The 144179-nt window shown below is 38.6% G+C and overlaps 1 protein-coding gene and 1 pseudogene across 2 annotated transcripts; one reads left to right on the forward strand and one right to left on the reverse strand.

Moving 5' to 3' along the window:
• The first annotated feature begins 2989 nt into the window (after positions 1-2989).
• On the forward strand, positions 2990-78727 carry CCDC50 (coiled-coil domain containing 50). Of its 2 annotated transcripts, XM_043873910.1 has the most exons (12): positions 3021-3596; positions 34048-34110; positions 34922-35048; positions 38277-38367; positions 47757-47874; positions 52857-53381; positions 61284-61399; positions 62845-62889; positions 62975-63079; positions 65848-65927; positions 70229-70335; positions 72354-78727. In XM_043873910.1, exons 1-12 carry the CDS (start codon positions 3548-3550, stop codon positions 72371-72373), a joined length of 1446 nt encoding a protein of 481 aa, XP_043729845.1. In that variant the 5' UTR covers positions 3021-3547; the 3' UTR covers positions 72374-78727. The 2 variants fall into 2 exon arrangements, with proteins under 2 accessions (XP_043729846.1, XP_043729845.1); XM_043873911.1 differs by lacking the exon at positions 52857-53381 and having other exon boundaries at positions 2990-3596.
• A 50117-nt stretch (positions 78728-128844) lies between these two features.
• On the reverse strand, positions 128845-129897 carry LOC122675604 (annotated as a pseudogene).
• Positions 129898-144179: the final 14282 nt, after the last annotated feature.

Genomic DNA, 144179 nt, shown 5'->3' on the forward strand with positions numbered 1-144179 from the left:
ACAAATCTTTTATGGACTGTGTAGTTAGAGGCTATAAAACGATAAAGAATTGAGACCTTATTAAGTTTTCAGAGTGGATTTTATGACTTTCTGTACCTAAATGTGTGTACATATGAATTTGGTTTCAGACATACTTTTTTTATAACCTGGTAAAAACAATTCAGGTGGAGTTTCTAGGTTATGTGTGTGTGTTCAGTTGTGTCTGACTCTGTGACCCCATGGACTGTAGACTGCCAGGCTCCTCTGTCCCCAGGATTTCCCAGGCAAGAATAATGGAGTGGGTTGCCATTCCCTTCCCCAGGGGATCTTTCCGAACCAAAGATCGAAACCTCATCTCCCGTATCTCCTGCATTGGCAGGCAGACTCTTTACCATTGCGCAACCTGGGAAGCCTATAACTATCTCCAATAATTGGTAGATACCAGTATTCAGAAGAACCCTCAAAAGTGAGCTTATATTGTTTGAATCATTTTTTAACAACATGGCTAGTGGTGTAGATAAGTGAGGGAGATAAATGAGGTAAGTGAAAATACAAAAACTAAAACAAACCCCAAACAAAAAAATGTGTTAAGAAGATGAGTTGAATCATATCTATTATATGGGAATAGTAAGCCAATAAGAGGAAAGCTGAGAATTAATCCCTGGATGTGGCAACATGGAGATCATTGCTAATTCTAATAAAAACAGCTGTTTTTTTAGAGCAATGAGGCTAAAAAGTATGATTGAAATAGTCAAGAAAGACCGAGAGAATAGGAAGTGGAGATCATATGAATAGATGAATATGTTTTGTGGTCTTACAGTGATCATAAGAAATGTAGATGTTGTTAAGGAAAACAAAGCAATGACACTTTGGCATATCTCAACTATATTAATCAGAGTCTAGGCAAAAGAAGGCACACTCAAAATGGTTAAACTGGAAAGAATATAACTAAGGGATTATTTACAATGGTGTGGGTATGGTTAAGGGAACCAGCAACAGTGTGAAGCCATTACCATTCTAGGCCTGAAGGGGCACTGTAGAGAAATGGTATTATGAGAGACTCATGAGAGCTGGAACACTGGGAAAGAGGCTTCTAGACAGGCATTGTAGTCAGAGAGATACAGTATGACCAAAATTTTGGCCTAGCTAGCATAACGGAAAGGCATGTAATACACACCCTCACATTTCTCTCCTTTTTTTTTTTTATCTTTTTTCAGTGTTGTGCATTGGTCTAACTCAAAAGTAAGCCACAGGGCAATCAGACCCTGGTGATGTTTTCATAAATGTCACCCTCCCAGAGCACAGCATGACAGAGGGATAAAGACAATGGATTTGGGGGAGGAAAATAGACAATACTGTTATTATAAATATTCTCTATGACCACGGGAAGTTAAAAAAAGGAAAAGTCATAGAAGGCAGGTGAAGGAGTCTTTTGGGCCTAGAAAAGAAAACAACAGTCTCAAAGGCCCTTGCTGAATCATCTAACTTCGGAGAAAACAAAACAGAACTTTAGTTCTGCCCTGATGCTCCAGGCCTGTTGCATCTATCTGGGACTTATCACCGCCTGTCCAGAAACCTTCCACCCTTACACCTGCCCAGAAGACTTATCACCCCCTGCCCAACTACAAATGCCATCTCAACTAAAGAATACCCCAAACACCCTGCCTGATTAACATTTCCCTTATCACTTCCACAAACCTTCCTATAAATATGGAGCCTCCCTGATCCCTCTTGGCGCTCAGCCTGGTCCTTAGGCCTAGTGTCGCCCCTCCTTGCCTGAATAAAGGTAACCTACTTCTGTTGAGGTCGTCTTTCCTTTTCTGCCTTGGCCCGAACTATATCTTACAGCAGGCAACTTAAAAATCCCCACAAAGCTACCTTTCTAATATTTCTTTCTATTCACACACTTAATTTACTGGGTGTTCTTTCTGCCTAGTAATAGGGTTGGCTAACCTTTTCCGAAAATGGTCCAATAGTAAATATTTTATAATTTGAGTACAAAGAGGCAAGATTAAAAATATTATGTTGTATTTCTATAAGCACTTAAATGTAATCATTTAAACACATAAAAAGCAGCCATTCAAATCCAGTGGGCCAGGGTTTGCCACCCTCTGGCTTAGAAAATCCTCTCAATTTTTTGCCAATCTTAGTCAATGAATGCCAAGTCCCAATAAACCCTCCTCCATGCGGCCTCTCATACAGTTACTCTTTGAGCTGTTGAGTGACAGAATATCAACTTTTACTAGTTTAAGGTAGTAAAATGTGCTAGCCTAAATTGAGAAGATGCTGGAGGTAAATACCAGAATCCAGAGCAGTGGGATCTCAAGGACCAGCTGGTTTGCTACTATGGTAACACCAGAACACACCCTCTTCATCTCTACTGTCTTCTTACCTTTACTTCTGTCTTCAGTTTGGTCTCATTCTCTATTAAGAGTCAACGCTCCTCACAAGAAACAATGCTTATCTGTCCTTCTTTATATAATAACCCCAGAGAAGTATTCTGCTTGACTTGCCTTGGTCACACACCCATCCTTAGATGAATGTGTGTAGGAGAGGGAGGAAGCGTGTTGATGGTGGAGAGGTTCTTTGATTGCACAAGCTTGGGAGAGGAGGCTTCTCCCGAAGAGGACTTCCCAAGGGGAGGGAGAATTCTGTTGCCAGGAGATGCTATTTCGGGGAAAGAAAAATGTCACAATTATAGACCAATGTGTGACATGCCAGAAGAGGGAGATGTCTGACGCACGTTATCACCCACAGTATCTAACATCGCACTCGGGAGACGTTCATGCATTTTTGATGAATGAATGACTCAGTTCCCTCAACTGGTTGTGAACATTCTCTTAACTGGCCTAGTTTCTGATCAGCTGCTCTAGTTCTGTACATTGTAGTAGAGAGTTTTTAATGCCCAAACATCATCTTTCCTCTAATCCCAGAGAGCCAGGCACACAGGAAGCATCCCGTGGAAAGAGCCCAAGAATGGGGACTACACCGGCGACAGTAACGACTGTTGTGGGGGATCCGTGCGGCCTTTTAGCCAAGGCCTTCAGGACACAAGGCCCCCGCAGACAGCCGCGACCCTCCCTTGGGAGGGAGGCAGGGCGCAGGGGCGGGGGCCCTAGCCTCGGGCGCGTCACTCGGCACAAAGGAGACAGCAGGGAGGCGGCCGCAGGAGCAGATCTGCGCTCGCCAGCCACTGAATTGCGGTTACAGACCTGCAGCTCCCCTCCCCCTCCCCACCCAGGCCCGCCCGCCCGCCTTTCTGTCTCCTCTCTCCCTCCGTACTGGCCGGCCCGGGTCCATTTCCGGGCTCCGGGTATTTGGTATTGATCAGGGCCGGGGGCGCGGGAGCAGGTGGCTGCGGCGGCGCAGCCTGCGGCTCCCGGGTCGGTCTCCCGCCGCCTTTGTCGCCAGCCCTCGCCCGGCGGCCCGCCCCGCCCTCCGGGCCCGAGCGCTGCCGGCTGGACTTTGCGCCGCGTCGGGCGCTGCTGCTGCTGCGCGCCGGGCCGTGCTCTGTGCAGGCGGCGGCCGGGAAGCCGGAGGCGAAGTGCTGCCCGGACCCCAGGCCAACATGGCTGAAGTCACCATCGACCAGTCCAAGCTGCCGGGAGTCAAGGAAGGTAGGGGCCGGGCCGTGGAGCGCGCGCCGGGCCCCTCCGGCTCCCAGCGCCGGGTCCCTCCCGAGGGAGGAGGGCCTTCCTAGTCTCGGCGGCCCCCGCGGCCTTCGCCTGGTGCCCACCGGGTGCCGGCCCGCCCTGGCCTGGAAGAAATTGAATTCCGGTTCTGCTGTGGGACCTTGGGCAAGTCACCTAAGTTCTGAGCCCCAGTTTTTCTCCAGCGTCGGGAGATGGGGGGAGAGGGCAACACCACTCTCATCAAGTGGTTGTGCAAAGGTTCTCGGGAATAACCGTGCTGTTAGTGAAAGCTCCAGAGCTGGGTGCCTCTGACTTATTTGTCTTCTTAAAAATTCAGGCCCAGCCTAGCTGGCTTGAAGGCTAGGAAGTGGGGAGTGGTTGACGTGCAGTTCCTTGTGGAACCTTTGTTTTGAAACTTGACTCTTTCCCTCCTTCTGTCTACGTTTCCTAGCGCAGCATCTGGCTGGCTGACTTTCCCACCTTCTTCCAGGTTTAAAAGTTTAGTCTGGGCACTGCCCAGCGCGAGCAGCCAGATGGGAAGCTGCTTATAAATAAGCATTTTCTCACAAAAAGCAGTAAGCCAGGGGGAGCAGGGGACTCATTGTGATCTTGATTTTTGCTAGCTTCCTATACTGATGTCCAGAAAGAGTAAGAGCTTGATTACTACTGGTCTGGCTTGACTTCTAGCAAGAAGCCCATTGACTTTTTGCCTCGTGTTTTCATCCTAGACCTTTTTTTTTTTTTTAAAACTGAGCTCTTGGGTGCTGGATTGCGATAATCTTTAGTAATCTTAGGCTGTTATTTGTCCCTGGGAAGCATAGAAGTCCCAGAGTGCTATCCGGGCTTGCAGAGATTGTAGTGGATGTCATTTGTTTCAGCTGATTCTTGTCCTGGGAAGGTAGAATTGAAAAGGATCTTTGATTTCTTGGAACTGTGTGTTTGATTGCCAACCTGATTTGACTCATAGGGTCTTGTGGCTGCTAGGACTCAACCCAGGATCCAAAGAAAGCTTGACTGCTTTAGGCCCCAGAGTTTCAAACACCAGGAGACTGTCGCTGGTTTTGTGTAGAATTTTTAATGTCAGGGCCTGTCCTGTTGTTCCTAAAGGATGTTAGAGTTTTTTAGGCTGGAGATTATTTAGCAAGTGGTGTTTTCCAACCCTTGAGTTCCTATCCTGGTTTTGGTAAAGGTCCTCGCATTCGTATGTAAATGATTTTTCCTTTGCCCTGTCGAGTCTGCAGCTTGAGTGGTGGGAAAGGCAAATTTGCACTGTGAAAGTCCTAGTCTTAGAGATTGTCTTTAACCTTTGTGGTATGAAGTTGTGTGTGTGTGTTTTGGATGTCTCGAGAGAAAAAGTGATCCTTGTATATATAATGAGTAGGATGAGAATTGGAGTTCAGACACAACCTCAGTTTGTAAACTAGGGCTTCCCTGGTGGCTCAGTCGGTAAAGAATCTGCCTGCAGTGTGGGAGACCTGGGTTTGATCCCTGAGTTGGGAAGATCTGGAGGAGGGCATGGCAACTCACTTCAGTAGTCTTGCCTGGAGAATCCCCGTGGACAGAGGAGCCTCGTGGCCTACGGTCCACGGGGTTGCAGAGTCAGACACAACTTAGCGCAGCTCACAGTCGTGTAGTGCTAGGAATTTACCTTGCTCTTTCTGCATGTTAGTGACCTGAAACGAACTTGAAACTCACTTTCTTTCTCTGTATGCATTTATATTACTCTTAGGTCTTCTGGTTTCTAACCAAGACATGAATGGTTTATTCTAGAATATTCTTTCTCAAGGGTTTCAACAAACACTTTACATCTATAAATGCAAGATTTTTCCATTGCTAAACTCTGGAGTTTAACTCATTTGGATTGGTTTTCGTTTTGCACAACTTGGTGTGAGGCAGTCCAGTTTATATAATACAGTAAAGTGGTATGGGAATTTATGTGGTTGTTTCATTAAGTTAGAATTACATATATTGATTTACTTTGAAGGTGGTCAGAAATTGTTGAGATGATCATTGTTTTTGTGAGCATCTGATTTTTCTGGTTCAAAGATCATCAAAGGAAATGATACACTGTACTAGGAATGTCCTAATGGTGGTGTGGTTTTTGTTCTGGGACGTATTCACATCTAATAAAGTGTATCTTTCTCTAATATAACTCTTGATTATAGTCTGGTTGCTCCCTAATGATTTTTTTGGACCCTAATTAAAGAAAATAAAGTTGGTGACCATGATTGGGTAAAACATACACAAACATTTAGACTGTTCTTAATACTGAAACTCCAACTCAGTTTGAATAGGAAGTTTAGTAATAGCTTGCTTAATATTCTGGCACAGATTTTTAAACTCCAGTTTTAAAAACTCTCTGCTTATCTTATTAATGGAAACCTTTGTATACAATTACAATGTGGAATCATTGGGCAGATTCCAGTAGAGACAGAGAAGAACAATGCAGTGGATGTCTGCCCCTTCCCACTGCCCTTTTCTTTAGGAAGGGACTGGGCGCCCTGGGACTTTTTTGTGGACATCTCAACAGAGGTCATGGTAGCAGCTGACTTTAGGGAAGGGGAATATTTGAAAACTTTTTCTTCTAGGTTAAATTCTATTACTTGCTTAGTTTTAAGATGGTCAAAGATCCTCATCATTTGGACAAACCTTTGAAAAAATAACTACTGCAGTATTTTTACTTTGGGAAATCTCTCTTAAAACAGGAGACAGAGATGTGTTTGAGATCATTTGTAGTGAAAAGAATTAAGTCAAGAATTAAGTCTAAGATGAATTTTAACACACATCATTGTTTCTGGGTTTAAAAGCGTTTTTTTGGAACATCTGCATACTTTTTGTAATGGAAATACTATTGCCATTGTTTAGAGATAAAGCTTTATTTCTTCGGAAACATTTGAGGTTCTCCACTACAAGATTTGAAATAATTCTCAACCATTTTTTTATATCACTAGATGTATATATCAAATGCATCATGCAATTTGTGAATGCTAGACAAAAGTATTCTCCAATAGAAAAAGGTTCCAACAATATTTCAATTTTTTTTTTAGTTTAGATCAAAGCTTTTTTTCCCTTTAAGAAAAAAGAAAGAGCACTTTCATTAGTTAACTAACTTAGAGTTTTGGTCAGTTTTAGCTTCTTTGCTGAATTTTCTTCTGAAACCACAATCCAGATGCCCCACTTTTTGCTCTCTCCAGTCTGATTCCCATCTCTGTGTGTCTGATTCTTTGTGACACCCAAGGACTGTAGCCTTCCAGACTCCTCTGTTCATGGGATTTTCCAGGCAAGAATATTGGAGTGGATTGTCATTTCATCGTCCAGGGGGTCTTCCTGTCCCAGGGATCAGACCCATGTCTCCTGTGTCTCCGGCTTTGGCAAGCGGATTCTTTGCTGCAGAGACACTGGGGAAGCCGCTCCCATAGCTCTACTTAGTTTTAATTGCTCACTGCTAATCTTGCTCTTTCCCATATTTAGCAAAGTTTTCACATTATCTTAAGATTTTGGTCTGAGAGATGTAGACTATGAATCAAAGTCATTTCTAGACTCTTTAAAGTTTATTAACTCCTTTGCAGTTTTTTAGTCATTAGCGTTTTCCCACTTTTAAACATTGAACACGTAATATATAATCTACAATCCTCTCATTTACTAGGCCAACCTTCTTTCCTCTTTCCTCTCAGCAGTAAGGGAATTTATTATGTATTATGTATTTTTACTGTCCTTCAAATGGGAAGTTCCAACATCTCCAAAGTTAGTTTACTCACGATTAGCATCTGATGAGCACCTGTGCGCTTGTGGTAGAGACATTTCTTGAAATGAAGGTAGCTAGCTACTCTGATGCAAATCCTTTTTCTTTAAGGATCAAAGTTAATGCATTTTCCGAAATATGCCTAGAAAGCGCTGATTCACTTTAGGTCCAGAATAGCATAGTGGCAAGATGAGGGTAAATTAAAATAATGACATAAGTCCAGAACTTTAAACAGCAAGTTACAAAATTATGTCTGTTACAGTAAGGTAATCAAGTAGTCCCAGAGATCTAAAGCATGTGGCATGCCCACAAGACATATAATGTGATGGAGTTCTCTAAGAGGTCCATTTTCTGGCTCTCGGCCAAACGCAGTTTCTCTTTTCCTCAGAATTCCATAAGTTTTTTGGGGGGTAGCAGGTGGTTGTTGTTTTTAATGAGACCACTGCTAAATCTTGACTTAGGTATGTGTCTTGTTTTTCTTTACCTTGGTCTGGCTTCAGATCTTTCACATAGCTGGCAAAGAGTCAGGAAATATGTGAATGAGTGAATGAATAAATCATGACTCCTGGATGCTCTCTGTTAGTTTAGAAATCCTAACTCTGGCATAATTTCCTGTTCCTTCTCAGGGCATAAGCTCTTAGAGGGCAGAAATAATGCCTTTTAACCTGGACATCATGTATCTTAGTGCCACTATTACATTTATGAAAATGTTTTATGTATTTTTTCTAGTGTTTTTTTCCATAGATATGTCTTATAAATGGAATCCATACAAATTTATGGATAACACAGAATGTAAAAAAAAAAAAAAAAAAAGGTCATTGCACGTTCTTCCCTCTGACTTTGAAAGAAAGCATTTTTAAGAATAAAATTTTAGTAAAAACATTTCTAAAATGCTGTTTGGTGATTTGAATTTTTTTTTTTTTTTTTTTTGAGTAATAGGTTTAATTTTTTTACCCTCCTGAGGTAAAATGCACAGCAGTATCACATAATTTGGAAGCTGAAAAGAACCTTATATACATATTTTTTAGAAATTTATGTGTGTCACACATATTGTGTGAGGGTAGTTTCACAGTAAAAAGTGCCCTGTGGTTCATGGTGTGATCTTGACTGTGCTAGAAAGGCAGTCCTGTAGAGTTCAAGGAGTAGTTGAAGGAGTTGTTGTAAAGAACTCTTGAAATTCTACCCAGAATGCCTCTCACATTGCTATATGCAGGTATGTAGTACCTTCTTAAATAAATCAGTGATTTTAAAAAACTGAAATAGCTGCTATTTGTAAAATAAAGATTATGTTAGTTATTCAGGAGATGCCTTTTTTTTTTAATAACTGACAAGTACATAAAGGACAACTTCTCCCTTGTGGGAAACTATTAGAAACCACTGCTCCACCAGATTTTCCAGATGAAAATCTGAGAGCCAGGATGGGGAAGTGAGTTGTAGTAAACCCCTTAGACTGAACATATCTGAAAATTGCCACATGGGGCCTAAATTTAGAAAAGTTTAGAATTGAGTATTCCACAGCTCAGTCTTCCCTCCTCTCTCCTTTTTCACCTTCCCCTTCCTTTCCCATCTCCTCCCTACGTCTCTCTTCTTTTGTTCCCTTTTTCTGTTCTTCTCTCTTTTCAATTATTCTCTAGATAAAAAAGAATCACTCCTGATATATTTCCTTAATGTGTGTGTGTGCGCGCTCAGTCACTCAGTTGTACCCTTCTCTTTGTGGCCCCATAGACTGTAGCCTGCCAGGCTCCCCTGTCCATGGACTCTCCCAGGCAAGAATACTGGAGTGTGTTGCTATTTTCTTCTTCAGGAAATCTTCCTGACCCAGGAATCAAACCTGCGTCTCTTGTGTCTCCTGCATTGGCAGGCGGATTCTTTACCGCTAGATCCACCGGAGAAAAACAATGGTATAAAAATAATGAATGGCAAAACAATTTCAGAGCTTTTTCTCAAGTTGTTCTAGGGATAGTGTTTGATATGAATGTTAAAAAGTTGACCTAGATTTTATTTTATTTTTTAATTAAAAGCTTTTTTTTCCTTCCGGTTTTTGTTTTGATTCAGCAAATGAATTGCTGCATGAAGTACAGGAGGTCATATTCCTGCCTCAGTGGTTTTTCCTGCATAGAAGATGCATTTCCTCTCTGGTACACTCAGCCTGAAGGGGCTAATGTTTAGAGGCTTAGATATTTTAAGATGATTAAACATATTGTGGAAATAAAGCTGTGGGCCATGATCTTTCCTCAGTTCTTTTCAGAGATGTAGAGTTTTGATTGAGATAAGTGAATTGTTGCCTCAGTAACAAAAAACAGTGTGATACCACAAGACTTAAGTAAACCATTGTTGAAATCCCAGTTTTTTAAGTAAAGGAGTGTATTTTACAATTAACTACTATAGGGGGAAAACTGAACTATACTATAGTTACTAACTGAACTATAGGGGGAAAAAAATAAACCTTGTCACAGCTATGTTTGCAATTTCAGATGTAGCCACTGGGAGGATTGTTGGATTAATGCTTCTAGCTGATGACCTATTTAAAAGTGTCCTGTGCTTCAAAACGTAAAATTAGGATGCCCTAGATCCCAAATAAGAACTACAAAGGATAATTGGCCTTATATACCTTACGGTTATATAGACTGTTTATTCCCAGATGTTTGAATTTAGAAATCAGTACAAGAATTCCTAGATACAGTTGTGCTGTTTATGTGCTGTGCTTAGTCGCTCAGTTGTGTCCGACTCTTTGTGACCCCATGGAGTGTAGCCCACCAGGCTCCTCTGTCCATGGGGATTCTCCAGGCAAGAATACTGGGGTGGGTTGCCCTACCCTTCTCCAGGGGATCTTTCCAATCCAGGGATCAAACCCAGGTCTCCCACATTGCAGGCGGATTCTTTATGGATTGAGCTACCAGGGAAGCCCAGATACCATTGTGTTGGCCAAAACAGAAGAGTTTTTCAGTGAGCTGGTACAGAAAACCCAAACAAACTTTTTGGTCAACCCATTGATTATATTCTTTGCAGCCAAACATGGAGAAGCTCTGTACAGTCAGCAAAAACAAGACCAGGAGCTGACTGTGGCTCAGATCATGAACTCCTTATTGCCAAATTATTGCCAGACTTAAATTGAAGAAAGTAGGGAAAACCACTCGACTATTCAGGTATGACCTAAATAAAATCCCTTATGATTATACAGTGGAAGTGTGACATATAGATTCAAGGGATGAGATCTGATAGAGTGCCTGAAGAGCTATACATGGAGGTTCATGACATTGTACAAGAAGCAGTGATCAGGACCATCCCCAAGAAAAACAAATGCAAAAAGGCAAAATGGTTGTCTGAGTAGGCCTTACAAATAGCTGAGAAAAGAAAAGATGTGAAAGGCAAAGGAGAAAAGGAAAGCTATACCCATTTGAATGCAGAGTTCCAAAGACTAGCAAGGAGAGATAAGAAAGCCTTCCTCAGTGATCAGTGTAAAGGTATAGAGGAAAAGAATAGAATGGGAAAGACTAGAGATCTTTTCAAGAAAATCAGAGATTCCAAGGGAATATTTCATGCAAAGATGGGCACAATAAAGGACAGAAATGGTGTGCATCTAACAGAAGCAGAAGATATTAAGAAGAGGTGGCAAGAATACATAGAAGAACTATATAAAGAAGATCTTCATGACCCAGATAACCACGATGATGTGATCACTCACCTAGAGCCAGACATCGTGGAACGTGAAGTCAAGTGGGCCTTAGGAAGCATCATTACGAACAAAGCTAGTGGAGGTGATGGGATTCCAGTTGAGCTATTTCAAATCCTGAAAGATGATGCTGTGAAAGTGCTGCACTCAGTATGCCAGCAAATTTGGAAAACTCAGCAGTGGCCACAGGACTGGAAAAGGTCAGTTTTCATTCCAATCCCAAAGAAAGGCAATGCCAAAGAATGTTCAAACTACCGCACAATTGCACTCATCTCACATGCTAGCAAAGTAATGCTCAAAATTGTCCAAACCAGGCTTTAACATTATGTGAACCGTGAACTTCCAGATGTTCAAGCTGGATTTAGAAAAGGCAGAGGAACCAGAGATCAAATTGCCAACATCCATTGGATCATCGAAAAAGCAAGAGTTCCAGAAAATCATCTGCTTTATTGACTATGCCAAAGCCTCTGACTGTGTGGATCACAACAAACTCTGGAAAATTCTTCAAGAGATGGGAATATCAGACCACCTGACCTGCCTCTTGAGAAATCTGTGTGCAGGTCAAGAAGCAACAGTTAGAACTGAACATGGAAAAACAGGCTGGTTCCAAATCAGGAAAGGAGTATGTCAAGGCTTCAAGGCTGTATATTGTCACCCTGCTTATTTAACTTATATGCAGAGTTCATCATGAGAAATGCTGGCCTGGATGAAGCACAGGCTGGAATCACGATTTCCAGGAGAAATATCAAAAATGTCAGACCTGTGGGTGACACCACCCTGATTTCAGAAAGTGAAGAAGAACTAAAGAACCTCTTGATGAAGGTGAAAGAGGAGAGTGAACAAGTTGGCTTAAAACTCAGCATTCAGAAAGCTAAGATCATGGCATCTGGTCCCTTCACTTCATGGCAAATAGATGGGGAAACAATGGAAGCAGTAACAGACTTTATTTTTGGGGGGCTCCCAAATCACTACAGATGGTGACTGCAGCCATGAAATTAAAAGATGCTTGCTCCTTGGAAGAAAAGTTATGACCGACCTAGACAACATATTAAAAAGCAGAGACATTACTTTCCCAACAAAAGTTCATATAGTCAGAGCTCTGGTTTTTCCAGTGGTCATGTATGGCTGTGAGAGTTGGACTCTAAAGAAAGCTGAACGCTGAAGTATTGACGCTTCTGAGCCATGGTGTTGGAGAAGACTCTTGAGAGTCCCTTGGACTGCAAGGAGATCCAACCAGTCCATCCTAAAGGAAATCAGTTCTGGGTGTTGATTGGAAGGAGAGATGTTGAAGCTGAAGCTCCAGTTCTTTGGCCACCTGATGTGAAGAACTGACTCTCTGGCAAAGACCTTGATGGTGGGAAGGATTGAAGATGGGAGGGAAAGGGGATGACAGGATGAGATGGTTGGGTGGCATCACCGACTTGATGGACATGAGTTTGAATAAGCTCCGGAAGTTGGTTATGGGCAGGGAAGCCTGGCGTGCTGCAGTCCATGGGGCGCAAAGAGTTGGACACGACTGAGTGACTGAACTGACTGACTGAGTATATTTAAAAGGATACCACAAACACACATACTCAAAAGAAGTGTTTTTTTTTTTTTTAGTATGTCATTATTTCATTAAAACAAATGCACACATTAAGATACGTAGGTCTTCATATGATATTGGTAACCATACACTGACATAAAAGCACTGAAAACTTTCTAATAAACCAGAGCCAGTGTAAAACCAGTCTGGCTTATATATCAGTGTTTTTTTCTTTTTAACCAGGTTCATTGATGTGTAATTCAGTGTACAGTAAAAATTCTTCTTAATGTGCAGTTCTGAGTTTGACAGGTGTTTGGTCTTGTAACCACCGCAGCAGTCAAGATATAGAACAATTGCATAACCCCCAAATTGTTCTACCCCTTCCTTCCCACCCCAACCAACCACTGATTTGTTTTCTGGCCCTATACTTTTGCCTTTACAAAAATGACATATAAATAGGATCACGCAATAAATAGCTTTTTGTGTTTGACTTCTTTCACTTAGCATAATACATCTAATACCATGTGTATATCAGTAATTTTGTTCCTTTTCATTGCTGAATTGCAGTGAATGACTGTACCACATTTGCTTATCCATTCACTGGATGATGAATATTGAGGTGTTTTTGCTTTTGGTGGTTATAAATAGTCTCTATGAACATTTGCATATAATTTTTTGTGTGTGTGAGTGATTGTGTTTTCACTTCTCTTGGGTTAGCACCTGTGCTTAGTCGCTCAGTCATGTAAGACTCCTTGCGACCCCCTGGACTGCAGCCCGCCAGGTTCCTCTGTCCATGGGGATTCTCCAGGCAAGAATACTGGAGTAGATTGCCATGCCCTCCTCCAGGGGATCTTGCCAATCCAGGGACTGAGCCTCGGTCTCCCGCATTGCAGGCTGATTGTCTACCGACCGAGGCACCAGAGAAGCCCAAGAACACTGGAGTGGGTACTCTGTCCCTTCTCCGGGGGATCTTCCTGACCCAGGAAACAAACTTGGATCTCTTGCATTGCAGGCGGATTCTTTCCCAGCTGAGCTACCAGGGAAGCCCTGGGTTAGAACCTGGGGTAGGATTGCTGGGTTGTATGGTGAATATATGTTTAGCTTTATAAGAAACTACCAAACTGTTTTTCAAAGTAGCCGTACCGTTTTGCATTCCCGCAAACAGTGTATGTGAGCTCCAATTGCTCTACACCCTTTTCTGTACTTTACACTGTCAAGATATATTTTTAAAAATTTTTAGCGATTTTCTTAAGGGTTTAAATTCTGGTTCTGTTGTTTTGTAGCTGTGATCTGAATTTTAACAGAGTAATACTAGCTCAGGTGGCTTTAATTTGCATTTCTGTGATGACTAATCATTGGAGACTCTTGTGCTTCTTTCCTATTCTTGGATCATTTGTTGAAGTGTGTGTTCTAAAGTTTGCCTTTTAAAAAACATCAGACTGTTTTCTTGTTATTGAGCTTTGAGAACTCTTTATGTATTTGAATTCAACCCTCTTATCAGATAAACATTTTATAAATATCAGTGGTCTTTGAACCTTGGTGCAATGTTAGGAGCTTTGCTGTGAGCACATTCCTGCTCTACTTGATACCAGCTGAATCTCTTGGAGATGGTCCTGGGAAACTGTAGTCTTTTATACCCAGATTATACATTGGGCTTACGATGGACGTTTGGAATATACTGACTACAAATACTGTGGCCACTGTAATGCAGGGATGCATCCTACACTACTTTAATTTTTTAAGTTTTTTCAGTAGCAACTCATTACCTTTATCGGGGTTAAAGAATGGCAGCATTTTTTTTCCTTTTAGTAATTGAAATTTGTTCCTCTAGGATAGAAGTTTGCAAACTATGGCCTGTGGGCCAGTCCAACTACCCACTGCTTGTTTTTATACAGTGGAGCTGAATATAGCCTTTACATTTTTAAATGATTGAAGAAAAAGAGGAAGAAGAATGTTTTGTGACAGGTAAAAATGATATGAAATTCAAATTTCTGTGTCTGAAGTTTTATTGGATCATAACTTTGTTCATTTGTCTACATACTGTCTGTGACTGCTTTTGTGCTGTAAAGACTGAAACGAGTGAGTAATTACAGCAGAGACTATGGTCAGAAAAGCTTACATTGTTTACTCTCTGTTACCTTGTGGAGAAACGATAATTTCTCTTGGACCATTTCAATGAAACCTTTTAAAAACTTCCTTAATTGATATTTTTTTTGATAATTCATTAGTTGCTATAAACATCAGTTATTAAAACTTTTTTTTTTATATAGTGGTGCACTGTTGGAGACTATTATTGGTTGAACCCATGTGATAGCATGCAATATTTTTGTAGTGACTTAAAAAATATGGACTTAACATCTGATTTTTATTTTTTAAAGAAGAACATGTGCTTGTTTAAAAATGTCTAGGTACTTCAAAATTGATTATCAAAGTAGAAACGTTATGAAAAGTAAGGATAATCCATTTGCCAGTTCTGAGTAAGGGCCAGTGGGGCTTTCTTGAGTGAAGTGTGTGAGTAAACAAGTTCAGCTTTTGAAAAGTTTGCTTATGATCTTAGTTTATTACTTATGACTGACTGTCTTCAAAACACGCAGAGCAACATTTGTATGAATGAAGTGTCACCTTGTCTCTTGGAAACTTGCATCAGAAGTACCTAGGTTAATTTGCCACTAAATTTAGAAGGCTCAGTGTGTGAGGAGCATTTCCAGTCCTGATACAGCTTCTCAATGACCAAAATCAGGGGAGTCTCCACTGGACTTTTTGGCTTTTATTTTTCTAATGACTCATAAAGACTGAGTCACTTTCCGTTAACATTACTCAAGGACTTTTAATTGCATTTTGTAAAAGCACGATGACTTACAAGGATATCTTTCCCCCTTCACTGCCTCCCCATCAACAACAATTTTTTTCTTTTTTTGGTCTGTTGACTATATAGAGGAGTCCATAGTTTACTTTAAATATTATACTCACTAATTTTTGAGTAGCACTTCCCATTAGGTACTTTAAAATATTGGCTTTTTCTTTCATATTATGAAGTTATGCAAAATTCAGAATGTTAGGGTTGACAAATACATTCAGAATTTTTTTTTATTGTCTAGATGGGAAACCAGAAGTAGAGAAGGACAAAGAAGGGACTTGATTAAGATTCATATCCTCCTGTCTGCACATGTTCAGTTTGGCCTAACATCTGCCAGCATCTATTTTAGAAAGGATTTTGCACTCTCAGTGTCTGCCTTTACAAATGTTTCTTATCCTGTTAGTGATTGCTGGATTCTAACTTACCATATCTGCTTCTGTTGTTTTCCCAGTTTTCCATGGTCAGACCTCATTATTTTATTTAAATTGGACTTTAGCTTACCCATGAAGTCTTTCTTTTTTCTTTTCTGCTTGTAATTTCCCCGTGAAAACTCCAAAGAGCTGATCTTTGAAAGATTATTTCAGCTTTGTGTGTGTGTGTTGGAGGGGAGAAGCTGGAGGTTTAGAAAATGGTTAGTTAGGGAGCTCTTATCAATAAGACTCCAGTTTAACGTGCATTCAATATCCCCAAATTCCAGGAACTTGGTTGCAGTGGCACTTAAGCTCCCCAAACTGGGATACCTATTGAGGTTTAAAGGCAGCGCTGCCAAATCATTTATAGGACAAACCCAGACACTTTGTGAGTAAAAAGGGCAGTTTTAATAATTGTACCAGAAGCTGCTGAAATACCACAGGCAGTTGGATATGATGACTGAGTGAGGTCCTTGTTAAAAAACCCTGTCTGGGTATATAAAGTTTTCATTGACACTTAGAGCAGAAAGAATACTTGTCTCCCATAGACTGTCTTGAGATTCTTAATGTGTTTTCTATTTCATAATTGATGTTAAATGAAACATGAAATCTGCTCTATAGAAGGTAGTAGGATTAAAGTTTCATTAAGCTGTTCATAAATGAGTTTCCCCAAATTCTGCTTTTAGTTAGTTTTCTTTTTGTTTCCTATTTATCTGTTCTCCCCATATATACCCCCTGAAAGTGAGGAATGGGTGTTGAAAAGATTTGTGCAACTGAGGAGAAGTAAGAAATGCACACATTTCTGATTTCTGCTTACTTGTCAGTATGTAATACAACTATCATTCTCTTCACTTTAAATGGAGTAGGAAGCTACCATTTTACTCTACTTTTCTGCATATGTATCTTTTCAATGATTGAGCTCCTCCTAGAATTATTTTGCAGTATTTGCTCTAGTTTACTGATACATTAAATAATTTGTCCAGGTTGAAGTTAAGCTTGTAAAAAATTTAGCTTAAGCAGACTAACTTCTTTGGAAAGAGAAGTATTTTGAACCTAGGCTTGTAAGACTTGGTTTCACATCTCCTCATTACTACTCATTTTATGTAAGGACTCAGAGAAAACACTCAATATCTATCTTCAGTTTCTTTATCTATTTATTGGAAATAACATTTACCTTGTCTAATACATGGATTTTCCATGAGAGTTAATGAAAGAAATGGATATGAAAATTTTTGCAAAATGCAGTGTTATATATTCAATCTTGGTGATATTACTGTTCAAGTTACCCTGTAATACTTCCACTTCTCTTTTTTTCCAGACCATTGTTCTTTGAGCCCTAATCCTTTACATGATATTTCCTTCTGTACTATCCAAATATAGCCTGTTTCTCTCCGCTCATCCTCTCACCACCTCCTCAGGCCCAGCTCAAATGCTTATTCTCTGTTACATCTACCCTGCTTTTTTCCTGTGTGTCTCCTTAACCTACTTTTGAGGTACTTAACTTCCCTAAGCCACATGTCTCACCCACTGTATTGGTCTGCTAGCTCTCTGTTAAGACAAGACTGGTGGCAGACTGATCTCAGTACTTCCTGGGGGTCCTTATTCATAGGAGATAGTCCAGGAAACTTGTCAGACCATCTGACAGGCCGAATGACCTGAGCTAACTACACTAATGACACTGGAATAAGAGCTGTGATCATTTGCATGAATACATTGGGACTGGAATAGAGGATTAGAAGCAATCGCTTTCACTTTTAGTTGCATGCATTTTCCCCATCTCTCAGGTTTCTGTAGGAGGCTGATTGGTGTTAAGGTTAACTTAAGCCCTAAACACATAGTAGGTTCCTTTGGAAACAATGATCTTACCTGTTTATGGGTTGATTTTGGTTATGTATGACCATATTACTGTGTGTAAATTTTCCAGGATTGTCATATGGTGTCATTTTGCTGCTGTTACTAAAGGATCCAGTTAGTTTCTTAGACGGCATTGGATTCTATTCAGAATTTTTATGTTTTACTATTTTCTTCTTTAGAATTATTCTTGGGAAGAGGGGTCAAAGTTTTAACAAAACAGATCACATGTAACATGTATTTTTAAGTTCTTGTTTATGGAGGTGATTGTGAAGAATATAAAACTTATGAGTTAGAAACTAAGAAGATGAATGTATAGATTGTAAACTTGGTATGGTTTATGAGATCAAGAGAGAGTAGGAAGGCATGAGCAAAAGAGCTCAAGAGTTTTTTGCTTTGGGGGTGGATATGTTTAATTCATACTTATTTGAGGATGGTTTTCTCAATTAGGACATATGGTTTAGTCTGTTTCAGCTTCATTCTGATATATTAGAAGTTAACACTTTTAAAAACATGCTATGCTACAAAAACCAATTTATATTGGCAAGTAGATGTTATAATGGTATTTTAAAATCATCAAAATGACTTTGAATCCTTAAAAAACAAAACAAGTGAATGCTTTAGAGCAGAAAAGGTATTTGGACAGCTTGTCTTCCTGTTCGCCGATGCAGGCCGCCTCTGATTTTCTTTCACTTCCACTGCAGGGGAATTACATGATAACCAAATATGTTGTAGGATAACCAAATATACTGTATTGAAGCCAATTTCAGTAACAGCACATAGAGAAATCCCAGGCATCTAGAACCCATTCTAGTTGAACTTAAATTTGGTGATCTTCAAGATTTCTGAGTATGGAAGGTATTCACTTTTCCAGGCTGTGCTCTGATCATCTGACCCCAGGTTAACCTTTTAATAAACTGCACAGTCTGCAGTTGAGTTCACTGGACCATAAATGAATCTTAACATGGTCTCATTTTATCATGAAAACTGAAGGTTCTGTGAGGACTGCTAGTTTAGATAGGATAAGTCTGCCTTTTTATGTGGCACTAGAGTGAACAAAAGATTATTTTAAGATTTATTGATTGTTACTGGTGGCTCAGACAGTAAAGAATCTACCTGCAATGCACGAGACCTGGGTTCGATCCCAGGGTGGGAAAGACCCTCAGAGAAGGGAATGACAACCCACTCCAGTATTCTTGCCTGGAGAATTTCACAGACAGAGGAACCTGGTGGGCTAGCTACAGTACGTGGGGTTGCAAAGAGTGGGACACGACTGAGTGACTAACACTTCCACTTTCAAAACTACTGTGAGTGGTGGTGCTTTAGTCAGTCGTTCGTGTCCAACTCTTGTGAGCCCATGGACTGTAGCCTGCCAGGCGGTCTCCTGCATTGCAGACAGGTTCTTTACCAACTGACCCACCAGGGAAGCCCACTGTATAAATAAGTAAAAGTGGACGTTTGCCCTTTTGTATGGCAGAAATAGGAAAACCATCAGCAACAGTGAAGAAAACAATATCTGGCGTAGAAGAAAGTACAACAGTCTTCCTGTACGGATAGTCTATATAGGCTGTGCTTATCACATTTTTAGATGATGTGCTAATATACTGGAGACAAATGTGTATCACTTACACTGAAACAACTACACCTCATACTACTCTCTATCTAAGTTGGAGGAATTATTAAAAATAATTTGAACCGTTTCCTTAATAGGTCAGGACATTGAGGTTCTGATTTGGAAAGTTCTGACTGGTATCTGGAACAAAGAACTGGGCTTTTTGTACTTCAACCTGGGAAAGAGATATCTAAATGCATGTAGCGTTTTGGTATCTTACTAAATTTTTGTATAGTAAGATACCAAAATGTCATGTGGATTTGGCAGAAAGCTTTTACAATCCAAGGAACAGAAGTTAGGAAAATACATCTAGTTTTAGGCATGCAGTATTTTAAATCTCCATGTTAATATGTTGTTTAGATTTTGACTGGCTCTACTTCTACTCGATAGTCTGCTCTCCCACCATACCTGATGGTGATACTTTGATGATTCTATTTTGGTAAACTGTAACTACATGACTTTCACATAGAATTCTTCTTTGCTTTCTAATCCTTAATATTCAACTGAAAAAAGTTCGGTGTAGTGGAGCTTATTAAACATTCTAGGCATTCTGATTTTCTTTTAACTCAGGCCCACAATGTATACATGTGGAAAATGTGTTCTCCCTCATGAGAAAACGTATAATGTAGGAAAGAGCTATTGAAAGGTGGTCAGCTGTTGATTATATTGTAATTCCTTGCCAGGAAATATTTCCATGCATTCATGAGAGAAAGTAGTGATTGCTTATTCTATTATAGATTCTGTATTAGGGAAATGATAGATCTATGTTAATCAGTGACTTAGTGGGACCTGCCTAAAAGAAGTACTTAATAAAAAATAACTAATTATAAAAATTCATTAATTCTGATAAAAAAGTGTGAGTTGCTCAGTCATGACCGACTCTCTGCAACCTCACTGATTGTAGCCTACCAGGCTCATCTGTCCGTGGAATTCTCCAAGGAGGAATACTGGAGTGGGTAGCCATTCCCTTCTCCAGGGGATCTTCTCGACCCAGGGATCCAACCTGTGTCTCCTGAATTGCAGGCAGATTCTTAACCATATTAGCCACCAGGGAAGCCCCTAATTCTGATGATACCAATAATAATTGGAAGTTCCATTTATTGAACTTCCTCTTACCGAGTGACAGATACTTTCTTTGGCCCATCATTACCTAATTTAGTCCTCAAAACATTTATCTTCATTTCGCAGATGAGAAACCTGACGCTCAAAGAGATCGAATAACTTGTCTAAAATCTTTTAGCCAATAAGAATGCAGTATATGAATCCTGCTCTCTATAGCTCGAAAGGTGTTTTTTCTTTTCTGAAACACTTTTTAAACATTAAAAATCCAAATCAGAACTGTGATGCCATTTTATGTACTCTGTTTACTTTTGTGTGGTTGAAGAAACCTCAGCATCCTCCTTTTTGGAATTTATTACTGAACTTCAATTTTTGCTTCTCTCTTCCATTCACAGAGTTTCCAGTTTTCTTTGGGACTAGAGGACAATCAAAAGTTCACATCTAATTTAAATACCACTAAGGTGAATACAGATTTCTTCCTCAAAAAGAAAAAAAATAAAGTAAAATATCCCCTCTGATGAACTATCAATACACGGAAACCCAAAGTGATTGACAGAATCCTTTCTTAAAATCTGCACACAACTCCCTATTATCTGCTTAGGAAGTTTCTGGCTGTACTTTGGAACTCAGGCTCACTTCTTCCAATTTGCTGTTGGGTCCTTAACCTTCTTCTGTATAGAGTTCTTCTAGGAGAAGAACTCTGATTTTAGTGTAATCCTGCTTATAAGAGCAGTCTGGTATTTCAGGGAGGCAATCCCCTAGTAAGTGTAAAAACTGAGTTGACTCTAGCAATGTACCCATGATGTTAAGATACTTTACCAAAAAACACATTTTTAGTCAGTAAACATGACCAATTATTGAACATATGGCAACATGTCAGAGTAAGAGTCCAGAAATCTCGAGATCACCCATTTGTTTTATGTCCATACTTTGAGATTTACATAGTCCAAGATGACTGGAAATGTGTGTAGAATTCTGACAAATGGTTATCACAGTGGAACTGTGAGTGTTGCAGTTTGCTCTATGGGAACAAGATTGTAAGAATATTTTTCCCATACCTACTTATCCCATGAGCAGTTTTGTTTTTTTTTTTAACTTTGAGTATTACTGTTCTTTCAATTTTTTGAAGCTGAAATGAGTTTACTAATCCTAACACGAAAGTGCTAGCTAATGTATCTGCTTGCAGAAAAGTTGAGAGTGGAAATGTCTGACTCAAGGATAAATAAAACTTGCAGTAGCTAGTACTTAAGGAAACTTGTCATATGAAGCCAATAAAGGCAAAATGGTTTTTCTTCCCTTGGTGTAAACTTGTACTTAAGTTGGATTGGTGTGATCTTTTGGGTTTTAATGGGCATGACTGGGTTTATCCTACAGAGGTTTAAGGAGATGGGTGGCTTTTCTTTCTAGGCTAAGGCAAACAGAAAAACCAAACCATTTGAGGCCTGCCAAACCATTTGAGGGCTTAAGTGCCAGGAAAAGTGCCTCAAATAGAGGAACAGAACGTTGTAGTTTCTTTAGGGATACGTGGAGTAAAAATTAAAGAAATAATTGTTTTTTCTGTGAGGGTATTCATAGTGGAAAATTGCTTTGAAAAAATTGTCTGCCACTGCTTATCTAGGGGTATTTTACCCTTTTGAAGACCCCTGTGGTTATCAGTGGCCTGTTGTTTTCTACATAAAAGGTTTATCTCTGTTGGAATAATTTGTGAGTACTTTTTTTTAAAGAAAGCGACACAACATTGTAAGGCAATTTTCCACCAATTAAAAAAATGTAAAAAAATACAAATTTCCTCTGATGCTTAAGTACTATAATGGTTATTATTACTCATATTACAGGTGAGCAAATGTAAGTGATATTAATTTACTTGAGATTATTCATATGGTGAGTGTTAGAGCTAGGATTAGAATCTAAGTAAGCATAGTCTTGGTTAAAGTGCATCTGTATGCAGTAGGTATTTACTGACTATCTCCTTACCAGGACTGTATGCAGTGCACTACAGAAAACACTGTTTAAGAGATTCTTATTTTCCTAAGTGTAATTTGATAGTCATCTTTTTTAATGACTAAATATGAAATTTTATAAATCTATTTGGAAATGAGCTGAATCATTTTAAAGCAGGAGTGCTTCTGTTTTAATCATTTTTATTTAATGTACACGGTAATTAGCTGCTGTTTAAATTCATATTTTCCTGAATTGTTCTGAAGTGAAGCACCCATGTAAAATGTAATTGTTCTTTAAGAAAGCCACCAAAGACAGTAAATTTAGGAGAAGTCTTCTCTGGTTATGATTAATTTAATTTTATAAGACAGTTGAAATTCACAAATGCATTTCTTTGCTGATGAGAATCCAGAATTCTTCGATGAATAATCAGTAAGGTATTAGAGATCTGATAAGTTTATTCAGTGGTGGTTGTATTTCACAGAATCAAATTCCTGTAACTGTATTGAATTAATAGCTCACTTTCCTTTCCAAGAGGATATTTGTTCACTTTGTTTGTGTGACTATATCTGCATAGTGATTACTTGATAAATATAGAAAATCTCTCTTTTCATGTGGCTGAGGTTAGCAAAACTACCATCACATTAAGGCTGAGGAAAAGAAGCATAAAACATTTTGAAATTAAATCAGTAGCTACTACAAGACTAGAAATATATTAGGATCGTTGATTGTCCATACTGGCAAAGTGAGTTATGTCTGTTGGTTAAAACAAGCATACATTCTCTCTCTCTTGCTCTCGTACACACACACACACACACACACACACACACACACACACACTCACGCACATGATTAAAATGGTTTTAAATGCTGCTGAGTGGTCTGGTTGTCTAAACTGATATTGTCCTTTCTATTATACTGTGATTATTGTTCAGAGCAGTGTTGTCCAACAAATCTTGCATGGTGGTGGAAGTACTCTGTATTTCTCACTGTCCAAAATGGTAAGCACCAATCCTATATGTCTATTTAGTATTGGAGGTGTGGCTAGTGGGACTGAGGAATTGGATTTTTATAATTTAAAAATCAATTTAAATAAATAGCTATATGTGACTAGTAGCTGCCATAAACAATGTGAAAACAATTTTTTTTTTTCTGACCCTAGTGGATAGAATAATGGATGGATAGAGCATACAGAATTGGTTCAGTTTAAGGAAATATTTTCTAATACCTGTTCCATCTGATGCTGGGCAATCTAAACACCTCCTGACTTGGGGTTTTGGAGAGTTGTAACTTTTCTTGGGTAACTTTTTTATTTTGTTACTGCCAACACAGAAAGGTTTGGTTTCCGAGCACCATTCCATAAAGTTTATGCCCGAAGCCCAGGAAACTTGTGAGGTTCTTTGTGGGTATTTTTTTTTTTTTTTAATCATTTATGGTAACTTGAGTCAGGTATTTCCTAATGGAAAGTCTTCCCTGTGTCCAACAGTTCTACCAGGATGAGTAAAATTAGCTGTGTTTTCACCCTGCTACCTCGCTCTCTGTTTTCACTGTCCTGTTTTTCAGTATTTGTCTCATGGCCAATCTTTCTCCCTGTCATATGGAAATTTCTGACTCGGCCATTTTCACTTTTCCAATAAGCTACCCAGTTACCCTGTGGTCTCTGATAATGATGTAGATGGTTTGTGATATTAAAGTAGTGCTTCTGATTTGAGGACATATTATCTCAGCATTTTCAAACCCACTTGCCTGCAATCTAGTGTGTCTGTGGTTAGCTATAATATATCTCCTTGCCAAACAAGTGGTTTGGGTTACTGAGGTTTTCATTTAACTTTGAATTGAGGGAGGCTGAGGGGGGCAGGGAGAAACTCAGAAACCTATTTTGATGAATTGCATCAGAGTTAAATGTTTGGATTAAATCACTTATTTTGCTTTTTTAGCATCTCCGTACTGAGCTCAGGCTTGTGCTTTTTATTGAAGCTGTGTGTTTATGTTTGTATATATGCAGACACATGTTTAAAACTCATACTTAAACTGTATATGAGTCTATTATATAACTGAATGTTTGCTACTCACGTTCCTGTGTTAACTGACCTTGCTTTCATGTTTGGTGCTAGTAAAGCATTTCTCTTTAGTTAGGAACTGGTGTTTTTTCTCCTTTTTGATAATGAGAACTGAGCATCTTTTCATATTTTCCTGATTGCTTTGGTTCTCAGGAAAATCAGATACAAATTTGGGGCCTCACGTAGACTTTGTTTTTGTTAGCATACTTTTTTCCTTAAAAAAAAAAAAAAGCTTATTCTCTAATCTTAAGGAAACAGTATTAATATAATTAAATTGAGTAAATAAACATTGCTACTGCAACTCATTTTTTTCCTCTAGTAAATATTTCCTGCTTCACCATTTAGATGCCTAAATAGGATTAAAAATATATATCTATCTTTTTGTTATAAAATGTTATAAAATATTAAGAAAGGGATTATGAATGATAAGATTCCATTTCATGATATATAAATTAGAAAATAAAATATAAACACGTTTTAGAAGGAAACTAAGCTACATTATACTCCTACAGTACATAATGAGTGTTAGGACTTTGATGTTTATTCTTTCTAGTATTTTCTAAATGAAATTTAACTTGAAAAACCAGATATTTCAACCGTAGTCCATGTACACTATAGTGTGCCTATGTGCTCAGTCACGTGTGACTTTTTGTGACCGTATAGACTGTAACCCGCCAGGCTCCTGTGTCCATAGAATTTCCCAGGCAAGGATACTGGAGTGGGTTGCCATTTCCTCCTCCAGGGGGTCTTCCCAACCAGGGATCAAACCCATGTCTCCTGCACTGGCAGGCAGATTCTTTGCCACTGAACCATCTAGGACACCCCCTGCTCTGTACTATGAGCATATCCTAGACAGAGGCTCAGAGATCAGTCTTGGGCTCTGCCTTAATTGTGTTGAGTACCTTCAGGACTTCCTTCACCCGGGCATAGCTCATGTAATATGCCACGTGAATAGTCGTCTGTCGTGTATGTAAAGTAACAGACTTCTGAGTGCCAGTGGTTTGTACAAAGCATCTACATACATTCTAGGAAAAGGTGAGTGCTCTGAGGATGAAACTAGGACCAGGGAATGATATCTATAGATTAGCAGGAGAGTCCTTCCACAGACAATTTTGTAGTTGTCTGAAAGCTGTATGAAAAGGAAGTGGGCTTCCTGTGGTTAAATATTTAGGTGATTATTTGGACAGGACAAAGTTGGACATGGCAACTCCTCACACTCTTTCTAATAATAGGTTTCTATAATTTTAAGGAAGTGATGAATCAGTCAGCAAATATTTGAGGAAACTTGGGAAGCTCATCCTATCATCCGGGAACTATATTGTTTTCAGTGATATTTTGAGGGGATTAAAGCCTCTTGATATTCTAAGACATTTTGGACTTCTGACCAAGGTGGTGACTTTGTAGATATTTGGTGAAGCTTTGCAGAAAATCTTGAGTTACACTGTTCTGGTCTTTGTGGAGTTTTTTTTTTTTTTTATAAAAAAAGGTAGCTTTCTGTCTTTCTGTAATGTTTATGGAAGAATAATTAATCTTGAAAACATCTTTCTGTTACTAGACTTCTTAAGACTCCCTCTCTACCCTCCTCTTTTTTTTGTCTCTGTCAATTTTGACTCATTTTCCATTCACCTTATACTTAATGTATTAACATTTTCTAATGTTCAGGTCTATTTGGCAGCCTGCAGCTCCAGTATTCTTGCCTGGAAAACCCTATGGACAGAGGAACCTGGCGGGTTGCAGTCCATGGGGTCACAAAGAATTGGACATGGCTGAGCGACTGAGCACAATTGTAGAGGACTTCTGAGGACATGAGACGGTTTTTTCAAACGAACAACTCAGAGGATTAGCTCCAGATTCTGAAAATTCATGCCAGCCCTTTAGTGCACAGCATGTTCTGCTTCAAAACACCATGTACATCCTATGTACCCTGTCAGGTTGTTAGTTTAACAAACATGTCCTCATGTATACACATTTTTCATAGCCCTGAGGTCTAATCTGGAAGTGCCACGTATTTAACTATGTGATCCTTGGCATGTTATCCCAACTTTGAGAGCCTTATTGAGTGATGTGCTTAATTGTCATTTAAAAGAACCAACAATTAACCACCTTCCTGAGTGTACAACTTTTCTAGGTATTCTAGGAGTCTGTCAGGTCATTATCCTTTCCATTATAATACATCTGAAATCTGGATGTTGGGAACAGAAACCCTTTACTGTCATTTAAGGCTGTGTGGGTATTTTTGAAGCTCCTTAGCTTTGTTTTGGTGGAGAATCAGGATGGATCACACCTCCAAAAAATACAGAATTTCATGACATATCATTTACACTAGTCATTTTTCTCAGGGGCCATCCTTTCTATAGGGATTTATCAGAAAATTATTATCCTAGGCACTGGGATAAACGTTGGCAAGAAGATCATAAGATTTTTTCCGGCCTTTCAGGGTCTTGAATGTTTGCTGGGGAAACAAATGAATACATGTACTTATAATATGATTAGTCCTCAAGCATTATGTTTATTACATGTTATGAAATCATTGGGAAAAAGAGCATAAGTAAATCTGCTGGGTTTTGTAAAATGTCATTTGTGATGGTTTTGGTTGTGTCTTCTGTAGGATTGGGTTCATAAAGAGGTGGCATTTGGATGAAGTTTTTCTGAAGGTTGGTTATGAATGTTTTAGAGAATGGAGCGTTGCCCCGGCAGATAGGAGAGGGTCCCTGCCCCCACCGTGTATCCAGTGGTCACTGACTCCCCTCAGACTTGTATGGCTCTCCTGTTCTCTCTGTTTCACACCCACACTGACCAACCGTGAGAAACACAAACCAAAACCAATAACCATAAAAGTCCCCAAACAATTGAAGCATTGGTTAATGATACTTGATGCCCTGATCATTTGTACAATATGTGAAATGAAAATCTTTGCCTTTCACAAAGGAATTGCAGAAATCTCTGTGCACTTTGTGGGTAGTTTAGTAAGTAGGGGTAATTTTACCAAGGGTAGTAAGTACAGGAAGGTGGGTCTGATTTAATTACCATATTTTGTAGATTTCTGTTGAGAAGGATCCTCTGTCTCCCAGACAGATGGAGTAACCATAGTCAATTGTAAAGAACAGGGGATTTGGAGACTTGAGATAAGAAAAGTAGCGCTTCCTTCCATTGGCTACTTTTGACCAGAAGCAAAGTAAATGAAAATAGAACAGCTGTGCTGTTAACATCAGCCAGAATTATGTGCCACTGTGTTCTCTCTGTCATACTGTACCTCAATTTTGTTCGTTACCACAAGATGGAAATTATAGACACTAAAAGTCAGAGAAGGATCAAAGGTTTCAGTCACCGTTTATCCCTAAAAAATCAATTGCTCAAGCATTATTTAGATGTTATTCTAGTTGTTTTCAGCTTTCTACCTGAAAGTGGGAAATTTCAGTTTTCAGAGTGACCCAGGGACTCAACACTATTTTGAGATTCCTAATTTTGGGGTTATTTGGGGGCTCATAATTGGGGCAAGTTGTTTGGAGAGTGTTTCCATTAAGAGACAAAGCTGAGCATCTCTTAAGAAGCTGATGGTGGTGGTGATGGATGGGGTTGGTTTTGGAGTTGGTTTCAGTGGTGGTGATGTCGATGTCACTTCACTACCTATACATAAACTTTGCTGGGGTTGAGAATATGAAAGATTTGGCATTAGGATGAGGTCTATTCACAGTTTACCTGCATCCCATTTCTCTTCTACTGAGGCAGTTTTATTAAAACTTTAAATACAGGGAAGAGACTCTTCTTTAATGGTTTAGAGACATTTCTCTTGTAGGGCAGTGAATAAGAACTCAGTGATTTACATATGCTATCATTTCTTAGTTAAAATTTTCTTTAACAACTATTAGACACATTAGTCTGAATTCATTAATGCTGTCTTACCAAAGGAAAGGAAAGCCATTGATTTTTGGATGGAGATGGGGTAAAGTGGTTAGATCCCAAAGGGAGATTTTCCTTGGAATTTCCCCCTGCAGTTACTACCTAGGGTTTTTTTTATAGGTCATCTGTGAAGCACTGTACAAAGGACAGGAATTTTTTTTTTTTTTTTTTGTCCTTGCTTTTCAAAAGTGAACATAGACCAACTGTGATTGCTAGTGGCTTATTCTTGGGAGATAGATAAAGTAAACTATGTCCCATTTTTATTGCTCTATTTTAATACTTGGAATCCACTTTCTGACCTGAATTTTATTTCGCCCTCAATTTCAAAGAACCTAATTCATATTTGTCTTATCTTAATTAGTATTTAATAATACTACTCTTTTCTGTCATACTTAAATATAGACCCATTTCTTCTACAAGTTCTTTGAACAGAAATATTTGAGGCAAGAATAGTTCAGTTTGGTTTCCAATTCATTTGCTCGTTTGTTGTGTTATTTTGGTCAAGGCACTTTATTTCTCTGAGCCTTAATTTCCTCATAAATAAAGTGAGACTACTGACAAAACCTCTATCTTCAGAATGTTAGGAGAAGTAAGTGTGAAAGTGCATTGTAATCTCCAAAGTACTCTATTAATGTCAATTGTAGTTGACTGTTATTACCAAACTTTTCAAGACAAAACATCTTCCCCATGCATAGAATGTGTTTCCGTGTGTAGAGAAAAAAGGAAAGCAAACCTAAACCCAGCTCTCAGTATTGCGTATATATTCCATCTACTACTAATAGCATTTACACTAAAACAGAACAATTCACAAAATTATACCAGAACATACAAGGTAATACAGACATAGTTGAAAGATATAGTTTCTAGTGACTAATGTGTTACTAATCTAGGCATTTTTATGTGGGAGGAAGGTTGTTAAGATTGAGTCATAGCAATTGTATTTTCAGAATGTTTGCAATGTGGGTAAAAAAATGGCAAAGGGGGAATGACTTCTTTACTCCTCTTGTAGTTTATATAGTTAAATGGTCCCTCTGCTAAGAATGCTCACTACTTAAGCATTTCTTTGACATTGGCTTTGTATGTTAGCTACTTTAAGGTTTCCTCATACAGCTCTGCAGGTCACCCCCGCTCCTTGCACCTGCCCCTCCCCCCCATCCCCTTCACAACAAGCATAACTGTTTTTTTTTCTGCCTCCAAAGAATTTTCTATAGGTTTTTATGTGTGTTTGCATCACTTAGTCATGTTTCACTCTTTGTGACCCCATGGACTGCAGCCCTCCAGGCTCCTCTGTCCATGGGATTCTCCAGTCAAGAATACTGGAGTGGGTTGCCATGCCTTTCTCCAATAGGTCTCTATAACCTTTATCAAATTTATTGTTTTGTCTGTTAACCTCTCTGTCGTTTCCACCTCCTTGATGACTTGTAAATGACTTAACCCTTCTAATAATAGAATTTAGCAAATGTTTGTTGAATAACTGTATTAACTAGGTGCATACTGTGCCATTTATTTATTTAAGGGGATCCACAGATGAGTGAGAGTCATCTTTCTCTTCAAGAAAAGTAGGTGGGAGATCTATAAATCCTGCTTCCCATTTGTGAGACTTGCTTGCTTTTATGTAAACTGTTCCACTGTATATATGTACATATCTGAATTTTAAAAATCACTAAAACTCTGTTCTTTTCATGGGAAAAAGAAGAGGTTTCTAGTTTTTATTTGAATGTCTGGATAATTTTACAAGCCTCTGTGATGCTGTCATCAAAAACAGAGCTTAATTCTTTCTATTCATAACATATTGTCGTCATCCTTTGTCTATGGAACTCTGTTCTTTGATTTTTTTTGACCAGTTTTTATTCATTTTTTTTCCCTATTAATGAGAATCTCCATCTCCTGAAGTCTTACTTTATGCTACGTCCAGCACTAATTGGGTGGAATATGTAGAGACTGTAGGGTTGGATGAGAATGGAGAATGATGCGGTTGGCCATTCACGGCAAAAGATGGTCTGAGATTAGGGTGGATGAGAGCAAACATGGGAGGGAAAGGTTGAGAATAGGGAGGGTGAGAGCCCGGGGTCCAGTGGTTCCTCCTAAACGTGCCTGCAGGGGGACAGTCGCTAAGTTGATGCTCTTTATTCTCTGTACAGTTTCTAGCTGTTGCTTCAAAGTAGAATAGAGGAGAAGCAAAGATCCTGTCTGAACTTGTCCTGACTGAGAAATGTTTTCTGTAGTTCCCAACCTGGTTACTGATTTACAAAAGCGGCTGGTTGTGTGACTTCCCCATCTTGCATTAGAGTAGCAATGCAAAGAATGCAGAGGCTCATTTTGAAAGGGACTAGGGAGGATGTATAAGAAATTATGGATTAAGCAAGTAATATTTCAGTATAAATGAGATGATGATTTGGAAGTTTTTAGTAAACCTTAGAGGCTAACTGTGTATTGCAGTATAGCCTCATGCAAGTAGGGATGTGTGTACATCTTCGTAGTCATGGAAGATCTTCTAGGTTCTTTACTAGCTTAGGCTGTACCCCTATTTTGTGGGTACCAGTTCAGCCTCTACTGTAATAAGATTGAGGGTCAAATAACAATAATTGAATGTATTTCAGCCTTGCTTTTTAAATATTAAGAAATAATTGACAGGAGTCATTGTTAAGGTAATCATAAGTTCATAAATTCCTTGGCTTATTATAATATGTCAGATATATCATCATGTTTATGGTTTAATAGTGTATGCTGCTACTGAAGTAAAAGATGTGAATTTTATAAGTTTTTATATTAACAATTCTAGTTGTAGAATTTAAGTGTAACATATATAAAACATTACAAAAAGTACAGAAAACATAGAAAATAAATATATGTAAAATATACCATTAAAAAAACCCAGGAACCTACCACCTGAATTTAATAGATGTTAATATTTTGCCTTATTTGCTTCAGTCTTCTCTGTTTGTAAAGCAGTGGAACAGCGTATGTGGTAAAGGCACACTTGCTCATGTACTTGTGTCTCTAGGGGTCACCACTGTTCTCAATTCAGTTATATCACTACCAAATATTAAAAACTTATATTTTTGCTACAGGTATATATATCCATAAACATATTTTTAATGTCATGCTGACTTCTTTGCATGGTTATCCACATGGAAAACTGCACTAATTTTATAATTTTTATTTTATTCAGCATAATATTAAAAGATAGAAAATTATATTTTTGACATAACTTTTTGCCCTAATAACATAAATTGAAGTGGCTTTTAAGCATTTTTGAATGTAATTGCAGAATGATAATTTTTTACATTGTGACCTAAGGCATGTTGCATACACATGTATGTGTGTGTAAAGCTGAAAAAAATTTCTCCAAACCATAGTTTCCTCTACTGTGTGTGATATACTCTATTTTCCAGGTTGTTCATTCTGAAATGCTTGTCCCAGGCTCAATAAATTGCTTTTATAATCTAATAATATGTTGCCATCCATGGTTTGAAAAACATTAGTTAGTTTAAGATTAATCTAAAAAGTTAGTCTTAATCTAAAATTAATTCTGCCTTTAGTTTGCAAATAATAAAAGCTTTTGTAGTTTAATAAATGTGCTTCAGAAAATAAGGCAGTGTGACTCAGCAGTAAAGAAACCACCTGCAGTGCAGGAGACACAGGAGATGTGGGTTCAATCCCTGGGTCAGGAAGATCCCCTGGAAGACGAAATGACAATCCACTCCAGTATTCTTGCCTGGAAAATCCCAAGGACAGAGGAGCCTAGTGGTCTACAGTCCATGGAGTCACAAAGAATCAGACATGACTGAGCAACTGAGCACTCATATTAAAATAGCATTCTTCTGCAAGAGGTTTGATTACATTCATTTTGGCTAACTCATTCTGAATATTTGTTTTCTATGAACTAAATCCATGCATGTCTAGCCATTTAATTAATTGATGTTAATTATTAATAGCTAAGTTTTAGAGAAAGCATGTTAGTCCTTGTAGAGTATCTCCTTGCAGTCTGTCCTGCCTGTGGTCTACCATAAATCCAGGAGGGTTGTCAGGGCATCAAGAACAGAAAGAATTCTTGCTTGCCCAAAAACTGACTCCCACCTCTGCCACCAACAGTCTGTGTAGAAACCTTTAATAAGTCCTTTCTTCCTTGTGGGCCTCATTTTCCTCACCTATTAAACAGAAGGTTTAACTAGCTTTTCTTAAAAGTAGGTTCATTCTGTGAAATATGGAAGAACTTTGACCTGGGCCCCAGTTATTAAAATGTTATGAGAATATATCTGGTGTGAAAGAATAGGACTTTCTATTGAAATTGCTGGTTTTGAGGTTGCATTTGAACCAGGGGTCAGCGGGTCATATTTGGTTTGATATGATTTTGAGACAGAAATGATTTTCCATCATAAAACCTTTTCAGAGTAATCTGATGTCTCCAAGCTCTGCCTGCTTTTTTGTTTCATTATCTCTCAACGAGGGACAGGGCTGTGTGAATGTGTATGTGAACATTCATAAGTGCTAAGAATGGCAAAGGAATATTTCTGCATTCTGTTTTAATTAAATGTCCTCACAGACAAAACCAGAGCTGCAGGAAAAAGTCTGTAAACTCTGGTAAAAGCCCTGGAGGACAGGTTCCTGAGTTCTACACATGGCAGGCATCTGAGGCTTTGGGAACTTTGCTCTTTAATGTGAGGTACATGTTTGGAATAGAGTAAGGATATATCACCTAAGCTACACGTCCTTAAACAAAACAGTATTTTTCATGACAAGAGTCCTTCGTGTATGTTTGCTTTAAGAAACAGTTTAAATTACAATTTGGGTGGAATGAACCTATAAGACCATCTCTTCCTATTGGTGTCTAAAAAAATAGTCCAGGAAATATTCTGCGTGGCTGTCCAGGTGGAGAGAGTTAGCGGCAGATGCTTAGTTCCAAGGTTCCTACTGTCTTTTGGTTTGTGAAGTCTTTTTAGGTAGCTCTACATTTAGAGAAACCTAGAGAACCAGTTCTAACTCATGTGTGAGAGTGTAGACTCACTGAATGTGACTACATTTTAAGTATACATCTGCTCTTGCCTGAGGGGCTAATAAAGGTGTGTTTTTCCCTGATAGGATCAGGATAAGCGTAAGTCTCTGGGAGAGGATCTGCTGAACCCCAGATGGCTAAGGCATAAGCTCTGTGTGTGTGTGTGTGTGTGTGTGTGTGTGTGCATGTACACATTCAGTTGTTTTGTTGTGTCTGTTTGCGATCCCGTGGATTGTATGTAGCCCGCCAGGCTTCTCTGTCCAGGGGATTTCCCAGGCAAGAATACTGGAGTGGGTTGCCATTTCCTGCTCCAAGGGATCTTCCTGATCCAGGGATCAAACCCTCCTCTCTTGCATCTCCTGCATTGGCAGACAGGTTCTTTATCACTGCGCCACCTGGGATCACTGAGGCATAGGCCAGATTTCCTTTAATCCTTCTGACCATGCAAAAACTCAGATTTTTCTCAGCTGCAGTATGTAAAACATTCTTAACTCTTTTACTGTCATAGCAGTACTTGCCCTCCCTTTATAGACATGGATTCGAATTTCTGGACCTCATCCTTAGGCCAGGACCTCACCATTATTTTGTTACTTTGTTGTACACCTGTACTTGGCATTGAGCAGATACTATCTGGATTTGTGTGAATGAAGACTTTATACCAACTAATTACTCTTTTGTACATTGCCATTTATAAAGTTGATCATCCTGAAGTATTAGAATGGATTCTTTGGAGTCCTGAACAAAGTCTTTCTTTTTATGTTGAAGTGCTACTAATGAGCTTTCCTGTCTGCCCTTCTCCCTCGTCCTCTGCAGTGTGCCGAGACTTTGCTGTCCTGGAGGACCACACGTTGGCCCACAGCCTGCAGGAACAAGAGAGTGAGTAACAGCCCCTGCAAGCTCCTCCAGTTTTCTTTTTTAGTGGTAGCCTTGAGGCAGATTTCTTAGGGTGAGGTGGGGAGAAGACAGAGTTGTCAGGCTACACACCCATCATCCCAGGGGATCTGTCTAGGCAGGTGACCGCTTGGTGAAGAATGCACTTCTCGGTGTTTTGAAGTGAGACGGCTGCTGGGGATGAGAAGACCGTTGGGTATATCGGAGGAAAAGAGGGACTTGAGCCATTTCCTTTGCTTTAATGCTGTAGGGGGAGACAGTGGTTATATGGGGATCAAGAGTGTGTAGAAGGCTGGCATAAGAATAGGGGTCCGAATACCTTTACCTGGGCAATGGAGGTATCTAGATTGTAGGATTTTCTGAATATTTATGTATGTAATTATGAAAAGTAAATCTGAGTTATATGTATTATACAAAAGTACATATATGTGAACTTGTGATTTGTGTGTCAGTATAAAAATTCAGTGTTGAAAAATGCAGTTTTTAAAATGAAGTGGCAACTTTGGGAGCAGGAGGAGCCCCGGCCCTGGCTTTACATGGTTTGTGTAGAAGTTTAGGCACTGCCACTGCTGACCAAATCCACATGACTTAACCTTTCTGATTCTCTTTTTCCTTAATGAAAAGATGGGAGTGCCAACTCCTATGCTGCATATTATACGGCATTACTGAGAATATACGTGGAAATGATGGCTGTGAAGTTCTTTTTAATTGAAAGGCTCTTCTTAAGGTTATTCTTAAAAGTTTATTACGAATAAGCCAAAGCATTGTAATTCCTCTCTCCAATCTTCCTGTCCAGTTGAGCATCATTTGGCATCGAATGTTCAACGGAACCGTTTGGTCCAGCATGATCTGCAGGTGGCTAAGCAGCTTCAAGAGGAAGATCTGAAAGCCCAGGCTCAGCTGCAGAAGCGCTATAAAGACCTGTGAGGACTTGGGGAGTGGGAGGGCATTGTGCCAGGACTGGTTTTCAGGGAAGAGGACTTTCTGTCTGTCCCTTTGGTTCCTTTCACTATTAGATTATAAATCCTACAGTGACGATCCCATAGTTTTTTTTATTTTAAAAAGCTGTCTTTGTTGCTGGAATTCCCTTCTAGGTTGGGGACGTGCAGTTTCTGGCAGGACTCAGCACTTGTCACTGATGGCTTTGAGCCATCTGGTCCAGCTCCGTGTCTCACTGTTCCTTAACTGTACACTGGGGGGATGATCTCTGTCTCCTCTGCCTCCTGTGGTTTGGCAGGAATCTAGCAAATTCCTGGATGTCACAGAACTTTCTGAAGTCTACTGGGTTCCTTTACTATTTCCTAGTAATGTTTGTTCCTCTTATTTTCCTTGAACCCCTTGCCTTTTCGGGGGAGGGGCATGCCACTTGACTTGTGGGATCTTAGTTCCTTGAGGGATCAAATCCATGCTATAGTAGTAAAAGTGCCAAGTTCTAACCACTAGACTGCCAGGGAAGTCGAGAACCCCTTGCTTTTTATATAGAGGCAGACTCTCTTGGAAAGTTCTGAACTGTACCCTCCCTTCTCTTCATAACTTCAGTGTCTGACCAAAATTATTTCTCCATCTCCTTCTAAATAGATCATGTCTAAGGTCTCTCCCATCATAATGACTTTTTAAACTTCTTTTTTAATGTTTTGAAAGCTCACAGAATACATCTCTTCTTTGAGAGAGGTTCCTATACTTCAATCCGTAGTGGTAGACTTAACTACAGAATTGTTTTGAGGAGGAAGGAGTGAAGGAAGAAGTGAAGGGACCCTTCTGTTTATTTTATTTGTCTTATTTAAATAAACACGAGAGCCTATTACTTTTGCCACCTTTGAGGAAGGGTTTTTCTGTCCTGTTATTTGCAGAGAGGACTTTATTCATTATTTTATTCAGTTTCCTTATTTTGTTCATAAACATTCTTATTGACTCTTGCTAAATAACCCTTTCACCATGCAAGGCACCAGAGAACACAGATATGAATGAAACATAACCATTGTTTTTAAGGGACTCAGGGGAAAAAACTGAGCACTTGCCAAAGTGACATGCAAGTTCATGAAAAATTCTGTATTTTTAAAACTAGATTAATAAATACTTTTTGGTAAGTTCAAAAAACTGAGTGAATGAAAAGAGGATATAGAAATAATAAATGAGTAGATTTTTATTTTCAATTTTGTGGTTTGAATGGTTCAGAATCCTATAATATTAGATCTGTAACATGAAGTCATTAAATCCCAAAACTTTTGTGGCTAATAAGATGACATGAGAGGGCATGGTTCACTGGTTAATAGTGGCAGGACCGGAAATCAGGTCTCCAGGTATTTTGTCCAGTAATTTTCCTACTAGTGACTAAAAAAGCTTGTTGTTTCTAAAAAAGTGTGCTCTCTGTCATGTATTCTCTTCTTCACATGTAGGGACGTATATGTACATGTAGAATGTGCACATCGGACAGAAAGGGAGGAAGCATATTCTACATGTACATACACATCCCTGTATGTGCACCTATCTACTCTCATCTCCAACTATTTCCAAACTTGTTGAAAAGGACCATTTCCTTATATAAACAAGAATAGTGTTCAGCCCCTCACTTTTGTTAGAATAGAATGTGTGGATTTCTATTCCTCCAGAGAAGCTAGGATATTACCGCCACCCCCAACCCTAACACTTTTCAGGTACAAAGGCTGCTTTAAAACGGGGAATATACAACCAAGACTAGATTTGTTGAATACTCTTAAGTTCAACTGACAGGGCAAGAATAAAAGGGAATATTGGTTTAGCAAGTGAACTGCATGTATAAGCCACAATTGTAGTTTTGTTCCAGCATCTTTTAGATAGCAAGCTCTAAGCATATGTATATCTCTTTAGGAAACAACTAAAGGTTGTAAGGGCCATGTAAACGCTGGCTCACCAGCATTATCACACTCTGTAGAGTTATAAGCTGCCTGTTAACTTTTCCTGAGCTCAGGAAGATCCCCTGGAGGAGGTCATGGCAACCAGTTCAGTATTCTTGCCTGTAGAATCCCATGGACAGAGGAGCCTGGTGGGCTACATTTCATAGGATTGCGAAAAGTTGGACACAACTAATGCAACTTGGTCTAGTCTGACTGTTCCTGAAACCTGAAACCAAAAGACTGTCTCTGAGAGATCCAAACCCCATTTCTTGTTGAAACTGCTGCTTCATTTGTGCTGTTTGAAAGGACGTGTTTCTCCCCACAAAATGATGTGTCTGGTTTCTCCCACCAAAGTATACTGTGGGGTTCTGAGCACAGGATGGAGATTTATTTAGTTTTGTATCCTCAGTGTTGAGCACAGCGCCTGGATAACAGCACATGTTGTGTGAGTCTTTTTTGAGTGCACGAATGCCGATACAAAACAAAACTATGGTAGCCGCAGTATTACAACCTTTGGTTGCCTTAGTGGCCTGAGAGTTAAGAGAACTGGCATCAGCCACAGAGGTTTCTCCTGGCACCTGAAGCTGTGGAATATACATTCCCCGCCATTTTTAAAGTTTTACTGAAACTGAAAAAAATATATTTAATTAAAAATTTATAAAAACTGTTTTGAAGTCATACCACCACCTCTAAGTGACCACAGTATTACTGACATTTTAGTGAATTCATTCTTACTTTGTTTATGCGTACTTTGTGCATACTTGGATATTTGTGGATCTTATTCTCATAGTGTACATCTCCTTTGCAGAATCTTGAGGGACTGTGGTGATGGTTTAGTCACTAAATCATGTCTGACTCTTGTGAGCCCACGAACTGTAGACTTCTAGGCTTCTTTGTCCATGGTGTTCTCCAGGCAAGAATACTGAAGTGGGTTGCCATTTCTTTCTCCAGGGGATCTTCGCATGACCCAGGAATTAAACCTGTGATATGATCATACAAGAAAGGCCTGGAGCTTTCCATTGTAGTGTCTGGGGATCAGATTCTGATCCTACCACTTACTTTCTCTGTGACCGTAGGGAAGTGATTTTACTACTCTGGGCCTCAAGTTTTTCTAGCTATAGGATGTGATGGTATTGACCTCTTTGCATCATTATTGTAAGGACTGAGTGAGATAAAAATATGCCCTGGCTCATAGTGAGTATTCAGTGAATTGTGTTGTGGTTAGACAAATCATTCCTTGTATCCTTCCTTCATGTTGTTTTCTCCTTTGTTTTTTAGTGAACAGCAAGACTGTGAAATTGCTCAGGAGATTCAGGAGAAGCTGGCTATTGAGGCAGAGAGACGACGCATTCAGGAGAAGAAGGATGAGGTACAACTTGTTTAATGCCCCTCCGCCTCGTGGAGGAGGGCTGCTCAGCTCTGACTCTGTCCACAGGCACAGTGTAGGGTTGCTGGGCGGGCAGGAGAGCGTTCCCCTTTTGGGGGTGCATAGTCCAAGTGTTGCCCTCCATGGACCACTGTTTATTTTGATAAACCACCAAACCAAACCACCTTTTGGTTGTTGTTTAAGTGGTAAAATCTTAAAAGATGATAATGGTTAATTTGACAAAAAGTGTGAATTCGTTTCTGTAGGGCTGCTGTAACAAATCACTACAAACATGGTGGCGAAGAACAGTAGAACTTGATTCTCTCACAGTTCTGACGGTTGCGCATCGAAATTAAGGTGTTGGCAGGGCAGTGCTGCGTACTAGGAGAGATCCCTTCTTTGCCTCCTCTTAGCTTCTCGTGGCTCTTGGCAGGCTGCATTCCTTGCCTTGTGGTTGCATCATATCAGTCTTTACCTTTGTTGTCATATGGCCTTCTTCCCTGTATCTTTTTGTCCTCTTGTTTTCTTTGTAGGATACCAGTCATTGGATTGAGGGCCCACCCTAATAGAGTAGATCTTCTCTTAAATAATTCTACCTGAAAGATCCTATTTTTAAATAAGGTCATGTTCTGAAGTTCTTGATATAACTGAATTTTTAAGAGATAATTCAGCTCAATACAAGATATCTGTCTATGGGTTATTCCCACAACTTAAGGGAGAGCAAACCTTGAATGTAGCCTGAACAGGAGTCACGGGCTGGTCATTGCTCTCCCTCTTTTTTATTAATGGGTTCACTTTCCTATGATACCCTGCCTGAAAACAGTGATCCATTTAGTTCTGTATATATTTTTAAATTGTATTGTTTTTAAGCTGAAAATGACTAAAATTAGCAGTAGTGTATGGTTTGTAAAAAGACTTGAATTTGTACTTAGTGATCATTGTTTTTGCGTTACGTTTTCAGCATTTCTTACAAACGATTGTGTTGACTGTGTGTCTGCTCTTTTTATACCTTTTCTGCTATTCTTGGCCATTGTCTTGACTTATAGTAAAGAAAAAAATGATTTATCATTTTTAATAGTAGAATGACCATACGATATTTTGTGTACTCCGAAATTTTGTGTACTCTCCTGGGCAAACTGGCACATACAATCACCCTATTGAGTAGATATTTCAGGGTTATCAGTGAACCAGCCTGCATCTTCTCTTTCTCCTACTGAGCCACCCTGTTCCTCTGGAACTCCTTGTTCAATGCCAGGCGAGTGTGAAGACACCTGGTGTGAGTGTATTTAGCTGTTTCTTTAAGAAACAAACCATGATTATGTGATGATCAGAACTGTAAGTTAGAATGAAGGATTCTTTTTCATCCTTCCTGTTATCCACACAGGAGCTCTTTCTTACTGCAGGATGTGTTGCTTCTCTATAGTCAAGACTTCCTTGGAGATGAGTCTGGAAGCTGAAAGAAGTGATTATGTTTTATAGACAGGAAAGCTTCTATTTTAAAAAATCACAGAGTAATGAAGTTGGCTTCTTATAAATGCTCCTGGTGTCCTGTAATATTTTTCCTTTCCGTTCAGGGGAAAGCAGGGAAACAAAATTAGGGAAAACAAAATACTTTATTTTATGCCTGTGGAATCTAAATAGCGATCACAATAAATAATCTCATTGTTATACTATATAAAGTATGCAGTGTTGTGAATAACTGCATTTCTCAGATGAAGAAATTAAGTCTTGAAGTATATGAAAGACTGGTCCCTGGCTATAGTAAGATGCCAAAGAAATGTCTCTGCAGTTCTGACTGCGTCTGACTTGGGTATACTGTGACACAACATAGAACACATAAACTATCGAGTTTGAATCGTATCTGTTTAACTTTTAGCTGAGACTTTTATCATCTCATTTAGCCACGTAGACTTTTAGGTTCCAAACTGAAGAATTCATGATAACTCTACATTATCCTAAAGGGCTGCTATGAAGTTTAAAATCATGTATTTAAGGTCTCTGCTACATATTAAGTTAATAGTTATTCTTTCCTTTTTGCTTTCTGGCCAGGTGTTTCCCCCACCATTCTCCCTTTGTAACAACTCAGATTTCTCTAATAGAGAGATGTGTGCTGAATTAAAAGGTGGGGGTGAAATAAGCAGAGTTACGTATATTCTGATATGGTATGATTTCAGGAATCTTTAGGGATTTTCTTGCTTTACAGGTTTCCTATTATCTCCACTACTATTTGACCTACTGAAATGTTTCCCCTTGTCCAGTGCAATGGAGAGATGAGACGAGAAATCTAGTTGTGGAGGTTTAATGAGACTAGCCTTTAAAAACTCAACACTTTTTTTTTTTCCCAGATGTTTTTGACTTTTCACTGATGCCTTAGTTTAGAATATGGCTATTCTGTCAAGAGGTTCTTTAATTGTAGAAAAATGTGACTTCCAGCTGACTAGACTGTTTTAATATTAAATAAAATTTGCATTAGTCAAGTTTGATGTTGAAGGATGTATGATAATGCTTATTTGTTTATTTTAGTCCAAGGCGCCTCATAGAGGAGACTGAAACAATAGTGCTAATTTTTCTGGCCAACTTTGCACTGCCTGTTACTCATCAACTGTCCGGATCCTTTTTTTTTTTTTTTTTTTTTAATAAATTTTCCCTCTCTCTGTGCTCTTCTGCTTCCTTATAGAGTCTGCTTAGCTAATAAGTTCTTACCCAGCAGCAGGGTTATAGAAAATTCCCCTCTGAATTTTCACCCAGATCTCTTTTTACAGATTTTTGGAGTCAACTCTCTTTTGTAGCTTATAATCACTCAGAACAACCCGATGTAGAATTCAAGGTTCTTTCCTGTTGGGACAGATATTTTTACTGAACAACATTGTACATGAGAAGTAGAGTTATACAACTTTCTGTGGGTGAATTAGCATGTCTAACTTCACTGTGATATAATTTTATTGTGTTTTTTAACAGAGCACAAATGTAAGGCAGGTAGCATTTCCATTGCTGAGACAGATGTTGAGGAGTTTAAAAAGATCTATATTCTTACCACCATTGTGGCTCCTTCCCTTCCTTCCCTCTTTTTCCTCTTTCCCTCCTCTTTCCTTGCCTCCTGTCTTCCTTGCTTTTTTTTTTAAACTCTTACATGGTGTCTCGAATATAGTAGTAGTAGCATTTCTTTCTTGGTGCCCTGTTGAAGGAGCATGTAGCCTTTGGTAATACTGGACTGAGTTTCTGGTAGTACTTGCCTCATAACGACATGAGTTTGTGGTTAATACAGGTGGACACATTTTATTGGGATCTTTCTCTTTGGTCACAGCTTTAGCATTTGTCAATATTGTTTAATCAAGCCATGAAATGTGTTTTTAGTTGATTTAATTTAGTTATTCTTAAGTAAATAAAAAAATAAATAACTAAAAATTCTTAAATAACTAAAAAGAGTTCCAGAAAAACATCTACTTTTGCTTTATTGACTACAGCAAAGCCTTTGACTCTGTGGATCACAGCAAATCTGGAAAATTCATCAAGAGATGGGAATACCAGACCATCTGACTTGCCTCCTGAGAAATCTGTATGCAGGTCAAGAAGCAACAGTTTAAACTGGACATGGAACAACAGACTGGTTCTAAATCAGGAAAGGAGTACATCAAGGCTGTATATTGTTACCCTGCTCATTTAACTCATATGCAGAGTACATCATGCAAAATGCTGGGCTGCATGAAGCACAAGCTGAAATCAAGATTGCCAGGAGAAATATCAATAATGTCAGATACTCAGATGACACCATCCTAATGGCAGAAAGTGAAGAAGAAATAAGAGCCTCTTGATGAAAGTGAAAGAGGAGAGTGAAAAAGCTGGCTTAAAACTCAGTATTCAGAAAACTAAGATCATGGTATCTAGTTCCATTACTTCATGGCAAATAGATGGAGAAACAGTAGAAACAGAGAGACTTTATTTTGGGGGCTCCAAAATCACTGCAGATGGTGACTGCAGCCATGAAATTAAAAGATGCTTGCTCCTTGGAAGAAAAGCTATGACTAACCTAAACAGCATATTAAGACAGCATATTAAAAAGCAGAGACATTACTTTGCCAACAAATGTCTGTCTAGTCAAAGCTGTAGTTTTTCCAATAGTCACGTATGGATGTGAGAGTTGGACTATAAAGAAAGCTGAGTGCCGAAGAATTGATGTTTTTGAACGTTGGTGTTGGAGAAGACTCTTGAGAGTCCCTTGGACTGCAAGGAGATCCAACCAGTTCATCCTAAAGGAAATCAGTCATTGGAAGGACTGATGCTGAAGCTGAAATTTCAACACTGGCCACCTGATGTGAAGAACCGACTCATTAGAAAAGACCCTGATGCTGGGAATGATTGAAGGCGGGAGGAGAAGTTGATGACAGAAGATGAGATGATTGGATGGCATCACTGACTCAATGGACATGAGTAAGCTCCGGGAGTTGGTGATGGACAGGGAGGCCTGGCGTGCTGCAGTCCATGGGGTTGCAGAGAGTTGGATGTGACTGAGTGACTGAACTGAACTGAACTGATTCTTAAATAAAACTCTTAACTACTTTGTGTATATGTGAATATTGATTTACATATGTGCCTTTGAACCTAGGTCCAAATATGTGTGAATGTGAAACTATTTTAGGGAAAGCTTTTTTTTTTTCCTTAAATAAATAGTATCATGGCCAACCATGAAATGAAAATCTGTGGCACTAATCCAACAATTTGGAGCCATTTATAATGTGAACTATTCAGGGATAAACTTAGTAACCAGTTTACATTAAAAATTAATCTAGTGTGAGCCATGGTACTTTTTCATAGTGTTCTTAATGTGATCAGAAATCCATGGTCTAAAAATATATTTATGTAAATTGGTAATATCTAGAAAATAGCTGAGGTAGTAATAATTTAAGCTACTTAATTTTCTCCCTATGTTGTGGCACTTTAAAAGTAAGTTTACAAAAATATAACCAGATAGGGGGAGTGAGTGGGAGGCCTCTGGTTGAGAAAATTCTTCTCTCTTTGTATACTAGTTATATTGGTGTTTTTATAGCCATGAATTTGGTACTAACCTGTTTTTCTGGCCTTACAGAGTAACCCTTTTGGGATTATACCTGCTTTGCATTTCCTATTGAGTTAGATGTTAATATAGTAATTGCTAGGTAATAAAAAAGTTTAGCAAATTAATGGAATGGCTTTCCTTTTTTTTATTCTTCTGATAGTCATTTGACAATCACATTTTCACATCTCCCTTAGGTTATCTTTATACGTAAGATTTTCTCATTTTGAATCTCACTACTATTATGATAGAGGTGAAAACTTTAAGGGAGAAGTAACCCTGATATAAAATCGTATAAACCACAAAAGTACCCAAAAGGATCCAACAGTTCAGTAATTTGTATTTACTTGAGAAAGTTGCATGGGGCTCCTCTGCACTTTGGTGTGTGAATGTCTCTCTTAGAGCACTCATCTTTGCATATCTTACATTATGTTAATCATTTTTCTTTTAGCACTTAATGGACAAGAACATTAGTGATAATGACTGTGTACCTTATTTCTCTGAAGGAGGTCTCTAGCAGAATATTTGAGCCATTGAAACGAATCAGTGAATCTGTTTTCTTGACATATCATTCCTGTAGCATTCCAGGAATCCTTAACTCTGCCCTTACTTATGCTCCCATAAGTAAGAAGCTCCCATAAGCTTCCCATTTTCCAGAGTTGAGTGTTATTTCAATAAATGTTTTTACTTAGAAAGTCTTCTGTGGGAGGAGAGGAGGGATGCTTAAGAGGGAGAGGATATATGTATAATGATGGCTGATTAGTTGTATGGCAGAAGCCAGCACAACATTGTAAAGTAATTTTCCTCCAACTAAAAAATAAAAAAAGAGAAAGTCTTCTGCACAACAGTTATTTCTGCATATTAACCCAAAGTAAGTCTACCTGATTAATATTGTTAATTAAAAAATAATTGAATGTGACTTCAGAAGAATTTCAGAGTTCTTATAAATTTGTTTTTTTCCCCAAGTTATATTTTGTCAAACACTAATTTAGTAAGGTTTATATATATGTATATATTTTATGTAACAAAAAGACCTCTGTCACAAAATAAATTTGGAAATTCCTGGGTTGCTAGAAGATAACATTACTTTTCTTTCATCAGAATGTTAACATGAGCTAATGTGTTTAAAGAGTTCGATATAATACATGTTTTCTGGTTTTTTTTTTTTTTTTTTTTTTTTTTTGTGAGCCTTTGATACCAGGGTTCTCAGAAACAGCTTGGGAAGTGCTGTTGTAGACTAACCTTTAACAGGAAGGAAGCAGAGGATCAAGGAGGTTGTTTATGTCAGGGGTGACTAAGCTGCATCCAAGCGTGGTGACTAATAATTGCTGTCTTTAGCTTGTTTCAGGGGAGTTGTTTTTTTTTTTTAATTGAAATCACCTAACTAAACCCACTGTGCAGTAATGTTGGAAAGCAGGGAAGAAAGTTGACTTGGCTGAGCCATGGTTTATAGTATAGCAGCAGATTTCCGTTGAAATCCTTTTTCCTTTCCCACCTCAAATACCGCTAGCTATTCTTATTCCTCTCAGCCATAAGAAGCTTATTCACAAAGGAGCTGAGATGTTAAAAGAACAAAGGTTTGGGTGCTAAGATGCATGACACGTTGTGATTATTATTTTCCTACTTGGTTAAAAGCACTCCTTTTGACCAGCTAATACATGGTACAAAACGGGTATCACTTTTATTTCTCTTTGGTTCATTTTTGGCTCTTCATGTTGAGAAAGTGCCCTATTACTGTGTATTCATTAGGAATAAATTTGATAGCAGGAAAGCAATTATAAAGTCCCTGGAGGGCAGTTTAATAATTTCGGCTGGCAGTTGGACCTGGCAGTTTTCCTTTATATTTTTATTCAGTTATATAAAGGGAGACTTTTTGTTTTCAGTAAAACAAACCACTTAAGAAAATGTAGTGTTGGGTGTTCAGTCAACATGACAACTCAGGGAAGTGTTTACATTTTCTTCTTACTTTCGTAGTAAGATGTATATGGATTTAGGAAATTCTGAAGTAGATATTAGAATGAGGAGGATAAATTATCTTGTCACGGCTCTCTCTTCCTAACTGATTACTGTATTGCTTTGTAAGGCATCAATGTAATGAACCTGGCACAGAGGAGGGCACCCAGTAACATTTCCAGAATTATTAAAATGTGTAGTGGGGTGTCAAGATATTTGACTTTTAAGGTTCACTAGTTCAGACTCTTCATTTTACAGATGAAGAATTCAGGCCCAAAGAAATTCATTTTAATAGTTAAATGTTTTTCTTCCAGTGTCTCTGAAGCATCTCTGACTTGAACTGGAACTTATCAAATATATGTACATATGTGTAAACATATGTACATATATCAAATATATGTACATATGTTTACACAGTTTCATGAGAAGTTTCCAGCATAGAAGTCAGTTACAGAATATATGTTAATAATATAAGTTTGAATTTAGGCCTATTTCGTGAGCATTAAAAGCCACGTACATGGATGTGTGTGTGCATATGTGCGTGCTTAGGCACTCAGTCGACTTGTGTCCGACTCTTTACAGTCTCATAGTTTGTAGCCCCCCAGGCTCCTCTCTCCATGGAATTCCCCAGGCAAGAATACTTGAGTGGGTTGCCATTTCTTTCTCTAAGGGGTCTTCCTGACCCAAGGATCGAAGCCAAGTCTCTTGCATCTCTTGCATTGGCAGGTGGAGTTTTTACTGCTGAGCTGCCTGGGAAGCCCTCCAAGTATACTGATGACCTCTGCTAATTCATCTAGCCTCAACATCCAGCTTATTTCTACACTAATATAAGAGAAATTAAGTCATTCAGATGAATTTTATTTGCCTTGCAGTCTTAGTATATTCTTCATCTGACTTATTCAGAAAAATGAAGAAAGAATGGTAATTAATTTTTGCCTCAGAAGTAAGCCCCTCAAACTGCCTGTGATTTTTATTACCATTTGTATCAGTGGGTATTGTTGCCTTATTTGTAAGATCTTTAAGAATCTAGTAACATCTAGGGATTTTCTTTTTTAAAAAGTGTACAAAAACAAAGTTTATGTGCTATTTTTGTTGGGCCTTTTATAGAAATAATCTTCAAATTCTGAACTCTATCTCTTGCCAGCTCAAAATCTTTAGCAACTTTTCATCCCTTACATTATAGACTCCAGACTTTTTAAAATTGACTGTAAAGGGTGCCTAGCATCCAGCCTCTGTTTTTCTAACCTCATCTTTCTCTAACACCCCACACACAGTGTTCTTTTTTTTTTTAAACACACACCCAGTGTTCTAATTGGACTGTTGGTTGTTTTCTAGAGTGATGCCCATTAAAAAAGTTATAACTTTGCTGGTGGTGTTCTCAGCAAAGAATATCTTCCCTTGCTTATTGGAATCTAGTTCTTTGTTTAAAACCTAACATTAATGCAAAGCCTTGAACCAATTCATATAAACAGAAGTAGTATTCCCCTTTTGGTGCTCTCATAGACATTTCTCCCCCTTTTTTTGAGGCATTTACAATTTGGTTGTGTTACAGTTATTTGTGTATTTCTTGTTTTCAAAGTGGGTGGTGATCTTTTAGGGGATGAAATCAGAATGTTATTTGCCACTCAGCAGCTGCTGAAAACTCATCTGGAGATGGAGCACAGGGGAGACAGGAGGAGGACTGTTTTCTGTTTTGTTTTTTTTTTTTAGTTAAGACAGCCGTCCTCTAACGCAAAGCTAAATCACAATCAGCTGAAAGATTCTTTAAAAAACTTTTTTTTAAATGAAATGAAATCAGTGTATTTATACATTAGTATATATAAAATAAATAGCTCATGGGAAGTCGCTGTATAAAACAGGCGCTCAGCGTGGCGCTCTGTGACAACCTGGAGGCGTGGGGAGGAGGTGCAAGAGTGAGGGGACATGTGTATGCTTGTGGCGGATTCATGTTGTTGTATGGCAAAAGCCAACACGATATTGTAAAGCAATTATCCTCCAATTTAAAATAAATTTTAAAAAAAGTTATAGATTATGGCAGTCTTCCTCATTCAGACTTAGTGAATCATCATCTTGGAAAAAGGGCCCATAAATATGTATTTGAAAACTTCTGTTCCATAACCAGTTTTAGGAATATTGTATTTGACTATCTTCAGGCTGAGTTAGATTTAAATTTAGTTAAGAAACCTTTCTCCCTCATCTTGTGTGCTTCCTGTTGAGCAGTCGTCCTTGACATTTGGACAGTGTGAGCGTAATACCAGAAGGTCTGGAAAACCATAGGCAGAGCCACAAAAGCCTGGGAATGGAATGTCAAACCACTGACCTGCAGGGTTACTGTATGGCGTTTGTTCTTTCTCCGAAGTATTTATTTTTCTTCTCTCTGTATTTGCAGGACATTGCTCGACTCTTGCAAGAAAAGGAGTTACAGGAAGAGAAAAAGCGAAAGAAACACTTTCCAGAGTCTTCTGGAGTCAGTGCTTATGGTGATAGTTACTATTATGAAGATGGAGGTAATAATACCTGTCTTTAGACTCAGTTGCAAGACACCTTTTAAATTTGTCTGTAAAGTGACTCTAGGGCCCATTTAGATTTGTGGTGGAATTTTATCTTATCTAATGAATCCATCTGTTCTTTAGATGGATGACCAGAGTCATTTTTATGGCTGTAAAATGTGAATACAGTTTAGCAGAATCTGACATGTGTTCTTTTGCACTGTTGCTACTTAGAATGTTATATTACATTCTAAGTACATAAACTAGGGTGAGGAAAAATGGCAGATGAGTCTCTGCCTCAAGGAAATCTGGGCAGTACTGTTTGAAGCCTCAAAGTAGCCCAAATAATAAAGGAGGTACAGCCTTTATAGATGATGGGATACCAAAGCTTTTTCCCCATGCTTCTTATCTTTTAAACCTAGGCCAGTGGATTACCCTGCTGGTGACAAAATTGAATATTATGATTTTCTGTTGAGTTTTTGCTTTTCATGCTTTCTTTGCTATTTCTACCACATAGAAGGTTTTCTGAGAGAGAGAGATCCCTTCTCTAGTGCCCGCTTCTGCGGTGTGGTGGTGGTGTGGTGTGGTGGTGGTAGCGCTTGTGGTCACCGTGATTCTTCATCTTAAAAGTGTGTTGGGAAATGAGTATTTGCAAGTATTATTTAGTTCTTTTTAAAGACATGTTAAAGGACGGATATTTCCTGTAGTTTTTAGTGTCAGTATTTAACTGTAGTTCAGCTTGGGGACCATGTGCTGTACGTAGTCGCTCAGTTGGCATCTGACTCCTTGTGACCCCATGAACTGTAGCCTGCTAGGTGCCTGGGGATTGCCTGGGGATTCTCCAGGCAAGAATACTGTAGTGGGTTGCCATGCCTTCCTCCAGGGGATCTTCCCAATCCAGGGATGGAACCCAGGTCTCCCGCATTGCAGGCGGATTCTTTACCCTCTGAACCAACTTGGCTTCCGTGGTAGCTCAGTTGGAGACCATACTTAGGATACCAAATAGCAACCAAATAAAATCTAAAGGCAGCTTCTAGAGAGTAAAGATTTTAAGATGAGTAATCCCCAAGGCCCCTGAAAATTAATTATCAATTGCTTTTCTATAGTATCATAAAAGGTAAGTAGGTATTTTTCTTTGGTGAGTAGAATGAAAAGGATGTGTATGTAGATAATAGGATTATTATAGTTGAGTCTTCCAGTCACACTGTTCTAAATCTTTCAAAATGAGTAGAGCTCAACTCTGTAACACAATTAGTAAGCAGATTGATTCTCTACTGTGGCTTGGTGTGTTCTTCCACATGTGAAATGCTCAACTCTTTTTTGATAGCCATTTTCCTTATCCTGGTTTTTCTAATCAAATTATGTGATACATCATTCAAGAAGAAAAATTGCCAGTATTTTTCTGTACTAGAGATCCGAAGGTAAAGAGTTACTCGTCAGCTTTAATTAAAATCTTAGAGATATGATCTGATTTTTTTGTTTTTTTGTAATTCTGCCGGAAGGCACGTTCATTGCAGATAAAAATATAACCATTCTAAACTTTTGAATTGAAAAACATTAGGGTGGTAAATAAGTACACTAAAGTCCTGATTTTAGTGTTCCTCTTTTAAAACCTTACACTTAACTCAAATTGGGACTCAAACCTGGTGGTTTCGACCAGAATATTATCATTGTGATTTGTCTCTGTAGACTATATTAATAATTCAGTAGATTTTCAGGGACAACCTAAATTTTTAAAAAATTTATATTTAATGCTTTTGTAAACTTACAGAGAGTGCTGTGTGTGCTTTTCTTGGACTTGGGGCAGGGGGGGATTGGGAATAGGATCTAGGGATCTCCTGAGTGTGTACCTGTAAAGTACTGTTGGAATTTCTCTTCAGTTGTGTTGTTGTTGGGAGATGATACATTGCTGAACATGTGATCTTCATTTATATGCCTTTGAGTCAGATCAAGGTGAGTTCTACAGAGGCCACATTATAGTCCAGCTGACATTTACAAAGCAGCTGTATGTTCTTTGCAGTGGTCCTTTCCCAACACATAAGGGATATTCTTGAATTGTACTTCTCTGCCTTTGCGTGCAATATAATTTTTGTCTGTCTTACATAATAATCAGAGCGAATCATTGTGGAAGTGGTCGCTTTAGCTTTAATTTTACTTAGACTTTAATAAATCAATCTTTAAAAAGTAATCATTTATAGATTTTCTACAAATCTGGACTTATCCAAAACCCCTGTCAGATTTATATCAACTGAAATTGTATATCTTATTTATGAATCCATGTTTCTCTTTCAAAGCCCCTCACCTGTATTGCTGGCATATTAAAGATTTTTTTTTTTAAGTCATGGTCTTTGCAGTCATTAGACCTCGATTCAAGTTACATCCCTTCCTTAGAAAAATTGTAATATTAAGGAAGTTATCCACTATAATCACTGTAATCCTTTTTCTCATCTGTAAAATGAAGATTCTAAAAATATATCCTTCACATGGATGTTGAAAAATAAACAATAGAATTTTTGTGAAGACTTATTAAACTATAAAGTACTATTATTTGTACAAATATTAATGTAAAGTGGACTTCCCTGGTGGCTCAGATGGTAAAGCGTCTGCCTACAATGTGGGAGACCCAGGTTTGATCCTTGGGTTGGGAAGATCCTCTGGAGAAGGAAATGGCACCCCACTCCAGTATTCTTGCCAGGAAAATCCCATGGACGGAGGAGCATGGTGGGCTACAGTCCATGGGGTCACAAAGAGTCGGACACGACGGAGTGACTTCACTTTTCACTTTAATGTAATGTGTGTATTAAATAATATTTGGTCTGTCCAAACAAAAATCATTTTATTTTGAAAGACAAACATGGAAGAACACAAAATGTTTGCAAATATATGTGTGTGTGTGTATGTATATATGTATACCTATACATATATATGTATACATATGTATATATGTATATACACACACATATATGTATATGTATATACATATATATATGTATGTACGTATTGCCTATAAGGAAGTTAATTATATTTGCCAAATAACTTGGTCTCAAGAAATACAGAAGTCTCAATTCTTAACTGGACAGGGTTTTAAAGGATTCAAACATTCCTCCATCCCTGTCTTCTTTTTTGCCCCAGGTTTAAAGATATCACAAGTGAGCACAATAAATATTTTTCCCTATCAACTCTGTGAAAATGTAGTGACAGCCCTTTTCTAATTCTTGCAACACACTTCCCTAAAGTGCAACTGTTAATATCTGTTAACGTATTAAAAGAAGTAAAAATAAAAATAAAAATAAAACAATCATGACTTCACAAGTCCGTGTTAAAAACAAAACCTTTCTTTTCTCTTTTTGGGTTTATAGGCAGGCCTCACTCCTGCAGTTTTCTGTGGGAACATTGGTATTAACACTAAACCATCATTTCCTCCTTGTGATCGTAGTTTAAGTAGCTGGTCAGTATTATGATAATTCACAGCAGTAGTAAATAGATTCTCAGTTGTCAAGATACACTTAAAATAATAGTTTGCGTAAAACATACTTTTTTATTAGAGTAATTGTTCTGTTTCACTTTTGCTTTATGTAAAAAATAAATTCTATCATAAATTATGAAGATAAATACCTCTACAGACTTTTTGGAAGACAGGTTTTAATTTAGACATCGTCTTTGAAGCAAACGTTCTTTTCTTCTGGAAAACTCAAGAAGAAACCATTTAGAGTTTTGAGTGCAAGCTTTATTGGCATCATTGATGCATTTAACACATATCCATATCTCCCCTTCCTGTATTCCTTCACTAGATTAACAATAACAAACATTAACAAAAGCAAAGAGCCCAAAACCAAACCAAACAAACAAAAAAACCCTGATAACTAAGGAAAGATACGGTTATTTATTTTTTCTACATTCCATCCAGTTACAAGAGCTGCTTCAAATGCAGTTCAGCAAGTGACTAATTCCAAGGGGGAATCTTGGCTGTCCTAGCAATTTTCCATGGAGTTAAGATTTCTTTTTGTTATTTCCCCATTATAGTAAAAGTCTTTGGAAATGTTAAATGTGCTCTTGGAATATTCGTTGTTAATTCACTTCCTTTGTTTTCATAGTTTGCTTGTTCCTAAAAGAGACCTGACAACAAAGCACCAAGTCTGTGCTGTTTCTCTAGTTTGTGTTAAACTTAGGGACTTGCATATTTAGCACATGTTGTATTTCTATATACAGAATACAGTATCTTAAAGTTTTTTGAAATGTGTTTAGGAATTGGCTTCTTTTTATGTACTCTGTTATGGCATCTATTTTTAATTATTTTCCTCTACACAGCTTCAAGTAAGATTTGAAAGAGAGTCATCCAAAGATAACAGGGTCATTTACTCACATAAAATTCTCCTTTGCTCCCTCTTCTTCCACACTGAACTGTAATTTTCCTGGGAATGTTTGCTTTGGCTACCTAAGGGGAGAGGATGGAGGAATACAAAATCTGTGGATCATCTTTCTGAACCAAGTAGAAATGCAATATTAAATTTATTGTTATTTCCAATAAGAATATTTCAAAGTCTCTGACTGGAATCACAAAGCTTAGTTCTTTCTATTTTTATAAGATTCCTTCATCTCTCACTTAACCACCCTCCCCCACCATATACTAGTTCCAAATCGATTTTATAAATAGAATTGAACACTTAATGACTGGAATTTTTGTTATTGGCAAATATTAAAGTACTATGTTAATCCTTCCCTAATCATGATCAAGCTCTTCTTTCAGATTTAACTTATTTCATTTAATTTCAGGTTAGTTTTATTACCTTTTTGGCTATGTACCTAGAATCCTTCATGTATGCACGGACCATTCCAGAAAATACTCATCCATTCGTTTCAGTTTGTTAAACTGAAAAAATGGTCTTCTTCATTTTAAAATATATTAAGCTTGAGGCCTGTGTCCATCCTGTAGTGAGTTCATACTCAGTCATTAAGTTAACCTGCATTTCTGTTTTTCACGTCCCTCCGCCTCCGCTCAGACCAGCCACGGTCAAGGAGGGCAGGGGAGTTGGGTTCTGGAAGCTCAAGGCCTTGTAGACTTCAACATGAGGAAAAGACTGTGAAGCACCGGAGGGAGAGATCCAGACATCCACAGGAGAACTTGACAGACTCCGAAGAGCACTGTTCGTCAGAGAAACCTCTGTCATCTTCTAGCTCGGGTCAAGTGAGGGACGATCCCCAAATTAACACCGAGCCTGAAAGAAAACGCTGTGGCCACGAGAGGCTCCGGAGACCTCCCCTCCCCAAGGTCAGCGGTGAGGTGCTTCTGAGCACCGAAGCGGATGACTGGGAGGCTCGCTCTAGCCATCGAACTCGGAACTGGGAAAAACAGTTCAGACAGCAAGACCCGCTCTCTCCCAAAACCTCACGGAAAGCGGGGCTTCCCTGCAAGGAAGCCGTTTTTAGGAGGGACCATGGGCAAGGTGAGCACAGAGAGAGGAAACGCAGGCCCCGGACTCCTCCCTGCTCAGAGAGCGAGGAGCAGCTCCAGCTCCACGACACAGGTAATGAAGGCCAGCCTGGTCGGGAGTCCTGCTGTCGTGTGTGTACGTGCAGACACATGTATCTGTTAAGCGCCGTAGACAACATGTCCTTTCTCTCTGGTTTATGCTTATGGCTTTGAGATAAATCCTGGAGCCAGATATTACAAAAGGTATTTACTTAATCTCAAATCTCAAGAAGGAGAATATCTGTATCTTTTCCCTTCTGCCTTCTAAGAGAATTCACACTCCTTGCAAGGTTCTTCCAGCCCCAAGATTGCAGTGGAGGTACTCGTCCCAGGTACAATTTTTAATCTGCCAAGACCTTACATCAGAGATTCTGGTACTAAAGCAGTGCTATTGAGTTTCTGATTTTGATTCCATGAACCCAGAAGGTCTAATGACACCAACTTCATAATATTTGCCTCCAAAGAAGACCTACAGGGCTGGAAGTACTGGATTTTCTTCACCTCATCTTTCTCAGTTGTGAAGTGAGAGATGAGACAGGCGGTCTCTTAAGATAGTGTTATTCAAATAGTGAGCCTCTAGTTTGTTTTCGTCAGAATCAGCTGGGCTGTTTCCTAAAAATGCAGATTTCTGGATCTTACATGTGTTATCAATCCCTGGAGTGCAGCCTGGCAACTTGGGCTTGTTTTACCAGGAGGTGATTCTTACGCACTTAACGTTTGAAAACAGTTGTTTTGAGTTCCTTCCTGTGCTTTAACCAGCTTCAGCTCTCCATCTGGTGCTCTGAAGCACCAGTGTCAGGTAGGTTCTTGGTACTTACTTAGGAATGAGGTGAATGGTCGACCTAAGCCTCCAATTTCTGGCATCCCTGAGGCCTAACTCTGAAGCCCGTCGCTGACACAATAATGGTTCTCCATGCTTTTCTGGAAACTGCTGCTGTGAGCTTTTTCCATGTGGCTGTACCACTCCGAGTCGTAGCACTGGCTGTCTGGTGTTTTAGTTAGACTATACTCATCTCCCTAGTTTTGTTTTGCTCTTATGGAATGCTTACAGAGACTCAGGGGTTATGGGGGGAAAATACCAAGGAACCGACTCTTCTTACTTCCTTCCATTTACTGTTGCCCAGCCAACCCCTGCTTCTGGTCTGGAGAGTGATTCCTGGGCTGCAGGTTCATGTTGATTCTTTTGGTTCCCCCTATCATTTTATCTCTTCCTGTCATGTTAGTCCTTTAAATTTTTAAAGGACTTGGTGATAAAATGAAAATCCAGTTCAGCAATTGTCTATATGCCACAAATCTTCTTGCCTCAGGCTTTGTGTTTAGGGGTAGATGCTTGGGTCTGAGCCTCAAACAGTTCATGAGTCAAGCCACAAAGATGGATATGTAAACAAGCCATTGCAAATTTGATATACTTTGAACAAAGAGCTCTGGGGCAATAGAGGAGGAAGTGGTAAAATCTACCTGGAGTGTGATTTGTAAGTTACCTTATATCAGATTTAGAAAGACGTGTTGGAGGGAGGAAGGGTGATTTCATCGACCTCTGTGTTTCTGATTTTGTGAATCCAACCCTTTAAGTGTGCTCTGAGGGCTGGTTAACCTCTATGGCTTTTTTAGTATGCTCAAGGGTATTTTAAACAGACTTAGAAAGGGTGGAAATAGTATGAAAGAAACTCACAGTGACTCACAGACCCTACTACTGGAGTTGTAGGCAAACGTTTTGTCCCTTTTATTTTAATAACATAAGAGTTTTAAAAACAGTGTGACTAGGCAGTTACTAAAATGGCAGCAACGTAGCTGCTAGCATCTGTCATCTTATTTTCAGCTTACTTTGCAGATTTCTTACTTTACAATGCCAAAGACTTTGTTGGCATTTGATTTTGTGAGCCACCCACCACCCTAGAATAGGCCAGAAGATTACATTAAAATATAATTATGTACTGGTGTCTATTCTTGCTGTTGAAAAAGTTCTTAAAGTTGTTAGCATAGGCCAAAGTTTTGTTTAACCTAATAATGAAGAAACCAGCAGGACAGCAGAGAGCTAGTTCTAAGAGCACTGGTTTGTGGGATGATCCGTTGAAAAAGAAACACAGAATAAAATTGCAAAATTATATATATGATGGGCTAATTTTCTAAAGAGCAGTAAATCCATACTACCTTTGAGGGTAACATCGCTGTTGGGCTATTAGATTGAAACAGCTTATTAATTTTCTGCAGTTTAACTTCCAACCTCTCAGAGCCGTTAAACACCATTCTATGATATTTATCAAAATTTCTTTAAAGGTAAGCTTTGTTTGTTTATTGAGGGAGGTTCTTGTTTTCTCAAACTGGAGAATGATGAACAGAAAAAGATAAGCAAGAATTTGATTAAAAAGTGAATGTGGAACTTGAAAATATGGCTCACCTGGTTTTTTGAAAGCTAGTTTCCAGATTAGGTTACCAAAATGAAGACTGCGATTTTCTTAATTTCTTTGAATTAGCTATATTTAATAACATTTTGAAGCATCTCTATTTTCTGTAATGACAGGCTTACAGTGTACTATCTGAAATTCCTTCTTAGGTACTTAGAAAAGCTCTTTTCACCTTTGGTATGAAGTATGCTGCAGTTAGTAAGCAGTCTTGTCAGTCTAGAAATCTAGTATTCCAGGCTATAGAAATTTTCTACTTAATGAGATCTACAAGTTCCAAACAAAGAGTTCAAATAAACTCTTCTCTCTCCCTTTAAATATTTAACCTAGGGAGAAATTACCTCAAAATTTAACAATATTTATTTTTATTGGGGTATAGTTGACATATAACATTAAGTTTCAAGTGTATAATTGTATATATTGCAAAATGATCACCAGAATAAGTCTAGTTAACATCATCACCATACTTAATTAAAATTTTTTTCTTGTGATAAGAACTTTGAAGATTTATTCTCTTAGCAATTTTTAGATGTACAGTATAATACAGTCTCCATTCTGTACATTATATCCCCATGACTTATTTATTTTATAACCAGAGGTTTGTATTTTATGACTTTCTTTACCCATTTTGCCCATCCTCCAATCTCTCCTATGACAATTACAAATCTGTTCTCTGTATCTTTGGGCTCAAAATTTTTTGTTTTGTTGTTTTGTTTTAGATTCCACGTATAAGTGAAATTATATATTATTTACCTTTCTCTTTATAGTCGCAACTCTCACATCCATACATGACTCCTGGAAAAACCAAAGCTTTGACTAGACAGACCTTTGTTGGCAAAGTGATGTCTCTGCTTTTTAATATGCTGTCTAGGTTGGTCATAACTTTTCTTCCAAGGACCAAGTGTCTTAAATTTCATGGCTGAAGTTACCAACTGCAGTGATTTTGGAGCCCCACGAAAATAAAGTCTGTCACTGTTTCCATTGTTTCCCCATCTGTTTGCCATGAAGTGATGGGACCAGAGGCCATGATCTTAGTTTGATCAGATGTTGAGTTTTAAGCCAACTTTTTCACTCTCCTTTTTCACTTTCATCAAGAGGCTCTTTATTTCTTCTTCACTTTCTGCCATAAAGGTGGTGTCATCTGCATATCTGAGGTTATTGATATTTCTCCTGGCAATCTTGATTCCAGCTTGTGCTTCATCCAGTCCAGCATTTCTCATGATGTACTCTGCATATAAGTTAAATAAGCAAGGTGACAGTATACAGCCTTGATGTATTTGGAACCAGGCTGTTTTTCCATGAGAGTTGGACTATAAAGAAAGCTGAGTGCCAAAGAATTGATGCTTTTGAACTGTGGTGTTGGAGAAGACCCTTGAGAGTCCCTTGGACTGCACGGAGATCCAACCAGTCCATCCTAAAGGAGATCAGTCCTGAATATTCATTGGAAGGACTGATGCTGAAGCTGAAACTCCAGTACTTTGGCCACCTGATGTGAGGAGCCAACATATTGGAAAAGACCCTGATGCTGGGAAATACTGAAGGCGGGAGGAGAAGGGGATTACAGAGGATGAGATGGTTGGATGGCATCATCGTCTCAATGGACATGAGTTTGAGTAAGCTCTGGGAGTTGGCGATGGACAGGGAAGCCTGGCGTACTGCAGTCCATGGGGTTGCAAAGAGTCAGACACGACTGAGCGACTGAACTGAACTGAACCTTTCTCTTTCTTACTTTACCTACCAAGATGCCTTCAGGGTCCATTCCTGTTTTTGTAAATGGCAAGATTTAATTCTTTTTATGGCTGAATAATATTGCTCTGTGTGTGTGTATGTAAATCTCAGATTTTCTTTATCCATTTATCCATCAATGGGCACTTGGGTTGTTTCATGTCTTGGCTATTGTAAATTATAATACAGTGAACACAGGGTGTGCATATCTTTTTGAGTTTGTATTTTCATTTCCTTCAGATAAATTCCAAAAGTAGAATTACTGGATTGTATGGTGGTTCTAGTTTTTTAAAAAAAAATTTTTTGAGAGACTTCTATACTGTTTTTCATAGTGGCTACACCAATTTACATTCTTACCATCAGTGCACAAGGGTTTTCTTTTCTTCACATCTTGCCAACACTTGCTGTTTCTTGTCTTTTTGATAATAGTTATTCTAAAAGTGTGCCATATGACACCTCTTTGTGGCTTTGATTTGCATTTCCCTGATGATCAGTGATGTTCAGCACCTTTTCATACCTGCTGGCCATCTATATGTCTCCTTTGAAAAAATGTTCAGATCCTCTGCCTATTTTTCAATCAGATTGTGTTTTTGCTATTGAGCTGTACGAGTTCTCTATGTATTTTGGATGTTAACCCCTTATCAAATATGTGATTAGTGAATATTTTCTCCCATTCTTTTTTTCTCCCATGCCTTTTTATTTTGTTGACAGTTTCCTTTGCTATGAAGTTTTTTAGCTGGATGTAGTCCCACTTGCTCTTTTTACTTTTGTTGCATTTGATTTTGGTGTTGAATCCATAAAAATCATCTCTAAGACAAATGTCAAGAAGCTTACTGCCTGTGTTTTCATCTAGGAGTTTTATTGTTTTGGGTCTTATGTTCAAGTATTTAATCCATTTTGAGTTAATTTTTGTGTATGGTGTAGCTAGATGGTCAGGTTTCATTCCTTTGAATATGGCTGTCCAGCTTTCCTAGCGGTGTTTACTGAAGAGACTGTCCTTTGTTCGCTCTGTGTTCCCGTCTTCTTGGCCATAGATCAATTGACCATTTATACATCTGGGCTCTCTGTTTCGCTCCGTTGATCTGTGTATCTTCCTCTCTCTTTTTTTTTTTTTTTTTTGGCTGCACAACTTGCAGGGTCTTAGTTCCCCAAACAGGGATTGAACCCACACTCTCAGCAGTGAAAGCTCGGTGTCCTAACCACTGGATCCCCACAGAATTCCCATATGTCATTCTGTTTTTAGCTGCCAAGAAGTCACAGACTTAACACCCTTCCAAATCAATTAAGACTCTTCATTTGATCATTTCATTTGAATGCCTTCCAAGCATCCTTGATCGATATTAAAGCAAAATATTTTCTCAGTTAATTTTCTGGTAGAGAGCAGGAGGCAGCGCCACAGAGAAAGTTTAGTTCTCGAAATCTGAGTGCATTTCCACTGTATTTCTTTCACCAGATGGCTTACTTGAAGGAACAGGGTGTGATCTCCCCTGTTGTCCTCAACTAGGCTTTGGACTGCTCGTGAAAGTGTCATTTTACTGTAGATGGGCATGAAGTGAAAGTGTTAGTCACTCAGTAGTATCTGACTCTGCGACTGCATAGATTTTGGCCCACCAGGCTCCTCTGTCTGTGGACTTTTCCAGGCAAGAATATTGGAGTGGATTTCCATTCTCTTCTCCAGGGGATCTTCCCTATCCAGGGATCGAACCTAAGTCTCCTGAGTTGCAGGCAGATTCTTTACCATCTGGGACACAAGAGGGCTCTGTAGATAGACATATGATACAGAAACCTATCTTGTCTGTTGACTTTTCCCAATGCCTATCTATTTATTTTTCCCTAAAATCTTCCCTTCTAGTTATGACCAAGCTAATTATAACTCAAGGAGGTTTATCTACTCTTGTGAGTGAGTATGCCACTGTTTCCTGATTGTCCCAAACAGCTTGAAAATCTGCATTAAAACTAGCCCAGCCAGCATAAGATCTGGAAACTCTAGGGATGATGTGAAGTTGAAGTAGTTTTCACATTTTGTGTAATTGAGCCAAACCTAACAAAGCCAGATTCACTAGTCTTCACTTGTGGTAAGGCAGATGAGCCTGTGGCTTTTGGTTTTATCACAATGCTGGATTTAAAGCTCTAAAAGAGGCTGCAGCAGATAAGTAAACTCTTCATGTGCCCAGAATTTAGTTGTATTTTTTTCTTTACTTTTTCCTCTTTTATTTAAAGCAAGTGAATCATGAAGTAAGGCATTTTGATAAAAATTATGTTCATGTACAGTTAATTTGATGGACATAATACACTAGTAGTTCGAGAGGTAATTGCAATTAAGAATCAACTATAAGATTTAAAACAAACTAACAAAGGCCAGATCACACCCACACTATATCTTTTAGAATCTCAGGGGTTTGGGTCAAAAATGTTCATGTGTATTTAAAGTATCGCAAGTGATTGTGATGTATAGACATGATTGAGAACCACTAATATAAAGAAATAGGCAACTAGGAGTAAATTATTTTTCCTTCCTTCAGTGACACATTTACTGAAAGTCACTGTTCCAGATGGTTAATCTTGTTCACTGCATAAAAGATTTTTATTATTTTTTAATATAATACATTGTTGAATACATTGTTGAAAAGTTGTAATTTATAAAAGATACCAAAAAAAAAAAAGGATACCAAGAGGGCAATACACAAAATTTTGGAATAACCATTAGCATTCACCACTTAAGAGTTATAAAAGGAATATATGCTGCCCTAGCAACTTCACTTTCACTTTTTACTTTCATGCATTGGAGAAGGAACTGGCAACCCACTCCAGCGTTCTTGCCTGGAGAATCCCAGGGACGGGGGAGCCTGGTGGGCTGCCGTCTGTGGGGTCTCACAGAGTCGGACACGCCTGAAGCGACTTAGCAGCAGCAGTGGCTCAGATGGTAAAGAATCTGCCTGCAGTGATTCTTTATGATTCTTTAATGTAGGAGACTCAGATTTAATTGCTGGGTCAGGGAAGACCCCCCTGGAAAAGGGAATGGCAACCTACTACCAGTATGCTTGACTGGAGAATCTCCTGGACAGAGGAGCCTGTTGGGCTACAGTCCATGGGGTCACAGAGTTGGACTAACACACACAACAAAGTAAAAAGTCAAAGTTCCCTACTAGTCCCCATGTTCCTTTCTCCTCAGAGCAAGTAAAACTCTTAAGGTCATTGTGCTCTCTGACATTTCACTTATGTTATATCCTCCGTAAAATTTAACAACATTAAACTGATCAGAGCACTGAGAGAGATCTAAAGCAAGTGAATTTGGAGGCTTATCAGAGCACAACCCAGGGCACGGCCGCGGGTTGGTTAGCAGGGACTGGCACAGAACTCTCGGGTGATGCTCTTTCTGTTCCCTCTGAAGTGAGGTCTCCAAGGCTGAGGCGAAAAAAGGGAAAGCCTCTCATCTTCTCCAGCCTTGACAGCTTAGTCTCTTCAGAATTCCAGCTAACTTTCTTTTCTCTAAATTCTTTTTATTTCAGGGACTTAATCTTTGTTCACTTCCTGTTTTACAGAAGCTTCACTTACAGTTCTTTGTATGGTTTACTTCTGTTGGAGAAACTGTGTGAGAGGCAGTTTTTACCAGGCAGGTCTGGGTGGGTAACTGTGTTTAAATGTGTGGATTACCTGTATCACCTCTCCCATGCCGAGGGGAAACAGTTGTTTCCAACACACCCTACACTGAGTTTTAGAGTGGATGCAGCTCTGTCACAGTTAGATACTGAAGACAAACTTCTTTTTCTTAAATGGTTCAACTTCTCATGAAATTCCTCAGTAGCCTTATTGCACTGACTTTTTTCTAGGAATGAAGCCCAGAGTGATGAAAGAAGCAGTTTCTACTCCATCACGAGTGACCCACAGAGATCAGGAATGGTATGATGCTGAAATTGCCAGAAAACTTCAAGAAGAAGAGATTTTGGTGAGCAGAATTTAACACACGATTTTAGGTGAATCAGTTTTTTGTGAATTGAATCAACCTTGGCATTTATATAATAGGTGTTTTAGTCCTTTCTGTTGAGAAACTGATACCTTTTTTATGGGTGGAAAAAGCAAGACAACAGGAATAATGTGTCCAGTTTTATTCACTGAGTAAGCATTCAGTTCATTTCAGTTCAGTTCAGTCCAGTCGCTCAGTCATGTCCAACTCTTTGTGACCCCATGGACTGCAGCACACCAGGCCTCCCTGTCTATCACCAATTCCTGGAGCTTACTCACACTCATGTCAGTTGAGTCGGTGATGCCATCCAACGATCTCATCCTCTGTCGTGCCCTTCTCCTCCCACCTTCAGTCTTTCCCAGCATCAGGGTCTTTTCAAATGAGTCAGCTCTTCATATCAGGTGGCCAAAGTATTGGAGTTTCAGCTTCAGCATCAGTCCTTCTAATGAACACCCAGGACTGATCTCCTTTAGGATGGACTGGTTGGATCTCCTTGCAGTCCAAGGGACTCTCAAGAGTCTTCTCCAACACCACAGTTCAAAAGCGTCAATTCTTCAGTGCTCACATTTCTTTATAGTCCAACTCTCACATCCATACATGACTACTGGAAAAACCATAGCCTTGATTAGACGGACCTTTGTTGGCAAAGTAATGTCTCTGTTTTTTAATATGCTGTCTAGATTGGTCATAACTTTTCTTCCAAGGAGTTAAGCGTCTTTTAATTTCATGGCTGCAGTCACCATCTGCACTGATTTTGGAGCCCAAAAAAATAAAGTTTGTCACTGTTTCCATTGTTTCTCCATCTATTTGCCATGAAGTGATGGGACTGGGTGCTGTGATGTTTGTTTTCTGAATGTTGATATTTAAGCCAATTTTCTCACTCTCCTCTAATTTGGTAAAAATAGACCCTGTCTTAGCTAATGATTGCCTGGAGCAATATCAATATCCTCAAATACGCAGATGAACTGAACTGAAAGACCTGTCCCTCCAGATTGTCCCAAGCACAGAGTGCCTTACTCTGCCGTGAACCCCCTCACGTTTGTTGACGGCCAGCAGCTGCCACAGCCCAGGGTTTAGTCTTTGCAGAGCAGATGGCAAATGCCCTATTTGCTTAGTTGTCGCCAACAATCTTGGCAAGTGCCAGCTTGTAGTTGACAGTATATATATATATGTATAGTGGAATACTATTCAGCTATAAGAATGAGGAAATCCTTCTGTGCCACAGACTCTGTGACTGAACTGAACTGGCTAATGAAAGTATACAAACTTATTATCATCTTCAGGGATGTTGATCACAATTAGTTTCAAATACCAGTGGGTTTTTTTTTTGTTTGTTTGTTTTAATGTAAGCCTTTTCTTTTTTCCCCCCCAGTGGACAACTTTAAGATTCCAGGTAAATTATACTTTTTGTGTTTTCTGTACCATAGGCTACCCAGGTGGACATGAGAGCAGCTCAAGTTGCCCAGGATGAGGTGCGTCCGTGTTAACTTGTTTCGCCATTATTCTTTGGAAATATCCCAGTAATTTTCTACTTACAGCTTTGCAATTTTTGTTTAGGAAATCGCTAGACTTCTAATGGCTGAAGAAAAGAAAGCTTACAAGAAAGCCAGGGAGCGGGAGAAATCATCTTTGGACAAAAGAAAGCATGACCCTGAGTGGAAGGTAGAGTCTGTTTTTTATTTTTTTTTTCAGTTTGGTCGTATTCTTTAATATTAATTTTTATATAATTAGCCCCCAAACTGTGCTCAATTACTAACAATTAATCTTTTTTTTTTTTCCATTTATTTTTATTAGTTGGAGGCTAATTAGTTAACAATATTGTAGTGGGTTTTGCCATACATTGACATGAATCAGCCATGGATTTACATGTGTTCCCCATCCTGATCCCCCCTCCCGCCTCCCTCCCCATCCCATCCCTCTGGGTCTTCCCAGTGCACCAGCCCTGAGCTCTTGTCTTATGCATCCAACCTGGGCTGCTGGTCTGTTTCACCCTTGATAGTATACTTGTTTCAATGCTACTCTCTCAGAACATCCCACCCTCGCTTTCTCCCACAGAGTCCAAAAGTCTGTTCTGTACATCTTTGTCTCTTTTTCTGTCTTGCATATAGGGTTATCATTACCATCTTTTAAAATTCCATATATATGCGTTAGCATACTGTATTGGTCTTTATTTTTCTGGCTTACTTCACTGTGTATAATGGGCTCTAGTTTCATCCATCTAATTAGAACTGATTCAAATGAATTCTTTTTAATGGCTGAGTAGTATTCCATTGTGTATATGTTCTGTAGCTTCCTTATCCATTTGTCTGCTGATGGGCATTTGTTTTTAATGAAAAATAAAAGTAAAACTATAATGGGGAGTCCTCTTTTAGGGTAAACTCACAGATATATTTAGGGCGTATAAATTATCTGTCTCTCGTATGTGAATCTGACTTATAAGAGTTGTTTCACCATGAAAACTCATATTGAATTCTTGAAAGTAACTATGTAAAGAAGTTACTTATGAGATTGAAAAACTCCTTTCCTTCATTTTAAGACCTACTGAGAGGTAGATGCCTATGGCCACAAGCAGACATAGTTTTACTCTGCTTGCCTTCCAGGAGAGTGCAATGTTCTCCACATACTTTTAAATTTCCACAGGGGCTTTCCCCTCCTCTTTGGACTTTTCTGTTCGCTTATATTGCCCTTCCCTCTTGATCCTATGCCAGCTGTCTCTCTTGCCTCTGGCATCACTTGATCCATGGCAGATGGACAGCCGTTCTTACCGCCAGCCATCATTGCTTATGAAACTACCTAGCGTGAGCTTCAATTGTTACCTTCTTCTCGTTAATCAGAAACAGTAGAGACAAAATAGACAGCGACTGCTGTTCATTCTGCCATAGTCTAATTATTGTATGTGGTGACTGCAAGTTTAGTTGAACAGATCTTCCTCATTAGTTTGTCTGGACTTACAGGGAGAGACAAAGATAGATTTTCTTCAGAATAATGTATAATGTTGGGAAGAAGACAGACTATAGACAGCTAACAAATGTGAGGTCACGCTGGCTGAAAAATGCATAGTGGAAAAACAAAAGGAGCTGGAGTGAGGATTTATCCTGTAAAGGCTTTCAGGGAGGTAGTCTGTACTGGGCTGGAAGGACGCAACCAGGTGTGTATCCATGATGTGGCTGAGGTTGCGCTCGGTTCTCCTCCCCCGTGCTTCCCTCCCTCTCTCAAACAAAATCCTCCCTCGGGCCTCTGGTCCTGTCACAGTCTCAGCATATGTCTTGAGAAAAGCGAAGAAAGAGAAGTATTGTAATAGTATTTCTCTACTGTTGCCTGTTGCTCAGTTGTGAATCTAAAAGCAAATGAAAATATTATTTCCATGTTATCTATTTAACCTGTTCGTAATTTAGGATTTCTCCAAACAAACATATATCATTTTCATAGAAGGCTTCCCAAATGCTCCTGTTACGTATTAAGCTGCAAGTAATTGCCCAAGAGTTCCTCAAGTTCTTTGTTAACTCAGCTATGCTGGAGTAGGTATTTTTAAAGATTACAAATCAGGAAGGGAAGAGGAAGAAGGTCACATTTCTAGCAAGCATCAGGACTTCTGTTATTTTTAGATTCTGTCAGTGGGGCTGGAGTTGTTTCTCTCTAGAATAACTGGCATGAATATGCCTTATTTCTGGGCTTGAAAGTTTATCATCCCCAAGTCAGATGTTAAGAAATAAGTTTAAGAGCGTGAAGCTGGATTCCATAGACTCTGGGAGTCCTCCAGTTCTGTTACTGAACCAAACTTGGATCTGCTTGCTTTGCACAGTTAAGCAAATCTACTGATATACCAGGCTGTGGTGAAGGAAAGCGTTAGCATTTATTGTAAGGCTCCATATACAGTCAGGGACAGCTAGTACTCAAAAGGCCCAAACTCCCTGGTGGGTTTCAGGAAAGCATTTTTAAAAGATCTGGAGACTGTGTGCTTGTGGTCATCAGGTAGTTCACGTCTTCCATGTGGTGAGGGTTTTCACATCTGTAAAACCACTCGGGAGTGAGCACCATATACTTTTATCTAAGCACTTCATAAAGGAGCTGCAGCAGAGGATGTGGGGCAGGGGAAGGCTTGAGAGAGTCGTGCTCGTTACAGCTCTTGTCAGCTGCCGTGTAGCTGCCTTGTTACTGGTGGGTGACCAAGCGCACCTCTGTAGTCAAGCCTGTTTGTGAGGGTTTAGTCCACTCCTCTGGTTGTACTGACAACCTGCAACACTGTTTCGTAACTATAATTTTTTGGTCTCTAAGTAACTGTGTTTAAAAATATTTTATGTTGCTAAGCTAGGTGTAAGTAACCTAAAATTATGAAAGGAGAGTTTGACATCATTTAGATAATCTATAAATCTAATCTTTCTCTGTTTGCTGTTTTCTGTGTGTGTGTGTCTTTTTTCTTTCCCCCTTAGCCAAAAACAGCTAAATCAGCACACTCAAAGTCAAAAGAGAGTGATGAACCTCACCGTTCCAAGAATGACAGACCAGCACGGTAAGATGACACCTGGAAAGGGGACTGAGGATCTTGACCTTGGGGTGAGCAAGAGATATGGGCTGCCTGAAAAGAGTGTGTGTTCCTTGGAGAGGAGATCCAGAAATCTGCAGTTGTGAGGTGGTATCAAGTCTTACAGGATTATTTTCAAGCTTTGTTTTCTGTTTTAAATTGTGTTGAACAAGTCAAGTCAGGAAGATGGGGAATTTTACAGAAGCTGAGGTAAGGAGAGATGCACTTTTTTGTTAGGACCAGTTCTTATCTCTGGAGTCACTAATTGACTGCCCTCAGTTAAGAAGGGATGAGATTAACCATTTTCTTAAGTAAAATCTCAGGTTTTAAATGTTTACTGAGTTCCATGATCACATTGGTGTGTGCATGACATTTACACACGTCTAAGTTCATTTCTGTGTGAGTCTCGGTGTCCTAGGCAAATACTCACTTCAGTCATTGCAGACTCTTCCTTCTCCCTCTACAGCCGGTAGCTGTGGCCACAGCATATGTATACTTTGTAACTTCTCTCAGACAGTCTGGGGTGGTGGTTATGGAGCAACTGCTACTTTTCCACTGCAAATTGTCAACATTTAAGTCTTTGGGGAAGCAGCCTTTATTTTTTCTTTATTGTTTTCTGTTGCTTTTCAAGGAAAAACTTTTTGGAAGAGGAAGAGAGAATGTTAAATAGAAAAAGACAAAAGTAACACTAAATCTAACATTTGAAAACTCTAAATTATTGAAACCTTGTACAGTAATTTGGTCCTGATTATTGATATATTTACTAATTGTTAAAGCGTAAGTTTTATGACATTGAAAAATATACACTCTTGTTGTCACTCACTGTTCATGATTGAACTACTAGACTTATTTCCTTAAATAATATATTTAATGTTCTTGAAAAGCCATACTCTGTTTTTAAACCCATGGGCTTTCAGAAGATAATACCTTTCAGAAAATTATATCAGATTGTAAAACATTTAGGGCACAGTAGTGTAGTTTGTCTAATTGTATACAGTTGGTTCCTCTTATAGCTTTTAGTTACCCACATTCCAAATGTCTTTTAAAGCAAATTTTAGATTTAGTTCAGCTTTATTTATATCCCTGCACAACATCCAAGTAAAATAAGAAGAACTAATCTGTTCTCAGTAGGTAAATAGGTAGGTGTTGCTTATTATGCCTCTTTTTTTTTTTAAATAAAGGGAATTAAAATCATCTTAGAGTTCTCTATTTTGCAGCCTTTGAAGTCCTTGGACTTTTTTAGAACAGCAGTATTTTTGACAGCATATGATAGAACAGCCTGAAATGTCTATTTAAAGGATTTATTAAAGTTGAAAACAACTTTCTGAAATGTAATGGGTTCTCTTAAAAATATTTGATATATTGAAAGAACGAATAATCAAATGATCCTGTGTTAAAACTGGCCATTGTAAATGAGTGAAAAGTGGCCTATGACTAGTAAAACTGAAGTTGTTTTCTGACTTAAGACGAATATTTGTCTTTAACTATTAAAATAAACATTTTTTTATCTTTTTAATAAATAAAATACTAAAAAAAATCTTTTTGCAGAGAGACTATGGCAAAGCAAAATGAATAAGAATTTTATGAAACTTGTATTTTCGTAGTTAAAACTTACAGCTTATGATCTTATTATAGATAACTTGCACAACTAATGTTAGAAGGTGTGCTTTGTTAAGGTTAGTCTGGTTTCCTCTTCGCATTTAATCATGGTGGAAGATGAGTTAACCATTTGTACAGACAGAGATGGTTTCAGGGGTTGAGAAACATGAGCTTGCTAGTTCGAGATGTTTTCTTCAGTGTAGTACTAACAGTGGTACAGGGGAAGCAGGTTTTCACGTAGAGCTTGTAACAGTCATGGTTAGAAGTCATTTTCATTGTCCGTTACAGACTTCTGCTCTAAAAAACGGAAAACTAGTTGGCAATCTGAATTAACTCCAATTCTTTGTAATTGGAAAAAGTTTTAACCTAAGTTCTAACCTGTTTTAACTATAGGATTTTGTGTTAATAATGCTACTTGGTATTTTGTTTTTGTATTTTTCCCTTAGAAAAACTTAAGGATTTTATAAATGTCATTTGGTTCCTACAGTGTTCTTATGAATATGAAATATATTTTTCTCCACTTATTCATTTATCCAGTATTTATTGAGCCCCATAATAATTGCCCAGACCCAGAATAAGTGGCAGTCAACAAAAATTTTCTTGCTCTTATGAAATTTATAATCTAAACAGACAATTATGCAGCTAACTACTATAATTGTGTTAAATGCTAAGGATGAAAAATGCAGGTTATTGGAAGAGCCTAAGGAGACATTTAACCTAGTCTGGTGTCTGGGAAGGCTTCTTGAAGAAATGAATTTTGAGTGAATTCTGAAGTATATTTGGTTTTATCACTAGCTTAAATATATAAATCATTTCATAAGAACAGTTAGAAACAGGTAATCCTAATACATCAGAAACTATAAAACAAACTATTAGTTAACAAGATTTTTCCAACTTTGAATTTAAATACCCCTAACTGAAATAACTGTCTCCAGTGCAACAAATAATTTGGTAGGACCCCTTGAAGCATTAACCCAAGATTTGTTCTCCACATAAGCAAAAAATTAATAAAACAGCACACCAGATAACTGAGGGTATCCTAGACTGATTTGTTTATCCTCATGGGGGGATCCTAGAGCATTTGTTGGCATCCTAACCTTTGTTCAGCACCTCAGCATCCCTTTCCTTGGTGAAGAGTTTTTCTGACAGTGCCAGTTGCCTTGCGTTTCTCCAGTATTTGGTCATCTAATGAAGATAATGAAAAGAGTAAAATATAGACCCTGCCACCCTGATTACAAATCCTGTTTTCTTGAGTGTAAGTTACTTCTTTAGTTAATATTCTTAATTCCAGAGTCAGATTGCTTTGTCTCAACTTTACCTGCCAAGACTTATGTTACTTTTTAAAGGTGAATGTTCTAAGTGTCTGTGAATGATGAAAGAAAAACACTTATTTAATTTCTAATATTTATAAACAAATGATTCCATGCTGTTAACACACAGTTTGAGCACACCTTTGGGAAACACCAAAAAAATGAGAGATTTTGTTTTCCAGCTTTATCAATGCCACGTGTCTGCAAAAATATGTTATATAATTAAAATAATAAAAGTTTGGAGTCTTAAAAATTTCCCATTTTTTTTTACTGTTGTCTTGTTTTGACATGAAGTTGCACATGTATTAAAACTGTCCTTTCCAGTGCACCAGGCCGGAGCACTTGTCTCATGCATCCCACCTGGGCTGGTGATCTGTTTCACCATAGATAGTATACATGCTGTTCTTTTGAAATATCCCACCCTCACATTCTCCCACAAAGTTCAAAAGTCTGTTCTGTATTTCTGGTGCACTGGGAAGACCCAGAGGAATCGGGTGGAGAGGGAGGTGGGAGGGGGGATCGGGATTGCGAATACATGTAAATCCATGGCTGATTCATATCAATGTATGACAAAACCCACTGGAAAAAAAAAAATAAAAAAAAAATAAAACAAACAAACAAAAAAATAAAACTGTCCTTTCCTTCTCTAAGCTCTACTCTGCCACCTAGTGGTGAAACAAACTTTGCTTTAAATTTTCTGTGCGGACCAATGTCCCATCTCCCCTCCCTTCTTAGCTGCAGCCTTCTCTCCCTTAATTACTTTCTTCCCCCGTCTGTCTGTTCCTTTCTTTCTCTTTTTCTTGATGAAACCTGCGAAAACAAAATATATTTCTCATTAATGGCAGTGATCATATCTCATGAATCTTTGTTTATCTATCCCTTAGCACAGTGAATGAATGTAAATGTATTAATTGCTCAGTCGTGGCTGACTCTTTGTGATCTCGTGGACTGTAGCCCGCCAGGCTCCTCTGTCGATGAGATTCTCCAGGCAAGAAACCTGGAGTGGGTTTCCATTTCCTTCCTCCAGGGGATCTTCCTGACCCAGGGATTGAACCCAGGTCTCCCACATTGCAGGCAGATACTTTACTATCTGAGCCACCTGGGAAGCCTGCCAGTGCCTCACACTTATTAGCACAATGCCCTCACACTTATTAGATGCTCAGAAGATACTTGTTTTTATTGAATTATGTGCATCAAAACAAAGAAACAAGTTAAATAATTTATCCAAGGTTATACAACTGGCTAGGAACTACCATGAGGGTTCTGAAATATTCTGGCTTTGCATCTCCACCAAAACTGTGTTTTCTAAGTGATCCAGTGAGGGGTAGAATCGTAGTCATCACTATGTAGAATAGCTCTTTAAATCTTGACTTTTCTTAGGCCACCACCACCTGCCATGACCGATGCTGAGGGTTTGGATTGCACTCCTTCTGGAAACCAGCATAATCCCACACGTCACTACTCAAAGTCAGAGTCTTCTCATAAAGGTAAGACAAGTGTATTTTCAGCTGTAAAATCTTTTTTAATAATCACCATGCTATAGTGGAAAAGCCAGGTGCTATATTATAGATCACTAGAGTGGAAAAATAAGTTTGTCTTCTTCTGAGGAAATCATTATATTATTCTTCATTTATTAGAGGGCTTCCCTGATAGTTCGGTTGGTGAAGAATCTGCCTGTAATACGGGAGATAGCGGTTCGATTCTCCTGGGTTGGGAAGATCTACTGGAGGATATCATTATGTTATTCTTCATTTATTAGAAAATAAACAAAAAAATGATTTAAAAATAGGAAGCAGACACCTTAAATTGGATGGAAGATTTTCTGTGTGCACTTAGTTGAGCTTTGAACAACACAGTTTTGAACCGCTTGAGTGTCCATTTATACATGGAATTTTTTTTTTCTTCCTGTAATGAATACTGTAGTACTACACCATCCATGTGGGTTGGGTCAGCAAACAAATATACAGAGGGCCTCTGTAAATTGTACGTGGATTTTCAGCCATGCGAAGGGTCAGTGTCTCTAACCCTCCCTGCATTGTTCAGGGGTCAACAGTATTTGCATTTTCTTCTGGGAGAGTTCATAGCTTTTATCAGATTCTTAATGGGTGGCTTTGTCCCCCATTTAGATCTCTTGGACTTTTACTGTCCTGGCTATTGTTTCCCATCAGCCCATGACTCTCTCTTAATTAGATTAAAGTACACAGATACACATACGCATCACAGAAACATCACACAGAAAAAAAATGGGGTGAAGAAAAATGGGGCAAAGAAAATGAAGAAAGAACATGAGATCTAAGTTGGACCAGATCTTTAAAATAAAAGGAATAATCAGGTCTGTCTCCTTTACCAATGATAGGCATTGACTTAATGTGTAATTTTATGACAGTCATAAAATGAGATAATGAAAATGTAGTTTCTTATATTAATTTGCTCATCTAAAAATATAGGTGATTTTAATGGTGTCAGCATTGTCAGGATTATAGAAGTAAAATACATGAAAGCAGATTGCAAAGACTTCACAAATATTAGGTCTTAATTAGTTGATGTTTTTTATTTTTTATGTTTTTTGAAGATTTCTTAGGTGATGTTTTCATTATCTTTTCCCAAATCTAATGATTACCTTTCCAAGCTTACTTAAATTTTCTTTTCTGCAGTGATATACAAGATACCAATGCACAGGTGCCACTCCAAACCCTTTAAATTAGAATTTTGGGGGACACATTTTGCCAGACGTTGTATTTTTTTTAATCTCTCCTTATTATCCTCCAATTAAAAATAAAAATAACAAACAGCTCTCCTTCTCCTGTTCCCCTATCATTCTGCCATTTATCCAATGTTGAGAATAAGACAAAAAGATGAGGTTAGTTGAACATTATCGGAACAACCTATACACTATGATTTTCATCAGTTGGTGACCTTTTCAGCATCCCTTGTTTAACTCATGATTTCTTTCTCAAATTATATACAAGCATTACTTTTAGGGGGTGCATTCATGTCCTTGCCATACATTTAATACATAATACTAAACCAAGACATTGATTCTGAATATAAGTACAGTTTCCCTAGGTACCTCTCTGCAGCAGATTGGTTCCAGAATTCCGGAGGATCTCAAAATCCCTGGATTCTTAAGCCCCTTAGATAAAATGTCATAGTATTTTCACATGACCTACGTACCCCCTCCCCTAAACTTTAAATCATCTCTAGATTACTTATATTAATAATGCATAATACAATGTAAATGCTCTGTGAATACTTCAAACATATGTCAAATTCAAGTTTTGCTTTTTGGAACTTTCTGGGATTTTGTTTTTTTTCTGAATATTTTCAATCCATGCTGGATGGAGAACCCACAGATATGGAGAGCCAATTTGTATGCTTACAACCAAGAACAAACAAAACACATGAACCATTTGAAATGCATTGTTTTATTTGAACAGGGAGAAAAACAGTGTCTCTGAGATTTTTTTCCTTAATTGTTTTTCTTCCTTTTTCCTTCTCTCCTCAGGTTTCCATTATAAACGGTAAAAACCTAGGAATCTGCCTTGAAAATGGACTCACTGTAGCAAAATTACTGGATGATACAGAACACATTCCACGCTTATTTTTTTCTTCCTCTATTTTGTATTCCTGAGATTTATCCTCAAGTGTTTTTTGAACCATGAATAATTTTCATTCATTTAAAATGTTTTGGTTATTCCTGATCACTTGGGCAGTACAAGAAAATCTAGCTTCTGAATATTGGCCATCTCTATGGAGCATATGCTTCCTGGGGTGTAGTATCTAAGAGCGCTATAAAATGCCATTTTCATTAGGTATGGGGTATTGATATTTAATGAATAGGCTTTACTTAGCAATTAGGATTTTGTGGAGGTAGTGATTGAAGTAAAACATAATGTTTGGATGCAATGCAGAATAAAAGAATATAAGAAATAGCTTTTTGGTGCATTAGTGTATGATATATTAAAAGATAAGAGACTTTTGCTTTTTTTTTTTTTCTATTCAGGGAAAGAAAAAAATCACAACCATAAAGTATTTAAAAAGAAAAAAAAAAGGAACAGTTGAAATATGTAACTGACTGTAGAGGTTTTATGTATCCTTACACACCCTCCTGGGAAAATTGGCCTAGATGTCATTCAATAACACCGTCTCTGCCATTGCCTCCTCAATAGCAAAAATTCGAAGCCTCTGGGCATTGAACCATTTTTTAGTACTTATTGGCAAAAATTTAATTCTAAGAAGTTTTAACTCAAGTTTGCAAGATCAGTTAAAGATGAAAAATTTTGTATCCCTTCTCTTATTTTACATTTACATATAAAGCCAAGGGAATTAGAATTGGAAAGATGTTTATATAAGTAATGATGCTGTCATTTTCTCTGGCTGTAAGATTGAATTTTTCCTCTTGCATATAAAACATAACAGCATTGCTTGGCAACTTCTCAAAAATATTTTGTGTTATCTGTCAATAAGCAGATTAATTGGACTTGAAGTTGATAAAGAAGCTCTTCATCCAAGTATTTGGTCCTGCACATATGTTAGTGACACATGGGCGTTGGATTTCTTTGTGCCAGACCTTAAACCCCTCTTCAGGAAATCTGGGATTTTTGTTAATCTTCTAGCCTCATGGAAATGCTTCTTTTTCCATACCAGTTAGTTAACGTAAATATCAGTCATGCTGTATATTCAGCGTATTTATACTTGAGAAAAAAGTTGTTAATCCATTCCTTTCTGGCTGGGAACTGCCTTCTGTTTGCCTTATCTTTTGAAATAGTCTTTCTAGTTGGGCAATATTCATGAAGTTTTTTAGACTAGCTTCTCAGAGGATTTGGGTTTTTCATTTTGAGGAATAGCTTTAGTTTCATAGTTTTTAGATTGTATAAACTTAAGTAAAGGATACTTAAGAGTTAAGTTTTGAGAAAATAATAATCTAGAAATAAAACCGTTAAGGTTGTAATCATTTTGGAGAAATAGGGAAAGGGAAAAGAACAGAACTTTGCATGTCCAAGATGAAATGACTGAGGAAGAAAAATCTCCAGTTAAATAGACAAGAGGAGACCAAATGGAGGTCCTAGCCTTAAATCAAATTCCAGAGGATGTTTTCAATATCAAAGGTTAGGCCTTGTTGATTCTTGGTAATGCTATATTTTTCTTTGTCTGCCCTGTGATTTTGCTTCATGTTTTAAAAAGTTTTTTATGGTAGCTTTAAAGAAAAGAAAAACAATGTATTTTTATTTGAAAATCAGGCAAATGGGCAACATCATTTGCCATATTTTTATTTTATAAATGTTTATTTTTCTATCTCATACAATGATCAGTTCTTCTTTTCAAATTCTCCATTTATCCTTTCATGTACTACTTCATGCAATCATATTTATTACTGTAAAATGCTAACTGGGTGTATTTTACTCAAAAAATGTCAGGTCACTTTACACGTAACCAGGATGTTAGTGTTTCAGCTATGTTAGTAAGTGACCAAAGGTAGTATTTCCCTTGTTACACACAATTCAACATCTGTATTAAAAATTCATTATTTTTTTTAATGTTTTTAAAAGATGAGAGTTTTAAAATATTTTAATTTAATTTAATTTTTTTTTTTGTAAAGCAAACACTTTTTAAGGAGTATCAGAGTAATTCTTTCCCTGTGAATAAGAAGACATATCAAACAACCAGTTGAATTCCTCTTATGCTCATTCAAATAGTGTAATTGTTAATTATTGTTAATTTTGAGACTATAGAAGCAACTGTGTGTGTCCATGGAATATTCCAGGCAAGAATACTGAAGTGGGTTGCCATTTCTTACTCCAGGGGATCTTTCCAACCCAGGGATCGAACGTGGGTCTCCTGCATTGCAGGTGGATTCTTTACCACTGCGCCACCTGAGAAGCCCCATTTAGAGGCAACTAGCACTTTATTTTAAGAAACTGCCAAACATCTTCACTGTGTTCTCTGCTTTCCACTTGTCATTTTTATATAAATATGGAAGCATTTATTTTATTTCTTTTCCTATTGCTGGAACACATGCAGTTTAATTTTTAGATCCACAGTGTATTATGCTTTAATGTTGTGATATAAAGTAATCCTTCTGGCCTTGGAAAATCTCCCTGTTTCCATACCTCTGTTCTCCCAGGGGCCAGACCCCATTAACATCAGTGTTACCAAATGAGCACAGTGTGCCGTGGAGCCTTATCATGAGGCTGCTGGACAAGGACACCCCATCACCCCAACCTAACTTTTTGTAAGTAATCACCTGGAAGCAAGGTTAGAAAAGGGTCAGTTTAAATGTTCTGAGTTGGAAAAAAATATGACTGTATTGTCAAATTGTTGTTAGACATAATTTTATTGGGTGACTGGATGGTTGCTTCATATGCTTTAAAATGACACTGAGATTTTTAGGATGTGAGTTTGCACACAGTGACTTAATATTTATCAAGTGAATTTACAATAACCAGCAGCAGATGAACTGCAGAAAAGACTTCATGGGTTTTGATCATAGGGAAACATCTGAAGTAGAAAAGATATGGATAGATGCTCCCAAGAGGAAAACCTTTCAAGAATAGCAGTGGCCACTTGGATCTAGATCAACATATTCCAAAAAGCGAGACCTTGGGCCTTGTGCTCCACTGAACTCAATTGAGAAAATTAGGAACAGAACCTGTTTTCCCCTTTTCTTTGCCTGGCCTGCAGCAGACCTGGATGATGAATAAATCCATTGCTGACTTTGTCCATACCTTTCGCACAATGTCGGGACTTTTCAGTATAAAACTAATGTTTAACTGATAATTATTTTTCTTTAATGCTGTCAGATATTCTCCAAATTTTGTCTTGTGCCAAATTGCTCTTTAGAAACCCCTGCTATAATATGGTGCATTCAATTTACCACAAGAGTGGTTAACATTTTAGGACCTTGATTTTTAATGAGTGTTGCCTTTATATAAAAACCACATTGGGGGAGATTATTCATTTATTCAGTGTTGATTTTCTTGAAAGGTAACTGTAGTGATTGTAATATCCTCAGCCTACTAAAAGCACGAGACTGCCATGTAAGCAGCTTTCTGAAGAACTGAGGATAAAACAGAACGTGCTCTCAAAGGCTTGTTTCCCTTTGCTTTGTGTTGGGGACTTTAATGTAGAAAGGGAACCCTTTCTACAATAGATTTCACTGTTACATAGTGTGTACTATCCTGGTAACATCAGTTTTTTAGAACCAAACATACAAAAATCAAAACCAGGTGTTTGAGCAAAAAAAAAACAAAACGAACATTTTTAATAATACTTTGTCTATTTATTGCTTACAGCTCAGAGTCAGAGGAGTGATTAGATAAAGTGATCCCATTTTTCCTTCTGTCTGGCGGTGCCTGTGTCTGAAAGCCATAACTGCTGGTCTTACTGGTGACAGGATCTTTTTCCTCCCTCGTCTATCGTAGGTCAGCTGGGCAGGGAGACGCACATGGAGACTGTCCTGATGGTGATGCGCAGGGCTCAGTCTCACCCAGGGATCTCCAGAAAGAGTCTCTTTCATCCCTGGTGGTACATAAGATCATCAAAGGGAAGACTTGAGGCTGCTGTTGCTCCTGCCGTTTAACTCTCATTAGAAATGGTAGATTTATTTCTAGAGAAGTCAAGAAGGGAAGGGTAAAGAAGGAAACCCTCACTTCTACAGAGTCACTTCTCTTATGAGACTTACACTTATGTCAGCAACGTGTGTGAGGAGCAGTATTGCCTTAAATTAGTTTGATTCTGACCAAGATCAGTGTACTGTATTTCCTTAGAGGAGTGACTGTCAACTCTCCATTGAGGTATCAAATTCACAGGTGAGCCCCAAACATCCGTGTCATCGGACGTTTTGGACCTCCTCCCACCGAGCTGTGGGTGACAGACAGTGACAGGTGTGCCATTTCATTTCAGATTGCCTCTCGGTCTGAATGAGCAGTGGCGTGATCAGAAAGGCTGGTGGTCGGAGAGTGAGAATTTCCTGAGCTTATTCTTCAGGTGATCACTTCCTGAATAGTTGAGAGTTGACTGTCTTCATTTCCTATGGTGTTTGTGTAGAAGATGTTTCCAAAGGTTCTGTTACGCAGTGAAGTCAGTTATTCTGTAAAAATGTTGCTAACACTCTTGTGTATTGAAATGCATACAGACGTTAACAAAAAAGGAGAAAAACCAAACAAAACAGAGACATTTACTCAAATGGCAGATTTGTTGATATGAAAAGTGTTTCTGTTTTATTACTTTCAAGAGAAAATCAGAAAATCTTTTCTAGGGTAGGGAAGACACCAGAGTGGTTTTTTAGGCTTGCATTTGATGCCACAGAGTAATACAGTGTCATCTAAGTAATCATGTTGATTTGTGGAAATGTCTGGTCCTAAAGATCACTCTGCCCTTAAATATTTGTGAACACTGCCTAGAAATATGTTCCTAATAGACTTAAATGTTTTTGTGTATTCTCAGCAAACTAGAAAATGTTTCTCTCACTTTTGAGTAAATTTGCATAGCCTGAGGAGCCGGCGCTGAGCTGATTTCAGCGTTTCAGATAAGGACAGAGTTAATTGTGTACCTTGGTGCCCCATGACTCATTGCAGAGGTTCATATAGAAAGAATGGAAGAATTGAAAGACAGGGTCTGAGTGACATTTCCTTCACAAAAGAGCAAGGGTTAAGGACAGCGAAGAGAGAGTTGAGAGGATATACTGTTACACCTCATATGCTTGGGAGAAGCTTTTGTTGCCCTGAGTTTCGGACCATAATTGCTAAAATAGTTCCTAGCTGTTAAATATAATGGGAAGGTTTTTGATGTTAGAATTTTTTAAATTTCTCATTGAATTAGTCGCTGGGATCCCTGTAGGCTATAACTTAAGGTTTGCCATCAACTGAAAGCCAAATGCCATTTCCCAGCTATAACTGTATTTTCCACCTGCCTCTTGAAAGCAAAGTAGTATTTGTTCATGAAGTATTATGAGATGATAGGATATAAAAATGATATTCCAAAGTGAGAATTCTCTGTAAATGCAGTTGTCCTTTAGAAGAATCCATCCCAACACACTGTTGTATTTTGATGGGTGCTGAATTATAAAGTACAGGAGTTTTTCATATGAATCAAGTCGCTTAGGAAGTTTGAGGTGTGCTGTCATTTGTCTCAAAATTTGGGAAAGTACGCTCTTGAGAGAGAGAGATTAATAACTGCACAGTGCCCAAAAGGTTTTGGATGCTTTGGTAAAAAGCCCTTTGACATTTAGAATGTGGATGTTTAAACAAGTGAGATGTTATCCCAAGCACTTAACAGTTTGTAGCCAAGCCCTAGGGGAAAGGCAGCTTTGAATTTCACAGAATTGAACAGAACCTTAATGGAATAGAGTTACTGGCCTCAGTTCAGAAAAAGAGGAGGCCACCTCAAATCACATGCCTGTCTAGAGATTAATGAAACTGAGAGACACTGTGGATGCCTTAAAGGTGGCGGATATTGGGTCCTGGCAGGTGTGTGTGCATCCTTCTGGACGAGGCTTATGGAAACAGACTATTTCGGTTCACCTTCATGCAGCACACATTCCTGCTCATGACGCCTTTGGGGGAAGTGAGAAACACGGTCCTGGAGACGTCCTTGTGTCTTGGGCAGCTGAGGTGGCGATGTCTGACCAGCACTCAAGCCTCCTTCAGTGCCGCTTACACATCTCCATCTGTTCATCTATGCAAGCTTGTGTTTCAGTGTTTCATTTTTTACACCTCGCTTCCCATTTGATTTCTTTAACATCAGGTTTAACATTGATATTATGAATAATTTTTAAACCAAAGTATTGTATAAGTCTGTGTGCTTGTTTTCCTGAATGGTTGGTGGCAAACACCAACCTTGTCATTTTCTCTTAATAAAGTCACTCATTTGTTACATCAATGGTCTCTGTCTCATGTTTTTTTTACTGCATTCAAGGACTTGGGGAGTTCTGTGAACATTCATTTGTTTTTTCTTTATAAAGTTAACCCTAAAATATTTAACAACAGTAGCTTTTTCTCTTATACTGGTTACTGTAACGGTATATAACATTATACTGATGCCTGTGTGCTGTTAGTCACTCAGTGTGTCCGACTCTATGTGACTGCATGGACTGTAGCCTGCCAGGATCCTCAGTCCATGGGGATTCTGCAGGCAAGTATACTGGATACTGGAGTGGGTTGCCATGCCCTCCTCCAGGGGATCTTTCCAGCCCTGGGATCAAACCCAGGTCTCCCACGTTGCAGGCAGATTCTTTACCAGCTGTGCCAGGGAAGCCCAAGAATCCTGGAGAGGGTAGGCTGCCCCTTCTCCAGGGGATCTTCCTGAACCAGGAATTGAACTGGGGCCTCCTGCATTGTGGGCAGATTCTTTATCAGCTGAGCTACCAGGGAAGCGTACATTGATGCCTAGTACATTAACTCAATGTATTCAACTCAGTGTACTCAACAAGTATTCCCAAATCTAAACCATTAGAGAAATGGCTTTGTTTTGTGTGTGGTGGTTGATAGCTTGGCTGATTTATTTGAGAGAAAAACATGAGTGAAAGTTCACACAATAATCCGAATGATTACACTCCATGAGGCCAAAAAGAGTCTGCACCACATACGTATTCCATGGATGTTGAAAATAGACATCGATAATAACTACCATTTATTGTACATTTTAGCTTTATGAGGTGTGTTTCTTTATCTAATTTTGTTTGCTAGACTAGCCATGATGTGGAAACTGATTCTGCAGAAATTCAGCTGGTTACTTAAAACTAAGACACTATTTTCAATGCCTATTAAACTGATTTAAGAGAGAGAACTATTTAGTTTCCCTGAACCAGACCCTAGACTTCATTTTCTTCTTTGGCAAATGTTACAGGGAGTCTAAGTGATCCCTATTATGTATTTATACTACTGTGAAAATGTGCTAAGGAAACCCAATCCAAAATTGGAGTTGGGAAGCCACGAGAGGAGGGCTCTCACACGTCCCACGCATTGCTGCTCGTGTAATTTAGCAGGAGGAAGGAAGATTTCTTCTCTCACTTGGCAACTCTAAGCTGCTCTAGGTTTCAGCCAACGAGAAGACGCCACCACTTTGAAATCTCATTCTCCTCAAACAAACTTTTGTTTGAAACAGCCCTTCACTTTGTTCTCCTGACTTGCTTATGTTTCAGCATAGTTTGCTTGTCGCAAATTGCAAGTCCTTTTCCCAAATACCCTCAGTTTTGCCTGAGCAAAATTGCTCTTTGCTCTGTTTTAACTGTCAGTGCCAGACACCTAAGGAGCACCAGTGATGTGCAGACATTGCTTTCTTTTTTTTTTTTAATTTGAAGAAATTTGGTGTGCTGAATTCAGCCTTCAGTTTCTAAAGAATGGATGAAGCTTGGTAGGGATAAAAGTTTGCACACCCAGAAGACAATTAAAACTTTAAGTAGATAATTAAGGTAACTTCCTATAATCTGCAGCAGGAGGTACCCAGTATTCTTGGATAGGTCTTGTGCATATGGCTGGGTCTGAGTGTCAGGCTCTGGCCATGTGGTGTGGAGAGGAAGCACACGGGATACCCCCTCCTTTAAAGGCATCCAGAAGAATCTTAGCCACCTTCTATACTCTGGAAATTTGGAGACATCTCAGAGGACTTGGGGCTATACCATGTCATAGGGTAGGGATTTGAAGAAATCTCACCCACATATCTGGAGAAAGAAATGGAAACCCTCTCCAGTATTCTTGCCTGGAGAATCCTGTGGACAGAGGAGCCTGGTGGGCTGCTGTCCATAGGGTCGCATAGAGTCGGACAAGACTGAAGCGACTTAGCATGCATGCGTGCATTGGAGAAGGAAATGGCAACCCACTCCAGTGTTCTTGCCTGGAGAATCCCAGGGATGGAGGAGCCTGGTGGGCTGCATCTCTGGGGTCGCACAGAGTCGGACACGACTGAAGTGACATAGCAGCAGCAGCAGCACCCACATATTAAGGGGCAGAAAGATCACATGTTTCCTCCCTGTTATATCTGAGTCACATTCTTAAACAAACATGAACACTGCAGGAAAGCCATGACTAAAGAAATCAATAGGAGTAAGGAGGCCTCCTGGGTCCTAGTCCTGGCTTTGCTGTGAACTTGCTTCAGGGCCCTGGGACACCACTTAATCTTCCTACTGATAAGCTTGTTGGAGTGAGGGTTGGTAATCTGTACACATTCCTTCAGGTGTAACACTCTAGGATCCTGTCAAGATGTGTTGGGTTCCTTTAAGATGCTCTGAAAGAGAAGAATCTCATGCACTACTGGGGGCCTGGAAAACCACAAACTTCCTAGGCATTCATTTGAAAGGCCTCATTTCTGACCTTGTATCCTTAAAAAAAAAAAAAACAAACTGTGCTTATTTTTGACAAATATTATACATGTTTAAGAGGTACAGTGTGATGTTTTGATGTACATATACATTGTGAAGTGATTATCACAGTCAAACTAGCATAACCACCACCTCTCATAGTTACCTGTGTGTGTGTGTGTGGTGAGAACACCTGGGATCTACTCTCTTAGCAAACCTCAGTGTGGAGGTTCCTTAAGAAATTAAAAATAGAATAACTGTTGTTCAGTCACTAAGTCGTGTCTGACTCTTTGCAAGCCCATAGACTAGAGCACGCCAGGCTCCCCTGTCCTCCACTATCTCCCAGAGTTTGCTCAGATTCATGTCCATTGAGTCAGTGATGCTATCGAACCATCTCATCCTCTGATGCCTTCTTCTCCTGCCTTCAGTCTTTCCCAGCATCAGGGTCTTTTCCAGTGAGTCAGCTCTTAGCATCAGGTGGCCAAAGTATTGGAGCTTCAGCGTCAGCATCAGTCTCTCCAATGAATATTCAGGGTTGATTTCCTTTAGGATTGACTGGTTTGATCTCCTTGCAGTCCAAGGGATTCTCAAGAGTCTTCTCCAACACCACAATTCGAAAGCACTGATTCTTCAATGCTCAGCCTTCTTTATGGTCTCTCAAATATAGTACATGACTACTGGAAAAACCATATCTCTGACTATATGGACCATTGTTAGTAAAATAATATCTCTGCTTTTTCATGCAATATCTTGGTTTGTCATAGCTTAGGAAGCTGTCAAAGGAGTTAAGGTTGTGTCAACATATCCCCAGTCAGCCAAAGAGAGGATATTTTGTGCATCAACAGGGATAATAACTGAAATGGATAGAAACATATCAAATATGTTTAAACCAATGATTTAAAATGATTTTATCTGCTTAAAATGACCCGCACTGATCACCTGTGGTAGATGCTGTGGGTTGTTTGTGTTCAGTTGCTAAGTCATGTTGTACTCTTTTGTGACCCCATGGACTATAGACTGCCAGGCTACTCAGATGCTGTGGGTCAGTTCATTATTTTGAAAACTGGTGAATAAGAGGGATAATCAAGGATTTATTCTGCTGATTTTTTAAAAATCAAGATCTATACCTTATTGATGAATAAATGAATTGTTGATAAATTTGATAAATTTCCCTTTATAGAACATTTTAACTAATAGTCATTTTTAAAAAAATGACAGAATGATATAATCATTTTGCAACTCTCAAAAATTAGTAGATCTATACAATGGTCACCAACATTCGGTATTCTAAGAGGGAAAATTAGGTATTATATCCTTCCAAATGAAAATAGCAGTATCAACAAAATTACCAACTTTCTGTGTTTTTCAACTAATATATAGGAAGTATAGGTCATTGAGGACCATTTTAAATAGCAACATAAAATTGAATGGCAAAATTCAGACTGATAAATTTTATCAAACAAATAGCAAAAATTCTTCAAAATAAAATATATTTGTGAGGACAATGGAGAACTGGGAGGGTATAAGATACAAGCAATACTTTAGTTGAAAACAGACTGAAATCTATAAGGTGATCTGGGAAATGTGAACACTGACTGGATATTTGTTGATATTAGGAATTTAATATTAATTTTTTGGGGTCTGATAATATCAGGGTTGTGTTATAAACAAAAGAGTTATTTCAGAGATACACACTGAAATATTTACATATGAAATAATATGGTGTCAGGGGATAGAACATAAATGAGGTATAAAAAAGAAATGATTGGCCACATATCAATAATTGGGAATGGGTAAATCAGGTTTATTATGCTATTCTATTTTTTCATTTCTTTTTCTTGGGGATGGTCTTGACCACTGCCTCCTGTACAATAAAAGACAGAAATGGTATGGACCTAATAGAAGCAGAAGATATTAAAAGGAGGTGGCAAGAATACACAGAAGAAATATACACAAAAGATCTTAATGACCCAGATAACCACAATGGTGTGATCACTCACCTAGAGCCAGACATCCTGGAATGTAAAGTCAAGTGGGCCTTAGGAAGCATCACTATGAACAAAGCTAGTGGAGATGAAGGAATTCCAGTTGAGCTATTTTAAATCCTAAAAATGATGCTGTGAAAGTGCTGCACTCAATATGCCAGCTAATTTGGAAAACTCAGCAGTGGCCACAGGATTGGAAAAGGTCAGTTTTCATTCCAATCCCAAAGAAAGGCAATGCCAAAGAATGCTCAAACTGCCACACAATTGCACTCATCTCACACGCTAACAAAGTAATGCTCAAAATTCTCCAAGCCAGGCTTCAACAGTATGTGAACTGTGAACTTCCAGATGTTCAATCTGGATTTAGAAAAGACAGAGGAACCAGAGATCAAATTGCCAACATCTGCTGGATCATCAAGAAAGCAAGAGAGTTCCAGAAAAACATCTACTTCTGTTTTATTGACTATGCCAAAGTCTTTGACTGTGTGGATCACAACAAACTGTGGAACATTCTGAAAGAGATGGGAATACCAGATCACCTGACCTGCCTCTTGAGAAATCTGTATGCAGGTCAAGAAGCAACAGTTAGAACTGGACATGGAACAACGGACTGGTTCCAAATTGGGAAAGGAGTACATCAAGGCTGTTTATTGTCACCCTGCTCATTTAACTTATATGCAGAATACATCATGCAAAGTGCCTGTTGAATGAAGCAGAAGCTGGAATCAAGATCCTTGGGAGAAATATCAATAACCTCAGATATGCAGATGACACCACCCTTACATTGACGAAGAACTAAAGAGACTCTTGATGAAAGTGAAAGGGGAGAGGGACAAAGTTGGCTTAGAATTCAACATTCAAAAAAACAAAGATCATGGCATCCGGAAATTCAACATTCAAAAAACAAAGATCATGACATCAGGTCCTGTCACTTCATGGCAAATAGAAGGAGAAACAATGGAAACAGTGAAAGATTTTATTTTCTTGGGCTCCAAAATCACTGCAGATGATGACTGCAGCCATGGAATTAAAAGATGCTTGCTCCTTGGAAGAAAAGCTACGACCAACCTAGACAGCATATTAAAGAGCAGAGACATTACTTTGCCAACAAAGGCCCATCTAGTTAAGGCTATGGTTTTTCTAGTAGTCATGTATGGATGTGAGAGTTGGGCTATGAAGAAAGCTAGCACTGAAGAATTGATGATGCTTTTGAACTGTGTTGTTGGAGAAGACTCTTGAGAGTCCCTTGGACTACAAGGGGATCCAACCAGTCCATCCTAAAGGAAATCAGTCCTGAATATTCATTTGAAGTACTGATGCTGAAGCTGAAACTCCAATACTTTGGCCACCTGATGTGAAGAACTGACACATTGGAAAAGACGCTGATCCTGGGAAAGATTGAAGACAGGAGAAGGGGACGACAGAGGATGAGATGGTTGGATGGTATCACTGACTAAACAGATGTGTTTGAGCAAGCTCCAAGAGTTGGTGATGGACAGGATAGCCTGGCATGCTGCAGTCCATGGGGTCACTAAGAGTCAGACACGACTGAGTGACTGAACTGAACTCTCTCTATTTTTATATATCTTTGAAAATGTCCATAATAAGGAGTACTAGTAGTAAGGAGCCCACCTGCTAACTTAGGGGACAAGAGACAGTGGTTCAATCCCTGGGTCAGGAAGATCCTCTGGAGGAGGGCAAGGCAACAGTTTTCTTGCCTGAAGAATCCCGTAGACAGAGGAGGTTATGCCGGTTATAGTTCATAGAGTTGCAAAGAGTTGGACATGACTGCAGCAACTCGGAACACATCAACATCCATAATAAAGTTTTTTAAATGACAAGGAAATAAATTTTGAAACAAAAACTATGAAAAGCTACTCTAAAGATGTATACATGCTGCAGGCAAAAGCGGAAAGATCTTGGGTGAAAAGTCAGAAAAACAGAAAGAATAAACATAAATGAAAAGTATATATTTGTTGGTAAATATAAGTGAATACTGATCATCTAAAACAATGGTAAGGTATCTTGGCGGTTTAAAACATAAAGATATAAAAATTGTATATGAATTATAAAAATGTAGATGGAGTTAAAGTGCCATAAAGCAATATTTCTCCAACTTTCAACACATGAATCTAGGGATCTTGTTAAATCGTAGATTTTGATCAAAAGGTGGGACTTTTGAAAAAGTGGACTGGAGATTGCCTGGAGAATTTGGAGTCCCAAAAGTGGGACTGGAGATTTTGAATTTTAACAAGCTCCCAGGTGATATTTATGCTGCTGGTCCCAGAATATACTGAGTAGCAAGGTAAAGGTTCTGCGATATCTTGGAAGAGTAAAAATGCTAAATTTTATTAGACTTTGTATGTCAAATATGCTTTCTGTAACCTTTATTATAACAACAAAAAGCAGTAAAAGAATGTAAGACTACTTAGAAAATGCTGAAGGAAATGGAAAAATAAAATATAATCAATCTAAAAGGAACATGGGAAAAGTGAAATAATTAGAAAGTCAGAAGTTAGATGGTAAATTCAAACCAAAACATTTCAGTAGTTATATTGTTTGTGAATTAAATGTTCCAGAGAAAATCCAAATTTATGCTGCTTATAAGAAAAATATTTAAAAGATATGATTCAGAAAGATTGAAAGTAAAAAAAAAAAAAAAAAAAAAAAAGATGTTCCATGAAAACACTAACCAAAAGAAAGCTGTGATAAATTTCAGAAAAAGCAAACTTTAGTAGAAATATTACTAGCGAAAAAGAGGAACATTTTGTAAATTTGCAAACTTCACTTTACCAGGATGATTTTGACAAAGTGGTCAGTGAAATTTTCTAACAGTTAAAGCTGTTAGGCTGCCTCAGGAAGTTATCTGTCAAGCTATGCTCCAATCAAAATGAAATTACTTTCTCCAAATATGCAGGCTGTTTTACAATTCTATTTTAGTAAACAGAATCTTTCTAATACAAACAATTTCTCAAGGTGAAATAGGCTACACTGAGAAATAGTGATTTCTAACCAAATACAACCCTGGCTAGGACTGCATCTTATTCTTGCCCAGCACGATATCTGATACATGGTAGGAACTCAGTGCAGTTTTCATGGTGAATTGATTGATGGAAAGAAGATTCATAAGGCCCTCCCCAACCGTGACATTCTTGGGATCCCCATAACTATGCAGAGTGTTAAAAAATGATTAAAGAAGACAGTTTAGGTGATACAAATAAACTATCTAAGCAGACAAACTAGGAAGCAGAGTCTTCTTTTGGAGAACTGTAAAATGGGGTGAAAGGCTGGAAGCGTTGATAGGATGAAGAATAAAAGAACAAAGGAGAACAATGCCAGCATCATGGTAGAGTGAGGTGTTTCCTTTGAACCTTTCAATCTACAGCCAATATAACATCCACAACTCAACAAAGATGCCTGTACCCACCATACCAGGATGCTAGAGAATTCCACACATTTGTGCATCCAAAGGTGGGTGGAACAGAGGAGATAAACCCAGGGGAACCCTGGAGGCTGTGCCTGTAGTCTGGTCCTCTGGACATGGCAGAAGAGCCTGCAGCCCCACAGAACCCAGGATCAGCAGGAAGAGTGGTGTGCAGGACTCCAGCCCCCCAGTCGTAGTGGTGCCTGTGGCCACAAGTAACTGAAAAGCAGAGGTGGGTGTTAGTCGCTCAGTCCTGTCTGACTCTTTGCGACCCCATGGAGTGTGGTCCACCAGGCTCCTCTGTCCATGGGGATTCTCCAGGCAATAATACTGGAGTGGGTTGCCATTCCCTTCTCCAGGGAATCTTCCAGACCCAGGGATCGAACTTGGGTTCCCACATGACAGGCAGATTCTTTACCATCTGAGCCTCCAGGGAAACCCAACTGAACAGTAGAGGCAGTGGCATCTGATACCACATCTTTTCAGCTGTGGCGGTGCCCACAGATTCAGCCCCCTGACTGTGGCCTGCAGTGGTGGTAGGTGGGGACCTGACAGCACAGGGCAAGGCAGACCCTGGCTCCCCGTCTTCCCATTTCTCTCCCCCTGTGGCAGCAGAAACCGAAACTAAAAAGATCTTTAATGTTGCAGAAGTGCTCCCCACCTTAGTGCTCCAGGCGAAGTGCCAGCATCCCCAAAGGCACAAGCAGTGCTCATCAGAGCACTTGACCAAACCTCTTGCAGAGGCAGTGGAGGCTGATACAACCAGAAACAGCTCAAAGAGAAACCAAAACCTTGTGCTATGGTGCCACTTACTGGGAAAGAAAAGACAGGCCTCTCATTTCCAACCCGTTGACTCTTTAGAATCAGGTTAGAAAAAAAAAAAAAAAGCTTTATCTCAAGTAGAAATGCTACTTTAGTAGTATTTAGTCCTTTTACTACTTCAAATGGCACCAGCAAAAGAACAGCTCATCAAACACCAGGCTGCTGCTGCTGCTAAGTCGCTTCAGTCGTGTCCGACTCTGTGAAGAACCACAAAAACGTATCACAAAAAGAAAATGACAGTTCTTCAGAATCCAAACTTAAAGTCACAAAATATTAGAATCTGTTAGAGAATTCAAAAGTAGCTGTCATGAAGAAACTCAACAAGCTGCAAGGAAATTCAGGAAAGCAATTTAATGAGCTCAGGGATAAAATTAACGAACAGGATTAATTGATGAAAAAATTAATTTCTTTACCAAAGAAATTAAAATTCTGAAAAAAGAACCAAACAAATTCTGAAGCTGAAAAGCTTAATAAATGAGATGAAGAATTCATTTAAAAGCATTGGTAATTGAGCAGGGGATATGGAAGAGAGACATAGTGAGCTTGAAATAGAAATCTAGAAATGATACAAGTAGAAGGGAAATGACAAGATGTAAAAATGTGAGGAAATTTTCTAAGAACAATCAATTCTTTTAGAAAGGGTGACACTAGGTAATGGGTATCCCAGAAGGAAAAGACAGCAGAGAGCTTATTGAATGAAATAATAGCTGAGAACTCCCCAAAACTTAATATTTGAACCTTAATTTTTCCAGTAATAAGTTCTGGAATATGGTGTGTATTATACTCACAAAGCCTGTCAATTCAAACATTTCAAGTATAGGAACTGGAGCTGGCTAGTGGCTCCTCCAACAAAGAGCACAGGTCTATTACATCACATCAGTTCAAACGGAGACTAGGAGAGTTCCATTTTAACATGTTAACTAGCTCTTACACAGCAATGGAAGTGAAAGCATTTTGTAAATTATAAAGTGATTGATCAATACCACAAATGGTGTTTTCTAACCCTCAGTTCAGTTCAGTTCAGTCGCTCAGTCGTGTCTGACTCTTTGCGACCCCATGGACTGCAGCTCGCCAGGCCTCCCTGTCCATCACCAACTCCTGGAGTTTACTCAAACTCATGTCCATTGAGTCGGTGATGCCATCCAACCATCTCATCGCAGCTATTTTTTTTCATTTATTTTTATTAGTTGGAGGCTAATTACTTTACAATATTGTAGTGGTTTTTGCCATACATTGACATGAATCAGCCATGGATTTACATGTGTTCCCCATCCCGATCCCTCCTCCCGCCTCCCTCCCCATCCCATCCCTCTGGGTCTTCCCAGTGCACCAGCCCTGAGCACTTGTCTCATGCATCCAACCTGGGCTGGTGATCTGTTTCACCCTTGATAGTATACTTGTTTCAATGCTATTCTCTCAGAACATCCCACCCTCGCCTTCTCGCAGCTATTTTTGAATTCTAACCTTCACTTAACTGTAAATTCCATTAGTTTGCCTGTTGTACCCAAATCTTACCAGCAGAGGGCGCTCGGAGCTGGCAGGTCGTCTTTAACTTGGACGTACTGGAGACTCGGCACTCTAACTGACTGGATTGGCTGGATATAAAAACCAGGTTCAGTTAGGAAAAATCATACTCTTACAAAACCAATACCTTATGAAAGAATTAGGTGCTAATTGCAGAAATTTTAATAATTGTAATAAGTAGAATTTACATCAATTAATGCATCACCCCCCCAGTCCCACTGAAACACAGATACTTTTTACTATGAATAAGTTTTTTTTTTAGTATTTTTACTATGAATAAAATTTCCAGGATCTTTTCTGCACATAGAATTTAATTCCATGTAATCATGGTTACATTAAGGGGAATGTGGGCTCAGAGAGATCCGGGCATGTTTCAAAGCTGATGAGATTGATCAACCATGATGAAAAGAATTATTCAGAACTTGCACTATTAATAGAGAAATCCCACTACTCATAGAATAAAATTTCTGGTTTTACAGTGCCTTTTTCATAGAAAATATTCAATGAATGATAGTTGTAACCAAAACTAAGGGGAAAAAATTTAGACATATTTATTGATAAAAGCCAGAACATATTCAAACTGGAAGGATGTTCTGAGTTCATCAATAATAAATTCAATAGTGGGCAAAGAAAAACAGAAAGAAGCCAGGAGATATTCAAGATCAAACTGCAGGATTATCATGATCTCTAACTTCTTGTTAAAATCTGTAAGTTCCTCCCCTTCCCTCCCCTTCCCTCTGCTCCCCTCTCCTCTTCTCTTCTCTCCCTTCCCCTTCTGTCTTCTCTCTTCTCTTTTTCTTTCCTCCTGACAGCTGTAGGAGTTAAGAGTTTTTTCCTTCTGTAGCATAAATCGGTTTTCCTTATTTCCAGTCATTTGACCTTAAGCCCTCCAGCAGTTTTGCTTTCTCTTCTCATGACAGGTCCTCAGATATTTGGAGAGAGTGACTCCCTGTAGTCATCGCTGGGTCTTCAGTGGCCTTTTGTGACACAGACCAGGGCCTTGGCACTCCTGATCACCTCTGTGCCTGTCGCAGTCTGCCTCTGTCCCTACAGGCACCTCACCTCCAAGCTGAATCCCACAGTGCTGAGTAGGGCCGTCACCATCTTAGGTATGGACACAGTTCATGCAGGTAAACCCATGTGCATGCATGCTAAGTCGCTTCAGTTGTGTCCAACTTTTTTCAGCCCTATCGACTGTAGCCCACTGGGCTCCTCTCTCCATAGGATTCTCCAGGCAGAATACTGGAGTGGGTTGCCATGCCCTCCTCCAGGGGATCTTCTTGACCCCAGGATCGAACCCATGTCTATTACATCTCCTGCATTAGCAGACGAGTTCTTTACCACTAGTAACACCTAGGAAGGCCAAAAAATTGGGGAGCTGGCTGACTGAGAAGATGGCAGGTTAGAGCCTCCAAATATAAAGCCCACACTGATCTTTTATTAAGTGTTCTGTTTGTTTTTCATGCACCATTTTTATGGACTTCCCAGAAGATGGATTTTCTTCAACAAACAGCAGGGCTTGCTCATTTTGCAGATCTGCCTATCATCTACCTTTGAAGATGTTTTGGGCATTCTGATTCTGGAAAATTGGATTTATGTGCAGATTTGAAGAACCCTGGCTAAGGCTTGGGTGATTGGCAGCTGCTCCATTTAGAAGCCTGAAAATTGTCTTTCACAGTAAGAGCCCCTGAGCCTTGCCACAGGAAAGTGGAGGGAAGGAGGCTATAGACAGCCTCTGGCAACGTGCTTCTTCCTTAGAGAAGATGAACCAGAGACAATGGCATGTGAGCTCCAGGGTTTGTGCCAACACTGGCCCTGACCATCTTTTCTCATCAAAAGCAAAAAAATTGTTCCTTTTTGAGAAGGGTTGTTTTTAATTTTCCAATTGTACCCTTTCTACTAGTTTGAACTTAAGTGTTCTTTAATTTACAAAATAGTTGTGATGGGAAGTAGAATTTTTTTATCTGCTTACTTGGAAAAATAAACTTTGGCCAAATGTTGAGCTACCAAACTAGAGTATTAGTCTCTAATTTATTTACATACATTAAATAATACATTTAGATACATTAAATAATGTTTTCACTTTGTAGAGAAGGGAAAAGTTTTCCTTTACCCTCTTAGGGTTCTTGGCAGGGTCTGAAAATTAAACTGATAAGGATTTAACAAGAGAAAAGCATAATTTTCACATGTCCATGGGAAGTTTCACAAAAGAAGGAAGACCTGAAGAAACAACCAGATCAGGAGGCTTTTACATTTTTAGGCAAAGAAACAATGTTGCTGTTTAGTGGCTAAGTTGTGTCTGCCTCTTTGTGACCCTTTGGACAGTAGCTGGCCAAGCTCCTCTGTCCATGGAATTTCCCAGGCAAGAACACTGGAGTGGGTTGCCATTTCCTGCTCCAGGGGATCTTCCTGACCTAGGGATCGAACCCAGGCCTCCTGCATTGGCGGTGGATTCTTTATCACTAAGCCACCAAGGAAGGGCAAAGAAACAATAAATCCATGAAAAAATGGCAAGATGGCAAGGTGTTTGAGCTTGAAGTTCTAAATGGTGAAGAAGTAACTGGGAAGACAATGGCAAGTTTAACAAGGTTTATTTATACAGATTCCTCAGCTCCAAACTCCCCAACTTAAGGAGTAAGTTGATATAAGGGAGGGAACCATCCCATGAGAGGTTTATGACCTGCCTCAGGGAAGAAGGGTGGACAAGGAGGGAAGGTCAGGATGAGCTTCCTAATTCTGCTTTTCTTGAACTCTTCCAGCCCCAGATTTTCAATATGCCCAGTTGCCATAATTCAGGTTTTCCTGGACCCATCAACCTCTTGAATACTAATTTCCACACAATTAAGAGTGTGAGTAGAATTCACCATGTGTTCAGACCAAGAGCTTTGCCAACATTGACCATCTTACTTCTGTAACCTCCCGATGTACAGAAAAAGAAGCTAGTAGGTGGCAGGACCAATGAGCATAGTAGGCTTGCTTTTCAATCCTGCATGGGATTGCCTGTCTAGTTCTCAATCAGGTTATTGAGACACTGAGAGCCTGGGAACGTAGCCATGCAATGAAAGTGTGCATCGTCCAGAAAGCGAGGTAGGAAGGAAAGCGTCTGTGTAGCCCTGTGCAAGTCAGCTCAAATCCTGGATCTTCGTTCACTCATCTTTAGACTCTATGTGGTGAAGCCCTCTTGCAGCTCTAAGAATCAAGTTTTTAGCCATGTCATTAGTTACATACATACATTCCAAATGGAATGTAACAGGAAAGAACAAAGGACAAATAAGTGAATGAAAAGAACTGGGGCTTCTTTCCTCATATCTGCGTGTGTGGTTTGGGAGAGTTCTGGAAATATGTAGCTAGTTCTAGGGACAAACCCTTTTTGCTAAAGAAGAGAACGGATGACAGGAAAGAGAAAAGTGTTCTAGAGTAGGGCAAAGGAGACAGACACTGTCCTCAGCTGATGTGCTCCTGGTGTTGCTGGGAAATGACCTGCCCGTTAATCAGGCAGGACCATGGGGCTTAAAGAAAGCCATCAACCCAGCAGGAAATGGGTTATCTTGGTAAATGCCAGATCTCTTCTGCCCTCTTCCACTCTATGTTAATTGACATGTTCAGTACTTTCTGATCTATAGCAATTAAGAGGCAGCTTCTGCCAGTGGAAGCTGGTCAGGCCTTTGAATCTGACGCCAGGACCAGAGGGAGAACTGCCCCGGGAGTCTGTGCTGTCGGGAGATGACAGGGACCTGCGGCAGCAGTAAGCGCCTTCACCCAGAGGCAGCCTTGCTAGTGAGATGAGAGGGGGCTGCAGCAAGTTAGCAGACACAGAGGAGTGAGCTGGCGGAAAGAATCACATCACATCTGCCGGAGAAGGTGATCAAAAGCAACAGGACTCAGGCAGCTGGCAGAAGGTGACCCTGGATAGTCATCTGCTTCAAAAACACAGCTGATCCTGACATTTGTGAGGAAGTAAATGAACGTGTTCAGGATAAGGCTTGACCAAGTTGTTGTTTTTTTTAATAAAACTTCTCTCACTATTTAAAAAAGTAATTTATTTAATAATGTAATTTAAAAACTTTTAATTTGATAACTTATTTTTAGTTTTGCTGCGCTAGGTCTTTGTTGCTGTGTGGGCTTTTCTCTAGCTGCAGTGAGCAGGGGCTGTCTCCAGTTGCAGGGTGCAGGCATCTCACTATGGTGGCTTCTCTTGTTGCAGAGCACAAACTTTTTAGGGAGTCTGGGTTTCAGTAGTTGTGGCTCTTGGGCTCCAGAGCACAGGCTAAGTAGCTGTGGTGCATGGGCTTAGTTGCTTCATGGCCTGTGGGGTCTTCCCAGATTAGAGATTGAACCCGTGATTCCTGTATTGGCTGGCGGATTATTCACCATCCAGTCAACAGTGAAGGCCTAGACCAAGTTAAACACTCTCTGTCTGTCTCTGAATTTAAAAGCTCCATCCTTGCTATTTGATCACTTGCTGATTATTATGAAATAATATTTTGTATAATGTCTATACTTTTGGATTTTCAGTCTCCCAGTTTTATTCCTCGGGGAGCTCTGCCAATACTCATCTGAACGCTTCCTTAAGCAAGAGACTCAACACTTGATTTTTCTTTACTTCCCATCAGTTCAGGGACAGATGTTGAAGGGAAAATCTGCTTCATTCCAAGTTCAAAGAGTATATTTTGCTAAAAGCCATGCCTTTGGCAGAAGAGTAGTATATCCATTTCTTTATATGAAAAGATATTTTAATCTTCTGGATCATGGTTTTTGGTCACGTTCTTTGTTTATTGTTTCATTCAGCTTGTGACTTCGTAAAAAGCAAGGGTCACTTTCTCATGGAGGTAATTGAGATTTTCATTTTCCGTAAAATCACATGGTAGCTATTTGGGGTGGCACTTTCAGCTGGAAAAGATTTACCATTTTTAAAGATGTTTATTGCAATTAAGCCAATTATAGTTTATTCATCCTGAAGTCTTAAATTTTCTTAAAGTTTTATTGAAAGCATACCTTATGCCCTAGAAAGCAATTTACTCTTCTATTGCAGATTTCTACATTGTGGAAACTGAAGCTCAGAATGATTAAAGGATCTTCATTGATGGCAGACAGGTTTTGGATTTCTTATCCTAAAACCACCCCTGTGCTCTTTCCAACCTGCTGTTCTACCTCCATTTTCAAGGAAAAATCTATTATTTAGTGGTAAGTAATTGAGCTCTACATTTTTATTCAAAATGTGGTCTAGCAACCAGTGCCATGCCCCACCCCAACCCTGGCAGAATGTTCAAAAGCAGAATCTTTGACCCTAGCCCAAACCTATGAAATCAGAATCTGCATTTTAACTCTATTCTTGGAAGAGTCATGTGCATGTTGAAATCTGTAATATACTAAGTTCTCAGATTGGACTTGTAATTGATGAATATTTTTGGTTAGAGTAGCCTCTCAGGCTTCATAGAATTAGAAAACAACACATGTGTATACATGTTTTCATTTCAATTCATAAAGCTGTTGATTGTTCTTTAGCTTAGCTTGTTACATGACAGAGGTTCAGCATTACAAATATTAAAGAGGTGATTAGTTAAAATCAAGTAAAACCTAGGAATGATCTTTAACATTGCATTGACTATGGGATAACCTAAGGGTTTAGGTCCTGTCTTAGTTGGAGTATTGGGCTTCCCTGGTAGCTCAGATGATAAAGCGTCTGCCTGCAATGCGGGAGACCTGGGTTCGATCTCTCGGTTGGGAAGATCCCCTGGAGAAGGAAATGGCAACCCACTCCAGTACTCTTGCCTAGAAAATTCCGCAGATGGAGGAACCTAGTAGACTACAGTCCATGGGATCACAAAGAGTTGGACACGACTGAGCAACTTCACTGGTTAATTGGAGTAAATAACAGGGACTGTGATGGTACAAAAGGACTTTTAGAAATGAAATGGGAAGGTGTGAAACTGGGCTCTCCCCTTCCACTGAGAAATAGGCAACTCGTTACAGACTCAATCTTAAGACATCCTTTGTAAGTATAAGTTAAAAGTAGGGGACATTTCTTGTCTTCTTTTTTTTTTTCATTTATTTTTATTAGTTGGAGGCTAATTACTTCACAACATTGCAGTGGGTTTTGTCATACATTGACATGAATCAGCCATGGAGTTACATGTATTCCCCATCCCGATCCCCCCTCCCACCTCCCTCTCCACCCAGTTCCTCTGGGTCTTCCCAGTGCACCAGGCCCGAGCACTTGTCTCATGCATCCCACCTGGGCTGGTGGTCTGTTTCACTTTAGATAATATACATGCTGTTCTCTCGAAACATCCCACCCTCGCCTTCTCCCACAGAGTCCAAAAGTCTGTTCTGTACATCTGTGTCTCTTTTTCTGTTTTGCATATAGGGTTATCGTTACCATCTTTCTAAATTCCATATATATGTGTTAGTATGCTGTAATGTTCTTTATCTTTCTGGCTTACTTCACTCTGTATAATGGGCTCCAGTTTCATCCATCTCATTAGAACTGATTCAAATGAATTCTTTTTAACGGCCGAGTAATATTCCATGGTGTATATGTACCACAGCTTCCTTATCCATTCATCTGCTGATGGGCATCTAGGTTGCTTCCATGTCCTGGCTATTACAAACAGTGCTGCGATGAACATTGGGGTGCACATGTCTCTTTCAGATCTGGTTTCCTCAGTGTGTATGCCCAGAAGTGGGATTGCTGGGTCATATGGCAGTTCTATTTCCAGTTTTTTAAGAAATCTCCACACTGTTCTCCATAGTGGCTGTACTAGTTTGCATTCCCACCAACAGTGTAAGAGGGTTCCCTTTTCTCCACACCCTCTCCAGCATTTATTGCTTGTAGACTTTTGGATAGCAGCCATCCTGACTGGCGTGTAATGGTACCTCATTGTGGTTTTGATTTGCATTTTTCTGATAATGAGTGATGTGGAGCATCTTTTCATGTGTTTGTTAGCCATCTGTATGTCTTCTTTGGAGAAATGTCTGTTTAGTTCTTTGGCCCATTTTTTGATTGGGTCATTTATTTTTCTGGAATTGAGCTTCAGGAGTTGCTTGTATATTTTTGAGATTAATCCTTTGTCTGTTGCTTCATTTGCTATTATTTTCTCCCAATCTGAGGGCTGTCTTTTCACCTTACTTATAGTTTCCTTTGTTGTGCAAAAGCTTTTAAGTTTCATTAGGTCCCATTTGTTTATTTTTGCTTTTATTTCCAATATTCTGGGAGGTGGGTCATAGAGGATCCTGCTGTGATTTATGTCGGAGAGTGTTTTACCTATGTTCTCCTCTAGGAGTTTTATAGTTTCTGGTCTTACATTTAGATCTTTATGTGTGAATTTTCATACCAGTGATAAGAGCAGGTCTGGCATCACAGACTTAAACTGTTTTACTGCTGTTATGGAATATCAGAGCGGGGTGACTTTTGCACACTGGATTTTCATCCATCTCTTATTTTCCCTCTTCTCTATCCATACAGTCTCTACCTTGTCCTCCTCCCTCTCATGATCCCAGGAATTTATGAAAGTACCTTTTTCTGTTAAATAATTTTATGTTTAACAACAGAAATGCTTTTTTAAAAAACAATCTCAAAACCTTCCCTCCTGCTTAAAACCCCCAATGTCTCCTATTTTTATAAGATTAAGTAAAAAATTCTTAATAGACCTACATCTTTTAAAAAATATTCATTCATTAATTTTTATTGAAGTATATTTGATTTCTACAACTTATTTATACTTATTTATAGTTGATTTATACAACTTATACAATTTATACAATACCCGGTATACAGAGGTGATTCAGTCATACACATACATGTATGTATGAGCATGCTGTTGTTCAGTCACCTAAGTCGTGTCCTACTCTGTAACCCCATGGACTGCGGAACGTCAGGCTCCTCTGTCATCCACTCTCTCCCAGAGTTTGCTCAAATTTGTATCCGTTGAGTCAGTGATGCTGTCTAACCATCTCACTCTCTGTCATCCCCTTCTGCTTTTGCCTTCACTCTTTCCCAGCATCAAGGTTTTTCCAGTGAGTCAGCTCTTTGCATCAGGTAAACCCTGAAAAGGACACTTACAAATATGTGTCTTTTCCATTACAGGTTATCATAAGATATTGAATATAGTTTCCTGTGCTATACAATACATCCTTATTGTTTATCTATTTTATATATAGTAGTGTATATATGTTAATCCCAAATTCCTAATTTATCCCTTCCCTACCCCTTACTCCTTCAGCAACCATAAGCTTCTCTTCTGTCTGTAAATCTGTTTCTGTTTCATGAATAAGTTCATTTGTATCTTTTTTTTTTAGATTCCACATGTAAGTGATATCATAGAGTATTTGTCTTTCTCTGAATAGTCCTACGTCTTAATGTTCACCCTAATTTGACTCTTACTCAACTTATTAATGCAATGTGTGACCCTTGATTGGCCCCAGATAAGAAAAAGACAATTTCAATTCTATAAAAAACATTAATGGGACAATTAGAAAAATCTGAATAAATTCTGTATATCAGAAGTATCATATCAATGTTAATGTCCTGCTTTTAATCATGGTAGTGTGTTTATTCAAGATAATATCCTTCAGTTTAGAAAGTTACATGCTACTGTTTAAACAGGTATCATGTTCTCTGTGGCTTACCCTTAAATGGTTCAAGAAAATAAGTATAGTATACACATGCATACACACACAGAGAAAGAGTGAAAGAGGCGTGCACGCAGATAAACATAAGCAGGAGAATAATATTTAGAGAATTTAGGTGAAAGGATTTCAGGATTTCTTTGTACAGTATTATTTCTGTAGCTATTCTGTAAGTCTAAAATTTACATGAAAAAGAATTTGGACACCTGGTCATGTAGATCATTCTTTTGTCATTACACTTAATGTTATGAAATCTTAATCCGTAGAATATCTTCATGATTTATTTTTTAATATAATTAAGGCTTATAAAGAATAAGCATGCTATGATTCAAGTTATATAAACTATGCATACACATATTTTTGAATAGAAAAGAGACTGGCACAATAAGCTTATAAATGGCAAGGATATCATTCCTTAGCAGTGAGATTTATGGGTAATTTTAATATATTTTTCTTTTGCTTATCTATTTTTTCTTAATTTATTCAAATGGCTGTATTATTTGCCAAAATGAGGAAACAATAGTTATTATACTTGCAAACTCTTCATTAGATTTTATTCCATCTTGCTTAGAAATTAAACTTACAAGTAATAAATTTATTTTTCATCTCAATTTGCAAAATATTAGTGCCTATTTTAACCTTGCTGAAATCAGAAATACAATGGTTTCTCTTGTATTTGGTTTTTCCTACTTGTTGACATGGAGAAAAGTTGAAAAAAAATATCTTGTTCTTTCCCAAACTTCAACCAATTTTTCTCACCTACTTTAACACTTAGAGTTTAACTGAAGCTGCTAAAAAAAAGGGCAAAGTGAGTCATCTGGATAAGTATATATGCAGTTGTCTTGAGCCCATTTGGCAAAGGTGCTAAAAAGTGCCTTGCCAGGTACAGAGAGAAACTAAAGACACAAAGGCCCTACATACTGTGTCTATTGAAGGGATGCAAGTAGTTTCATTTTTATTTAATGAATAATGCCCCCCAGTAATTGACTTTGGCCCCATCAAGACAGTCATGCACGGTGATTTGGCAATTTGGAGCTTTCATCAAAAAGGACAATAGGTTAAGAACTTGAAAAAGGCCGGGTGAAATTTTTCTTAGATTTTATCTCTTTTTCATCCATTATCAGCCTTGGGAGAAAGACTGTACTTTTTGAAAGTTATCAATGCTTTTTTCTTATTTTTTTTTCTAGTTAAAAGCCATAAATATCTTATATAAATTAGAAAACACAGAAAAGAGAACAGAAGGGGGAAACACTTTGTAATTCCAGAACAAAAGATGACAAGTCATTTATTAATACAGTCTCCTCAAGCCAAATATACATGCAAATACACATATTTATTTTATTAACATGGGATCATATTATTTTATAAATAAAGATTTTTCTAGGTAAATGTTCCACGGTATAATTTTACCATAAACAACTGAACCTAGTTCACATTTATTTATATTTATGTCATTTCAATTTTTTTTCTCTCTTCCCTAAAAGGGACACCATTGTGATGACTATCTCTGTAGCTAAATCTCTGTACACTTAAATATTTGCTTAGGACAAACTCCTGAAAATATGATTACTGTGATTTTTAACTAAGGAATTTTGATACATATTTCTTCTTTCAGAATGAAGCAATGTTGTATACTCCCAACTTTGAGAAACAACTTTATCCTGCACAACCTTGCCCATTATTTTTAATCCTTGTGAAGCTGATAGTTGACAAATACTAGGTATTCTAAATGGCATTTCCTTGCTACTAGAGAGAGTAAGCTCTTTTCCTATCCTTATTGGCTATTTATATTTATTATGTAAATTTTCTTTTCTAACTTGTAAAATACTAAAATATGAGAATGCTAGAGATGAGATCTTTTTCTTTCCTTTTTTTTTTTTAAACTAGAGAACCCATTATCAAATAAAATATTGGAAGGAAACTCTGTATATGAAGTAGATAGAGTGATAGCCACACAAGTTGAAGCAGATTGTCGGGGAAGGAGAACAAGAATCAGTGAAATATTGCTGAGCAAGGGAGGAGAAATTTGCAGAAAGAATGGAAGGGAGAAGGGTCGGAAGGCCAGGAGACTAGGTGGTTGTTGTTATTTAGTCACTAAGTTTTGTCCAACTCTCTTGTGACCCCATGGACTGTAGCCTGACAGACTCCTCTGTCTATGGACTTTTCCAAGCAAGAATACTGGGGTGGGTTTCTTCTCCAGGGGATCTTCCCAACCCAGAGATCAAACCTGTGTCCCCAACATTGGCAGGTGGATTCTTCACCACTGTGCCATCAGGGAAGCCCAGGGATCAGGAGAGGACATAAATCATGCCAGTGACCAGGACGATATTGTCTGTATTTACCATGAATTGGGAAAATTTCAGGTAAACCTGCTTTCTCCTTCCCTCTTACTGACTCTTTTGAGAAGTTCTTCAAACTTGAAGCATATTCCCAGACTTAATTCCGTCTGATGTAGGAAAAATCAGGGAAACCAGGATTCTAACTTAGTTATTGGCTTCTGTAAGGCTAGAGCTGCAAAGACATGAAACCCTTAGGTCAGTGCTTCTCATACTCAGATATGCAAACTTGCCCTGAGACTTATTAAAAACATAACATTGAGGTGGGAGGTTATGTTCTGCCTTTTAATAATCTCCCAAGAAATGCCCCAGTCATTGCTCCAGGGAGCACACTGAGGAGGAAAATCTAGTCCAACTCCCTTATTTCAGAGAAAAATCCCTGCAGACTTAGACATGTGAAGACTTCTAGCATAACTACCTGTACGGCAAGACTACCTCCACCCCACAACACACACACACAACTGCCTGGGATGCTGAATGAAAGGTAATCGAGTACGGCTGAGTCACTGCTGTGCCATTGTAAATCAACTACGCTCCGAAAAAGAGAACAATTTAAAAAATAAAAAAATCTATGCACAGAAGAAGATAGGTAACTGATATCTTACTGAAAGCACACAACTGAGCTTGAAGAAGTCTCCAGGAACAGGAGGAAAGGACTGAAACTAGAGAATAACTACATGAACTGAATGGTACACATTGAGAGCCGCTCACCTAATTTTCTAACTGACTTCCAGAGAGCGAATGCAATTTGATCAAAATTGTTTTTGCAAACCCAGTGTAAGCACTTAAATATTAACCAATAGAAACTGAGGAAGATAATTTAGTATTATTTTTCAATAAAAAGTATACAATTTTTAAACATTATACTCCGTTTACAGTTATTTTTGAATATTGAATATATTTCCCATGTTGTACTATACATCCATGTAGCCTATCTCATACTTAATAGAAACTGAAGATTTTGGCAAATGATAATAGAGGATGATCTGCATATCAGATTTAAAACAACTTAATGCTACTATGATTGATAAAAACAGAAAAAAAAACAGAAATAGACAAATACATTGGTAGATCAGCATAGAGAGCAGAAACATTACACCTGTAAATATGTATTTTCTTTGTATCTGTGTAGCCTGCATTTCAATTCAGGGGAGGGGGGAAGGTAAATTTAATAATGATAATGGGACAACTTACTTTCTTTGAAGGAAATCAGGAATGGTATACTGCAGTCCAAATGAAAAAAATATGAAATGTTATGTAATAAATTAAAAACACAACTGTGAGAAGAAAATAAAGGGTACTCTTTGTATAAATCTTAGGAACCCAGAAGCCCCAAATAACGAGAGGACAAATTTAACCACATAGAATAAAAATTTGTGCACAGCCAAAGCCACTATTAAAACAAACTCACAAAATGAACAGTAATCTAGGAGAAACAACCTAATGCTTATTGATAAAGGATTGCTACACCTAATATAAAAAAAAGTTTCCCAACAAATGAATCAGAAAAACACAAACAACCCATAGAAAAATTTTTAAAAATACAAACAGATGGTCTGGAGAAGAAATGCAGATGGGAACTTAATGGTACTCGGAGAGATACAAATTAAGACTACAGTGTCTGCTCTGCCTGACCAGCGGTGTTGGTTTAGGTTTGAACTGTTAAACTCATGAGAGAAAGAATAGGCTTTACTCAGCACCATGTTTATTTCACTCTATGACAGGATAAATGAAAGGCGACAACAAATCATGCATGGCACAGGCTGAGTGGGGTCTTCTGACTATTAGGCAGGGTTTGCCGTATCGTTTTATCTCTACACACTCAGGACACGTGTGGTCACAGGGACAGAACTGAGCCCTTGGACGCCATCAGCCCTGCATCTGAATACCCTGCTAATTGTACCAGTGCTGGTAAGCAGCAGCTGAACACTATCATTTAATTTTTACTTGAAAAAGCATCTTGATAATAATGTGCAGGTGTTGGGCCCAGTGCATCGACCTCAAACTTCTTATCATTTATCTTGGATATGCTTTGGACATAATTCTAGTTGTTAGCAACATAAGAAAGATTTAACCAAATGTCAAGTATATATGTGTGTATGTGTATATATACATGTGAGAAAGTGAAAGTGATAGTGTTAGTTGCTCAGTCATGTGCAACCCTTTGTGACCCCATGGGCTGTAGCCCGCCAGGTTCCTCTGTCCCCATAAGGAATTCTTTAGTCAAGACTACTGAGTGGGTTGAGTGGGTTGCCATTTCTTTCTCCAGGGGAACTTTTTCATGAGCAGGCCTTACAAATAGCAATGAAACGAAGAGAAGTAAAAAACAGAGGACAAAAGGAAAGGTATATACCCATTCAAATGCAGAGTTCCAAAGAATAGCAAGGAGAGATAAGAAAGCCTATCAGTGCAAAGAAATAGAGGAAAAAATTAGAATGGGAAAGACTAGATCTCATCAAGAAAATTAGAGATTCCAAGGGAACATTTCATGCAAAGATGGGCTCAATAAAGGACAGAAATGGTATGAACCTAACAGAAGCAGAAGATATTAAGAGGAGGTGGCAAGAATACACAGAAGAACTATACAAAAAAGATCTTCATGACCCAGATAATCACAATAGTGTGATCACTCACCTAGAGCAAGACATCCTGGAATGTGAAGTCAAGTGGGCCTTAAGAAGCATCACTATGAACCAAGCTACTGGAGGTGATGGAATTCCAGTTGAGCTATTTAAAATCCTAAAGATGATGCTGTGAAAGTGCTGCACTCAATATGCCAGCAAATTTGGAAAACTCAGCAGTGGCCACAGGACTGGAAAAGGTCAGTTTTCATTCCAATCCCAAAGAAAGGCAAATCCAAAGAATGCTCAAACTACTTACTGCACAATTGTGCTCATCTCACATGCTAGTAAAGTAATGCTCAAAATTCTCCAACCCAGGATTCAGCAATACGTGAACTGTGAAATCCCAGATGTTCAAGCTGGTTTTAGAAAAGGCAGAGGAACCAGAGATCAAATTGCCAACATACGCTGGATCATTGAAAAAGCAAGAAAGTTCCAGAAAAACATCTATTTCTGCTTTATTGGCTATGCCAATGCCTTTGACTGTGTGGATCACCGCAAACTGGAAAATTCTGAAAGAGATGGGAATACCGGACCACCTGACCTGCCTCTTGAGAAATCTGTATGCAGGTCAGGAAGCAACAGTTAGAACTGGCCATGGAACAACAGACTGGTTCCAAATAGTAAAAAGAATACATCGAGACTGTATATTGTCACCTTGCTTATTTAACTTCTATGCAGAGTACATCATCACAGTGCTGGGCTGGATGAAGCACTAGTTGGAATCAAGGTTGCTGGGAGAAATATCAATAGCCTCAGATATGCAGATGACACCACCCTTATGGCAGAAAGTGAAGAAGAACTAAAGAGCCTCTTGATGAAAGTGAAAGATGAGAGTGAAAAAGTTGGCTTAAAGCTCAACATTCAGAAAACTAAGATCATGGCATCCGGTCCCATCACTTCATGGCAAATAGATGGGGAAACAGTGGAAACAGTGGCAGACTTTATTTTGGGGGGCTCCAAAATCACTGCAGATGGTGATTGCAGCCATGAAATTAAAAGATGATTACTCCTTGGAAGGAAAGTTATGACTAACCTAGACAGCATATTAAAAAGCAGAGACATTACTTTGCCAACAAAGGTCCGTCTGGTCAAGGCTATGGTTTTTCCAGTAGTCATATATGGATGTGAGATTTTGACTATAAAGAAAACTGAGTGCCAAAGAATTGATGCTTTTGAACTGTGGTGTTGGAGAAGGCTCTTGAGAGTCATTTGGACTGCAAGAAGATCCAACCAGTCCATCCTAAAGTAGATCAATCCTGAGTGTTCATTGGAAGGCCTAATGTTGAAGCTGAAGCTCCAGTACTTTGGCCACCTGATGCGAAGAGCTGATACATTGGAAAAGACCCTGATTCTGGGAAAGATTGAAGGTAGAAGGAGAAGGGGACAACAGAGGATGGGATGGTTGGATGGCATCACTGACTCAATGGACATGAGTTTGGGTAAACTCCGGGAGTTGTTGATGGACAGGGAGCCCTGGTGTGCTGCAGTCCATGGGGTCTCAGAGAGTCAGACACGACTGAGCGACTGCACTGAACTAAATGTGATCAGAATGCCACCTCTAATCACAGGTTTAAGTCAAGTTCTTGATAGCATCTTCTGCTTCATCAGAGTTGACTTGTAGTTCCTGTTGTGGCTATGAGAACTTTACAGTCAGCTCTGATTGATTTTCAATAAGCTTCATCTAGACCCTCAATAGGAATACTGGCTAATGCTTGCTGTCATTTGCTCTAAGCTGAGAAAACAAGTGACAGTCCCTACCTGCTCCAGAAAATATGGGAGAATCTTCGAAATCTGCATTTTGGATTCCAATACTCCCAGTGGCCTTTAGGGCTGTGTTCTCCCTGGGGAGAGAGTCAGGAGATTGCCTCGTGAGAGTGTCAGGGCAATCCTGGGGGTTCCCAGGGCACAGTCAGCTGAACCCTGTGTGATCACGGAGACCTGATCCGGGAGACCAATTGGAATGGTGTGCATGAAGCTCCTGAAAGTTAGATTTCTGAAGTTAGATGCTAGTTAGATTTCATCTGTTCTGGAAACAATTGAGAAGACCCACTGTGAGGTCTGAGGCTTTCCAGGTTCAGTGGGAAGAGGATGGGAAAATCCCCCATCTCTAGGGACTGGATTAGTCCCAGAATGCCAACCCTTCCATTATGGGCCCTGACTCTCACTAAAGAACAGATTTTACTTAGGCACAGCTGTCTTTCTTTGGCAGATTTTCACAGATTTTGGCCTATTTAAAAGGACAGCCCTGATAGTTAAAAGATTCGTGGGTATTTAGGTAAATTATTTATGGTCTGAAATCTTGTACATCCACTCTTCAAAGGAGTAATGCAATATGGATGAGAACTGAGTTCTGCCTCAATGCATAAACCATGCTCAGCATTCTTGCAGAATGGCCTTCTCTGTGTGGAGTTTTTTGACAGCCTCTGTGATTTTTTAAACTTTTATGGCCCAAGCATTGCTCAAGGTGAAGCAGGTGTCCAAGGAATTTTATTTTAGTGGTAACTTCTTTGTGAAATGCTTATTTGATTCACTTCTTTATTAGGATATATCTGTGCTGAGTTCTCAGCATGAGAGCAGTGGCTATTATGATTATTTCAAATTCTAAAATAATACTGTAAGGACATGTTTTTCTTCCCATTTTGCCAGAGAATAAATTTAGACTATGAAAAATTGGATTATTTGCCCTAGATGACACAGTAAACACTTTTACAAACTCAAATTTGACCTTAAATTTAATTATTCCATTAGACCTAAAATTCTCAAACTTTAGCATGCGTCAGTGTTACCTGGAAGCATTTGTAAAAGGCAGATTTCTGGGCTCCATCACCCAAGAATTTATTCTTTTCACAAATTCCCCAGTGATGTTGATGCTACTGGCAGGGACCACAAAGAACCATTGCTCTAGACTATGCTGAGGTTTTGGAAACTCTCATCTGCTATAGTTTATTTGTTAGAAGCTTACATGCTTTCTAACTTGTAGAATGCCATCAACATCTTTTATACTGTTGTATATGTGAGTCATTCAAGGACAGTTCTAAGCTGTGTTAGATCAGAGTGTTTCTTCTTTGGACTTTCCTTTATGAAAGAAAGACTAGCTCCAAGGGAATGTTATGTCACTCAATAATTTGTTTTCATTTTCCTGTGAATACAGAATAAAATCTTGCTTGATTCTGGCTGAAATAAGTTATCCTCTGATATCTCTGGAACAGGTCTGAAATAAAACCTTTTTTTTTTTCCTTTGAAAAAAGGAAGTTAAACCCTGAGTATATCCTCTCTGTTTGGGAATATTAAGTACCATGTCCCCCAGCTTTTTGATGATTCTGACTCTTAGTCTTGGCTCCCTATTCCATATCCCTGTGATCAGGCCTAAGGGCCCATCTCAAGAAGCATTCATGTTTCTCATTTGTCAAGTCAGAGTGATGCTTCTGCATGGGTCAGATTAGTTAAGAGATACGAAATAATTTATAATTCTTCTCAAATATGAAATGGCAAAATTTTTTTAAAAGTTTTTAAAACTTTTTTGACTGAGTGGCATGTGGGATCTTAGTTTCCCATCAGGGATTTTACCCACCTGTCCCATACCTTGTTGGAAGCACAGAGTCTTAACCACTGGCTTGCCAGGGAAGTCCCAACACTATTGTATTTTTAAAAGATTTAAATGAGTAGGGGCAAAACCATTTTGCTAGAATAGTCTACCTCTAGAAATATCAATGTAAAGAACTAATTGCTCTGCTGAAATATTCACAGATGAGCAGAAACTCAGCTTGCTCTTAACACCTATGGGCGATAAACATGTCTTTCTATTTCTGAGGTCTTGAAGGTCCTTGGTTACTTGAAGGTCCTTGGTTTATATGCTATTTCTGCTGGCAGCACTCAGTGGGGTTTCAACGTAGCTTTGCTTTTTGAAAGCCATAGAACCACTCTGCCATGACGCACATATCAAAGAGTTAAGTTGGCTGTAGCCATAAAATTATTTCTCAAATATACCTTAATGGGTGGCCCACTAGTGCTATTTATTGCCTTCATTCTAAAAGACATTTAAGTGCTGAGCTGTTTTCTTAAACTAAAATATCTGACCTTTAAAATAGCATTACCTTTATCCCCAAGATTACATTAAAATGACGGCTTCAGTTTTCACTTAATTCTTCACTAAATCAGAGTGTGATAGCAATGGCAAAATTTCTGGGGAGCCTTTTGAGAGGAAATAGAAATTAGTTGCTAATGGAGAAAACCCCTACACTCAAAAATTCATTGTATATTCTGTATCACTTTGCAGAAAATACCTAAATTACTCATAAAACTTTTATGAATGAGGCCATTTTTGAAGCCAAAAAGCATAAAATAATGTTGGAAGTCTTGAAGTGAAGATAAAAATGTTCCTTAATCCGCCTCCCCCCACTTTTGACCCAGTTTCTAGTGGAAAACTCTCTTACAAAGTTGTTCTCCTTTTACTCCTCTTTTCTGAGTGATTGATGTGTAGGGAATTTTGCTTTGCCTTGGGTAACTTTAGAGAATACATCTTTTGCTCACTGGATTCTGCACATGTTTATTTCTGTACTATTTTTTGGCTCCAAAGGGCAGGATGCTGTCATTGGCTTTTTTTTTTTTTTCCTTTTGTTTGTGCCAATCTTCTCCTCTTATCCATCTATGGTCATTGTAGGAAATGGTAAAGCATTTACAGACTGGCATTCAATTGGAAATTCTTTATAGCATCAGTTGGAATCCTGATGGGAAAATGAAAACTACATTTGTCATTGAAAATAAAATAGATTTGATTTGGGATATCACTACACAGCAAAGAGCTGAAAGAGCAAAAAGGAAACCTGGTAGCCTAGAATAATAGCCCCAGGAAGAGCCTGGGATAAAGAGGAAACAGTGAAGATAAGCAACACAGAGTAGTTGGTTTGGGGAACTAAAAACAAGCTGCAGACTTGGACAAGTGTCATTGCTATAGCAGCTACCGTGGTGGGGCCCTGGGCTGAATGGATGTTCTTTGTTTCCTTCTCTTACTTTCTGGGGCTGCTCTCAGAGTCCTTCCTTTTGGTGCGAGGTCACAGTCAGCCATCCAGCATGGGAATCTGGGAAACAGAGTTGGTGTAATTTGAGCTCCACCATCTCAGAGGATAGAATGAATGTGGACGCATGAGCAAACTGATAACTAATCAATAACCACAATAGTTTTTTATACAAAAAGAGTAATTTCTTAGTATACATTTTCCTTATTAATATAGTAAGGTCCTATAATGAATATATAATGAAGTTTTATCAAATGGCATTTTAGGTTACTAATTTTCAACTCCCTATGCTTCTCATTCTGTAATTCATGGATTTCTGATTTCTGCCTGTCTCTTGGTATCTTTGATAAGCACTATTTTATTTGATTTTTTTGGCAATGTTTAACTTTCTATTTTGTATTGGGGTATAGCTGATTAACAATGTTGTGGTACTTCCAGATGAACAACAAAGGGACTCAGCCATGCATATACTTGTATCCATTTCTCCCAAACCCACTCCCATCCAGGTTGGCACAGAACATTGAGCAGAACTCCATGTGTTATACAATAGGTCTTTGTTGGTTATCCATTTTAAATATAGTAGCGTGTACATGACCTTCCCAAAGGCCCTAACTATCCCTTCCCCGGCAACTATAAGTTTGTTTTCTAAGTCTGTGAACGAGTCTTTTTATTTTAATTTTTTAACTTTTTATTTTATATTGGAGTGTGGCTGATTAATAATGTTGTGATAGTTTCAGGTGGATAGCAAAAGGATTCAGTCATACATGTACATGTATCCATTCTCCCCAAACTCTCCTCCCACCCTGACTACCACATAACATTGAGTAGGGTTTCCTGTGACAGCACTATTTTAAATTATCATAGTAAGTTTTACACATAAATATTATACATACATATACACACATATAGGGTAATTTGGAATATGGGATTTTCACCTTCTGTGCTGATTTTAGAACTTAATCCCTATATAAGGGGCCACTTCATTATATCTAACAACTTAGGACAATTTGAAACATGTTAAAACAATTTAAACATAGCTAACATATATACAAATGTATTTCCTCTAAAGAAAAAGGAACTGAGAACATAAAATAACCCATGAACCTTAAGTTTCTAAAGTTATTTCCATACAATAGTCAATTCTTTCCTTAAAGATTTTAGTGCTGGACTGAGATAGCAATGAAACGATAAAATAACTTTTACTCTCAACACATGTGACTTCAATCAACCTAGTTTTCTTGAACTGTATGAATTGGAAATGTTTTAGTTGGATGGATGAGAAAAAGGAACCCAAAAAGAAATGAACATGAGCTGGATGGGGATGTTAGCTCATTCCAAAGAGTTGTGATTAGAATCTACACTATCCAAAAGGCAAAGATGCCTTAAGGTCTGCTTTGTCTATATACTTAAGGGAAGATATTTTATTTCTTTGGTGGGTGATGGTTTAGCTGCTAAGTACTGTCTGACTCTTGCAATCCTATGGACTGTAGCCTGCCAGGCTCCCCTGTCCATCCGCTTCTCTAGGCAAGAATACTGGAATGGATCCAGGGGATCTTCCCGACCCAGGGATCTAACCCTCATCTCCTGCATTGCAGGTAGTCTCCTGCATTGGAGGCCAATTCTTTACCAACTGAGCCCCCAGGGAAGCCCAGAGAAATCACCAAATTGCTTATGAAAATGAGGCAGGAAGCATACACAGTGTAAAAAGCACTAACTGAGACTTTCTCTAACGGAATAGTAATAGAACCGAGGCTTGTCCTTTATATGGAAGAACTAAGAGAAAGCACAGAGCTAGAAACTGGATTTAGGGCTCAACTTTCTCCTCTGTAAAACAAAGAAGGGAAGAAAACAAACCATCTTTTTCAGGTCAGAGACTCTGGTGTTTTTATTCTTACTGAAGCTAACACAAACTGCTTCGAAACAAGAAAATAAACTTGCTTCCTTTTCGGAAGCATTCCAGCCCACCTGACCCCAAACACAATCCAAGTTCCCATTATGTCACAACATTCGCCTCTTCCCTGGCGTGCATTTCCTTCCGTATCATTGCCCCTACCTTTCTCAAAGCACGGAATGTCCTTTTTTCCTTTACCCTTCCTGTCGAAATTCAACCTATATTTCAAGACCCATTTCAAATACCATGAGTTTCATAAACCCTCTAAGATTCTCTTTGCTTTATTGAATTGCTTCTTCCTTACTCTTAGAACATTTTGCCTTATTATTTTCTCTCTCCTATACAAACAATTCCTTACTTTAGCAGATATACTTCTCTGACGATGCTGCAGTAGACTGCTATACATGAATTGCTTATACTCTTTTTTTTCAGAAAGCCGTACCTATTTATATGAAGACTTGTATGCAGAGTTTGCTAAAAGAGCTAGAGATTTAGAAGGTGGACTGTTTTAGATACATAATACACCTTTTTTCTTTAAAATGAAGTGTCTGATGTTTCTTTTCCTTCCCTTTTCTTTCCCTTCCTTCTTCCTTTAACCAATCCTTCCCTCCTCCCTCCCTCCCTCCTTCTTTCTTTCTTTCTTTATATTTTTTCAGGTTATTTATCCTTTAACAGTGATTTCTATCTTTTATTTAGAGACTCAAAAGTTCAGGTACTTTTTTTCTTAGAGTAGAAGCATATCTCAACAAAGCAAATACAATTGAAACCCTATATACTAACAACCCGATATACTTACTCTGAATAATTTTGTTGAAGAAAATAAGTATATTACACTTTAATATTATTAAAGACATTGTAGAATTAAGTAATACTACAGTTCTTAAAGTAAAAAATAAAAATATTTACATGACTGTAGAGATCAGATGAAACATTAAAACATTTTGTAGGGGCCTCGCCTATGGCTCAGAGGGTATAGAATCTGCCTGCAATGCAGGAGACACAGGAGATGTGGGCCCGATTCCTGGGTCAGGAAGATCCCCTGGAGTTATACCTCTTTAAAACATTTTGTAAACTGTATGTTGCATTTGCAACATGTAGAGGTTGCAGGTTAGGTGTAGAGGTTATTCTTATGATGAATGAATAAGAATCCTTATAATATAAAACCACATTTAAACATAAGCATCAAGTTGCTCTTAGCATATGAAACATTACAAAGAAATAAAGAACACTACTCTATCTGAAATGTCTCTTGTATTGCTCTTTGTATAGTATCTCATTTTAAGAAAACTAAGCGTGAGATCTAAAACTCATTTGCACAATATGCACTGAATTGATAGTAAAAGGAACTATAATATAGTGGGAGTGGCAGTGATATCACGTCAGACGCATCTGTATCCCCCTCTTACCATCTGTTAGCCTCGCTTCTGTGTGGCAGATGTGGTGTAACCAGGCTGGTAGGGTAAATAACCCCCTTAGTGGTGGGGCTGGATATGAAAAACGAGGCTTTGTTTTTCTGGAGACTTTTTCTTGTGACCTGATGGTTTCCTTGTTCTCAAAATGGTTAAGTCACAGCTGGCATTATCTAATTTCAGGTTTCTCCTTTCATCACGGACCTTGGTGATTTCAGTCAGTCAGTTCAGTTGCTCAGTCATGTCTAACTCTTTGCAACTGCATGGACTGCAGCATGCCAGGCTTCCCTGTCTATCACCATATCCTGGAGTTTGCTCGAAGTCATGTCCATTGAGTGGGTGATGCCATCCAACTGTCTGATCCTCTGTTGTCCCCTTCTCCTCCTGCCTTCAATCTTTCCCAGCATTAGGGTCTTTTCCAATGAGTCAGTTCTTCCCATCCGGTGGCCAGAGTATTGGAGCTTCAGCTTCAGCATCAATCCTTCCAATGAATATTCAGGACTGATCTCCTTTAGGATTGACTGGTTTGATCTTCTTGATGATTTAATGACATATAAATTGCATTTTCTGAGATTCTACTTGTCAGCAGTTTAAAGATGGAAGCAGATGCCCCTGTGGTACTATTACACCCACATAAAAGAGTCTCATGATAAGTGGGTACCAAATAGGATCACTCTTCTTTTAATTTTTGTCTTAAGAGTCTAAATGAGACTTTTAAATTTCAGAAAAGCCCTTGGAGGCTGTGATATTTTAAATTAAACCAATTATTTCCAGTAAAGGAATGAGATATACTTAATTTTTAAAATTCCAACATCTCATGACTTTTTCATTTACAGGCTATATGCTTTTATGCAAGATTTTTCTTAGAGTCTTAGCATTATATTTTAATAGTCTCTGAAGTCTCAGAGATGCATTTGATTATTTAAAATCATGTTTTAAAGATAGCCATACGTAATACTTCCCTTTAGAATACATCATTTAAAGGAGAGTTAAAATCTCAAATATGCCAATGGAAAACGTTTTACTTGCATAAGACTTTTTTACCTACCTGTTCTAGTTACAGTATACCTTTCCCTATCACAGAAGCATTTTTAATAATTTTCCTTGCTAGTAATTACTAAAATAATAATTAGTATTTCTGCAAAATTAGAAACTTTTATGCACATATGTTTGTACATGTGCATGCATGCAAAAATATGGGCAAAGATATTAATGTGTACAATAGATTCCTACTGTACATATTAATACATTCCTGATTTATTTTTGTTTTATATATTTATCTATACATCCATATAAAATAAAACACTTGTATGTTTAAATGAGGCCATATATTTTTATCATATGATTAACTGTGAAGGAGTATTGGTAAATAGCACTTATATTCACTCATTTGCCATTAACGGAGTACATAGCAGGTGCCAGAAATTGAGAAAAACAATGGGGACATGAAGAAGATAGGATCCATGCCCTCAAGGAACACTGATGGACACAAAAATACATAGACTTTCGTAAAACAACACAGTCTTGTAGCTGAGTTTAGTTAAATGAGCTGTGAGAGTACACAGCAGCAGAATTTCCCGTCTTTTAAAGAGAGCAAACGAAGCTTCCTGGATGATGCACCAGCTGAGTCAAGAAAGAATGATGTGCAGAGGTGTGAATACTTGAAAGAGTATTTTTTCAGGAGTTCATTCAAAGCATTATTTCAATATGACTGAAATGTCAGTATTTGCTATATTGCAGCTTGACTAAAGTTAGGCTGCACAGTAAATGTAGTTAGAGATGAGGTTGCAGAGACTGAAAGTGCCAAACTATGGATGGCCATACTCAGGGGGAGATATTTTATTTTGAAGTCTGTAGGAATCCAATGAGCTGTTTTAAGCAGTTTTGGAAATGAGAAATAGTTTGGTCAGCTCTGCATTTTACAAAGACCATTCTCATAGTAGTGTGGTAGAAATAGTGAAGGTGAATAAACTGGGGGCCAGGAGAAAAAGCAGGTAAGTGTATAAATGTCAAGGTTCTGAGCTTCAGGAATTGTGCAGGGGAATAGCATTTGACAGAACTGAAAGACCTTTTGTGGGTAGACTCAACAGGTTTGATGGCCAATTATATGTGAGGAGTAGGGGAGAGAGAAGAAACAAGCATTCAGAATTCAGAAACAAGAATTCAGAATTCTTGGATTCTGAATTAGGCGAGATGGTGGTTCCATTGACTGAAAATAGCAGTGGTTTGGAGAGATGATGAAATGTTTTGTGTGATCCTGTGGGGACTAAGGTGACCCTTGAAAAAGTAGATAGAGAAGTGCAAAGGCATTTGTTGGGGTCAAGTATTTTAGAGAATCACCTAAGTTGGAAGAATAGATCTGTGATTTAGCAACCCAACGTCAATTGAAATCCAAAGAGTAGATAGGGCCACCCAGGGACATCAATATATTATAAAGAGGAGAAAAAGAGCAAAGATGGAACTTTGAGAAACACTGTCTCTAAAGGGGTAACTGAAAGAAAATGAGTTCGTACAGGAGAAAGAAAATGAGTTCGTACAGGAGATTGATACATGGCTGCAGATGTGGATGAAAGAATAGGTGAGAATTAAATCATAGAACCCTTCCAGGAGACCATTTCAAGAGAAGTTTTGTCCAGACTTCTATATATTTCAGAGGAATTCGGAAAATGGAAAAAATCTGCCTGCTAATGCAGGAGACTCAAGAGATGCCAATTTGATTCCTGGGTCGGGAAGATCCCCTGGAGGACGAAATGGGAACCTACTCCAGAATTCTTGTCTGGAGAATCCCATGGACAGAGAAGCCTGGTGGATCCATGGGGGTCACAAAGAGTCAGACATGACGGAGCATGCATGCAGCAGCAACAAAAGTAAGATTAAGGCTGAAATGTGCTTATTTTATAAGGAAAATGGGGTAACTGATCACTTTTGTGGGAAAAATTTCCCTGGAGAGATAAGGATCAGTTTAGTTCAGTTCAGTCGCACAGTCATGTCTGACTCTTTGCGACCCCATGGACTGCAGTATGCCAGGCCTCCCTGTCCATCACCAACTCCTGGAGTTTACCCAAACTCATGTCCATTGAGTCGGTGATGCCATCCAGCCATCTCATCCTCTGTCGTGCCCTTCTCCTCCTGCCCCCAATCCCTCCCAGCATCAGGGTCTTTTCCAATGAGTCAGCTCTTCGCATGAGGTGGCCAAAGTATTGGAGTTTCAGTTTCAGCATCAGTCCTTCCAATGAACAACCAGGACTGATCTCCTGTAGGATGGATTGGTTGGATCTCTTTGCAGTCCAAGGGACTCTCAAGAGTCTTCTCCAACAACACAGTTCAAAAGCATCAATTTTTCGATGCTCAGCTTTCTTCACAGTCCGACTCTCACATCCATACATGACCACTGGAAAAACCATAGCCTTGACTAGATGGACCTTTGTTAACAAAGTAATGTCTCTGCTTTTTAATATGCTGTCTAGGTTGGTCCTAACTTTCCTTCCAAGGAGTAAGCATCTTTTAATTTCATGGCTGCAATCACAGAAATCACATAATAGTAGGGTTAGGGCAGAATGGAAAGGAGAACCTGTAGACTTTTTTTTAAGACTTTTTTTTTTATGGACCATTCATAAAATCTTTATTGAATTTGTTACAGTATTGCTTCTGTTTTATGTTTTGGTTTTTTGGCTGTGAAGTATGCAGGATCTTAACTCCCTGAAAAGAATAGAACCCTCACCCCTTGCATTGGAAGGGGTATTCTTAAACACTGGAACACCAGGGAAGTCTGTAGACCGCTTTTTAAAGAAGTTGGTTACAGAGGAAATCAGGGAGATTAAAGGATGGCTAGAAGACTCTGGAAATTAGACTGAACATTTAGTTTTTTATAATGGGAGAGAGATTTGTATGTATTTATGTATGAATAGAAAGGAAGCAGTAGAGAGGGTTGTTGAGTGCACAGAAAAAAAGGAAGATATTGTGAGGTTTCTAAGGAAGAAAATACAATTTAAGACACAGTTTAAGGATTATGTTTGACTTGATATAATATCAACTTACTTGTGAAACTGGAGAGAGATGATAAGAGCCTGTGGAGATACTGCTATTTATTGATGGACAGGGATGGGGTAAAGGCAGGAAATTGAATGGTGACCTATATCTTAGGAAGTACGAGAAATCTCCTCTGTGATAAAAAAAATAAAATGGCAATATTTCTGTGGATTTTCAAACATACTTTCACAGGAATTCTGATGGCCTTCATGAAATTGAAATGGTATACTAAAAATATAAAATGACTTGTCTTGACAAAAGTTGTGTGGAACAAGATATTGATAAATTATTTTCAGTCCCTTTTTTTATTGCTGTAGATTTCAGTGTTTAGTACTTTACTATGGCACATGTTTATATACAAATATGACAAAAAAGCTACAGTGACCAAGTGAAAATAATTTATAGTAGTTGAAGATGATAGAATCAAACCTTTACATGCTTCAAAAGTGAATGTGTGATTGGTGGGACTTCAGAGAGACTGGAAATTGCAGAGTGACTACAGAGTACAGGGTTGCTCATCATGTTGAGACTTCAAAATATAGATTTGATCTTATCTCTAAGATGTCACATATACAGTGATTGGATTTTCTAGAGCATAAGCATAATTAATTTATTAAATGTGAACCTTTAACATATATCAGTTTGGTAGCCAAAATCTGGCATTTCTTTAACTACAACAAATTGATTGAAATTAAAAGATGCTTGCTCCTTGAAAGAAAAACTAAGACAAACCTAGACAGAATATTAAAAAGCAAAGACATTGCTTTGCCGACAAAGGTTCATTTATTCAAAGCTGTGGTTTTTTCCAGTAGACATGTATGGATGAGAGAGTTGGATCATAAAGACTGAGCCTGAAAGAATTGATGCTTTTGAACTGTAGTGATGGAGAAGACTCTTGAGAATCCCTTGGGCTGGAAGGACATCAAACCAGTCAATCCTAAAGTAAATAAATCCTGATTATTCATTGGAAGGACTGAGGCTGAAGCTGAAGCTCCAATACTTTGGCCACCTGATGCAAAGAGTCGACTCATTAGAAAAGACCCTGATTGAAGGCAGGAGGAAAAGGGGATGACAGAGGATGAGATGCTTGAGTGGCCTCATGGACTTGACATGTTTGAGCAAACTCCGGGAGATGGTGAAGGACAGGGAAGCCTGGTGTGCTGCAGGCCATGGGGTTGCAAAGAGTTGGACACAACTGAGCAAGAGGACAACAACAACAACTAGAAACCTCAAAAAATAGAAATGGTTTTGACTTTACTCGCCCACTGAGATGTCCTGGTAGGTGGTGATGATGGCTCTTAGAGGCATAACTGAGGAATCTTCCATCTCAAGATCATATATTTGGATTTTTAAAAATTCATTATTCTGGGAGTATAGTAGAAACAGAAGTAAAGGGAATGTTTTTTCATAGAGTCTGTCCACTTATTTAATAACGTATCAGCTGATAAGAAATTAAGATTAATCCATTTTGAAACTGGTTAGCATAGTAAATCTATATAATAATTTAACAGAGTTATGCTAAATCAGTGATTAAATATCACTGTATGTAGCACATTTCTGGATTAGCTCATTGTTTGCTATCAATTGAACGTGAAATAATTTGTATAAGTAGAAAAACTCTACCCATACAGAATTCTACTATCTAGATGTCTTACTTATGGAAAAGTCCTATTGAAAGGTGGAAGCAGACAAAATATTAATTCTGAACAACTTAAAATATGAATATACAACATAATTTCAGCACTAGGGTTACCAGACAATTTCAATGAAATATTCTAGCATACTTGATAGGAAACTGTTTAGTCAAAAATTAAAAAGATGGTAAATTCGATAATCTCTGTTGTACTCTATATTGGGTATTGTGCTACTTTTAGTATCCATTCTTTCCCCAAAATCTCATTTATTTTGACTTCAACATAAATGAAAAGCATAATAAGAAATATGCAGCGTGCCCATCCTACTATTTTGAACATAAATTTGCTTTGTTCTTTAGTCCATACGCTTCCTTCAGGTTGGTGTATTTTTTCCTCTATAACAGTACTAAACCATTTTGTACAATAAAGGAACAGCAAGTTCTTTGTTGAAAAAGATTATTTTAATTCATCAAGGAATGCCATTCTTTCCAAGATGTGAACATCATATTCAAAGCATGAACTTCTCTCCAAAGGAAATATGAAAGAAACTATTTTTAACGTGGCACCAAGAAGATGGGAATATTTCAGCAAAATAAGCAAGTTACTTGCAATTAGCCAAACCTAAAACACTCAGGGGACGTGACACTGAACTTTCAAAGGCAACACTTCTCCAGATATTTGGAAATTCTCGTGTACTTGGGTGTTGCTCCAGAGAGAAACTTAGATTTGTTTCAATTGAAAAGTTAAGTTCAGAAAATGAAATGATCTTCAATTTATCCTTAACTCTGAAAGATTAAGAAACTCCATCAAAAAAAAAATTGATGTAGATTCCAGGCAGGCAAATTTTTTTATAAAGTTGCTAATTATTTCCTGCTTTAAAAAGTTCCACAAGATACAAACGGGATAGAACAAAATGAACACCAATGCTTTAAAAGATAAATGGGAGCAGGTTTAAAACAAAATAAATTTGTCCCTACTGAGTAGCTGATACACAATGCTAATAATAATAAAAATTTTAGTCAAATGCAATGCATAAAACTTGATTGAATGCTGATTTGAAGAAAACTATAAAATACATTTTTGAACAATTGGAGAATTTGAATATAGACTGGATATTAGACGACATTATCTAATTATTATCCATTTTCTGAGGTGTAATAATAGTACCACAATTTTATAAAAGAATGTCCTTATTTTTAAGGGGACATACTAAAGTGTTCAGAGTAAAAGGGAAAGAAATGAACAATTGTACACTTACTGTATTTCACTGTATCTGTTGATTGTAAGATGTAACATTTTGTTTAACAACTAAGAGAAAAAATGCTGTCAATAAAAATTATACTGCATACTTTCATATCTCTTTGTATTTTATATTGTTTGATGGAAAGTGTTTTTAATTGGTAAGTCATTTGTGACAGTTTGTAAAATTATACAGTCCTTGTACTATCTAAAAATGAAAACATAAAAAACTGGTTAAATTTTACTGCAATCAGAGTCTGACTCGTCTAGGTCTTGTTTGGACTCACATCCATGTCATTTCTCCCAATATTTTCCTCTGCACTGCTAGGAAACTGATGTTGCAGCATTTCTTCAAAGAGTGCTTCGTTCTTTACTCTGGGACTTTCTTTCAAGCTACAGGCACCCACTTTGCAAGGGTTGACGATGGTTCTTTTGATGCTTGCTCTTGGGTAGGTAATGATCATGTCCCCAGTGCCATCTGGTAGCAGCAGTTACAAGACACCACTGGTTTAGGATACATCCCAATTTTAGAAATGTTGAAACTGTGGAATAGTATGCATGTCTTGTATATGTATATACATGGCACTTGGTATCTTTAGTTCAGTTCAGACCCCTGGCAACACTTAAAGCTCATTTACTAGATTTCTTTTATACTTGGTAGTTTTATCTGGCTTTTAAGGCCAGAGCTTATTATTAAAGGGAACAAATTTAGAGCTGAGTAGAATAAATCATTTGCATTGTTGTTGTTGCTGTCCAGTCGCTAAGTCGTGGCTGACTCTACAATCTCAAGGACTGTAGCATGTTAGGCTCCTCTATCCTCCACTCTTTCCAGGAGTTTGATCAAATTCATGTCCATTGAGTCGGTGATGCTTATCAAACCATCTCATCCTCTGCCACCCCCCTTTCTTTCAATCTTTCCTAGCATCAGGGTCTCTTACAATGAGTCAACTCTTCACATCAGACAGCCAAAGTACTGGAGCTTCAACTTTAGCATCAGTCCTTCCAATGACTATTCAAGGTTGGTTTCCTCTAGGATTGACTGGTTTGATCTCCTTGCTGTTCAAGGGACTCTCAAGAGTCTTCTCCAGCACCACAGTTCAAAAGCATCAATTCTTCGGTGCTCAGCCTTCTTTACGGTCCAACTCTCACATCCGTACATGACTAAAAATCATAGCATTGACAATAAGGACCTTTGTCAGCAAAGTGATGTCTCTGCTTTTTGATACACTATCTAGGTTTTTCATAGCTTTCCTTCCAAGGAGTAAGTGTCTTTTAATTTCATGGCTGCAGTCACTGTCCACAGTGATTTTGGAGCCCCAAGAAAATCATTTGCATATTACTTTATTATTTGAAAGCTACTTTCACATGTTCCAAATAATTTAATTTTCAAAAAAAAAAAAAAATGAAATGCTTGTTGAGTACTATTCTTTTTAGGTACTACTGGATACTATTTAAGTTTTTGTGTACTACTATTTATCCACATGCCCACATTGCAGATGATTAAATGCTTAGATCATAAACACTAGTAAATGGTTGAATGTGAATTCAGATGCAAGCTGCATGGTACCAACATGCATGCTCTTTCCACCAGCTCTTCTACCAGTGGGGAGAGAGTGAGGGCAAGGGAAAGCAACACTGGCTTTCGGGGACAGTGGCCACAGCTACATAACCCCACAGAAATGAAGACCAAAGGACAATATGTAAATGAAGGAGCTCAGAAATAGTCCAGAGATGTTGTTGGTTTTTTTACATTTATTTTTAATTGGAGGATAATTGCTTTACAGTATTGTGTTGGTTTCTGCCATATCAACATGAATCAGCAATAGGTATACATATATACCCTCCCTCTTGAAACTCCCTCCTACTTCCTGCCCTATCCTACCTGTAGAGATGTTAAGTTTTGCAATAAAAAATGTTATACTACTTTCTTAGTAGTATGGATGTCCATGAAATTGATGTGAGGCCTTGAGAAAAATCTAACTAGTGTTTCTTAGGCTTGCTTTTTCTTTCTTGAAAAGGAAGCAGTCCAATTTAGAAAGTTAAACTTCTCAAAGAACTAATTACAAATTATTTTATTTTGAAAATAAGTTTCTGGGGATAACATATATTCAAAACATTAATAAATTATCATGTATTTTATATCATACTAAAGTAATCATGACTTTGACATCCTAAACTGCGCCCGTACTATTATTCTTCTGATTATTAATGTAGCATGTATGTATGCTTTGCTGATGATTTGAAACATCCAGGAAGTGAAGAAATTAAGAATAAAGCTGAATTAAAAGCACCACACAAAATCCAAACACTTAAACACAATCATTTGTTAAAAATTGGTATATCCCTGCAGATTTTTTTCTGTGTGTTCAAAAATATAACTCATATATCAAAAATACTTAGTACCCTGCATTTCTCCACAGACATAATTGTAATCATTACATTGTATTCTATTTTAAGTAAGAATCACTAATCTTCCTTTTCAACTGAGTGAATTTCAAAAAAAAAATCCACAAAGCTATCATGTAAATGATGTATGTTAGACATTCAGAGAGCAAGGGGGATAGTCTATTTTCCTACTGCCTTTTAAAAACTCCAAATATAAAAACATTTAAATGGACTAGAAGCTGGCTAGGTGAACAGTCCCCATGACAGTTAGTTGCTTCTTCAGGAAGGCACAGGCTGGAATGTTAGGGAAGATGACTCGGGGATTGTGACCTGTGACCTGGTGTCCCATACAGTACCCTGGGGACGCTATAGTCTGAATCTTGCCTTTCCTTTGGTAGAGCCTGACCTGTTTCTCTAATGTTCTGCTAGTCATTCTTTAAAGCAAGGATGAAAGATTTCTTTAGAACCAGCTTCATGTTAGCTCAGGGCTATCATAAATCAGTGCTTTCGGGATCACTTCAAATAGTTGAATGTGAACTGCTTTGCTTGACTCATCATTAGACTTTGAGGTGTTAATCTTCCATTTTGGAGTTTTGTTTTATTCATTTAACAAATGATTTTAGTGTACTTGGATTCAGTTTAGAGTTTGACATCTATGAGTTTGATGTTTGACACCATGGAGGGGGCAATTTACATTTTAGTATTATTGTCTCTGTGAAAGCACCTTGAAAGCTTCTAAAACCATCTTTAGTGCACACTGACTTTATCTGGGATATTCAAGGAGTGAAGAGCAAAGCCTTTTGTGAAAGGATTAGAATAATTAGGGGGCTAGGAGTCCACCTTTGTTGCCTAAGCTCTATTTCAAGTGCAATCTTTCTCAAAGTCATTACCTCCAAGTCTCTCTGCCACGTCTTCCATCAGAAGATGTAAGATTTCCTGCTAAAATCTGCCCTTTGTATTTCCTCTAATCTGTCTTATAGACATGTATATGCTTAGAAAATGTCAGGAGCCCTTTAACAGTCTTTCCATGTTTGAGAAGCTTCCCTCAGTTAAGTGTGTGTCCCTATTCTCAATTCAGAATCCAGATATTTGTTTCCTTTGTCTTCCTAGGAGCAGAGGCACAGATATGTGGCCTAGACCCTCCCAACCAGAAACATCCTCACAAGAGAGCAACCTGAGGGAACACTCACCCCATGGGAACCATTTTCAGGCCAGCCTCTTTACCAAAATGTATGGCCTCTGAAGACAGGAGTGTTTCAGGCTCTATCATCTGATGTCCAGGACAGCTGCCATATGTGCCCCCATCAGTAGGAACAGTAGGGTCTGCAGAAGTGGTCCCTAGATTTTGTTCTTGGTTACGTACATCCAATTCTGACTTAATCTCCACCTCAGACATATTTTGATCCACCTAACCTGCAAACCAGGCTTCCCAGGTGGCACTAGTGGTAAAGAATCTACTCGTCAATGTGGGAAACATAAGAGATGTGGGTTTAATCCCTGGGTCAGAAAGATCCCCTGGAGGAGGGCATGGCAACCCACTCCAGTATTCTTGCTTAGAGAATCCCATGGACAGAGGAACCTGGTGGGTTACAGTCCATGGGGTCTCAAAGAGTCGGACATGACTGAGGTGACTTAGCAGGCACTCACACAACCTGCAAACCAGACTCTTTGCCCAGTTAACATGGAAGGAATTTAGTGGTTTGCAATTCTAAATCCTGAACAACTTGCCCTGCGCTATGCCCTTAACCATGCTACATCCATTGTTTCCATAGCACAGGGGCTCTGTCTTATTCCTTTTGGTCATTTTCCTCATCTTTTTCCACCATCACATCTAGCACCATTTCACAGGGTTTATGAACTTTGTAAATGGTTTTTGAGGCAAATTAGATTATCTTAAAACAGCCTCAGGCAGCTCTGTAAGAAACGCTTACTTATCTGTTATGAATGAAAGAGGTTTTCCCCTACACTTTTCATAAACAATACTTTAAAAATATTTCTTTGGTAAGCAAAATCAATATCTCTGAATAATGTGAACACAGATTTTCTGAACTGGGCTGGTTGAGGAAAAACGGCCCAGATAGATTTACTGATTTGCAAATGTAAAAGAGAGAATCCATAGGGTTTTCAGAACCCTGGTGAAAATGAACAGTTGCAGTTGAGATTAAATCTTTCAATTGAACAGTCACATTTTGTTTGTTCTGATCTAAGTCAGTGTGGTGGAATGGACATATGAGGAATAAATTTGAATACCTGCGTTCAGATCTTGTTGCCTTCCTTAGCTCTGTGATTTGGATAAGTTAAGACTTGGCTTTGTTTATTTTCAAAATGATATTGCTGAAACATGGTCCACCTTAAAAACTTGTCATGGGGATAGTTGTTGTTCAGTTGCTAAACTGTGTCTGACTCTTCACAATCCCATGGACTATAGCACGCCAGGCTCCTCTGTCCTCTACTATCTCTCAGTATTTGCTAAGGAGAATGAGATTGCTAGCATATGACTGTGCTTTATAACTTATAAGAAGGATCATAAAAATTATTCCTAGTGCTTTTTTTTCCCAGAATCTTGTTTTTCTACTGAAAAACTTCCAAGTGCTTCAGAGAATTTGAGATTAAAGTAAGGAATATACATTAAATATCTGCTTCCTTAAGTATAATCTTTGTGTTTTCATGAAGACTTTATTGGAATAAAATAATTTAGAGAGCATTAAAATGTAAGAAAATGTTTCTATAACCTACCTTATAATTAAATAAGAAAAGTTTTCTGTTAGGATGTTTGAGCGGCAAGAGACAGATCCTCAAATCTAGCCTAAATAACCACAAAAAAAGATCCTATTTTTCCCTCTTCATAGAACTGGAAAGTTCAAGGACTAATTTTAAGACACAGCTGATTCAGGTACAAGTACTGTCATCAGGAGTCTTTCAGATTCTGATTTCTCTATGTTGGGTTTCTTCTGAATTCTTTCTTTGTGAGAGCAAAGCTGACTACTGGAATCTCTAGACTTAACGTTCTTTCTGGAGAAGGCAATGACACCCCACTCCAGTACTTTTGCCTGGAAAACCCCATGGATGGAGGAGCCTGGTAGGCTGCAGTCCATCAGGTTGCTACGAGTCGGACACGACTGAGCAACTTCACTGTCACTTATCACTTTCACACATTGGAGAAGGGAATGGCGACCCACTCCAGTGTTCTTGCCTTGAGAATCCCAGGGACGGGGGAGCCTGGTGGGCTGCCATCTATGGGGTCGCACAGAGTCGGACACGACTGAAGAGATTTAACAGCAGCAGCGGCAGCGTTCTTTCGGTTTAACAACTCCAAGAGAAAAGGGAGGCTTTTCTGGACATGGCCAGCAAAGTTTTATGTGTTCTTATTGGCTCAGGCTGAATTATGTTCCATGCTAAGTCACTTTAGTCATGTCCGACTCTTTGCAACCCCGTGGACTATAGCAAACCAGGCTCCTCTGTTCATGGGATTCTCTAGGCAAGAATACTGGAGTGTGTTGCCATTTCCTCCTCTAGGGGTTCTTCCCCACCCAGGGATCGAACCTATGCTTCTTATGCCTGCCATTGGCAGGCAGGTTCTTTACCACTAGTACCACCTGTGAAGTCTGAGTCATGTGCCTATACCTGATCTAATCACTGTGGTCAGGAGGATGGGGTCCTCTGGCCACATCTGGATCACATGGTTAATCCTGTAGCTGGTGCTCCTCAACAATCTTTAAACCTCAGGGACTGAGTAGTGAGCAGGAGAAAGCATTCACAGAGAAATTATGCCTGCTTTACACATTTTGAGATGCAACCAGGGCCAATGTATTAAGAAATATCTGTAGAAAAAGCTTAAATTCATTTGCATCAATCAAGTCTTGTTCTCGACAGCTTTTGCCTCTGGTTTAGTATTTGGTAATTTAGACACTATCCCTCTGATCTCTAGACAGATTGTTTTGTGGGCATTACCAAATATATGAATGATTTTAAATATGAATTTAGATATGAATACCCATGCTATCATCAAGGTAGATAAATGCCTAAGATGGCATTTCTAAGATGGCCAAAAAAGGGAAAAACTTTAGTAAAGTGGTTTGCAAGAAGAAAGTGCTGCAGGATGTGGCCATCTGGAGTCTGCTTTCGTGAATTTTTAATGAAAGGTGCTCCTGGCACATGGAGCTGTCATGCCAGCATTAGGGGTGATGTGGAGGATGCTATTTTGATAAGCCACACATTCCAGATGGATAGAGCGCACCACAGGGCAGAAAGGGCTCAGGGTATATTAGTTTTCACTATGATGTTTCCTTTCCATAATACATAGTAAAAGTTAAACAAAGGGTTCTCTAATAACAAAAGCAGATATTCAAAAGTGGGCAAAGACCTGATTTAAAATCGGAGCATATAAGTCCCAATCCCAATTCTGCTAAGAACTTGGCATGTATCCTAGGGTTGTCCCTTTTTCTATCCTGACCTTCATTTCTTCATCTGTAAATTCAAGGAGCTGAATATAATAAAAGCAAAGGCCACTTTCTGTCTGGTAAGTTTATCCTACTAGAAATTCTATGTTTTGATTCTTTTGTAAATTTAATTTTTTTATGCAGATAATACGTTTGCATGGTTCAAAATGCCTAACAGTATCAAAAGAACACTGTGGAAACCTCATTCCTACCCCTGCCATATCTATGTTCTGTACAAGTTTCTAATTTTTTTGATTTCTTTGATATCTTTACAGTTTCCTTTTTAATTATTTTTCATTGAATTATAGTTGATTTACAGTATCTTATTGGTTTCAGATGTACAATATAGTGATTCAATAGTTTAACAGATAATACTTCATATAAAGTTATTATGAAAAAATGACTGTATATCCTTGTGCTATACAATATATCCTTGTTACTTATTTTATGCATAGTGGTTTGTGTCTTCTACTCCCATACTCACATAGAGAGTTTCTTTCTGAAAATTCAAGTAAATATATATTTGTCCCTCCCCTCCAATTTCTCACAAAGAAGCTAGTATACATCTTTTTTCCCCCATTGAATATATCCTGGAGCTCTTTTCACATCACTATATAGATTATTTCTTCACTCTTTATTTAGCCTCCTTCAATAATTCCATTATTTCCAGTATTTTGTTCTTAGAAATAATGCTATGCATGCAGATACAACTATAGGATAAAAACCAGAAGTAGAACTGCCAGGTCAAAGGGTAAATGCTTTTGTAACTTGTGTTTCAGGATTGGCCTTTCTAGGGATCATATAAATTTACATCCAACCTGAATAGTGTTTAGGATGGTTTATTTAGAGTTATCAACAGAGTGTATTGAAACATACTTAGATTTTGCTAATCTGATTGATTAAAAATCTTGGTACAGTTTTCCCCTTTAATTTTCTTACTACAAATAAAAGTTTAGCAGATTAACTCCTGGCATGTCAGTGTGAGGAATTCTTTTGATCTCTTTCCCAGAGAAACAGTGAAAATTCTAAAAAGCAACCATCTGAAGCCTCTAGAAATGGTTCTAAGGGCAAGAAGCAAAAAAAAAAAAAAAAAAAATCCATAAAAATTGGGAAAGGCCAGAATCTATGGTGTTTGAGTGCCCTCTCTATACCCAGCTCAGCAAGGTGAAAAATTCACTTCAGAATGCCACAGCCAAGAACACAAGGCTCCCTCCCCAGCAGCTCCCAGTAAGAGAACTTTCTTCCTGGAAGGAGCAAGACATCAGCAGTCTGCATTCTGCCTTGATTTGTGCCCTCAGAAGCTCAGTGCGAGGCAAATTTGGTTCAGAAATGAAGATTTTCATTTCCCATTCAGTCCCTAAAGGGAACACTCTACTTGGGCGCAATACGCTGAGAGTACAAGGCTCTAAATGCCCTTGCCCAGGCTTGTAAGGCAGTGATTAGATATAGGAGAGGCAAGCCAAGAGGTGATTTCCAACTGTGGGCTGCCCCCTCACCCACCTACCAGGGTGCTGTGGGGTTTCACTCAAAGAGAAGCTTGCCATTGTGCTGCCCACAGCTCCAGAGCTCTGGCGTAGAAATTGTGTCTGGGAGAAGCAGCAGCTCATAAAACATATAAATATCATGTTACATTATAAATAAACTCAGAAGAATTGACATCCTTCTGTTGTTGATTCTTCCTTTTTAAGAAGCAGAGGTATTTTTAATTTGTTCAGTTCCTTTGAGATTTTCTGTAGTGTTCTAAATTTTTCCTTGTGTAATATATGAATATTTCTTAAGTTTCTCCTAATAATTTGCTCCTTTTTCTTTTTTTTTCTTTACAGCTGATATAAATGTGCTTCCCCCCCCCCCACCCCCATTTAATCCTCTGGCTTATTTTCTGTTTACATAGATTCTTTTTATTTCTGATTTATAGTTTGAAGCCCTGCTGTATTACTGAATTCTCAGACTATACTAGGTTTTTAGTTAGTTACATCGGTCAAGCAATACAGTCATATTATTTGCAAATATCATCTTGTGTTGTTGGAGGGGGTCTTGTCAATAAGTTGATCTTTGCACCGGATCTTGGCAATTGGAGGAGCCTCACGCCCTCCACTATTCTTGGAATGTATATTCTGCTCACCATTTCCACACTGGTACATAATTTACTCTTTTAATATTTAAATTGATGACTTTTTATGCCAGAAAAATTTCCTTCAGTTTTATTTTAAAATATTTGTCTTGTCTTTTTGTCTTTTTTTTTTTTCCTTCAGAGACCTTATTATGTTTATATTGGCCCTGCTTTACCAACCTTCTATATCTGTCATTTGCACTCTATTTCATCCACTGCTTTATTCCATTTTCATCCCATTTCATATCTATCATTTTCACTAATGTATTTTAATTCCATTTCTTTATTTAATGTGTTTATTTCTATCCTCAATTTTCTTTACTGTGTATTCCACAATACCCACTCTTTCTTGTGCTTCTTTCAATTTGGCCACTTATATTTCACTTCCTCCTATTATCTTCCCTCTTTCCTCAATTCCTATTTTTTCAGTTTGCCATTTTCCTTTGTGGCCATGATTGGTTTATTAAACTTTTGAATTTGATAATAGATTATAATTTTCATGTTATTAATACATGGCAATATACTTTTTGTATATCTTCTTTTTTCCAACAGTAACTTTTGATTCTTCCATTTTTCTTATAGTGTTTTTTGTCAAGGTTATGTTAGATCATCTCTTTATAATACATGGTTGAATGAATTGAATTTGCCTGAAGTAGCTCTTCAAAGGTTTGAGAAGAGGAAAAAGAGGTCAAGGAATACTATGGCCTTCCAAATTTGTCCTCTGCTGCAAATGATACCAACTGTCTTCTTCAAATAGGATCATACTGTGAGTTTTCCTGTGAGGATGTATCTTCTTCACATGCCTCAATAAACATTGGACATTGGAGGATTTCTTCCTGTTCTGGGCTTTTCTGCTTCCTTGTTGGTTAATATAACCAAGGAGCATGGTTCTTGTCCCAGAAACATGACTGAGCCTCTTATTGTCAGAAGTTGTGTTCTTCTGGATTTTTCTGAATTTTTAAAGGCTTAACTCCCACTCTTTGACTTTGGTTCCATTTAATCACTCCATTTTAACCCACATGCTATCTCAATCGGATCTGTCTATTTCATCTCATCTCCACTCAAAATATTTCTCCAAACTCCTTTCTCCTTGGACTCTTGGCCTCCAAGAAATACAGTTTTTTCTTTTCTTTTCTTTCCTTTTTGGTTCTTCCTGCTGCTTTTCAGCCCCACTGGAAACTTGGTTTCTCTACAGGTACCACTGCTCTCTATGCCACTTCATTCCATGAGGCTAAGGGCAAATTTCAGCTGCTTTAGACTGTATGTATTTTTGAATTTGTGGATTTTTTTTCTATGTCCTAGTTAAAATTAAAATGGAACTTGCTTGTTTTCTTCCTTCTTCTCTCCCTTTCTTGCCCTTCATTCCCTTTTTTCTCACCTTCTTCCCTCACTCCTTTCCTTCCTGTGCTTAGTCACTGAGTCATATCCGCCTCTTCGTGACCCCATGGGCTGTAGCCCGCTAGGCTTCTCTGTCCGTGGGGATTTTTCAGGCAAGGATACTGTAGTGGGTTGCCATGCCCTCCGCCAGGGGATTTTCCCAACCCAGGGATAGAACCCAGGTCTCCTACATTGCAGGTGGATTCTTTTCTTTTCTTTTTTTTCCTTTTACATTAATAGTTTAATTTTCACATTACCAACTGTTCTAATGGCTTATATAACCATTGACCATTTTCTTCAAAATCATTTAAGATGACTGAAACACAAAGGTTTTCAAAGTCTAGGAAATAAGCAAAATTATATCATTAGAACATTTACCTTTTTCAAAGAAAAAAAATGTTAATGGCTTGATCGTTTCTGACAGCTCTGCCAGAGTTGAGAAAAATGAATTCACCCGGAATTTTCATTTCAATCTTGCCAGCAAATACTGCAATATTTAGAAACTATTCATCAGCCTTAGACTCACATCCAACATCTTCATCAGTCTGGATTGAAGGGTTGCTGTCTCGACTCTGGGTAAGAGGTTCCTCAGGGCTAACCATGAGGTACACCAGCTCCCCAGCAGCCCTCAGACCCCAACCGAGCGGACAATGAAGCGAGCCCAGCCCATTTGCTTTCATTCTGATTTGCAACAAATAAGACAAGACCTGAAAGGGAAGATGATGGAAAACTCAAGGGGAAGTGGTCTAAGAGCCTCCCGCTGCCTGGGCAGCATGCCAGCAAGCTCGTGTTGCGGAGACACACACAGATCCACATCTTCTATGCAGCCCTTGCTTACTGTATTTTTAATTTTGATTAAAAAAAAAAAAGACGTGATTACACAGAAAACATCATCCGTCGCAGAACCACAAACTGAGCCAATGCAGTGGGAAACACGTGTCACTGCCCCTTCCAGTGCCCTCCTACCACTGGCTCCCCTGGACGGAGCTCAGGAGCTGTAGTACTCAAGCAGCTTCTCATCCGTAGGTTTCAGAATCTTCTTGTCTGCCATGTTCACCACCCATCCTGGAGCCAGACCAAAGAAACTCTGCCGTGGATCCTTCCGAGTACTGAGCATTTTGAAGAGTTCGTCTTTAGTGATGTCGGGTAAAATATAGCCATACTTCTTGGCGAGCTCCAGTCTTGCTTCGGGAAATCCCCGGAAATCCGGCGGGATCTGCCACGTAGCCTCGGTTTCTGGCATCAGTGTCGTAGGGCACTAGTGCCTCGGAGGGGAGCCTCCGCTTGGGAATGGGTTGCCCACGGAGAAAGAATGGGATGGGTTTGCACAGAATTTCCAGGCTTCGCGGGTCGTAGAAGGTGGTCGTGACGACACTCCCATTCTTCTCGATGGCGGCGATGGCCAGCTCAGGAGCTAGCTGAACTTCGATGTTAACCTTTGCCTTAAAGGCGCCCTCCTCTACCAACTGGACTCCATAGTTCCTTTTAGATGGTTGGATGGTAACACCTCGCCCATTGACCAGCTGGGTTAAGTCAATAGGTTGTGTGGGATCAACATGGCCCAAGTCAATCAGGTACTGAAGCCTGTTGAGACTCAAAGGCTGATACTGGTGTCTGAAACTGTGTCCTTCATTAAACCTGTATTTTGGGATTCGAAGGTAAAATGGAGTCTGGCCTCCTTCAAAGCCCAGCTGGGGCCAGATTCCTCTCTGACGTTCTCCCTTGTGGCCCCTGCCACACTTCCTACCTTTTTTCTGACCACTTCATCGTCTTTCCGGTTTCCTGGAGCCCGGGTTCAGCCTCAAGTCAGCAAGGCTCACACGAGGCAGAGCCCGAAGCAGGTCCAGGGCCCCGGGCCCTGCGCCCTGCACCGGGCCGGCCATGACCCGCTTGCATGAGACGCCGCAAGGGCGCCTGGCATCCAGACCCACGTGATTTCTGCAGGTGGATTCTTTACCGCTGAGCCATGAGGGAAGCCCCTTCCTCTTCCTTTATAGGGGTTCAGGATTAGAAAGGAGGAATATTCAGACTAAAGTTAGATCCATATTCATGGTGTGATGCCCAGTGATTCCATATAAACAGCAAATCTTGAAGATTTACATGTCTTTTTACTATTCAGTGCATGAAAATGTAGACTTTACATCAACTCTAGAGATTTATTACTAATTTTAGTGTGACTTCATGAACCTGCTAGATTCCTGAGTAGTTCAAAAGGTAAAGAGTTCTGGAGAATTCCATGGACAGAGAAGACTGGCTGCTACAGTCCATGGGGTTGCAAAGTGAACAATTTTCACTTTCACTTTCATGAGCCTGTAACTAGTGCAGCTTCACGGGGCCCTGCATTTAGTGTTTAATGTTCTGTGGTTGGTTGCCATCTTAAAATTTTTAGAAATTTGATATCTGAATTTTTGTCTCATAAGCTAAGTTTGACGTGACAATGGAGAACATGCAGTGGGACAGGGACCTGTGCAGCCTCCTGCCTCTCACCACCTCTCCACCTTCCTGGGGAATGTTCTTGCCTGCTTCCTTCTTCCCTGTGGCAAACTGCACCCTTTGCTCAAGGAAGTGACCAGGTTGCTTGGAGGGCTATGTCCCACCACTGCTTTCTAGCCATAGGGCACTGTGCAGGCAATTTGGCAAGGACCTCTCACCCATCTCCAATCCAGGTATTAAACTCATTCCACTGTAAAAATTTCAGTTCTTTGGGAGGTTACCCATTCACTATGAGTTCAGAGGCAAGCCCCTGGGAAGAGGACTCCCTTACTCCTGGGAGCTCTGCATATGCATTGGTGCCAGCCTTCCAGATTATGTGCCAGCCCTGTTATTTACTTTTTCCACTAGGACTATTGAGGCACAGATAGAGCCACAATTCTAGTAAGGTCCTGGGTTAGGTCCTGGGGAGGATTCTGGAGCTCTTAGGCTTTGTACTCTCTCCTCTGTCTAATGCTGTGGAACTGTTTGCTCTGTGACAGAGCAGTTGAAAGGTAAATCTTGAAATTCCATTGAATCTTTCCTCTGCAATTTATGTACTTTAGGTTCATCAGTACTTACTGATCCTCAAAGATGTACTTGGTAATGTGTCAGGTAATGTGAGAACTACAGAGATGAAACATACTTGGTCTTGACCTCAAAGATACTAGGTGTTGTGTGTGTGGAGGGCTGAAGGAGGTAGAAGTGTGGCAGAGGGAAGATGAGTTCATGGTAGTAGTAGAGATAAGAATACTTCCATTTCTAGCGGAAGTAAGTTAATACAGTTAATATAAACTGCTAATGAAGTTTTAAAGAAAGTTAAGAGTCAAATCCCATTAAGAAAGCAGGGATGGTATCTTTAGAGGCACTTGATCTAGCTTTTTAAGGATTCATAAGATTTTAACATGTAGAGAAGAAAGTCATGGCAATCACAGAGAGAAGAAAGAATGTGCATAAATACACAGGGATGAGGACCTTCCTGGTGGTCCAGTGGCTAAGACTGAGCTCCCAATGCAGGGGTCCAGGTTCAATCCCTGGTCAGGAACTAGATCTCACATGTTGCAACTAAAGACCCCTCATGTCACAGTGAAGATCGGCGCTCCGAAGTGCCACAACTAACTCCTGTTACAGTCAAATAAATAATATTAAAAAAATAAATAAATAAAGGCACAAGGATGACATTCAAGGATGTTTTCAGTGACAAAAACATTCTGGTAAACTACAAAGTGAGTGGAAAAGGTAACTTTACCTGGAACAATTGTACTTTGAAGACATCATAAGGTATCATGAGCTGAATAAGGGTTACAGCACATTCCAAACATCCCTAAGCAAAACATGAGCAGACTTCTTGAGTGAGTCTCAGAGATTCTGAGGCAAAGACGACTCTTTCTGCAAGAGACAAAATTTCCTGTAGGTACTGGGGACTCAGTAAGACATAGTTATACTTAGTTTTACTAGCCTGGTTATGCTGAGATAATTGGTAGCATTTAAATTTAGTAATCTATATACATTCATTTAGCACATATTAACTGTTATGTGCCAAGTCTTCAAGGAAATACTGTAATGACCACATCTTGGCCCAAAGGCACGTGGATTTACATCAGCGATAGGAGAGCGGTGCGCATGCGTCATCAGTCAGCTTCTTGGACCGCTGGATCAAGGGTCGGTCCTCAAGGTGGGGCCAGTGCTGGTGTTCCTTAGGGTGCTAAGACTGGGTGGTGCGCCACGCAGAGCCTGCCCTGGGGCACCAGAGGCTTCAGAGTATGGACCTTACCTACCAGGAAGAAGGTCACGCAGACAGTTGAGGTTTATGATGTAAAGACGACAGGCAAGTTTGATTTGTAGGTGGTCAGAAAGAGGTCAATGAAAACTTTGCAGTTGATCTGATAGCAGAGCAGCCTGTGAGCGAAATCGAGAGTCCAGTGGTACTGTGTGATGGCAGTGGCGGGGCCCTTGGCCACACGGAAATGTACAGAAACTTGGACAAAGAAACAAAGACTTGGACATGCGGCTCCTGGGGACTCCAGTTCAGACAGAACCATCTCTAGAGGGGTGAGCAGGTGAGCATGTCAGTGTTGGAATGAATTAAGAGACCCTACTGATAAACTTATTGCATTACTGGTGCCAAATAAAGGATGTTGTTCTCTAATAAAATTTTTTAAAAGGACAGACCAGAGAGGTAAGCAGCAAAAGTAATATTGTTGAGTACTTTCTTAGATGGGGCTAAAAACCTGTGGATTCCAGAGGATGGAAACATTCAAACCTTCAGGGAAAAAACAGCTTTTTATTTTATATTAAAATAACTTAAAGCCTGTTAACAATGTTGTGATAGTTTCAGGTGGACAGCAAAGAGAATTAGCCATACATATATATTTATTCATTCTCCCCCAAACACCCCTCCCATCAAGACTGCCACAGAACATTGAACAGAGTTCCCTGTGCTATGCAGTAGGTCTTTGTTGGTTATCCATTTAAAATACAGTGGTGTGTACATGTGAGGGTCATCATAGAAGTCTTCATCCAGTGTTTAGAATTCCAAATGGATTTTGAAAGATGGAGACAATTTCACGATAGAACCACTTAGGGAAAGAATCCCAAGTGAAGAAACAACATGAACAGAAGTAAGAAAATAAGGGGCAATATACAGTGAATACTGAGAAATAGTTTGATTAAGGTAGCAGTAAGAACTGTAGGGAAGGGTTTGAGTGCCTAAAGATATGTCAGGAGAGATGTTTTCACAAAGAATACTCATCATAGAGATTCTTTCAGGTGATGCCAAATTTATAACCGCAAAGAATGGCAGGGGGACAGAACAGTGAAGAGCCCCACATAAGAAAGCATGAAGCTTCTTCAGAATGCCTGTGAGCTTTCTTTCCTCTCAAGAGAAACTACCACTGCATTTCTCAAATGACACTACTCCAGGTCCACACTTAGAGGATGGCTGATGTGAATTCTCAGCTCTTCCCGCTCTTGTCCAGAAAGAAAATTCTATATCTGTTCTAAAAGATAACATGTCCATGTGAGTTAAGAGATTAGAAATATCCGATCAATTCAAACAAATTAGGTTATGGCCATAATACTCAATTTTAATGCTTAAAAAATATTTTAGGCAAATAGAGGCAATAGATTCTTTAAAATATTTTTTTATTTTACAGCTATATCAATGAATAAAACACATGCCTGGTTTTTTTATGGTTTTCAAAGTGGATTCACATCCATATTCTCTGGATAAAGAACAGCATTCTCTATCAGGGCCTGGAATTTTAAGCCCTATTTTTTCAGATGAGGAGCCTAAGGATGAGATATAAAATGAAAAATGAGAAAGCAAAGGCTTTTAAATAGACCAAAGAACTAATACTACTACCAAATAGTATTTCCAACTGTGCTTTTATAGATGTAGAAACAGAGGCCTAGGGAGGTGGCTGACTCTCCTCCAGAGTTAGAGTTGAAGTTGGAAGTCAAATCCTGCATTCTGACTCTTAGACCAGGAAACTCCCCTCAGCACCCTACTGCTTCTGAAGATTAAGTAAAAGCTTTTCTTTTGCTCATTGCCTCCACATGATTCAGCAAACACTCAAATTTTATTTCTCAAGAATGTAGTCAGTTTTGTTAAACTTTCTGTAGCCAGCATGCGTCAGCATGGTTTGTTCCATCCTGCACTCTCCAAAATGAATAAACTCTTCATCCTGCAGAGTAGTGACATTTCAAATAAAGCCAAATAATTTTCTGTTTTGGAAAATGTCAAAGATGATCAGGGATCACTTCCAGGTGTGGAGCTATAGTAACAATTTTTTCTTGAATGACTCTGCAATTTTAAACACAAATGGGTCGATATAATCTCTGGGCCTCTTTGTTGAGTTGCAGTTTTGAAATTCGCTTAATCCCTTGCTATCTTAGAATCAGTATCATGCACTAGATGGGCCATCCAAAGTTTAGTGTTTATGGCTATATAAAAAAATCATTGCAGGCTACAAATCAGTGGTATACCCAAATGCTTTCTAACTGCTGAGAGAATTATTCCACAGGATGAAAGAAACAAGAAAAAAGACAGTTCACTTTTTTATAAGCTTTAGAAGGTCCAGATAATTTTGAAAATTCCTCCAACAGGCAAAAAATAACATTCAATTATAGACTGGCAAAAAAAAGTTGATGACCAATTATTTATTATATACAAAATGTCCTTTTTCCTAGTAAGTATCACATGTGGGTTGTAATTTGGATATAGAAACAGTATTTTCTGTGTCCCATTTAAAAAGGATGGTAGGAGTCTGGTGGGCAATAGGAGTCATAGCTTCTTTTCCCACTCTCATTTCGTGTGGACTTAGGGAAAAAATATTTATGGTAAAACAGTTTACCATTTTTAATGGTGTGTTTATAATGTCTACTTTCAACAAAATTTTTTTAGGGCCTCCTAGATGTTATGATACAAAAATTTTACAGCTACTGCTGGTTAATAAACATTTGCCTTATGATTTTGGAACAGAGCAAAGTGTTTTTTTGTTTGTTTGTTTTACAGTTTTTATTAACATGTGCATGACTCTTCCAAAAAGCTGGTCTGATGCACATCATTCTTCTAAGTGACAGGCAGTTCATAAATAGGCATCCGGCAGTGCAGGAAGCGAGTCACCGGAAAATGGCTGATGGCAGCACTCTTTCTTCACAGGGGATGTTGTATATTGGTTATGGTTATGTTGTATATTTGGCCTTGAAGGCCAAAGAATTGATGCCTTCAAACTGTGGTGCTGTAGAAGACTCCTAAAAGTCTCTTGGACAGCAAGGAGATCAAACCCATCAATCTTAAGGGAAATCAACCCTGAATACTGGTTGGAAGGACTGATGCTAAAGCTTTTGGTCATCTGATGCAAACAGCCAACTCATTGGAAAAGTTCCTGGTGCTGGGAAAGATTGTGGGCAGAAGAAGAGGGCATCAGAGAATGAGATGGCTGGATAATATCACCGACGCAATAGACATGACCTCGGGCAAACTTCAGGAGATGATGAAGGACAGGGAGGCCTGGCGTGCTGCAGTCCATGGGGTTGCAAAGAGTCGGACACGACGGGGTTGCAAAGAGTCGGACACGACTGGGTGACTGAACAACAGCAAATGTTGTATATTTACTTATCTGAATTACAAAATTTTCTTTTGTGGATCACATGGAATTTATCCTTCATTTCATGATAGCATGTTTATAAAAATTTGAGAAGTTACAAAAGGCCTTCTTCAAGTTTTGGGCTCTGTCTTATAGCAGAGTTTAAGGAGGCACAAGATTGTAGAGGCCGAGAAGTCAGTGTCAGATGAAGGTTTGTTTCCCTGATCTTTAGGACCTCTTATGGTGGCAAGTGACTGGTCTTTCTTGCCTAGAAGAGAGGAGGGGAAAACTGGGTATACCTACTCTGGGTTATAATAGGCTGGTGCTCTTCGACCATGGGTTCGTGTATATTATCTAGGATAGGTGAATTCCATTTGCACATTGAGAAGAAATTGATTCAAGTATACAAGAGCTTGATCCCCCAAATATTCTCTTACTATGGCAGGGCAAACAGCAAAAAGTATAATCTTACACTCCTCCTGCTCATACAGGGCTTACTACAAGGGGCAATCTCTTACTTTTCTTTGGCTTCACTTTTTCTGGTGGGTATTTGGTACTCCCTACTTTACCACCCCTAAGTTTAATAAACTGTAGTAGTAGCAGTTTGTTCCCAAAACAAACAATGCATTTTGCTCAGGTATACACTCTTCTTCTCTCTCTTTTGTCCCTTTTTCTGTCTCCTAGTTTCTAAGAATTGTAGCATAATTTTAACATTTCCATGATTTATAGACAAGAATTCTATACTTTGTTGACAAAATTGTGAAAAACAAAATCCAAATTGTTTACATTATTAAGATCATGGGAATATCATTCACTGCAGAACCAAGTTGTGTAACTGGATCTATAGAGAAAAGAAAATGTAATCCTAAAACATTAACTAAGTCTCTTTAAAGAGAAAATTTTGCTAGTCAGGGCCAAATGAATTCTCTTTTCTTACAACCCATTAATTGGTCAAAGTAATGCTGTATTGTAGATCAGTTCATGCCTGAACCATAATGAAATGAGCCTTTTAGGAATCTTTCTGGGAGGCTGAGGAACCTTTTGGAGAGAATATAAAAGAAGAGAGAGTACCTCAGGACTGTTTGTTTAACTGTTAGGGTGAAGAGGTCATCTATAGACTTTGTGTCTGGCTCCACAAGAGGACGTGTATAAGTTTAAGATAATTATTAATTTCTCTAAGGCAGTTAGAGTTCAGCAAATCATTACTTTGATAATTTGTCGTGCTAATAACTGAATAAAATACAATAATAATAAGAGAAATATTTATAGAATTTGCCCCAAAGTGAAATCTCCAGGACCTTAATGATACTTAATTATATTGGTAATAGGGTCTAATGGGCTTCTCTGGTGGCTCATGGTAAAGAATCCACCTGCCAATGCAGGAGATGCAGGATATGCATGTTTGATTCCTGGATCAGAAAGATCCCCTGGAGAAGGAAGTGGCAACCCACTCCAGTATTCTTGCCTGGGAAATCTCATGGACAGAGAAAGCTGATGGGTTACAGTCCATGGGGTCACAAAAAGTTGGACACAACTTAGTGACTAAACAATAGTAGTGTCTAATGAAAGTTGTGGGATTTGGTAGGCATAACAGCATGGGGATAATGGGAACATGGCAGAGTCTAGTGGAAACATATACTCTATATGCAGTGGATGTGGTGGTATCAAGAAGAAGCAGGTGTGGACACAGGAAAGGTGGTGGTACTCAGAAAGAGCTTAAAAGCAATTCATATCTGGGGGAAGTGGCAACACTCACTGGAGATGTTTGTAACAACAGATACAACAGTCCCCAGCAAAGGAAAGTTAGTTTAGAAGTTGGAAAAAAATGGAGGACTTTATAGGGAAGGTGAACAGCTTGTACGTGAGAGCTCCCTAAGGACATAGTTAGGAATGAGGAGGTAAGGAAAAAATCTAGTCAAAAGTCAGTTATACTCATATTTCTTTTTTATTCAGACCCTTGATAAATGTTGTGAACATTTTAATTTGTAGTTACATAAAGACATTCCTCTATAGGAACATGACATCATGGAAAAAATTTGGTCAGAGAAACTATGTTTGAGATAATCTTGAACAAATCCCTTTATGGCAATCAGAGACTAATTTTTCAATATGTAAATTGGGGCTAAGAAAAACCCCTTCCTCACAAGGTATTCTAAGAATTAACTGAAGAGATGCGAACGTCCTATGTATACTCTAATGGGTTATAGGACTCTTCGCTTCCATTCTGTAGAATAATTTCAGAAATTCTTTTCCTTTCAATGCTTCACACTTCCCAAACGCTTGGGGCTCAGACAAGCCTTCTTATCCCTTGCTCAGCAGAGCAGTGATGTCAATTAGAATCTTCACTCCCTTCATCAGTACAGTTGGTTGTCTTGGCCTGTCCTGAGGCTAAAGTATCTTCAGGGTTTTGATTTTTCTCAAGGGCACTCAAAGAGGATATACTTTACAGCTCTTAGAAAGGAATATATCACCTTATTGTTCAGAGTCATGGGAGGAATTTTCTCCTGAGATAACCCAATTTCTCCCCCAATTACAACCCCCAAGGGAGTCTAGACAACTTAGATTTATTAACCAACTTTTTGTTATTGCTGAGAATATAAAAAGGAAATTAATTTTTGTCGCAGTAAGTCATTATTGGATTTTTTTTCAGTATTTGTTTATTGGACTTACCTGGGGATGGTGACCAGAGTGGTCTGCAAGGAAAAGCACTAGAGTAGAATTCATAAAGAGACAGAACTCAAGCCTGGCTCTTTCTCTTTCCATCTGTGTAATTTTGAGCAAATATCTTTAGCTCTTTCAGCCTTATACATCTTATCAAGTAAAATATTTTCTGTTTCCAATAAGAAGCAGAGATATGGGGAACAGGTAGAGTTAAATACAAAGATTACTGCCCAGTGAGTCAAGATCTTAATTTTTCGTTTCCTCTATTTGGGGTTCGGAACAAGAAATTTTTCCTTTCTGAATGTTTTCTTAGCTATTTAAGGAGGGGACACTCCCAATCATTTTTGAATACTTCTCAGCTCCATTCTATTTTAACTTTACTGTGAGCATCTGTGGTAGTGCAGAATAATCATGTCCCAAAGATATTAAGGTCTTAATCCCTGGAACCTATGAATCTGTGCCTTACTTAGCAAAAGTAGCTTTACGGATATGATTAAAGATGTTGAGATAGGGATATTTGGGATTATCTAGATGGAATCTAATCCCATGAGTCTGTAAAATCGGACCACCTTTTCCAGCTGAGTCAGAGTGAAAAGAAGTTGTAATTACAGAAGAAAGGCACAGGCAAGGAAACATATCCTCACCTAGAAAATCCTATAGAAAGGAAGATAGCTCTGCTGACACTTTGATTTTAACCCAGTGAGACCTGGATTATATTTCTAATCTACACTACTAGTAAAATTTTAAAAAAATTGTTTTATGCTACCAAATTTTCAGTAATTTTATAAGACAGCTAGAGAAAATAAGTATAGCCCCCATATCACTTATTTCATCAGCTTTTATTTGTCTCCAGTAGGTACTGGTTGCTGTAGAAGACACAATGAAAGGTCAGACCTGAGTTTTCTCCCCAAGGATCTCATAATTAAGCCAAAGAATGCATCTTAGTCACCTCTGTAATTCAAAGGGGAAAATCCAAGATAGCAAATGAAAGCTAACTGGAAATTCAGAGAAAGGAGAAGTGAATCCTCTGGGGATGAAAACTTCTATTGAAATCATATTCCTAGAACTCAACCTTTAAGTATGTATAGAGAATGTGAACATATGGAAGATGGGCCTACATTTTTAAGCCCTGGGAATAGTACATGCAAAGGTTCTTATGCCCCAGATCGTGGCCTGGGTATAAGAAATGGCAAATAAGTACCATTTGGCTTAGTCTGAGCATGAGAAATTGAATGTTAAGCAGCCATTTTACATTATAATGACTGTGAGGCAGAATGAGAAATGTTATGCAGTGTAAAAAAGCCAAATGTAAATTATGTCTGCACAAACAAAGGCTGGAAAGAAATACCAACCACAACAAAATCTATAAATAGGAGATATTAGGGTGGAAGCATCCAGTTAATTAAATTTCCTTTTTGATTATTATTATGTGTGCAATATTTGGAAATGCATGGAAGCAGTTTGCAGACGGTTATATTTTGCAAATGTGAAGGTTTGCAATGCATATACATAGTTTAAAACACGAGTAACTGGCACATTTAACTCGGTGGTCGTTGTGCATAGTCTTTAACTTCTAGGAACTCTACAAAACAGAGGGAGTCACAAATTCTTTTTATTTTGCATGATTATTAGCATTGGACAGGAGGCATAAAATATATGTGCAAGGCATCCCTGCTCACAGCAAAAGACTCATCAAATAGGCACCCATCAGATAGGGAGGGGTGGTTTTTCAGCACAGCATTGTGATGATAAAGCTTGGCTATCTGTAGATAAAGTAAAATATGGGATATTATTTAAATTAAAGTGATAAAATGTGAAGATTAAATAATATTCATAGAAGCCAACTTGTGCTCAAGGGACTCACTTATTAGGCAGTCTTGTGATAGAAAGTAAAATATATCCATCTATACAAAAAGCAATTTATTGCCCACCTCCCTGTCTTGCTAACCTCAGCATTCTCTCGAAGTAGCTGGAAGCAGAATTAGTTGCAATAGTATTCATAGGTCTATCCACCTCTGTCTTATTGCCAAGTTGAACTAGATCCGTTTGCCACAAAAAAAGAAATGTTGTCAACTGACATGACTTATTATAAAGCTGAACACTCATTTGATGCTTTTACTAAATTACTTTTTCCAGTCATCAAAAAATATACATAATGTATTGCTATCCTCTACAGTGCATAAGACTTTACGGATGCTTCAGTCAGACATCAAGTAGAATGACTTACTTGACTAAATCACTGAATTCTATGTCAAAATTAGAAGAGCACCTAGAAATCATTTCTCAAACTACCTTACCTTACAGAGTGGGAAACTGATGGGCAATACTTTTATGAAATTTCATAGTAAAAGTTAGTGGTAATGTAAGAATGGAAATGTCTTTCTATTCCTCATTTAGTACTATTTCTAAATAGCATACCATATTCTTGTTAGAAACACAGATTGGGTTCAAGGAAAACAATTATAGGTGTGTCTTAGGATGTTTTAGTAGGAAAATAAGTTTGAAGTTTAGAAGGAAAATGAAGCCAGATTTACCTCTCTTTGAGGTAAGTAGTTATTAGCATGTTGGTAGGTGGTATAGACAGGGAGCACCATTGGAGAGTGATGTTAAGCTAATATTGCTCTGAGTTTGTGTGGCATCTTTATTTTTTCTGGTTGTGCCTAGAACAAAGCATGGTGCATGAGAAAAATACTCATTAATGTTTACTGAAATGATGCTCTTCTAAAATAACAATATATGGCACCAATCAGCTTTTACTACTGAAATATCTATTGACTTTCTAACTACATTGAGCCCATCAGAGGATCTGGATGTCTACTACAACACAAGCTTTTCTCCTTCAGGAAATAGAAAGCTAGCTGGAAGGAGAAGAACAGAATTTGCAAAACAGAAACAGATACTGCTGAAAAGAGCCCACTTAATCGCAAGCTTGCTTGGCATAGTCACTAAGAAAAGGAATCAGAGACAAGAATGATAGTAACAAGTGAAGATATAGTAATAACTTCAGTGAAAACAGGAAAGTTGAACTCAGTCTCAAAACAGGGAGGTTCAGTATGAGTTGAATAGGGAAGATAACGAATCTCCTTGTTTTTTATTACCATTTTTTCTGGGTTTCTTTTTATATCATTGCCTGTTCTTTCTTTTCCTTCATGAGCACATTATTCTGGTTCCTCAGATGTTGGTGTTAACAAGATCTCATTTCTAAAAGTCCAATAAGTTTCCTTATTTCTTTAATTCGAGTTAGATAACCATCATTTACAACAGAAAGAGTTCTAACGTCTCCAATGACTTTGGCTTCTTATTTATTTATTTTTACCTTAAACATGCTTCTGCAGAATTTCCACCATTATTTAAGATTTAACAATTACCTCAAAGGTAATACCCAAATCTATTTTTTGACCGTAGACTTTATATTTCCACATTATATATGTATGGTTCTCAACTGGGAGCAGATGTTTCCTCCAGGGGAAAATTGGCAATGACTAGAGACATTTTTGATGAGCAGGGGAGGAGTCTGTTACTGCTATGTCATGGCTTTAGGGCAGGTGCTGCTAAAAAGCATCCTTCTAGGCATAGGATACTCCCCTCCCCCTCAACTCCCAACAAAAAATGATCCAGTCCAAGCAGTCAATTGAGCTGAAATAGAAAAACCCTGCTATAGAATCATATGTCAAACTGCCAATTGGCCTTCCTCATTTGAAGTTCTCATAAATGCCTCAAATCCTGTTATAAAAATGAAATGCACCACTTTTTCATTTCCCAGACTTCAAACAATGTCTGACCATTCAGTTAGTTAAGCCTCAATGATATTTATTAACTATGATAGTTTCTATAATGAAGTTAGGTTATCCAAGTCCAAGGATTGAGTCAGCATTTTTTTTTTTTTTTTTTTTTAACCAAGGCACAGCAACAAATTGAGGAGAAAGGACTTAAAAGAAGTTGGCCTGTGAGTCCTTCTCTTCCTTGATCAGGTTCATATATCCTTGGAAATCTGACCCCTATATTTTATTCCTCCCTTGGCTCCTCAGTGCTTCCCAGGAGCCACTCATGCTCCTCTCCAGGTTAGACTCACTGGCTTTCTGGCTAAGTTAACTAATCACCATATCTTGATAACATCACCGTAAAAATAACCCTGCTTTCATAAAATAACTACATGTGCATGCTCAGTTGCTTCAGTCATGTCCAACTGCTTGTGACCCCATGAACTGTAGCCAGCCAGGCTCTTCTGTCCGTGGAATTTTCCAGATAAGAATATTGAAGTGGGTTGCCATGCCCTCCGCCAAGGGATCTTCCCAACCCAGGGATTGAACCCGTGTCTCTTATGTCTCCTGCATTGGCAGGTGGATTCTTTACCACCAGTGCCACCTGGGAAGCTCAAAATAGCTATACCTATTTCTAATTTGGTAAGAAATCAGTACAAGAGAAAACACAACCAAAATTGAAATCCTCAGTTCTCTGTACTGTGGATTGACATTCTCTATCAATCACAGTTACACAAATTTCACATATGTTCAACTGTAACTCTTTACAAATATGGAATGCTATTTCTAAGCTTTTCCTACATAGATAGAATACACCATCACTTAGAAATGCTAAGAATGGCCTTAAGATATCAACATTCATAGTCTTTAGTATCAAGTTTATTTTTTATGAAACCCACTATTATCTAACTGCAACTTGAGGACTAAGGCCAGTAGTGTGTTGTTTAACCAACTCCCTAAAAGGAAAGAAAAAAAAGGCAACAGTTTTAATATTTGTTCATTTCCATGATGTATATCCACCCATCACTGTCAATTTAAAGTTGACAATTGTTTAACCTCTGGCTCACAAAATTCCGAATATTCCTGCCTAGTTCTATATCTTTCAATGTGGGTAAAGCAACACTAAAGTAGGACTCTCATGATGTGAGATTTTGTAATGACCCTGGTATAAATTTACTGTGTGACTCTAGGTTAGCTATTTTATGTCTCTCAAGTATCAGACTTCTCAACTGGAATATATGACAGTTGAATTGATGTTCTCCAAGATCTAGTATGGCTGTAACAATCAAAGTTGCAAAGCGTTCCCCTCATCAATCACAATGACTCTCAATGTACGCACATCAAGTATCAGTACTATCAGCAAAGTGTAATAAAAATTTAAGATTAAATTGCTATAAATGAATTCTCTTTTTCTACTGGTTCTGTCTTTTAAGATTAAATTTTGAGTAGGAATTCTACTGTGTAAAACAACTGCAAATTAGATTGAAACAATTCTTTATTTTTGCTAGTTTGTTTATTCCTTCGTCAGTTTCTCCAGTAAATAAAACAAGCCTATAATCACTAGCTTTTTTTCTTGATTTGATCTCTCTTGGTATGAAATCTTGGCAGTGAGACTTTAGTTTGATAATGTTACATCTGAGAGATTTCATGAAGTGGCAATCAGTATAGTAGGAAGTGGAGAATGTCCTTTTAAATGCTAATTTATTTAAACGGATATATGCTTCTATTCTTTTATGACATAAATAATTTTCTTCTTTCTGTGACATACAGATATTATACTTTATGGGTCTGTTTCTGTGAAGTGTAACCAAACTAAAAGAATAAGCTAACTACATGTTCCCCTTTTCTGATCAAATGCAAGTTTTATGTTAAAAATCAATTTTTTTATTACCAAAAAACAAACGTGAAATTGAATTTCATTTGGTTCCTTTTTTAAGTAGGAAATCTTGTGTTATATGAGAAATGCAATAGGCTTTTTCCCTTGGTTATGAAATTGACATAAGAGTTAACGTGAATTTAACTAAACTTTCTGCCTCTTTTTAATTTCCCCTATCATTTAGCCCATGATAGAACAATACTGTGGCATCATAGAAAGATACAGGTGAATGACCTCTTTAAATGTTATAATCCTATTCCTTGATTATGTGCATGAAAAAACTGAGGCTGAAGCTAGGAAATGACTTT

Source organism: Cervus elaphus, chromosome 19 (genome assembly GCF_910594005.1).
Source record: "Cervus elaphus chromosome 19, mCerEla1.1, whole genome shotgun sequence".
Classification (NCBI taxonomy): Eukaryota; Metazoa; Chordata; class Mammalia; order Artiodactyla; family Cervidae; genus Cervus; species Cervus elaphus.

Coding starts and splice junctions, on each gene's coding strand:
- CCDC50 (XM_043873910.1), top strand. CDS start 3,548: ATGGCTGAAGTCACCATCGACCAGTCCAAGCTGCCGGGAGTCAAGGAA. Junction 3,597..34,047: donor GCTGCCGGGAGTCAAGGAAG/GTAGGGGCCGGG, acceptor CGTCCTCTGCAG/TGTGCCGAGACTTTGCTGTC. Junction 63,080..65,847: donor AGCATGACCCTGAGTGGAAG/GTAGAGTCTGTT, acceptor TTTCCCCCTTAG/CCAAAAACAGCTAAATCAGC.